Source organism: Plecotus auritus, assembly GCF_963455305.1.
Source record: "Plecotus auritus genome assembly, chromosome: 2".
Classification (NCBI taxonomy): Eukaryota; Metazoa; Chordata; class Mammalia; order Chiroptera; family Vespertilionidae; genus Plecotus; species Plecotus auritus.
Window position 1 is genome coordinate 124,234,046 of NC_137771.1, and position 144,179 is coordinate 124,378,224.

General features: G+C 38.4%; 2 protein-coding genes across 6 annotated transcripts; one reads left to right on the forward strand and one right to left on the reverse strand.

Moving 5' to 3' along the window:
• Positions 1 to 14,954: 14,954 nt before the first annotated feature.
• RBM11 (RNA binding motif protein 11) lies at positions 14,955 to 29,084 on the reverse strand. The gene is made up of 5 exons (XM_080656072.1): positions 28,919 to 29,084; positions 25,277 to 25,439; positions 22,054 to 22,126; positions 20,658 to 20,754; positions 14,955 to 17,323 (listed from the first exon to the last, which is right to left on the reverse strand). Exons 1-5 carry the CDS (start codon positions 29,012 to 29,014, stop codon positions 17,036 to 17,038), a joined length of 717 nt encoding a protein of 238 aa, XP_080512198.1. The 5' UTR covers positions 29,015 to 29,084; the 3' UTR covers positions 14,955 to 17,035.
• Positions 29,085 to 32,859: 3,775 nt separating this feature from the next.
• LIPI (lipase I) lies at positions 32,860 to 99,829 on the forward strand (the record flags this gene model as incomplete). 5 transcript variants are annotated; one of them, XM_080657009.1, is made up of 10 exons in its annotated part: positions 32,860 to 32,905; positions 57,590 to 57,975; positions 60,714 to 60,822; positions 64,020 to 64,121; positions 68,887 to 68,976; positions 70,101 to 70,268; positions 71,935 to 72,036; positions 87,769 to 87,880; positions 90,830 to 91,006; positions 99,718 to 99,829. In XM_080657009.1, 10 exons carry the CDS (start codon positions 32,860 to 32,862, stop codon positions 99,803 to 99,805), a joined length of 1,380 nt encoding a protein of 459 aa, XP_080513135.1. In that variant the 3' UTR covers positions 99,806 to 99,829. The 5 variants fall into 5 exon arrangements, with proteins under 5 accessions (XP_080513135.1, XP_080513136.1, XP_080513138.1 ...); XM_080657010.1 differs by having other exon boundaries at positions 71,935 to 72,018; XM_080657012.1 differs by having other exon boundaries at positions 70,206 to 70,268.
• Between the last annotated feature and the right edge of the window lie 44,350 nt (positions 99,830 to 144,179).

Below are 144,179 nucleotides of genomic sequence, written 5' to 3' on the forward strand. Positions count from 1 at the left end.
TCATCCCCTCAATACCACATAGTGGTATGTCAGTCTGTTTCAGGCCTTCCTGCTTCGGGTCTTATTTTGTTGGTCAATTGCCAGGGCTGACCAGCAGACACTGAGCGACAGATGAATGATTACTCTGACACACATTTCTGTGAAAGAGAGGGTTAAGGGATTGCTTGATTATAGGAACCAAACAGCCCATTTGCCTTCCTTCTTAGGCTTTTATTGTAACAATAGCTTGAACTAAAATTAACTATTAGATACTATCAGTAGGGTAAGCATCCTTGAGAAGACATACTAGTATGTGTCTGTATTGTCTTTCAAGCAAGAATGTCTAAAGACTAAACATAAAGATTCCAGTATAAAACAACTGGGGGCTTAGACTTGTTTGGAAAAGTCAAGGCAGGGGCAGTTGCCTTTGGCCAGATCCCTCTGGAGGCCCTTGACCTTTCGGAGATTCCTCCTTACAAACTTTCCAACTAAGTCCTGTGCTTCCCCACAGTAAATTCATTTTGTTTATTAGATTCCACAAACAAATGAGATCATGTGATATTTCTTTTTCTCAGTTTGGCTTATATCACTTAGCATAATATTTTTCAGGTCCATCCATGCTGTCCAAAGGGGTAAGAGATCCCTTTTTTTTTTACAGCTGCATAGTATTCCACTAGAGGCCCAATGAACAAAAATTCGTGGAAGAGTAGACCTTCCTTCCCCCGGCTGCCGGCACCAGCTTCTCTCCGGCCCTCAGGACCCAGGCTTCCCTCCTCCAGCCACTGGCAGGCACCTGGTACCCGGGTTGCTTCCCTCTTCTGGCCGCCAGCAGGCACCCGGGGCCTGGGCTGCTTCCCTCCTCTGGCCGCTGGCAGGGACCCAAGATCTGGGCTGACTTTACTCCGGCCCTGGCTTTGTCAGGAAGGACGTCCGGAATGATGTCCGGAAGACATTTGGTCTAATTAGTATATTACCCTTTTATTATAGATAGTGTAAATGATTCAGGTTGTTTTCCTGAGAAGGATGCAAGGGTGATTTCTTTCCCACGCCCTTGTCCAGATGGATTCAAAGAATAAAGCCATGGACAAAAGGTGGTAGATGAAAAGGGTGGACATTTATTGGAGGCAAATACAAACTCCCACGTAGGGAGGGGGTCCCAAAGGAGTAACCCACTAAGTTCTTTTTTGCTAGGGTTTTATAAAGTCTGTAGTTCTTTCTCTCTTCATGCTCTCTTCTAATTGGGCCCCGTCTTTACTTTAGGATCCTATGCTCTTCTAATTGGTCACTTTTTGTAGAAGATCAGCTTCAAAGTCCAAAGCCCACATGGAGCCCACCTCTTTCTCTCCCCCTTATCTTGTAACATTCTCTATCTCCTGTGAAAATCTGTTTTCCTCTTTCTGCCATTTGTTGACATTTCTCTATCCTCTGAAAATTTGTTTCCTTCTTCCCCATATTCTTGGGATTTTTCTTGTTCCTCTGTGTATGTATGCCTTCCTCTCCTCTTATCCTGTGGCACCTTTTTTATTCTCTGTGAATGTATACCTTTCTGGTGGCTCTAAGCCAGTGGTTTTCAACCTTTCTAATGCTGCGACCCTTTAACACAGTTCCTCATATTGTGGTGACCCCCAACCATAAAATTATTTTCGTTGCTACTTCATAACTGTAATTTTGCTACTGTTATGAATCGTAATGTAAATATCTGTGTTTTCCAATGGTCTTAAGCTCTACAGCAGCGGTTCTCAACCTGTGGGTCACCAGGGTCACCTAAGACCATTGGAAAACACAGATATTTACATTACGATTCATAACAGTAGCAAAATTACAGTTATGAAGTAGCAACAAAAATAATTTTATGGTTGGGGGTCACCACAACATGAGGAACTGTGTTAAAGGGTCGCAGCATTAGAAAGGTTGAAAACCACTGTTCTAAGTCCTCGCCAATGCATTCCTCCCCCATGGACCCTCTTTATTCCTAAAACTCCCTAAACCTGCCTATTTTATCCCTAAAATTTCTTTCATAAATATCCCCCAGCTTTTGTTATCCATTTATCCACTGATGGGCACTTGGGCTATTTCCAAATCTTAGCTATTGTAAATAATGATGCTATGAACATAGGGGTGCATTTATTCTTTCTGATTGTCGTTTTGGGGGTTTTAGGATATATTTCCAGAAGTGGAATCTCACAGTCAAATGGAAGTTCCATTTTTAATTTTTTGAGGAAATGCCATGCTGTTTTTCATAGTGCATGATCCTGTTTTCCACATCCTCCCCAGCACTTGCTGTTTGTTCATATTTTGATAATAGCCATTTAGACAGGTGTGAGGTAATATCTCATTGCGATTTTAATTTGCATTTCTCTGATTAGTGATTGCATTTTTTCATGTGTCTCTTGGCTATGTGTATGTCTTCTTTGGAGAAATGTCTATACAGGTCTTCTGCCCAGTTTTTAATTGGATTCTTTGTCTTTCTTTTGTTGAGTTATATGTGTATTTTATACTAGAGGCCTGGTGCATGAAAATTCATGCACTCGTGGTGGGTCCCTCAGCCCAGCTTGTGCCCTCTGGCAGCCTGGGAACCCTTGGGTGATGTTCACCTGCCAGCTTAGGCCTGCTCCCAGGGGGATTGAGCCTAATCTGGCAGTCAGACATCCCTCTGGCAGCCAGGAGCCCTTGGAGGATGTCCACCTGTCAGCTTAGGTTATAATGGCTTTTTATAATGGCTTTGTAGTATAGTTTGATATCCAGTATTGTGATCCCTCCTACTTCATTCTTCTTTCTCAAGATTGCTACAGCTATTTGGGGTCTTTTATGGCTCCATATAATTTTTTGGAGTATCTATTCTAGCTCTGTGAAGTATGCCATTGGTATTTTAATAAGGATTGTGTTGATTCTGTAGATTGTTTCAGGTAGTATAGACATTTTAATGATGTTAATTCTTTCAATCCTTGAACATGGCATATGCTTCCATTTATTTGTATCTTCCTCTATTTATTTTTTCAATGTCCTATGGTTTTCCAAGTACAGGTCTTTTACCTCCTCCATTAAGTTTATTCCTAGTTATCTTACTTTCTGTTGCAATGGTATAAATGGGATTGCTTTTCAGTTTCTCTTTCTGAGAGTTCATTACTGGTGTATAAAAATGACATCAATTGTGGCTGTTGATTTTGTATCCTTTTACCTTGCCAAATTCATTTATTAAGTCTAGTAGTTTCCTGGTGGAGTCTTTAGGGCTTTCTAGGTACAATATCATGGTGTGTGATTTTTTAAAATATATTGCTGGATCTGATTTGCTAATATATTGTTTAGAATTTTGTATCTGTGTTCATCAGGGATATTGGCTTGTAATTTTCTTTCTTTGTAGTGGGCTTATCTGGTTTTGGAATTAGGATAATGCTAGCTTTGCAAAAATAAGTTGGAAGTGTACCTTGTTCTTGAATTTTCTGAAATTGTTTGAGGAGGATAGGTGTTAGTTCTTTGAATGTGTGATAAAATTCACCTGTAAATCCATCCAGTCCAGGACTTTTGTTTGCTAGGAGTTTTTTTTTTTTTGTTTTTTTTTTTTATTACTGGTTCAATTTTATCAGTTGTTATTGACCTATTCAGGTTTTCTGATTCTTCCTGATTGATTTTGGAAGATTGTATGTTTCTAGGAATTTGTTTATTTTGCCCGGGTTTTCCAGTTTGTTGTCATATAGTTGTTCATGGGATTTGCCTATAATCCTCTGTATTTCTGAGGTATCCATTGTTATATCACCTTTCTCATTTCTGATTTTATTTATTTGGGTCCTCTCTCTTTGTTTCTTGATGAGTCTGGCTAAGGGTTCATCAATGTTGTTCAGCTTTTCAAAGAACCAGCTCTTGGATTTATTGATCTTTTGTACTTTTTTTTTTTTAAATTTTGTTTGTTTGTTTTTGTTTTGTTTTTTTGTCACTGTGTCATTTATTTCTGCTCTGATCTTTATTATTTCTTTCCTTCTATTTCCTCTGGGATTTTTCTTGCTGTTAGCTTTCTAATTCATTTAGTGTCAGGGTTAGATTGTTTATTAATACTTTTTCTTGTTTCTTGAGGTAGGCCTTAGTGCTATGTAGTTCCCTCTCAGGACTGCTTTTGTTGTTTCTCATAGATTTTGATTCATCGTGTGTTCATTTTAATTTGTTTCCAGGAAGTTTTTAATTTCTTGCTTACTCTCATTGTAATGCATTTGTTGCTCAATAGCATACTATTTAATCTCCATTTATTTGAGGTTTTTTTTTATTGTAGTTGATTTTTAACTCATGCCATTGTGATCTGAGATGTTTGGCATTATATCAATCTTCTTGAATTTGTATAGACTTGTTTTGTGCCCTATCAAGTAGGCTATCTTTGAGAATGTTCCTCTTGAGAAGAATATATATTCTGTTGCTTTGGTGTGAAATGTTCTGTAAATATTCTTTTTTTTTTTTTAAATATATTTTATTGATTTTCTACAGAGAGGAAGGAAGAGGGACAGAGAGTTAGAAACATCGATGAGAGAGAAACATCGATCAGCTGCCTCCTGCACACCCCCCACTGGGGATGTGCCCTCAACCAAGCTACGTGCCCTTGACCGGAATCGAACCTGGGACCCTTCAGTCCGCAGGCTGACGCTCTATCCATTGAGCCAAACCGGTTTTGGCTGTAAATATTCTTGATGTTAGATATATCATTCTTCATTTCTGTATGGTTCTTTTTCATGGCCTCTATCTTCATTTTCATGTTGTAATTTGCACTAAGTTCCTTAAGCATCTTTATAACCATTTTCTTTGAACTCTATGTCTGGTAGGTTGCTTTCCTCCATCTCATTTAGTTATTTTTCTGGAGATTCCTTCTTTTCTCTCCATCAGGGATTGTTTCCTTGTCTCCCCATTTGAACTGTGTCTTTGTATTTGCATCTATCTGTTAGGTAGAATTGTTATGCATTCCAGTCTTTGTGTGATTTCCTTATGTAGAAAGTGTCTTGAGGGAGTCTCTTTGTTCACTTGAATTGGATGCTCTAGGAATGCCCTTTGTGTGCATTGTTTTGGCTCTCCTGTTGTAATTGGGAGTTGATTGTTGATGTCCCCTATGTGGGAGGAATCTCCCCTCTGACTTGCTGCCAGTGAGGTTCAACCACGAGCCACCTGTCCCGAGGTCAGACTCCAGAGGCAGGGTCTGCCTTGAGTCTCACACCTTGAATCACCCTGTTCTAAGCTGTATTCCTTCCCCCTCAGAGCTGGTCCCACAGGTGGCAGTTTCAGGCTCCTGGGGTCCCACTGGCTTTTGCCTAGCTGACCTGTCCACAATGGTGTCTGGGGCAGAGACCCAAACTTCTGTTTCTGACTAATTAGGTCACACAAAGTCTCAAAACCTCCACAGAACCACCTCTGCTGGGAGACTGATTGGATTCAGTCTGGAGTATCCTTAAGCAATTGTCCACAGGTACGGAGAGAGGTTTTCCAATAGGGTAGGACAATTGCCCAGCCTTGGGCAAACTAGGGCCCTCGGGCCGGATCCGGCTGTTCTATCCGGTTCTCTTGCTCTCCCCTCTGCTCCTTTACTTTGAATTTATATTAGTTCACACAAACACTCCATCCATGCTTTTGTTCCGGCCCTCCGGTCCAGTTTAAGAACCCATTGTGGCCCTCGATTTGCCCACCCCTGCAATTGCCTCTGCCTGTAGACTAATTGTTATTCTCAGGCTATTAATGGGCCTCAGAAGCTCCACAGGGTGGGGCAAAGGATTTTCTAATAGGGTGGGTCAACTGTCTTCCCAGCAGACAAAAATGCAGGATAGCAAAGGTTTGTGAAATATGACCTCCCAGCATGAGGGAATTACTCAGCACAGGAATCCAGGGTGTCTGCCTTCCAAGCTCTAACCCAGGTGTTCTCAAACTATGGCCCTCGGGCCACATGTGGCCCGCCGAGGACATTTATCTGGCCCGCCGGGTGCTGCTGCCTGTCCTGCTTAGCAGCTGACTTGTCCCGGGCCCGCAGTGCGCATAGGAATTTGTTCATAGTTTTTTTTTTAAACTATAGTCCGGCCCTCCAACGGTCTGAGGGACAGTGAACTGGCCCCCTGTTTAAAAAGTTTGAGGACCCCTGCTCTAACCCCTGCTCCCCCATTGCTGGTTTATACTTAACGGCTTCAGTCCACTTTGCCCTCCCTCTGGCAAAGCCCAAGATGTATTGCTGTAGTCAAAATGTGTGTTGGCCCTTTAAGAGGGTGCTTCAATTTCCAGCCATCTCTCTCTGACAGATGTTATCTGGGCACCTTTCTCAGTTCCTTTTTTTTATTATTATTATTGTTTAAAGCATTACAAATAGTAGTACATATATCTCCTTTTTTCCCCATTGACCTTCCCCCAGGCTCCCCTAACCCGTCGCATGCCCTCATCCCACCCCCCACCCCCAGTGTCTTGTGTCCATTGGTTGTGCTTATATGCATGCATACAAGTCCTTTGGTTGATCTTTCCCCGCCCCTCCCCAACACTCCCCAGCCTTCCTGCTGTAGTTTGATAGTCTGTTTGGTGCTTTACTGCCTCTGTATCTATCTTTTTGTTCACCACATTATAATATTCTTTATTTTCCTTAAATAAGTGAGATCATGTGGTATTTTTCTTTCATTGCCTGGCTTAATTCACTTGGTATAATGCTCTCCAGGTCCATCCATGCTGCTGCAAATGGTAAGAATTCCATCTTTTTTTTATAGCAGCATAGTGTTCCATTGTGTAGATGTACCATAGTTTTCTAATCCACTCATCTGCTGATGGGCATTTAGGCTGTTTCCAAATCTTAGCTATGGTGAATTGTGCTGCTATGAACATAGGGGTGCATATATCCTTTCTGATTGGTGTTTCTAGTTTCTTGGGGTATATTCCTAGAAGTGGGATTACTGGGTCAAATGGGAGTTCCATTTTTAGTTTTGTGAGGGAACTCCATACTGTTCTCCACAGTGGCTGCACCAGTCTGCATTCCCACCAGCAGTGCACAAGGGTTCCTTTTTCTCTGCATCCGTGCCAGTACTTGTCATTTGTTGATATGTTGATGATTGCCATTCTGACAGGTGTGAGATGGTGTCGTTTTAATTTGCATCTCTCGAATAATTAGTGACTTTGAGCATGTTTTCATGTGTCTCTTGGTATTCCTTCTGTCTTCTTTCAAAAAGATTCTATTTAGGTCCGTTGCCCATTTTTTTATTGGATCATTTATCTTCCTTTTATTAAGTTGTATAAATACCCTGTAGATGCTGGAGATTAAACCTTTATCAGTGATAACATTTGCAAATATGTTCTCCCATACAGTGGGCTTTCTTGTTGTTTTGTTGATGGTTTCTTTTGCTGTGCAAAAGCTTTTTATTTTGATGTAGTCCGATTTGGTTATTTTCTCTTTAGTTTCCATTGCCCTAGGAGTGGTATCAGTGAAGAAATTGCTTCGGTATATGTCTGAGATTTCTCAGCCTGTGGATTCCTCTAGTATTTTTATCGTTTCCCGTCTTATGTTTAAGTCCTTTATCCATTTTGAATTTATTTTTGTGTATGGTGTAAGTTGGTGATCTAGTTTCATTTTTTTTGCATGTATCTGTCCAATTTTCCAAAAACCATTTATTGAAGAGACTATCTTGACTCCATTGTATGTTCATGCCTCCTTTGTCAAATATTAATTGAGCATCGTGATTTGGGTCGCTATCTGGGTTCTCTATTCTATTCCATTGATCTATATGTCTGTTCTTGTGCCAGTACCAGGCTGTTTTGAGAACAGTGGCCTTGTAATACAGCTTGAAATCTGGTATTGAGATCCCACCTACTTTATTCTTCTTTCTCAGGATTGCTGTAGCTATTCGGGGTCTTTTTTTATTCCAGATGAATTTTTGGAGAGTTTGTTCTAGGTCTGTGAAATATGCCATTGGTATTTTAATAGGGAGTGCATTGAATCTATAGATTGCTTTGGGTAGTATGGACATTTTAATGATGTTGATTCTACCAATCCATGAACAAGGTATGTTCTTCCATCTATCTCTTTATGTTTCCTCTATCTCTTTTATCAGTGTCTTGTAGTTTTCTGCATATAGGTTTTTTACCTCCTTAGTTAAGTTTATTCCTAGGTATCTTAATTTTTTTGGTATGATGGAAAATGGGATTGTTTTTTAGTCTCTCTTTCTGTAAGTTCACTATTGGTGTATAGATTGCCATAGATTTCTTGTTAATTTTGTATCCTGCTACATTGCCGAATTCATTTATTAAGTCTAATAGTTTTTTGATGGAGTCTTTCAGGTTTTTTATGTACAATATCATGTCATCTGCAAATAAAGACAACTTTACTTCTTCTTTTCCAATTTGGATGCCTTTTATTACTTCTTCTTGTCTGATAGCAATGGCTAATACTTCCAGTACTATGTCGAACAGGAGTGGTGAGAGTGGGCATCCCAGTTCTTCAGCTGCTGTCTGTGGGATCCCAGCCAGCCCTTTTGTGCCTCCACCCTTCCCACCAGTCTCTATGAGGTCTCCACTTTCTGTCCTTGGTTATCAGAGTTATCTTCTCTCTCTTTTAATACAACATCTGTATACTTTTTTATGTGCTCATCAATGAAGTCTAGGCTCCTTCCATAATCTTATATTTTATCCCCCACAAACTTCATTGTCTCCCCCACCACCATCCTTTCCCCCTGATAACCGTTTTGTTATCTGTATCTATGAGTTTGTTAATTTAATTTCATTTTGGAAATAGTTTTTTTAGTTTTTAATTACAGTTGATTTACAACATATTAGTTTTAGGTGTACAACCCTGTGATTAGACATCTATATAATTTATGAAGTGATTACCCCTATAAACCTAGTACCCATCTGATAACATACATAGTTATTACAATATTATTTACTATATTAGAGGCCTGGTGCATGAAATTCATGCACGGGGGGTGCGGGTGTTCCTCAGCCCAGCCTGCACTGTCTCCAATCTGGGACCCCTCGGGGGATGTCCAACTGTCGGACATCCCTCTCACAATCCAGGACTGCTGGCTCCCAACCCCTTGCCTGCCTGCCTGATTGCCTCTAACCACTTCTGCCTGCCAGCCTGTTCACCACCTTATTGACCCTAACTGCCCTCCCCTGCAGGCCTGGTCACCCTCATCTGCCCTCCCCTGCTGGCCCGCTCACCCCTAACTGCCCTCCCTTGCCAGCCTGGTCTCCCCAAACTGCCCTCCCCTGCTGGCCTGGTTGCCCCCAACTGCCCTCCCCTGCCAGCCATCTTGTGTCCACATGGGGGCAGCCATCTTGTATGTTGGAGTGATGGTCAATTTGCATATTACCTCTTTATTATATAGGATTACCTATTCTGTACTTTACATCTCTATGACTATTCTACAACTATCAATTTGTAGTTCATTATCCCTTCACCTTTTTGAAGCCAACCTATACCTGCTCCCATTGGGCAATCATCAAAATGTATTCTGTATCTATGGGTATGTTTCTGGACTACTTGTTTGTTTAATTTTTTTTATTTCACATATAAATGAAAACATGGCATTTGTCTTTCTCTGACTCATTTCACGCAGCACAATACCCTCTAGGTGAATAGATGTTGCAAGTGGCAAGATTTTGTTCTCTTTTGTTTTTAAGGGATGAGTCATATTTCGTTGTATATATGCACCACTTCTTTATCTATTCATCTATTGATGGACACTTAAGCTACTCCACATCTTAGCTAGTGTAAACAATGCTGCAATGAACATATACCTTTTCAATTCAGTGTTTTGAGTTTCTTCAGATAAATATCCAGAAGTGGAACTGCTGGGTTGTTGGATGTCTCTTGTTATAGCCTTTGTTTTAAAGTCTATTTTTGTCTGGAATAAGTATTGCTACCCCAGATTTTTTTTCCTGTTTCCATTTTCATAAAATAACTTTGTCCCTCCCTTTTCACTTCTAGTTTGTGTGTGTCCTTCAATTTGAAATAAGTCTCTTATAGACAGCTTATGTAAAGTCTCATATTGTTATCCATTCAGCCATTGCATGTCTTTTAATTGGAGAATTTAATCTATTTTCATTTGAAGTAGTTGTTGATAGATTTATATGTTTATTGCCATTTTATTATTCATATTTTTGATATAATTTTTACATCTTCTTAAAGGAGACCCTTTAACACAGCCGTGGGCAAACTACAGCCCACGGGCCGGATCCGGCTGTTCTATCCGGTTCTCTTGCTCTCCCCTCCGCTCCTTTATTTTGAATTTATATTAGTTCACACAAACACTCCATCCATGCTTTTGTTCTGGCCCTCCGGTCCAGTTTAAGAACCCATTGTGGCCCTCGAGTCAAAAAGTTTGCCCACCCCTGCTTTAATATTTCTTATACTTCCTTTCCTTTCTATGTACCTGTACTTTATAGTTCTTATGCAGTCTTAAAGCTTGAAATACCATTGCTATGGCAATATTTTAAATGTTTAAGACTTCAACCTAGACTTCTATGTTTACAGACTTCTTGATCTGTCCTATTAGATTTCTGGTATTTAAATCATAATTAACATCTCCAAAATTCTGCTTCAAAACTTGCTCCTTCATAGTTTTCCTCATATCAATAAACGTAACTTTATTCTTCCAGTTACTCTGACCAAATACCTCGGAGACATTGTTGACTCCATTTATTCATTTTCTCTTTCCAATAGAATTAGTGGTGCATTGTCAGCTCTACCTTCAAAATATATCCATACCACTTCTGTTGCTACAACTTGGATCTAAGCAACCTTTTCTTTGCCTGTATAACTTCAAAGGCTCAATCTCAATATTCCCGCCCTTTTCACACCCTCACTTTCACCCATTTACAAAGCATCACCACTATAAGTCAGTGCTTACAATAGCTGAGAAGGTCCCATTATCTTCTGATCTCATCTTTCCCTTGATCAACTTCATCTACCACACTGACTTCCTTCCCTTTCTTCTAAGTATATTTCTTCCAGCTCTTCCCTCAGATACCCAGTTTACTTCCACTCCTGGTTTGTTTGAATTCCTAAACATGTCTTTATTTTCTTTCTACTAAAATGTTCAATGAGATCAGGATATTTTTTTATTTTTTATTTTATTTTTTAAAATAAATCTTTATTGTTCAGATTATTACAGGTGTTCCTCTTTTTTTTCCCCCATAGCTCCCCTCCACCTGATTCCCCACCACACCCCATGCCCTTACCCCCCGCCACTGTCTTCATCCATAGGCGTAAGATTTTTGTCCAATCTCTTCCCGCACCCCTCACACCCTTTTCCCCCTGAGAATTGTCAGTCCACTCCCTTTCTAGGTCCCTGATTCTATTATATTCACCAGTCCATTCTGTTCTTCAGATTTTTTATTCACTTGATTTTTAGACTTACTTGTTGGTAGGTATGTATTTGATGTCATTTTGTTGTTCATAATTTTTATCTTTACCTTTTTCTTCTTCTTCCTCTTCTTAAAGAATACCCTTCAGCATTTCATGTAATCCTGGTTTGGTGGTGATGAACTCCTTTAGCTTTTTCTTGTCTGTGAAGCTCTTTATCTGACCTTCAACTCTGAATGATAGCTTTGCTGGGTAGAGTAATCTTGGTTGTAGGTTCTTGCTGTTCATCACTTTGAATATTTCTTGCCACTCCCTTCTGGCCTGCATAGTTTCTGTTGAGAAATCGGCTGACAGTCATATGGGTACTCCCTTGTAGGTAACTAACCGTTTTTCTCTTGCTGCTTTCAAGAATCTCTCTTTGTCTTTTGCTCTTGGCATTTTAATTATGATGTGTCTTGGTGTGGTCCTCTTTGGATTCCTCTTGTATAGGGTTCTGTGCACTTCCTGGACTTGTAAGTCTATTTCTTTCACCAGGTAGGGAAAGTTTTCTGTCATTATTTCTTCTAATAGGTTTTCAATATTTTGCTCTCTCTCTTCTTCTGGCACCCCAAAAATTCGGATGTTGGTATGCTTAAAGTTGTCCCAGAGGCTCCTTACACTATCTTCATATTTTTGGATTCTTTTTTCTTTTTGTTTTTCTGGTTGGGTGTTTTTTGTTTCCTCATATTTCAGATCTTTGGTTTGATTCTTGGGGTCCTTTGATCTACAGTTGAATTTCTGTATATTCTTTTTTTTTTTTTAATATATTTTTTATTGATTTTTTACAGAGAGGAAGGAAGAAGGATAGATAGTCAGAAACATCAATGAGAGAGAAACATCGATCAGCTGCCTCTTGCACACCTCCCACTGGGGATGTGCCCGCAACCAAGTTACATGCCCTGGACCGGAATCAAACCCGGGACCCTTCAGTCCGCAGGCCGACGCTCTATCCACTGAGCCAAACCGGTTTCGGCTGTATATTCTTTATTTTAGACAGTGTATGCTTAATTTCTGACTGGTCCTTTTCCATTTTTTTGGCATTTTCATTAAGATCCTTAAAGATCTCACCAAGTTCCTCAGCGGTTTTTAGAAGATTCTTGAGTAACCTTATAAATGTGGTTCTGAACTCTATGTCGTCCAGTAGTTTGCTTTCCTCCATTTCTTTCATTCGTGACATGTTTCTTTGTCTCCACATTTTGGCTGCTTCCCTGTGTTGATGGAGTGGCTTTGTGTGGTATGTGACCTATAGGGGCCAGTAGCTCAGTCTACCCAATTACCTGAGGTGGACGCTCTTGGTACACCCCTTTGTGGGCTGAGTGCAAAGTCTTGGTGTAGTTAAGCCTTGATTGCTGTTGGTACACTGGGAGGAATTGACCTCCAGGCCAATTGGCTGTGAGGACCCGCTGTGTCTATAATGGAAGAACTGCTGTGCTGGAGACACACTTATGGTGCAGGACTTGTTTCAGTGGGGCTTTGGTGCTCACTGAGTCTGCCTCTTGAATGTGTCACTTATGGATGTGAGGAGTTGAAATCTGGTGTTTCACACTGACCACTAGGTACACTGGCTTCTGGATCTCCAATGGGGTGCAGGTCAGCTACTGTCTGAGGCCACCCAGCAGGAGCTACAGCGAGAACTACAGTTTTCTCCTCTTTGCTTGGGGTTTGGAGGTTTTGGAGCTGTCTGACCTGGGCTGCAAGTTTGCTAGGTTAAGCTGCGATAGGGCAGGCCATTCATATGCTAAAGCCGCTGCTTGGAGCTTGGGTGGGTTTGTAGATTGTGCAGGGTGGGGTCTCAGGGCGTCCCTAGGCTAGGGCGTGGCAAACAGTGATGGCTGCCAGTAAGCCGGCTCTGTGTCTCCGACCGCGTCCCCGTGTCTTGTGCCCCAGTGCAGTAACCAATTATTCCTGCGTGCAGCCCTGCAAGCAAGCCACTCTCACTTTCTGACCCGATGGCAGACAGTCCAGCTTCTCCCCGTAGGAGTTTGGGTCCCCCGCATCTCCCCAGAAACTGGAATTTGGAGTAATCGGGAGCTTATCTCCCTTCGGGTTGAAAAAAGCAGCGCTCCCAGTCGCCTGCTGCCAGCCCAATACGTGCGCCTCTGTACCTCAGCTTTTCAGCACTTGTAAACGTCTCACCGCTCTTTTCTCCTTCCTTCTAGTTGTAGAACTTCCACTCAGCCAGCTTTCCCGTGGTTCTGGGTGACAGATGTTTTGTCTTTTAGTTGTAGTTTTGAAATTGTTGTGCGAGGCAGCAGTTTAGGTGTTTACCTATGCCGCCATCTTGGATCCTCCTCAAGATCAGGATATTTTATATTTTTAATTTATTTCCGTATTCCAAGACCCTGTATCCTTAAGAGAATGAGGTGATACTGACAAGAGGCAAGACATTTTACTTGTACTGGCTCAAAACTTGGAGCCACACCTCCAAGGGCTGAAAATGCGCAAAGGTGGAAGTCCTAGATCCCTTCTTTTTAGTCTGTGTATTCAAGTGATTGGCTCCCTCCTCCCAGTATTATTATTTGAAGAAAGGAGACTCTAATGCACTTCCATTGCACTGTGTTTACCTCTGATACAACATTTTCCTGCAATCACCTTTCTAACTGTCCATTTCTGCCACTAGACCATAAGCTCCTTGAGTGTTGGAACCATACTTTTTCAGTGATGTAGTCTTAGCACCAATATCTGTGTTTAGAATGGTATTCATTGTTGACTGATTTTCTTAATGAATACTCCAAGCAGGAAATGAAGAAAACCCAAACAAGGTCACAGTGAGGAGCTAAAACCACTTAGAAATAAAGGAAGAAAATTGTCTATAATAACTTCCAGGGTTTTGATTAGCAAATAGGAGATTCTGCATGTTTCCCTTGTGATTAACTTGGAGGCAGGTTAAAATCAATGAGGATTTGTCAGTCTGAGATAAGCAGGTGGGGTGAAGGCAATTTTCCTAAACAGAGTATTACCATTTTTATCATATAGATATAGAAGCAAAGACAGTAATTATTAGGATTCAAATAGTGTGTTAGACTGGTCAACACTATTCATTTAAAGAATGCTTTCATATTTAAGCTCCCCAAACAAGGTCAAGTAGTTGAGCCAATTTCTTTTTAGAGGCAGGCTCCTTGCAGTAGATGATATTATGTAGGCTTATTGGGCTTAATCTTTCTCAGGGTTTACAACTCAGAAAAAAATATTAGTTTACACCTTTATACTGGTTATGTTCTTTATTTACAATTTCAGTTGTATATGTATTTCTTAATCCTTATGTAACATGTTGATATAATAAGATGATATTGGAAGTGCAAAAGAAAATTTTACCAGGAACCAGATAAACTGAGAACCAAATATTAGATCACCACTCCTCATTTGCTAAGGCAGTTTTTGCAGGCACATGAAGTGATTCCTACAGGTTGGTCATGACTGGGAATAAGAAAACTTTACTTAGCCCACAGCTGGGGCATCATGTGAACTTGTAGGACACACTCTGCTCAGGCAGAATAAAATCATCACTAACAACATCAGCAATTACTGCATAGTGAAAACTAGAAAGGCTGTGCTCACTCACCTTCCCTGGACCTGAAGTGGAAAGGCAGATATCAGTTTTTGTTAAAAAGATTTTTTTTTTTAGCTTTAAATTGGAAATATACTTTCTATAGAGATTTATATAATAGTGCTCATATTTACCAAAATCAAGCTCAGGCTCTTAATTCACTTTGCTCAATGGGGAAAAAAAATTGAGAAACAGACCCTTAATTCTGATATAATTGGCTTTACTAGGATGTATAGAAATAGAAAACATGAGGCTGAATATGCACACTTACATATTTCAAGGATGTGCTTTGCATTCATCTTTTGGACCAACTTTAATTCTAACTACTTTATCTATTGTTTGTTTGTTTTTCCACTTACATTACAGAAACTAATTTTGAAAACATTAATTAGTATGAGAATAAAAGACTGATTCTGTTCTCAAATTCCATGTTTCATCTAACAATTGAAGTAGAATGTATACATACTTAAAATAAATAGATTTTGAGAGTGGAGACTTAAAATTGTAAAAACAAAACACTCTAAAGCAAATAATTTAAATAAATTTTAACTGAAAGATAGCATTGGGAAAATAGATAATTTAAAATTACATAGGATTATAGATACTATTAACATTTTGAGAAGTTTTATATTTTCTAACGAAAGACACTAGGTAAAGAGGTGAATTTGGAGAGCATTATGCTAAGTGAAATAAGCCAGTCAGAGAAAGATAAATATCACATGATCTCACTCATTTGTGGAATATAATGAACAACATAAACCAAAGAACAAAAACAGATCCAGAGACAGAGAAGCATCTATCAGACCCAGAGGGAAGGTAGGGGAGGGTGGGGTAAGGGGGAGAGATCAACCAAAGGACTTGTATGCATGCAAATAAGCCTAACCAATGGACACAGACACCAGGGGGGTGAGGGCATGAGTGGGGGTGTGGGGGGGCAATGGGGGGATAATGACACAATAAAAAAAATAAAAAAGAGGTAAATTTGCTTTCTGGTTGTTTCTTATTGGCTGATTGCTGAAGTTGCTATTGAGTTAATTCCTGCATGAAAGAAGATGCAAGAATTCCTTACAGTTCCACTCCTGTAACAGTATTTAAAGATAATTTTCTTACAAATATGCTACTTTATTAAGTTAAATTCAGTTACTCACTTTGCTAAAAACATCTTTATTATTTTAAATAATAAAGATTTATAAAGTGCTATTCAACATAAAAAAGAACTATCCAAGCATGGCTTTTCCTACTGAATTGGGTGGGGACCTCCCAATGATTCTTTCAATTAGCTTTAATAAATAAATATTTTCATTGTTTAAGTTTATGGTGAGCAAAAAAGTGAACAAAAATGTCCAAATAAACCATTAATTTTACATATTAAATAAACAAGCCAGAAATAGGAAACTTGATTTGAAAATAAATATTAAATTACATTAATGGGATAGTCTATTTATTGTTATCAAGATTTACCTGTTAAATATACCCTCTCAAATCCAGTTGGTAAAAGAAGTTGATGATAAATTCAGACATAGCCAACTAATTTTCATGAAATATAGTGAGATGAGGCAGATGTTCATATTTATATACAGCTGTATAAAAAGGGAATGATGCTAAAAATAGCTCCATAATAATCATTTTCCTTAGGTATCACTACCATATATCCTCATTTTATGAAATACAGTAAACCTATAGGTTCAAAAGGCTGAGAAATATCATATTGACAAATAAAAAAATGATTTAGCAAAGGAAACTAAAGCTTGCTTATTCCATTTTTGTTAGGAACAACAACATGTAACTCTTAAATATTTGTACTAGTTTCACTCAGAAAATCTACCATTCCATATAAGCAACACTCTAGGAAAGCATGGTGCCTTATCCATAAGTGGCTTTTGATTGACAGTTTATGAAATTTCATTATCACTATTAAAATATATCACTCAAAAGTATATTTCTTGTTGACAATGTGTCAACAATACCATTACCAAAGCAAGAAGTAGTATATTATTTTTAAGTCTTTATAATTGAAAACAAAATTTCAATAGCAAATCAGATGCCATATTATTATATATTTCAAAGAACATAAGAAAGCCATAACATTTGTCACTTGGTAGAATACAGGCTTTTTTTCTCTTTCCTTTTAAAAGCATCAAGACCAGTTTAGATAAATTCATTTGAAGGTAATATTAATATCTTTTCTTCTTCTTACACTTTTGGAACTTTTTGTTATATTCACTTTCTCTAATGTTTTCTGTGCTACTATCACTATCGCTAGTTTGTTTTTGTCTCTTTCGTTTATTAATTTGGTAAAGGTCAGGGTCATGTGGTTGTTGGTGAGTCCATTCATAAGAGCTGGGTCCAGCCTCTAGATTTGGAACATGGTTTAGTGAAGGAGGCACAGCTGTGTTCTTAGGAAGTGGTGCTGTCATCTCACAGTAAGGAAGCTGCAGTGCTGGATTAAATGCATGCCACTGCTGTGGAAAAAAACAAACATTCATTTATCAAAACATGACCAAAATGTTAAAAAAGTTTACAATTAACATGCATTATACAAATAACTACCAGAAAATCAAACTGTGTATTAGTATAAGAAAGGCCATGATTTTGCAAAGTAGGGATGGGGTAGTTTCCTTAGTTAACAAAGATTCAAGTAGTATACAGCTTACTACAACATAGCCTAGTGCTGACCTATAGAAATAAAATGCAAGCTACAAATGTAGTTTTAAATCTTCAAGGAGGCACAATAAAATACAAAAAAACAGGTAAAATATATAATGCATTTTATTTATCTCAAAATATCCAAAATATTGTCATTTCAACATGTAACCAATAAAAAATTATGAGATATTCTAACAGAAGTTCTCCCAGCGTAGACACAGCTGATCCTCACAGCCAATTGGCCTGTAGGTCAATTCTACCCAGTGAATCCAACAACAATCAAGGCTTAACTACAACAAGACTGTGCACACAGCCCACAAAGGGGTGCACCAAGAATATCCACCTCAGGTAACTGGGGAGGCTGAGCCACTGGGCCCTATAGGACACCTAGCATACAAAGCCACTCTATCAACTAAGGGAAGCAGCCAAAATGTGGAGACAAAGAAACAGATCACAAATGAAAAAAATGGAGGAAAGCAAACGACTGGATATAGAGTTCAAAACCACGGTTATAAGGTTTTTCAAGAATTTTCTAGAAAAGGCCGATAAATTTAGCGAGACCCTCGAGGATATGAAAAAGGACCAACTAGAAATTAAGCATACACTGACTGAAATAAAAAATATTATACAGAGATCTAACAGCAGACTAGAGGATCGCAAGAATCAAGTCAAAGATTTGAAATACAAAGAAGCAAAAAACACTCAACCAGAAAAGCAAAGAGAAAAAAGAATCCAAAAATATGAAGATAGTGTAAGGAGCCTCTGGGACAACTTCAAGCGTACCAACGTCAGAATTATGGGGGTGCCAGAAGAAGAGAGAGAGCAAGATATTGAAAACCTATTTGAAGAAATAATGACCAAAACTTCCCCCACCTGGTGAAAGAAATAGACTTACAAGTCCAGGAAGCACAGGGAACCCCAAATAAAAGGAATCCAAAGAGGACCAAACCAAGACACATCATAATTAAAATGCCAAGAGCAAAAGACAAAGAGAGAATATTAAAAGCAGCAAGAGAAAAACAGTTAGTTACCTACAAGGGAGCACCCATACTACTGTCAGCTGATTTCTCAACAGAAACTATGCAGGTCAGATGGGAGTGGCAAGAAATATTCAAAGTGATGAATAGCAAGAATCTACAACCAAGATTACTCTACCCAGCAAAACTATCATTCAGAATTGAAGGGCAGATAAAGAGCTTCACATACAAGAAAAAGCTAAAGGAGTTTATCACCACCAAACCAGTATTATGTGAAATGCTGAAAGGTATTCTTTAAGAAGAGGAAGAAGAAGAAAAAAGGTAAAGATAAAAATTATGGACAACAAATACATATCTATCAACAAGTGAATCTAAAAATCAAGTGAATAAAAAAATCTGATGAACAGAATAAACTGGTGAATATAATAGAATCAGGGGCATAGAAAGGGAGTGGACTGACAATTCTTGGGGGGAAAGAGGTGTGGGGGGTGCGGGAAGAGACTGGACAAAAATCACACACCTATGGATGAGGACAGTGGGGAGTGGTAAGGGCAGAGGGTGGGGTGGGAACCGAGTGGAGGGGAGCTATGGGGAGAAAAAGAGGAACAATTGTAATAATCTGAACAATAAAGATTTATTAAAAGAAATTATGATATTCTACTTTCTTTTTTCATACTAAGTCTTCAAAATCTGGTATACATTTTATACTAAGAGTATATCTCAATTCCAGTGATAAATTTTCATAGAAAATACTTGTACATTTAAGAAAGTAGATACAAATATCAAAGTTCTTTCAACTAAAAGTTATCCAGTAACTGAATTAATAATATTTTAAATTTTATACTGGTTACAGCATAAATAACATGGTGATACAGTTTTTTGGTCTCACATGTGGCTACTAGCCACCATATTGTATAGCACGGTTGTCAATAGTTATGATATACACTTCTTTCTTTTTTTTGAAGTAATTTTTAACTCAAATTTCTAACTATTCAAAGTACATTAAAGATTAATAGAGATAACATGGGAGCAAGTGTATGTGTATGTTTTTCTCAGATCTACCAAAGATTAAAAATGCTGGGAAAAAGATATTAAGTTTCAGAGGAGAACTGGTGTTTACTAGTAGCTCACTGTAGCTAAGAAAAGTTTTTTCCAAAAGTTAAATTATCAATTTTCCTTTTTACAAAAGTGAAAACAGCTGTTTTAAAATCTGAAGCTCACATGTATGCTGGATGTTTGTAAAAACCCCACCCTATCAATCAGAATACCTGTGTTATAGTCCCACATCTGTTACTAACAAGTACAATCTTGGGCTTGTTGATCATATTCTTTGACCTCAATTTTATTATGTATAAAATGATGAGCTGGAAAAACAACAATTTCCTAAGTTCCCCTTTAATAATAAAGATCATACTTAAGATTTCTAAGCCAAAACCATATTTTTGAGAGTCTTTGGAAATAATGTAGTTTATCATATTGAGAATCTTGTCTCCAGTTAAAACAAATTATTTTTAAATTAATCCAAGTACCAAAGCAATATATTTGTGATTACTGTTTACATTATGTAAAAACAATTCACTAAATAAAATAATTCAATTCTAAAAAATATCTTTTAAAACAGCCATTTAAGCCTTAGCCGGTTTGGCTCAGTGGACAGAGAGTTGGCATGCAGAGCAAAGGATACTGAGTTTGATTTTGATCAAGGGCACGTACCTTGGTTGCAGGGTCCTCCCCAGCCTGGTTGGGCTCATGCGGGAGGCAACCAACCTCTGTGTTTCTCTCACATGGATGTTTCTCTCTGTCTTTCCCTCTCTCTTTTACTTTCCCTAAAAATCAATGTAAAAATATCCTCAGGTGAGGATTAACAAATAAAACAAAACAAAACAAAAATGTCATTTAAATGACAACTCTACTCAAATTTTACTCGGACCACAGTGCATCATCACTCCCATCCACTCTTCGACGGACATGCTGGCTGTTTGCTGATGTAGGTACTATGTTCTGGACTTAAGATGACTGTATTAGAGCACTCTGCCATTGGGGGAAAGTGTTCTGGGAAGCTGCTGACTTTGCCCCATGGTTAGATTTGAGCACTGTTAAGTTCCAAATAGTTTTCATATTCTTCACAGTTTGCATCACATTATATATTGAACCAAAGGCATGTCAAACTTACCATCTTCTGAAAGAAAAAATATTCTTGAGGTAAAGCTGCATTATTAGTTGGAAAGAACTGCATGGGAAAGAAAGAACTGCCCATGGCTTCTTCATTTCTTTGGGAAGGCAAAAAAAAAATAATAAAAAGTTAAAATTCCTACCCTCAAATGTCCTTTTTTCTTAAAAATAAAAACCACAGCTCTTAGTAATTAAAAGAGAAAGAGAGAGAGAGAGAGTTCCTCTAAGACAGTGGTTGGCAAACTCATTAGTCAACAGAGCCAAATATCAACAGTATAACGATTGAAATTTCTTTTGAGAGCCAAATTTTTTAAACTTAAACTATATAGGTAGGTACATTGTTATTAACTTAGAGTACATGGTATTTTGTGGAAGAGCCACACTCAAGGGGCCAAAGAGCCGCATGTGGCTCACGAGCCGCAGTTTGGCGACCACTGTTCTAAGAGAATGTGGTTAAGAGTAATTAACTGTAAACATACATACACAAATAATCAGTTAATTAGGTACAGCAGTACCTTAAGTCATATTAATAGCTACATATTGAAATCTCAATATTTAGAGTTACATTTGGCTTTTTGATAGTAAATAGTAAGCAATGTTAATTTTATAAAGAAAAAGAACACTTAGATATGAAGACAGCAGAGCAAGTCATTAATAATTACCAAGGTTAAATTCAATATTTTACAGATATTGAAGTCGAAAAAGGTAGACATTTTTCTCAATTTATTTTTGAATGTATATTCACTGTTTCTATAAATATGCTCTTTCCTAAATGTACTGCAGATATTAACATGAACACGTATTTGCTGATTTCTTTTATACATTCATATAGTAATAAACATTGCTAATTTAAAAACTGTGGTGTGTAAAGCTTCATTTAAAAGTGTACTATTTTCTTCTATGGACATGTTACAAAAACTGGCTAGATCTATAGCTAGTCTTCATTAGTCTACTTGCTCCAGCATATTGTACAATTTTAATGTTAATACTACTAATCCTTGGGATAGAGAGTATACTTTGGGAAGAGTGCAATTAACACAGGCAAGTAGAGGCAGTCAGATGAATAGGTGTATATCCCAATTGTAAGTGTTGAGAATAGTTCCACCGAAGGCTAACTGATCCATCAGAATGAGGCCTTGGATGCTTAGATGATTTAACAGCTATGAAAAGAACATAATAAACTGTAAAGAATATACAGATATAACTCTCTACCACATACTGCTGAAAATAATATGACTGAAGTTAAATGAAAATATTTTGTCACTTTTCATGGTTTCAGAAAAAATGAATTCCTTAATTTTATTGTATGCCTAAATGGTAAGGTTTACAATAATCTAAAACTTTTCCTGTCACAAGAACATATTTTCTTTACCTTCATGAAAAAATATTTTAATTACCTGTAGCTGTGTGAATTGATCTTAACACAGCTCTCAAAACTTTGATTAGCTGGTTCAGAAGAGCGAGAACTCCCTTGAAAAGAAATAGAATAACATAGTGATTACTTCATTGTATAATTTTTTTGAGTTCTAACATAAAACCATAAAAACCCTCCAAAGCAAAAAGGACACAGTATTAAGTAAAATTCTATACTCATATAAGATACATGAATATGTTATTGGTCTCTCAAGTAATATTTTCAGATAGTTTATATTATCATAAATGACTAAATTATAATCAGTCTTTGTCCAAAGCAATGGCTCTACAATAAAATTATATTGACATGGGACCATATAAGATACATGCCGTTTTGTACTACACACCTGTAAACTGAAAATAGCAACTCATCAGTGTTATTTGCCTCCCATGTATAAGGCATGAGTTCTTTAAACTTCACTGACAAAGCCAATGCAACCTTACATAGGATGCTAAGCAGCTGTGTAGGGAAGTGTCAGAACATAATGTCCTGGACCATTCACACACCAGCTTTTATTAACTAAAGGCTGGTAGACTAGGACAGTGTTGAGAGCATGATGCAGCCAATTTTCTTTGCAAAGAAATTAACAGAATGAAATGCAAAGAGCACTTTTCCTTTTCCATTGTTTTTTTATTCTTATTTTTTTTGTATAGGAAGAGAAATAAAAACATACAAACAAGGGATCCTATGTAATAAAGAGGTAATATGCAAATTGACCCTCACACCCTCACAAGATGGCTGCCTACAACCAGGCTAGCAGGGGGGTTAGTGAGGGATGACCAAATGACTGAACTAGCAGGCTGCATGGGGTGACCAGGCCGGTAGGGGGGTTAGTGAGGGATGGCCAAATGACTGAACAGCAGGCTGAGTGGGGCGACCAGGCCAGCAGGGGGGTTAGTGAGGGATGACCAAATGACTGAACAAGCAGGCTGCGTGGGGCGACCAGGCCAGCAGGGGGGTTAGTGAGGGATGACCAAACGACTGAACAGCAGGCTGTGTGGAGTGACCAGGCCAGCAGGGGAGGGCAGTTGGGGGCGACCAGGCTGGCAAGGGAGGGAAATTAGGGGTGACTGTTCCAGCAGGGGAGGGCAGTTGGGGGCGGCCAGACTGGCAAGGGAGGGCAGTTAGGGGTGACCAGGCTGGCAGGGGAGGCAGTTAGGGGCAATCGGGCTGGCAGGGGAGCAGTTAGGCATCGATCAGGCTGGCAGGGGAGTGGTTAGGGGGTGATCAGGCTGGCAGGCAGAAGCAGTTAGGGGCAATTAGGCAGGCAGGAAGGCGAGTGGTTGGGAGACAGCAGTCCTGGATTGTGAGAGGGATGTCCCAGATTGGAGAGGGTGCAGGCTGGGCTGAGGGACACACTCCCCCGCAACCGTGAACGAATTTCATGCACCGGGCCTCTAGTATATCAATAAGGCTGAAACATTTAGGAGAGAGAAGCAACATAAGCATTGCAAGCATTACCTCAATCAGTCCCTTCAAACATAAAAGGCCTTGAGTATTAGTACAGTGTCCTCAGGATATCTAATAAAAGTGATCAGTTCTTGGCACGTGTATAGGAGAAGGCACTTGAGGCCATTCGTGTCAGGAAGCTTTCTTCTACCACTATGAAGGGTCATTCTGGAGATGGTTTTGGTCAGTTGCTCTTAAAGGGGCTTAGATCCAGGGCAATAGACATAGCATGATGGACTGTTGCCTACCATATCTTCCAAATAGTAGATATTTTATAGCACATACTAGAGGCGGGGTGCACGAAATTCGTGCACTGGGGGGTGGGTGTCCCTCAGTCCAGCCTGCACCCTCTCCAATCTGGGACCCCTCTGGGACATCCCTCTCACAATCTGGGACTGCTGGCTCCTAACTGCTCACCTGCATACCTGCCTGATTGCCCCTAACCACTTCTGCCTGCCAGCCTGATCACCCCCTAACCGCTCCCCTGCTGGCCTGATTAACACCTAACTGCTCCCCTGCTGGCCCGATTGACTCCAACTGCCCTCCCCTGCCAGCCTGGTTGCCACCAACTGCCCTCCCCTGCTGGCCTGATCTCCCCCCCCCCAATTGCCCTCCCCTGCCAGCCTGATCTTGCCCCCAACTGCCCTCCCCGGCTGGCCTGATGGCCCCCAACTTCTCTCCCCTGCCGGCCTTGTTGCCCCCAAGTGCCCTCCCCTGCAAGCCTGGTCGCCCCCAACTTCCCTCCCCTGCCGGCCTGGTTGCCCCCAACTGCCCTCCCTGACGGGCCTAATGGCCCCCAACTTCTCTCCCCTGCTGGCCTGGTCGCCCCCAACTGCCCTCCCCTGCAAGCCTGGTTCCCCCCAACTTCCCGCCCCTGCCGGCCTGGTCACCCCCAACTGCCTTCCCCTACAGGCTTGATCTCGCCCCCAACTGCCCTCCTCTGCTGGCCAATTTGGTTCTGATTGGTCGGTTTCTATGCCAGTCAGCGTCAAAAGCTCTGCCTCCTAGGCAGCCAATGGCTCCTCAAAGTTGACCCAGATTTGGTTCTGATTGATCAGTTTCTATGCCAGTCAGTGTCTCTGGGCCTATCAATAGGGCCTGATCAGAAAGGCAGGGCTCATCAGCAACCCCAGAGGATGCCTGGAGAGAAATGGAGGTGCGGCTGCTGACTAGGCCCGGAAAGAAAGAGATAGGCAAGTGCTAATCAACAGCTGTGACAGAGGCTATGGATCAGACCCTGCTTCTCTCTTCAGGCCTCTATCCAGGCCTGATTCACAGCCCCCCCAGCAGTCAGTGCTGGGTCTCCATGGCAACCCAGCATTGACTGCGGGACTGACTTCTGGTTGGTCAAGCCTCCTGGTCGTTGAGGATGTGATGGACCCAGGGTTTTTATATATTAGGATTAGCAACGACAAAAGGATGAGCAAATATTTTTGCTATATAAAAGCTAGAATTGTGTGTCTCCAGTTCATTTAAATTTGCTTAATTTATAATAGCCAATAGCAACTATCATAGATATTTGCTGGCTGATACTAAAATAGAACATTAAAATTTTTAATACAGAAGAGATACAATAGGGTTGACAATGTAATTGGCAATTCTAATTACTAGTAATTATATACTGTTATGAATTAAACATGTGTCTGAGAAAATTTAATAGAGACTATGGGAACACTTTTTTGGTCTTCGCTCTATAGAAAACAAAATGCTTACAACCTCTGAAATCACCAACAATAATAAAACTCAGATAGACCTACCAAATCGATACTGCACATTAATTGGTCTTCCATATAAACGAATTCCATTCAGCAAAGCTATGGCATAAGACACTGATTCTGGGTGTTTAAAGCAGACAAATCCAAAGGACTTCGGCTTTCCTTCTCTGTCTTTGCATATAGTCACTTTGGTTAATGGCCCAGCCTATAAAAAACTTAAAAATTATTTTCTCATAAATCTAAAGTGTTTTTTAACAAATAACTCAAGTACATTTAACTTCAGATTTTAAAAATATCTGTTAGCAGGAACAGCTTTATGTAGTTCTGCTAATAATAGATTTTCCTAACAATTAATATTATACTTCATCACACTTTCTTGGTACTTTCTGGCTCATCAAGAAACATTCACGGTGTTAAGAACAGGAAATTCTAGGTAATGGGAAATTCTAGGTAATAGGTCCAAATTTTGAAAGGAATACTATATTACCCTTCAGTTAGGTTTAATAAAACAATTTAGAGAGCATTTACTATGTATCTCTATTCATAGTAACAGTGTATAACTCAAAAATGAAATGACAAACCCAATGTTGGTTATGACAAAAATAAAACTGGTAAAAATTTATCACAGCCTAATTTTTTTCTGTAAAAAAGTTTTTTCATCAAGAAATGTTTTAATATATAGGTCCATTATTTATAATTAGTGAAAAATCAGAAAGGCTCTAAATCCAACTGGAGAATATTATTCCGTGGTGTATTATTAAAATAAAATATCTCATATGGACATATTCAATATGTGATATTGAACCTGTAATTAGAAATATGGAGTAAAAAAGTGAAGTCAAATATTATAAAACAAATAATTTTGTTAATTATACTAGTAACTAAGAACCACGGTAATGATCAGAGGAGGCAAAGACATAAACAGCTAAGATTTGATAGTGAAGGGCTCAAACTTCTAAATTGTACCATAATTAAAACTAATTGCTTTTCTCTGTAGAGATGGATAACTATATTAAGAAACTGCTTTTAATCTGAACAAAAATGTTAATTATCATCTTTCAAATGATGCTGTATTTTAGGATTCAGTCTTCTTTTCATTCTCTGCTTTCTCATGAACTAGCTCATCCCCCTTCTGGCTTCAAGGAGCACTTCATCAACAAATTCTATTTTTTCCTACTCATTTTCTTCTTTTGTACCTCTAAGAGACAGTCTCCTGGAGATTTCTGTGTAATTGTACTTCCAACTCAACATTTTTGAAACTTAATTCATTATCTTTCACCTGGAAATCTATACTCCAATCCTTAGTTAAAAGTACAAAGATATTAAACCTTACTTTCTCACTTCAAAGGATAATCAGAAATTTGAAAGACACTAGTAAAAGCATAAATGCATAGTAATAAAACCAATTTTAATCAATACTTTTCTTCCACTGGTATTAAATATATGAAATCACAAAGGGACAGAATATCTTAAATGCTTTGAATTTTATAAATTCAAAGATATGCCAAAGCACGTTTAAAGTTAAAATTCAACAAGAGACGTGCTTGTAGCAACAATCACATGAGCTTAGTCTTTTTATCAAAATAAAATACATAAATAGTGTTGTAGTTGTCAAGATTTGCTAGGTTGGCTGGGTTGAAGCCTTTCTAAAAGATACCTCACTTTTAGCAACTTCTCCTAGAACAGTGATTTTCAATCTTTTTCTTCTCATGACACACATAAACTAATTACTAAAATTGTGCACACACCAAAAAATGTTCTATTTTTTTTACCAATCTGATAAAAAAATTGTTATAATTTTGACTCATTCACACCAGATGGTTGTTGTTGTGTTGGCTGTTGTCATTTTTTTATTTGACAGTCGAAGGGGAAAGAAGTCAGTGCCCCTGACTAACTAGTCAGGCACTGCATGTTTTAAAATTCTTGTGGCAGAGGTGGAAAATGGCTGTTCTAGAATAGAAAAGGACGTAGGTAAAATAAAAACATATGCTTGGTTGCCTTATCGTTAGAAAAGATGAATATCTTGTTTGGGTAGACATCATAAAAAAATGAGACTATAGATCCAGTCCTTACTGAGTAGAAATAACATATGTGCATGGGGGCCTTCATGCCTTATTCCCCCCACCCTCACCTTGTTTTTGGAGGCTCAACATAAAAAAGCCTTCTGGAGAAAATGAATAAGTTTCCTCTCCCCTTTTCTCCCCTCCCTCTCCCCTCCTCTCTCCCTCCCTCTCCCTCCCTTTCCTCTCCCTTATGTTTTTGAGTGACAAGTTTTAATGATATTTGAGGGGGTGGGGTGGGGGATAACTAAAGGAAAAAGACAAGTATTAGAGCAGATTTTAAAAAGCAAGTTTTAAAAGATGGCAAGTTATTGGAAGGATAAGCTTAAAAGCCTTATACTTTTTTTCAAATATTAAAAAATTTTATGTCCAGGACAGGAAACTGTATTCCTGGAAGGGATTGTCTCTATCAAATTGTATCTACTAGTATAATTAACAGAGGGGAACTTTAGTTCAGAGACAAAGGATCTTTCAAAAACTAAATAAAGAACCCTTTTCATGGCTGCTACTCATACTTACTCATGGAAATTTAAGTTTTGCTATTGTCTCAATGGGAACTTGTCCTTATTCTGATAGGGGGAACTCACTCTTTCCTGATTTCTCTTGATGTTAGTATTAGCAGTACTATTAGCAGTCATGGTAGCAGCACACAGTAAGTGTCAGGCTCAGTTCTGTTTTACCTGGATTCAGTTATTTAATCTTCACACATCATATTGGAGATACTACTGCGCCCAAGCAACATTTCAGGAAATCGAGGCACTGATATTGTTACTTGCCCAAGGTCACAGTGCTGACATCAGAACTCACACTTAAAAACAAACAAACAAAAAACTTCGCTATACTATGTATCCCGCTCTTCTGTAGATTATTCTACATCATGGCAATTAATTGTTTTCCCTTTTTAAAAGACCAAAGTCTACCTCTTAAATTGTATGCTTAGTACCTTACTTAGTGTTTGCCATGTAAGTCTGGATCATTAAACGATGAAATGAATGGTTGAATGAGTATATCTCTTTAGCAAGTGAGACCTAGGTGTACAGAATAGGAATAGGTGTTTACAGGAGACAATAGGCTTAATCCTGGAGGCAACAGGTCTGGACTATTTCTAGGTCTTCTTGGTATGAGATAAAAGGAACTGAGCAGGGAATTACTTGGTCAGTCATGATTTAGCTGAGCAAATCATCTCAAATCTCATTTATCAGACACCCTCCACATTAAAGGGCCTGCGGATAAAGTAGCGGATGGGGAAACATTTACAAATCTCATTTCGCGGGAGTAAGGCATGAGAATGCTCATTTTATCACCTGAAGGCAGTGACGGGGCGGTGTTCTGTTTTCGTCTGAGCACAGCGCAGGCCCCGGCAGCCTCCGCGAAGCCCTAACTCAGGACTGAGCCCAGTCACTGCCTTGGGTGGGGTGGGGGTGGGGGGGCACCCAGTGTCACTTCACTACCCAGCCGCTCACCTGGAGACGCGTGCAGGGCATTACCAAATTACAGCCAAGGCAAAGATTAGGGCGGAAAGGGGGCCGGGCTCCGAAAGGTCCAGGTACGCCCCGCCCCTGCCGCTGCGCTTCCGGCTTCGCGCGCCCCGCCCCCTCCGCCACCCCTTCCCCACCGACGGTACCTGAAGGAACAGCTCGTAAAGGATTTCTTCCCGCACTCGGGCCTCTAAATTCCCCACAAACACCGTCCTGTCGGCCTCCTCCTGAGCAGGGAACATCCCTCCGGTCCTGGCGGAGGACTAAGGAGGAGATGCGACACGCCGCCCACTTTAGCCGCTTTACTGCGCCGCCCGGGCAAGGGGTGGGGGCACGACTAGAGCGCCGTGCGGGGGCGGGGCCAGGCTGCGAGGCCACGCCCCCTCTGCCCTGAGGGACAAGTCCACAGCGCCGTCGCCCGCCCGGGATTGGCTGGGACTGTGGGGGCGTGGGGGAGAATAAGTAAGGTTAGTGCGAAAGGGGCTTTGCCTTGTTGCTTGTGGTGTATCTGCAATATTTCTGGGCGCAACATTATTCACTGATTCTGGATTTATTCAACCAGCATTTTATATAAAGTTTCTATAGAGATTACCTTATACTGTCAGGCTAATGGGGGAAAATCAGTTTCCAAAGAGTAAATGAATCATTAAGATTTTAAAATTATGTTATTTATAAAATTCTTTTTTGAAAGAATGAATGCGTGCATGCATGCATGGATGTGGCTACAATAGAATACTAAAACTAAAGTTTATTCACCTAGATAGCATTAACTAGAAAAGTCTGAAAATGGATGCAGAGGTTTTAGGTGGACACTAGAATGCATTTGAACTTGAGAAAACAGCCTATACCAAGGAATACTAGAAAGTGTATATAACAAGTTTTGTGATTGAAGCCAGAATTCTTGAGGATGGCTGCTGGGCACTGTAACAGGATACAAAATTTGTTCCTTGTATTAAGACTGTACTTCGTATATTGTGTCCCAGTGTGAAGAATTGATTCCTTTGGGACAGCATGGATGGACCTGGAGAATATTATGCTAAGTGAAATAAGCCAATCTAAGAAAGAATTATCACACTATTTCACTTATTTGTGAAATCTAATGAACAAAATGAATTGATCAATAAAATAAGACCCGAAGCATGAAGGTATGAAACGGACTGACATACCTTGATGTGGGGTTGGGGAAACGAGAAGAGTTAAGTCAAAGAACTTATATGCATAGCCCATGGACACCGGCAATAGGGTGGTGATGACCTTGGGGGTGGGAGGGGTAAGGGCTGGGAGGACAGGGGTAAAGGAGGGTAAGTGGGAGACATCTGTAATACTATCAACAATAAAAAATATACATACAAAACACAAATAGGAATATCTTAAGATATCCAACTCATTTGTCAGGTAGATAATCAAGAAGAATAAGTTAAGCCTTGGAAAATTATTCCATTCTATTTATTAAGTACCTACTTCATGTAAGCAGTGAGGTATGGTACATGGACTATAGAACACATCTTCAGCATGCTTTCCTTAAATCTTTTGCCAGGATTATTTGATATCAGTATTGCATAAAGAAGTAGTCTCCAAACAGTTTTATATAGTAACTAGAGGCCCTGTGCATGGATTCGTGCACTGATGGGGTCCCTCAGCCTGGCCTGTGGGGATCGTGTGGAAACTGGCTTTCTGACATCCCCCAAGGGGTTCCAGATTGCAAGAGGGTGCAGGCCAGGCCAAGGGACCGGGCCTCTGACATCGCCCTATGGGTCTGGTGTGCGGGTGAAGCGATTCAAGGACAACAGTGCCCCAGTAGCAACCTAACCCACGGCCAATTCTGTGAGAAATTGGGCTCCCTCCTCTACTGGTTGGACTGTCTGCCCCCTGGTGGTCTTTGTGTGTCATAGCTACCGGGCAAATGATCGAACAGTCGGATGGCTGCTTACGCTTTTATATATATAGATTTTGCAAATGTATATTTTATAAGCTGATAAGATACTAGTACTATACTATGTATGTTTTAAAAGTAATATGAATGTATGTTTTTAATGAATGAAATAAAAGAAATATAAACGGGGAAATAAAGAATTGATTCCTACTTGAGGAGGATTTTTAAAAGTCTTAAAAATAATAAAGATAATTTAAAGAAAGGGGGAAGAAAACTTAGAGTCTCAGTACTTTGGTAAAGCAATTATTTGTTAACTTGACTTCCTTTCTGAAGATACCATATGTCCACGTAGAAACCTGAAATCATTGTGTTAGTATCATTTAAGTAATTGGGATACCATTTGGCCTTTAGGTAGGCATGGAGAGAATTCACTTTGATTTGAGGAGGCATGCTTTTGCTTGGTTGGTAGACCAAAAAAATAAAAACTAGTAATAATCTCTTCAAATGAAAAGGGACACATCTTTGGAACCCTGATTTCTAATTGAACTCTGACATTACTTAATTTTATGATTTTAGATAAGTAAATTTACTTTTTGGAATTCAAGTTCTATTTCTTAAATTGAATGGACTAATATAATTACTTCATTTAATAGGTATTTTCTGAGAGCTTGTTTTGTGCCAGGCACTGCCTTTAATGCTTGGGAAATACAAGTAAGTATAAAGATCTGCCTTCCTGAACTTACCGAATAATGGAGAGACAGATTTAAATACAAAATAGTGTGCCTGCAACTTTACTAATCTCCTTCAGTTGATATATCATAATATAAATTCTGTCTGCATTTGTTCTTTCTTACCTCTGTCATCAAAATTGTTATAGTAAGGTAGAAAAGGGTGAAGGAAATTAGCATGTTGTAAGTGCATAATAAATATATGTTGATCAAATGAATACATACTTGCAAGTTTCTATTATGACAATTATATATTTTTTCTTCCCAAATTTTGAAATGATGTCATCTATTTATATCTTGGTTAGGGAAGTGCAGTTGCTACAGCTCAATAATATGAAAGGACCTAGGTTATTTGGTGGTCTTTAGTCAAATTTTAATGGACACAGACAACAAAGTGGTTAGAGCCAAAGGGAGGGGTGGGCAAGGCCTGGCTGGAGAGGGACAAAGTGGGGTTGGGGGATAGGGAACGTCTGTAATAATTCCACAATACAAAAATGTTAATGATGACACCCTTTTAAAAATGGAGTCTCACAAAATAATGGCGAGGCTTCATCAGCAGTTATATTTTTCTTGATTTTTAAATGAATAACCCATTCTGTTTGTGAATCCAATGAAACACCTCCCCAGACTGCAGACTGGTTTCTATTGATCAATGATATAATTTAAACACTTCTTTTCTTAAAGTATCTTTGGAAATTTATAGACTTCAATTTCAAAAAAACAAGTTTAATTTTGAACTTGTAATGCATGTATTTAGAACAATTCTTTATTTTCCTTGCCTACTGAAGTCCATTGCTGGAAGGAAAATAAGAGAAAAATTAAGTAAATGTGTGAAAATAACACCTATAATAATTTTAAAATATGTTTGCTATACTAAAAACAAAAATATATTTTACATTTTCAAATTATAGATCTAGAGAGACAGGCTAGCATTTTAACTTTTAAAATAGCCACTGAGTTTGGTTTACATAATGACAAGCATGAAAAAGCCATATTTTATACTTGACAGTTTTATGGATATGAATTTCATTATTGATTTTATGGTGTATAAAGACAACTTAGTTTATAATCAAAATTAACATAAAACCACAACTTTTTCTGACTCTTTCCATTTCTAGCATTTGTTAACATCACATTTGCTCTAGGTTTTCAAGAGATATGTTCTTCCTAACCACTTCTGAAATCCTGAGGTTAAGAGGAATAAAGAAAGCTATAATTAGGTTTTTCTTTCCCTTAAATCCAACTTGTATAGTTGAATGTTTGTGACTTATTACAAAGTCTTTGACTTAAAAATCTTTCTCACAACCACAAGCTAATTGGGTAGGAACAATCTACCTCACCTTTTCAACAAACAGGGTGGAGCAAAGGTCAGGGATCTTTTACATTAAAACCTACTAGACTGTAACAGTCCTACCGAAGAGAAACCTCACTGACTATCACAATTTCTTTTTTGGTGAATCTAAGTGCTTCTTTTATCAGAATCCAAATGAGAGTGTACATATTTCTCTGTTTGATGTGCTGTGCAAGATCTGGTAAGAACTTGATAATTTGTATTATCTTTAAAAATTGTGTATAAAATAATCAGTATGGTCTGTATTGTGGGATATAGACTGCAGGCATGATATGAAAAATATACTATGATTATGGATACAAATGATATCAAACAAATTACTATGAAGAACATTTGTGTGTGTGTGTGTGTAATATATATTTTACCAAATACAAAATTTGTATTTTACCAAGACACACATTACACATATATATGTGTAATGTGTGTCTTGGTAAAATATATATTTTGTTTTTCCTTTCCAGGTAATACTAACTAGAAAACCTTTTACAAAAAGACATAAATAGAGAACAAAAAGAAATGTTCAAGAAAAATTAGAATAATTAAATTTTTACATAGGTATATTGTCAATTGCAAAGCAAACAAAGTAAATATACTACAATTTTCCTTTTTTTAAAAAAAATGTATCCTATTATGCTAAAGTAAAACCAAAACTGATCTGTGGTAATAAAACAAAACTTTCTTCTCCTGGTATACTAGTTTATGGTAATAAAATTTACTATTTTTAATAATATCTCTTATTACCTAAGGGCAATAAAGTAGAACTACTTGTTCCACTTTATGATAATAAGAAAAGTAATAAATTTAAAATTCGTGATGAATAGTTTTTTGTTGGGATTTTACAAAAGCAGATTTTTTTTCTTTGTTTTGATTTCTTTAAAATTCTTTACTGCATACTTGAATCTCCTTAAAAATATAACCTAAAAGTTCAAGTTATTTTTTGTTTCTCTTCCATTAGATATTTCAGCAAATTATAAATTTTGGAAATGGTTGCTTTTTATATTCTGTGGGGGAGGAGGAAACTTTCCTCTACCCTCAAAGTTCTTTCAGCTGATCTGCTAATGACATAGGCATGAGACAGATTAACAAGAGAACAAGCCAAATTTAATACATGCATATGCATGGAACCTTCTTTGCATACATAAGAGATTCAAAGACCAAAAGGGAAAGCAGTATATATGACATTCTAAGCTAAGGATGAGGTAAGGCACCTTGGGCTTCAGAGGGAGGAAAGCCATTTAGGATGATAAGAGCAGCTGTTTAGCAATTGGAAGATAGATTTAAAAAAAAAAAAGGATATCTCTAGATAATCTCTTATTATGGGCAAGGCCCCTAATTAGAATTTCTCTAGATAGTTAAGGGGAGGGGGCAGAAGTGTCCATTGAGCCTATAGCATCTTGGTTGTGTTTAGCTCAAGCAATCTGAATATCACAGAATCACATCTGAATCACTCATCTACACTTCCAAAATTCAAATACAGAACTTAAGTGGTACTAATATAGAGTTTATCATTTATGTTTTACTCATTTGCAAGTTTCTTGATAGTATTTCATGTTTCTGTAATGTATAATAGTAGCACCTTTACTTGAAAGTCAGAGAAATATGAAGTCTTAGGCTCCTAAGTTTTGTGTCGTATCAAGATTTATATCATTTTAATATAGTTTGTACACCAAATTTATATGGTTGACTTTCTGAGATTATTATTGTTTTTGTTTCTGGCTAAGCAGTTGCCTATATTTTCAAATGGAAAAACTCAGATATAATTACTAAATGTGTTTCTGACTATTGACTAAAATAGAATAGTAGACCTTTTAGTTAATAGTAAATAGGAAATAAGGAAATTAAAGATTTCAGTGATTCTCAAAATCATTCTTAACCTATGGAAACTCTTATGCTTCCTCGCATTTTCTTTTTCTTTTTATTGTTGACACTGTTACAGATGTCCACCATTTTCCCCCCTTCACCCTGCTTTCACCACACTGTTGTCTGTGTCGTGGGCATTGCACTACACATATATGTTCTTTGGCAAATTCCGTCATCTTCTTTTATCCAGTCTGCCTTTAAAAAAAGGGAAAAATATTTTAATAAACAGATTAGTCAAATGTTTTTTTTTAATTTTATTTATTTAATAGAGTAAAAGGGGAGTGAAGTGGTAGCTAAACAAACTATATATAAATATGTATGAATATACATCCAAATTGTATGCATATGTATATATATATTCTTAGTATAGTTTCTGATTCATACATATTTTAGGCCTTGAGAGCCATTCAGTCTCTTGCATCTATTCAACTCTGCCATTATAGTATGAAAACAGCCATAGATAATTTGTAAAAAAATGAGTGTGGCTGGTTTCTAAAAAAAATTTTTATGGATGCTGAAATTTGAATTTATTATAATTTTTACATGCTATAAAATATTATTTTATTTTTTTTAATTATCTGAAAATGTAAACACCATTCTTAGCTTGCCATCCAGATTTGGCCCACAGGCCTAGTTAGCCAACTCTTGGGTTTCAGTAAGCTGGAAGAGATGTTAAAAATAGATTAATTCATTCTTATTTCACTGTTGAAGAAAGTGAAATTCAGAAAAATAGAGTCATTTTTCTAAGATGGTAGAACTTACAATATGTGATATTGGACATCTAGAATCTTTTTTTTTTTTAATATATTTTATTGATTTTTTACAGAGAGGAAGGAAGAGGGATAGATAGTCAGAAACATCCATGAGAGAGAAACATCGATCAGCTGCCTCCTGCACACCTCCCACTGGGGAGGTGCCCGCAACCAAGTTACATGCCCTTGACCGGAATCCAACCTGGGACCTTTCAGTCCGCAGGCTGACGCTCTATCCACTGAGCCAAACCGGTTTTGGCGGACATCTAGAATCTTATTTAAAATGCAGATTCTCATCTATTGGTGGGAGGTGGAACCCAAGATTTTGGAATTCTAACTCAAGGTATTGGAACCACACTTTTAGTGTGGTAATAGTTTAGAAATTTGTAGAACCTTACTTCCTAGGCTGTTTGTAGGGCAATGATCTTTTTAAAACTTGTGGAATTCTGAGCCCATTGTCTCAACAAATTCTTTATTGTTTTTCTCTAAAATGTATACAAATATTTTTGATGTGACTAGTAATTTATTTCAGTTGATTTACTTGAATCAGATGCCACAAACAACATTAATTCATTAATTTTAAAAATTCATTGATTTACTGTACCAAACTTCTTGAAAATTTGGAAAATGTGAAAGAACATGGGATTGAAGTACTGGTGGCTTGTTATCCCAAGCCAAATTATTTAACCCCCCTGAACCTTAGTTTTCTTACTTGTAAATGGAAGTAAAATTATTGTACTCTTTTTCTGTCTTGTGAAGCTCCAAGGAGATAACATAAATGTGTGATTTGGTCAATTATAAAGCAGTATAAATTAGGTTAGAATAACCCACTATATTTTCTTCCATGTCCACATTCTCTGTTATTCTCTCAATATTCAGGTGTAAGGCTTCGCCATTGTGGCCTGTGGACCACCTGTATCAGGATCTCCTGGATTATGCAATTAAAAATGCAGATGTAGCTATCAAACTAGAAACTCTGGGGATGGCCCCAGGAAGCTACATTTTCAATGGCTTTCCCAGTCATTTTACACTCATTTTTAAACCCATATTTAGGAATTCCTGCTCTAAAGACTTACTTTATTTTGCTTGCATAGTCAGCTTCATTTTCAACAGCTTTCCGAACATTTTGCCCAGCTGAATTAGTTACTGATTGAATATCTTGATTTCTTAGGACATATTAAATAATTATATATATTCTAAATGCACTTTGATTGCTTCAGAACTAGAAAAAGATATTTTTACATCATCTAATTTTGTGTGCTGCCACTAGCTTTCAGAGATTTTAAAGTTCTACCTACAGTTTTGCACCTTAACAGGCTTTATGGCCATACAAACCTCTGCCTTTGTAGCATCAGTCAGTCAATTGCTTGTACCTGGAATTCTGCTGGCCCCAAAAGGTTTTCATTTTTACTACACATGAATAAACAACTAAACTAGTGAACTTCTGATAGTCTCATTTATGTTGTTCAACTGTTTACATAATGACATGTGCCATAAATATGTCCTTGCTTTTCAGATCACACCCAGAAATGTCCCCTTGCTTCTAATTGTGTGACCTTGGACAGGTTGTTTAATCTCATAAAACTTCACTTGCTTCATATATTAAATGAGGGAAAGGATAACAAACATAAAGCAGTGCAGTGCCTAACATGGAATGGTTGCTAATGATCATATACCATTATTATTGTTGATTGATTGTTACTGCTGTTAGCAAATACATTTTGTTTTCAGAAATGAGGCCAGAGAAGGAAAGAGGTTTTCATGTGGCTTTTGAGATGAGTGTGGGGTTTGAGAGGACTACTGAGGAAGAAGGATTAAATCTTTCCAGAATGTGTTAGGATTGGTAGCTTTTTATAGCTGAATTTTGAGGCCTCTCTGTTATTGATTTGGTCAACGCTGAAAGTTGCAAAACAGGCTAACATGTCTCTGAAGGTTAACAACTCTAAGATTTGGTTTGAAATCGAAGAAAGAATAACACGAGTTATTTGAAGAAAACAAGGCTCAGAGATGAGAAGAAAAAGAGAAATTGTTAAGTCATAAGAGATGTTTGAGAGAAGCTAGAGACTCTTGAGTCATAGCTACCTATGTCCAGCACACTGTCCACACCTTGGAACTCTGTCCATTTGATCTCCTCTTCACAGTCATTCTTACTATAATGGAAAAATATTTCAGGGACACAGCTGAACGACCTAGAATGATTGTTCCTAACATCACCATATGTCTTTTATATTTTTAACAGTTTACTGCCAAAACCTCAGAAGATTTTTAGAATTCTCTCAGTGTATCTCTGTGTTGAAATATTGCTAGAGTTGTTGTGGCAGAATGCACGGGAGAACGATCAGCCAGCACTCTGAGGGAGGAAAGTTTAATCTTTATTTCACAGATCTGCTAGTCCAGGGGAATTCCAGATCCAAAGCCTGAACTGAACTAGTGGGGAGGCTCTGACCTACTAGTACATATCACCTCCTGTGGCGAGCCCCTGAGGGTCCCTGCAGCTCCGCCCATGTCACTCAGAGTGGGGAAGTAAGGCTACAGTTTTAACTAGATACTGAACTAGGTTGCAAGCCCCCCTCTCCCAACCCCCAACATCCCCATTTTCCTTTTCAGAGTCATTATCTTCCTACATACTTGGCAATGAAATACAATATTTGGTCCCTCTTACTGAGTTTCTAATCATAATATAGTTACTCAGTCTAATTCCCGGACTCTTAATTTCTTAGTTTTCAAACAGTATTTTAAAAAATCAATACTTTTCTTTTTGTTTTAGATGTTTTTAATTTTTTGCTAATAATATTATTTTTGTTATTATATTTTTAATTACCTGAAGTCTATTTATTTATTTATTTTTTAATTTCTTTATTGATTAAGGTATTACATATGTGTCCTTATTCCCCCATTACCCCCCGCCTGCCATTCATGACCCCACCCCCCTGTTGTCTGTGTCCATTGATTAGGCTTATATGCATGCATATAAGTCCTTTGGTTGATCTCTCCCCTTACCCCCACCCTCCCCTACCTTCCCTGAGGTTTGACATTCTGACTGATGTTTCTCTGTCTCTGGATCTATTTTTGTTCATCAATTTATGTTGGCCATTATATTCCACAAATGAGTGAGATTTATCTTTCTCTGCCTGGCCTATTTCACTTAGCATAATGCTCTCCATCTCCAACCATGTTGTTGCAAATGGTAAGAACTCCTTCTTTTTTACTGCAGCATAGTATTCCATTGTGTAGATGTACCACTGTTTTTTAATCCACTCATCTGCTGATGGGCACTTAGGCTGTTTCCAAATATTAGATACAGTGAATTGTGCTGCTATGAACATAGGGGTGCGTATATCCTTTCAGATTGATGTTTTGGGTTTCTAAGTATATATTCCTAGAAGTGGGATCACTGGGTCAAATGGGAGTTCCATTTTTAGTTTTTTGAGGAAATTCCATACTGTTCTCCACAGTGGCTGCACCAGTCTGCATTCCCACCAGCAATGCACTAGGGTTCCTTTTTCTCCACATCCTCGCCAGCACTTGTCATTTGTTGATTTGTTGATAATAGCCATTCTGACAGGTGTGAGATGGTACCTCATTGTTGTTTTGATTTGCATCTCTCTGATGATTAGTGACTTTGAGCAAGTTTTCATATGTCTCTTGGCCTTCCTTTTGTCTTCTTTCGAAAACTGTCTATTTAGATCAGTTGCCCATATTTTTTTTAAAATAAATCTTTATTCATATTATTACAATTGTTTCTCCTTTTTCCCCCCATAGCTCCCCTCCACCCTGTTCCCACCCCACCTTCTGCCCTTACCTCCCCCCCCAATGTCCTCATCCATGGGTGTATGATTTTTGTCCAGTCTCTTCCTGAACCCCCCCATACCACTTTCCCCCTGAGAATTATCAGTCCACTCCCTTTCTATGCCCCTGATTCTATTATATTCACCAGATTATTCTGTTCCTCAGGTTTTTAATTCACTTGAATTTTAGGTTCACTTGTTGATAGATATGTATTTGTTGTTCATAATTTTTCTCTTTACGTTTTTCTTCTTCCTCTTCTTTAAGAATACCTTTCAGCATTTCATATAATACTGGTTTGGTGGTGATGAACTCCTTTAGCTTTTTCTTATCTGTGAAGCTCTTTATCTGCCCTTCAATTCTGAATGATAGCTTTGCTGGGTAGAGTAATCTTGGTTGTAGGTTCTTGCTATTCATCACTTTGAAAATTTCTTGCCATTCCCATCTGGCCTGCATAGTTTCTGTTGAGAAATCAGCTGACAGTCATATGGGTGCTCCCTTGTAGGTAATTAACTGTTTTTCTCTTGCTGCTTTTAATATTCTCTCTTTGTCTTTTGCTCTTGGCATTTTAATTATGATGTGTCTTGGTGTGGTCCTCTTTAGATTGCTTTTTTTTTGGGTTCTGTGCACTCCCTGGACTTGTAAGTCTATTTCTTTCACCAGGTGGGGGAAGTTTTCTGTCATTATTTCTTCAAATAGGTTTTCAGTATCTTGCTCTCTCTCTTCTTCTGGCACCCCCATAATTCTGATGTTGGTACGCTTGAAGTTGTCCCAGAGTCTTCTTACACTATCTTGAACTTTTTGGATTTTTTTTTCTCTTTGCTTTTTTGGTTGAGTGTGTTTTGCTTCTTTGTATTTCAATTCTTTGACTTGATTCTTGTGTTCCTCTAGTCTGTTGTTGGGTCTCTGTATAATATTTTTTATTTCAGTCAGTGTATGTTTAATTTCTAGTTGGTCCTTTTTCATATCTTCGAGGGTCTCGTTATATTTATCGGCCTTTTCTAGGATATTCTTGAAAAGCCTTATAACCGTGGTTTTGAATTCTATATCCAGTTGTTTGTTTTCCTCCATTTCTTTCATTTGTAATCTGTTTCTTTGACGCCGCATTTTCACTGCCTCCCTGAGTTGGTAAGGTAGATTTGTGTGTTAAGTTTCCTATATGGCCCAGTGGGTCGGCCTCCCCAGTTAACCTGAGGTGGACACTCTTGGTGCACCCCTTTGTGGACTGTGTGTACAGCCTTGTTGTAGTTAAGTCTTGATTGTTGTTGGTATCACTGGGAGGAATTGACCTCCAGGCCAGTTGGCTGTAAGGATCAGCTATGTCTACGCTGGGAGAAGTTCGGTGCTGGAGACAGCCTTATAGGATTAGACTTGCCAAATTGCAATAGCCTCTGTGCTCAGCTTGGATGGGGTGGAGTCTCAGGGCAGAGCAGACAGTCTTGGCTTCCAGTCAGCCTTGCCCTTGCGCACGTGCGCGCCTGCAGACCTCTGCCTTCCCTGGCTCCTGAGTCTCCGCCCGAGAGTCCAGATTCCCCCCACAAGAGTGTGGGTCCCCAGGGGCTCACCTGGAACTGGGGTTCAGTGCAGTCAGAACTGGGGCTCAGTGCTGTCAGGAGCTTCTGACTACCTTCCACTAGGAAAAGCCTGTGGCAACCTCCACAGACTTTGTGCGCACTGGCATGCGCGTGCCTGCAGACCTCTGCCTTCCCCGGCTCCCGAGTCTCTGCCCGAGAGTACAGATTCCCCCCCGTAAGAGCGCGGGTCCCCAGGGGCTCGCCTGGAACTGGGGTTCAGTGCAGTCAGAATTGGGGTTCAGTGCAGTCAGGAGCTTCGGACTCCCTTCTGCTAGGGAAAGCCTGTGGCAACCTCCGCAGCCTTTGTGCACACTGGCGCGCACGCCTCCAGAACCCTGCCTGCCGGGGCTCCCCCGGGTCTCCCCTGGGTCTTCGAGTCTCCGGGTGTCTTTCTCTCTACCTGACAGTCCAGACTCTCCCTGTATGAGCCTGGGTCCACGGGGTTTCGCCCGGGACTGGGGTTCAGTGCAGTCAGACTGGGTTTCAGTGCGGTCGGGGGCTTCCTTCCCCCTTCCGCCAGAGAAAGTCAGCCAGGCTCTCAGCCACCCTTCCTCTCTGCGTGCACAAAGACCCTTTGCCGTACCTCCAATTCTCTGTGAGCTTTTCTCTTTCCTTCTAGTTGTAGAATTTTCACTCAGCCAGCTTTCCTGTGGTTCTGGATGGTGTCCGCTCTGTCCTTTAGTTGCAGTTTTGAAATTGTTGTGCGAGGCAGCAGTTTAGGTGCTTACCTATGCCTCCATCTTGATTTCTCTCCAATTGCCCATTTTTTGATTGGGTTGTTTATCTTTATTTTGTTAAGCTGCAAGAGTTCCCTGTAAATGTTGGAGATTAAACACTTATCGTTGATATCATTGGCAAATATGTTCTCCCACGCAGTGGTCTCTCTTGTTGTTTTATTGATGGTCTCCTTTGCTGTGCAAAAGCTTTTTATTTTGATGTAGTCCCCTTTGTTTATTTTCTCTTTAGTTTCCATTGCCCTAGGAGAAGTATCAGTGAAGAAATTGCTTCGGCATATGTCAGAGATTTTTCTGGCTGTGGATTCCTCTAGTATTTTTATGGGTTCTCCTCGTATGTTTAAGTCTTTCATCCATTTTGAGTTTATTTTTGTGTATGGTGTAAGTTGGTGGTCTAGTTTCATTTTTTTGCATGTATCTGTCCAATTTTCCCAATACCATTTATTGAAGAGACTGTCTCGACTCCATTGTATATTCATGCCTCCTTTGTCAAATATTAATTGAGCATAGTGATTTGGGTCGATTTCTGGGTTCTCTATTCTATTCCATTGATCTATATGTCTGTTCTTGTGCCAGTACCAGGCTGTTTTGAGAACAGTGGCTTTGTAATACAGCTTGAAATCTGGTATTGAGATTCCACCTACTTTGTTCTTATTTCTCAGGATTGCTGCGGCTATTCGGAGTCTTTTTTTATTCCAGATGAATTTTTGGAGAGTTCTTTCTAGGTCTATGAAATATGCCGTTGGTATTTCAATGGGAAGTGGATTGAATTTATAGATTACTTTGGGTAGTATGGACATTTTGATTATGTTGATTCTACCAATCCATGAACATGGTATGTTCTTCCATCTGTTTATGTCTTCCTCTGTCTCTTTTTTCAATGTTGTGTAGTTTTCCGCTTATAGGTCTTTTACCTCCTTAGTTAAGTTTATTCCTAGGTATCTTAATTTTTTTGGTGCGATGGTAAATGGGATTGCTTTTTTAGTCTCTCTTTCTGTAAGTTCATTATTGGTGTATAGAAATGCCATAGATTTCTTGGCATTAATTTTGTATCCTGCTACATTGCCGAATTCATTTATTAAGTCTATTAGTTTTTTGATGGAGTCTTTCGGGTTTTTTATGTACAATATCATGTCATCTGTAAATGACAGCTTTACTTCTACTTTTCCAATTTTGATGCCTTTTATTTCTTCTTCTTGTCTAATTGCAATGGCTAATACTTCCAGTATTATGTCGAACAGGAGTGGTGAGAGTGGGCATCCCTGTCTTGTTCCTGTTCTTAGGGGAAATGGTTTTAGTTTTTGCCTATTGAGTATGATGTTAGCTGTGGGTTTATCATATATAGCTTTTATTATGTTGAGGTATGATCCTTCTATTCCCACCTTGTTGAGAGTTTTCATCAAGAAAGGGTGTTGGATTTTGTCAAATGCTTTTTCTGCATCAATTGATATGACTATGTGATTTTTATCTCTCAATTTGTTTATGTGATGTATCACATTTATTGATTTGCGGATATTGTACCATTCTTGCATTCCTGGGATAAATACTACTTGATCATGGTGTATGATCTTTCTGATGTAGTGCTGGATCCGATTTGCTAGAATTTTGTTGAGGATTTTAGCATCTATGTTCATGAGGGATATTGGCCTGTAATTCTCTTTCATTGTGTTGTCTTTATCTGGTTTTGGTATTAGGGTGATGCTGGCTTCATAGAAGGAGCATGGAAGTGTTCCTTCCTCTTGAATTTTTTGGAATAGTTTGAGGAGGAAAGGTTTACGTTCTTCCTTAAGTGTTTGGTAAAACTCCCCTGTGAAGCCATCTGGCCCTGGGCTTTTGTTTGCTGGAAGATTTTTGATGACTGCTTCAATTTCTTCCATCGTTATTGGCCTTTTGAGATGTTTAGATTCTTCCTGATTGCGTTTTGGAAGGTTATATTTTTCTAGGAATATGTCCATTTCCTCCAGGTTGTCCAGTTTGTTCATAGTATTTTTTAACAATCCTTTGTATTTCGGTGGGGTCTGTTCTGATTTTGTTTATTTGGGTCCTCTCTCTTTGCTTCTTGGTGAGCCTGGCTAGAGGTTCATCAATCTTGTTTATCCTTTCAAAGAACCAGCTCTTGGTTTTGTTGATCTTTTGTATTGTTTCTTTGGTCTCTATGTCGTTTATCTCCACTCTGATCTTTATTATTTCCTTCCTTCTGCTTACACTGGGCTTTTCTTGTTGCTCTCTTTCTAACTCTTTGAGTTGTAGGGTTAGGTAATTTATTACCATTGTTTCTTGTTTTTTGCAGTAGGCTTGTAGAGCTATGAACTTCCCTCTCGAGACTGCTTTCGCTGTGTCCCATAGATTTTGGATTGTTGTGTTTGCATTGTCATTTGTTGCCATGATGTTTTTCATATCTTCCTTGATCTTTCTGGTAACCCAGTCATTGTTTAATAGCATGCTTTTTAGTCTCCAGGTGTTTGATTTTTTTTGGATAGTTTTTACTGTAGTTGATTTCCAGTTTTATGCCACTGTGATCTAAGAAGATGCTTGATATGATTTCTATCTTCTTGAATTTGAAGAGACTTTGCCTATGACCCAGCATATGGCCTATCTTTGAAAATGACCCATGTGCACTTGAGAAGAATGTATATTCTGTGTCTTTGGGGTGAAATGTTCTGAAGATGTCAATTAATTCCATCTGGTCTAGTGAGTCATTTAGGATTGATGTTTCTTTGCTGATTTTTTGTTTAGAGGATTTGTCCAATGGTGATAGTGGGGTATTAAAGTCTCCTACTATGATTGTATTGCTGTCAATCTCTCCTTTGATATCCTCCAAGAGTTTTTTTATGTATTTTGGTGCTCCTGTATTGGGTGTGTATATGTTTACCAGAGTTATTTATTCTTGTTGGATTGCTCCCTTTAGTCTTATGAAGTGTCTTTCCTTATCTCTTGTTATGTCCTTCACTTTGAGATCTACTTTGTCAGATATAAGTATTGCTACCCAGCTTATTTTTCACTTCCATTCGCCTGAAAAATCTTTTTCCATCCCTTCACCCTCAGTCTGTGTGCATCTTTTTTTCTGAAGTGGGTTTCTTGTAGACAGCAGATATATGGGTCGTGTTTTCTTATCCAATCCGTTACCCTATGTCTTTTGATTGGGGTACTTAATCCATTTACATTTAAAGTTATTATTGATAGGTATTTATTTGTCACCATTTTTATTCTTTACCCCTGTGTTCCTTCTTCGCTTCCTATTTCTTTCTTTCTTTTTTCTTTTTTTTTTTTTAAATTTTTATTAAGGTATTATATGTGTACATATCCTACCATTGCCCCCCACCCCCACCCCACTCCCATACCTGCCCTCACCCCCCAATGTTTTGCATCCGTTGGTTACTCTTATATGCATGCATACAAGTCCTTCAGTTGATCTCTTATTTCCCCCACCTCTCCCTAACCTTACCGCTGTAATTAGACACTCTGTTTGATGCTTTACTGCCTCTGTAACTATCTTTTGGTTCATCAGTTTATAATGTTTTTCATTATCCCTAAATGAGTGAGATCATGTGGTATTTTTCTTTCATTGACTGGCTTATTTCACTTAGCATAATGTTCTCTAATTCTATCCAGGTGTCTACAAATGGTAGTAATTCCTTCTTTTTTTATGGCAGCATAGTATTCCATTGTGTAGATGTACCATAGTTTTCTGATCCAGTCATCTGCTGACGGGCACCTAGGCTGTTTCCAAATCTTAGCTATTGTAAATTGTGCTGCTATGAACATAGGGGTGCATATATCCTTTCTGATTGGTGTTTCTGGTTTCTTAGGATATATTCCTAGGAGTGGGATTACTGGGTCAAATGGGAGTTCCATTTTCAGTTTTTTGAGGAAACTCCATACTGTTCTCCACAGTGGCTGCACCAGTCTGCATTCCCACCAGCAGTGCACGAGGGTTCCTTTTTCTCCGCATCCTCGCCAACACTTGTCATTTGTTGATTTGTTGATGATAGCCATTCTGACAGGTGTGAGATGGTATCGCATTGTCGTTTTGATTTGCATCTCTCGGATAATAAGTGACTTTGAGCATGTTTTCATGTGTCTCTTGGCCTTCCTTCTGTCTTCTTTCGAAAAGATTCTATTTAGGTCCGTTGCCCATTTTTTTATTGGATCATTTATCTTCCTTTTATTAAGTTGTATAAGCTGCCTGTAGATGTTGGAAATTAAACCTTTATCAGTGATACCATTTGCAAATATGTTCTCCCATACAGTGGGGTTTCTTGTTGTTTTGTTGATGGTTTCTTTTGCTGTGCAAAAGCTTTTTATTTTGATGTAGTCCCATTTGTTTATTTTCTCTTTGGCTTCCATTGCCCTAGGGGCAGTATCAATGAAAAAGTTCTTTTGGCATATGTCTGAGATTTTGCTGCCTGTGGATTCCTCTAGTATTTTTATGGTTTCCCGTCTTATATTTAAGTCCTGTATCCATTTTGAGTTTATTTTTGTGTATGGTGTAAGTTGGTGATCTAGTTTCATTTTTTTGCATGTATCTGTCCAATTTTCCCAACACCATTTATTGAAGAGACTGTCTTGACTCCATTGTATGCTCATGCCTCCTTTGTCAAATATTAATTGCGCATATTGGTTTGGGTCGATATCTGGATTCTCTATTCTATTCCATTGATCTATATGTCTGTTCTTGTGCCAGTACCAGGCTGTTTTGAGGACAGTGGCTTTGTAATACAGCTTGAAATCTGGTATTGAGATCCCTCCTACTTTATTCTTCTTTCGCAGGATTGCTGTGGCTATTCGGGGTCTTTTTTTATTCCAGATGAATTTTTGGAGAGTTCTTTCTAGGTCTGTGAAATATGCTGTTGTTATTTTAATGGTGAGTGCATTGAATCTATAGATTGCTTTGGGTAGTATGGACATTTTGATGATATTGATTCTACCAATCCATGAACATGGTATGTTCTTCCATCTGTTTACATCTTCCTCTATATCTTTTTTCAGTGTCCTGTAGTTTTCCGCATATAGGTCTTTTACCTCCTTGGTTAGGTTTATTCCTAAGTATCTTAATTTTTTTGGTGCGATGGAAAATGGGATTGCTTTTTTAGTCTCTCTTTCTGTAAGTTCACTGTTGGTGTATAGAAATGCCATAGATTTCTTGGCGTTAATTTTGTATCCTGCTACCTTGCCGAATTCATTTATTAAGTCTGTTAGTTTTTTGATAGAGTCTTTCGGGTTTTTTATGTACAATATCATGTCATCTGCAAATAAGGACAGCTTTACTTCTTCTTTTCCAATTTGGATGCCTTTTATTTCTTCTTCTTGTCTAATTGCAATGGCTAATACTTCCAGTACTATGTCAAACAGGAGTGGTGAGAGTGGGCATCCTTGTCTTGTTCCTGTTCTTAGGGGAAATGGTTTTAGTTTTTGCCCATTGAGTATGATGTTAGCTGTGGGTTTATCATATATAGCTTTTATTATGTTGAGGTATGATCCTTCTATTCCCACCTTGTTGAGAGTTTTTATCAAGAAAGGGTGTTGGATTTTGTCAAATGCTTTTTCTGCATCAATTGATATGACTACGTGATTTTTATCTCTCAATTTGTTTATGTCATGTATCACATTTATTGATTTTCGGATATTGAACCATCCTTGCATTCCTGGGATAAACCCTACTTGGTCATGGTGTATGATCTTTCTGATGTACTGCTGGATCCGATTTGCTAGAATTTTGTTGAGGATTTTGGCGTCTACATTCATGAGGGATATTGGCCTGTAATTCTCTTTCATTGTGTTGTCTTTATCTGGTTTTGGTATTAGGGTGATGCTGGCTTCATAGAAGGAGCTTGGAAGTGTTCCTTCCTCTTGAATTTTTTGGAATAGTCTGAGGAGGATAGGTTTTAGTTCTTCCTTGAATGTTTGGTAAAACTCTCCTGTGAAGCCGTCTGGCCCCGGGCTTTTGTTTGCCGGAAGCTCTTTGATGACTGCTTCAATTTCTTCCATAGTTACTGGCATGTTGAGCTGTTTAGATTCTTCCTGATTAAGTTTTGGAAGGTTATATTTTTCTAGGAATATGTCCATTTCCTCCAGGTTGTCCAGTTTGTTGGAATAGAGTTGTTCGTAGTATTTTTTAACAATCCTTTGTATTTCGGCGGGATCTGTTGTTATTTCACCACTTTCATTTCTGATTTTGTTTATTTGGGTCCTCTCTCTTTGCTTCTTGGTGAGCCTGGCTAGAGGTTCATCAATCTTGTTTATCCTTTCAAAGAACCAGCTCTTGGTTTTGTTGATCTTTTGTATTGTTTCTTTGGTCTCTATGTCGTTTATCTGTGCTCTGATCTTTATTATTTCCTTCCTTCTGCTTACACTGGGCTTTTCTTGTTGCTCTTTTTCTAACTCTTTGAGTTGTTGGGTTAGGTAATTTATTACCCCTGTTTCTTGTTTTTTGCAGTAGGCTTGCAGAGCTATGAACTTCCCTCTCAAGACTGCTTTCGCTGTGTCCCATAGATTTTGGATTGTAGTGTTTTCATTGTCATTTGTTGTCATGATGTTTTTTATTTCTTCTTTGATCTCTCTGGTAACCCAGTCATGGTTTAATAGCATGCTGTTTAGTCTCCATGTGTTTGATTTCTTTGGGTTGTTTTTATTGTAGTTGATTTCCAGTTTTATGCCACTGTGATCTGAGAAGATGCTTGATATGATTTCTATCTTCTTGAATTTGAAGAGACTTTGCCTATGTCCCAACATATGGTCTATCTTTGAAAATGACCCTTGTGCACTTGAGAAGAATGTATATTCTGTGTCTTTGGGGTGAAATGTTCTGAAGATGTCAATTAATTCCATCTGGTCTAGTGAGTCATTTAGGATTGATGTTTCTTTGCTGATTTTTTGTTTAGAGGATTTGTCCAATGGTGATAGTGGGGTATTAAAGTCTCCTACTATGATTGTATTGCTGTCAATCTCTCCCTTGATATCCTCCAGGAGTTTTATTATGTATTTGGGTTCTCCTGTATTGGGTGCATATATGTTTACCAGAGTTATTATTCTTGTTGGATTGCTCCCTTTAGTCTTATGAAGTGTCTTTCCTTATCTCTTGTTATGTCCTTCAGTTTGAGATCTAATTTGTCAGATATAAGTATTGCTACCCCAGCTTTTTTTTCAGTTCCATTTGCCTGGAAAACCTTTTTCCATCCCTTCACCCTCAGTCTGTGTGCGTCTTTTTTTCTGAGGTGGGTTTCTTGTAGACAGCAGATATATGGGTCATGTTTTCTTATCCAATCCATTACCCTATGTCTTTTGATTGGGGCATTTAATACGTTTACATTTAAAGTTATTATTGATAGGTACTTATTTGTCGCCATTCCTATTCTTTACACCTGTGTTCCTTCTTCGCTTCCTATTTCTTTTTTTTTTTTTTTTACAGCAGACCCTTTAGCATTTCTTGCATTGCTGGTTTGGTGGTAATAAATTCCCTTAGTCCTTTTTTGTCTGTGAAGCTCCTGATTTCACCTTCAATTTTGATTGACAGCCTTGTTGGGTACAGTATTCTTGGATTCAGACCCTTCCTTTGCATGACTTTGTATATTTCATTCCATTCCCTTCTGGCCTGATGAGTTTCTGTTGAGAAATCAGTTGCTAGTCTGATGGGGGTTCCTTTGTATGTAACTTTCTGTCTCTCTCTGGCCGCTTTTAAGATTCTTACTTTGTCGTTGGTGTTTGCCAATTTAATTATAATGTGCCTTGGCGTCGGTCTTTTGGGGTTCATTTTGCTTGGGACTCTGTGAGCTTCTTGGATTTGTGTGGGTTTTTTCTTCCCTATATCAGGGAAATTTTCTGTCATTATTTCTTCAAATAGGTTTTCTATTCCTTGCTCAGCTTCCTTTCCTTCTGGAACCCCTATTATGCGGATGTTGTTTTGTTTCGTGTTGTCCCAAAGTTCCCTTAGGCTCTCCTCCTGCCTTTTAATTTTTTTTTCTAGAAGTTGCTCTACTTGGGTATTTTTTCCCATCTTGTCTTCTAGCTCACTGATGCGGTCCTCTGCTTCTTCTAGTCTACTCTTGATGCTTTCTATTGAGATCTTTACAGCAGCGATGTCATTTTTCATTTCTTCTTGGTTCTTCTTCATTTCCTCTTGGTTCTTGCTCATATTGTCGAATTTGTCTTCCATTCTTTTCAGCCACCTTATGACCATTTCTCTGAATTCTTTTTCTGGAAGGTTGCTTGCTTCCATTTCGTTTACTTCCTTTTCTGGTGATGCCTGCTTTTCTTTCATATGCGGGCTGTGTCTTTGTCTCCCCATGGTCTCTCTTCTCTGGGTGTCTGGTTATGTAGTTCTCTCTCTCCTGCGTCGATTTAAAGGCACAAAATACAGCACTACCAGGTACAACACACAAGGCACTGAACAGAAATGTATTCACGATATTAATAACCTCCAATAAAGGTGACCACCAGAGAAAGGCAAATTAGGGGATAGTAGAGAAAGAAGAAGAGGAAAAAGAAAGAAAGAAGAAGAAGAAAAAAGGGGGTGTCAAAATGAAATTGGGAAAAGGGAAAAAAAGAAGGAAAAAAAAGTAAGAGAGACAAGAAAGAGACTAAGAGAGAAAGGGAAACAGACTATATATATTGGGGATAAAACTCCAATAGAACAATCACTTATCCCAGCAAATGCCAGCTACAAGTACCTGGGGATTAATACAAACTACATCACCAACTAATATTGAGTGAGGTAAGGGAAAACAGAAGCACTAAACAAACAAAAAAATAAACAAAAGAAGAATAAGCAAAACAATCTCACAAAAAAGCATAAAAATTCGATATAATCTACATTCAAGCTAACAACAACAAAAGGACAGAGAGAAAAACAAGTTTTTGGATAGTTAAGACAGCGAAGAGAGAGGTGTGTATGGACTTGGAGCAGGGGATTGGAGATTAGATATATAAGTGAAATTTTAAAAGGGGGTAAACAGAAAGAATAGGGAAAATCTAAAGCAGGAAAGGGGTAAGATAAACAGGACACTGAAAAGGGAAAAGTGAGGAAGAGAGTGATGGCATAAAGGTAGATTTGAGATAGAGTAAAATGATGCTAAAGGAAAGATAAAAATAGAATGTAGAACATTAATCCCAAAACAAAATGAAGAGAAAATAAAATGACACTTAAAAAAAAAAAAGATAAAATAGCAGTAGTAATAATACGGATTGAAAATAAAAATGTAATAATTAAAAAGGTAAAATCAAATGAGGAAAAAAATTAGTTTCTTGAGTAAAAGATGCAAAAAATGAAAATAAAAAAATAAAAAATAAAAATAAAATGTGGAGTAGTGAAGGTCATTCACTTCCTCTGTTGTTCTGTTTGGCACGCCTGTTTCTCAGTCCGGACAGTATTGCAGTTCCCTGCGTTCCACTGCTCTTCAGTGATGTAAGCCAGTCCTGATTTTAAGCAGGCGGTGTGTCTTAATTTGTATTCCTTTATTTTTGATTACACAAGAGTCAATTTGTGATTCAGCCCCTGGGTGGCAGTGTTTCTGGATTGACTTCCGGGTTTATCTATGGCCTCTCTAGGGAGTGTTAGAGCCTTCTTTCTCTGTGGCACTCACTACCGGTTTGTGGGAGTGGGCTGCCTCAGAGCTGGCTCTCCGATGGTCACTCCCCGCTCCGATCCCCAGGTTCCAGAAAAACAACTTTCCCCTGCAGTCTCCCAGGGTGTCCCCAACTGGGTGAACCTATGAATTGGGCTTAGTAATCAGAAGCAAGAATTTCAAGAGGAAAAAGCCCAAGTGTGCGCACTCCGTGGCTGCGCGTAAGTCTAGCACACCCCTGAAATTCTTAGGGTGTCCCTGCACTTCAGATCAAAATGGGTTGCTTTTTAGAGAGCCCTTCTGTTAGCAGCTCTGAGGACCCCCTTCCACATTCACAGATCACGCCAGCCCCAGCAGCCACCGATTTTTCTAGGCACAGACTTCCCTGGTCCTCCAGCTCCCGCAAAACGCGCGTTCCTCTCTCGTGCTGGGACCAGAGACCTCACCTTATCCTAGGCGAAATCTGACCTTTCCGTGGTGGAGTGTAGAGCTCCTCTGAACCCGTGTGTTTGCGCCAATTGGGGAGCGTTGTTCTGGGGCTCGCAGCTGTTCTGTGGGTGCCGCAGTTGTGGATTCTCAGGCTTCCAATAAACTCCACTTTCCGGTTCCAGATGGCGGCGACTCCGCGTCCAAGCCCGCAGCTCCGGGAGGGGACCCAGCCGCAGTGGGAGCTGCCAGGTCAGGGGAACCCCGTCTAGCAGTCTCCCACCTTCTTCTGGAGTTCAGCTGTCCCCCAACTTGCCAACAAACACTCCTAGTGCGACCCTCAGCTGTTCTTTCTTTCTGCTCCGGGACAAGGCTCGGAACACGTCTGTCTATTCCGCCGCCATTTTTCTCTCTCCTCTTTCTTTCTTTTTTTTTTTTTACAGCAGACACTTTAGCATTTCTTGCATCGCTGGTGTGGTGGCAATAAACTCCCTTAGTCTTTTTTTGTCTGTGAAGCTCCTGATTTCACCTTCAATTTTGATTGATAGCCTTGCTGGGTACAGTATTCTTGGATTCAGACCCTTCCTTTGCATGACTTTGTATATTTCATTCCATTCCCTTCTGGCCTGATAAGTTTCTGTTGAGAAATCAGTTACTAGTCTGATGGGGGTTCCTTTGTATGTAACTTTCTGTCTCTCTCTGGCCGCTTTTAAGATTCTTACTTTGTCGTTGGTGTTTGCCAATTTAATTATAATGTGCCTTGGCGTCAGTCTTTTGGGGTTCATTTTGCTTGGGACTCTGTGAGCTTCTTGGATTTGTGTGGGTTTTTTCTTCCCTATATCAGGGAAGTTTTCTGTCATTATTTCTTCAAACAGGTTTTCTATTCCTTGCTCAGTTTTCTCTCCTTCTGGAACCCCTATTATGTGGATGTTGTTTTGTTTCCTGTTGTCCCAAAGTTCCCTTAGGCTCTCCTCCTGCTTTTTATTTTTTTTTTTCTAGAAGCTGCTCTACTTGGGTATTTTTTCCTACCTTGTCTTCTAGCTCACTGATGCGGTCCTCTGCTTCTTCTAGTCTACTCTTGATGCTTTCTATTGAGTTCTTTACAGCAGCGATGTCATTTTTCATTTATTCTTTGTTCTTCTTCATTTCCTCTTGGTTCTTACTCATATTGTCGAATTTGTCTTCCATTCTTTTCATCCACCTTATGACCCATGTCTGTCTCCTTATTACTCCTCCCACCATCTTCCCCATTCGCCTTTCCCTTGTGAGTCTGAATCCTGCTTCTCTCTCTCCTTTTTATTATTACCCCGCCTCTGCCCCCTGCCATGTTCATTGTTTTCCCTTTTAAACCTTCCCCTTTCCTCTCTGGGACCTGCTTCCAGCCCTGCCTGAGCACACTTTGATATTAAAGCTTCCATTGGGGCGGGGGGGCATTAACACCCAGCCTAGGTCCAGCCCCAGGCAGGCCTTCACTGGCCCCCCTTCCCTGGCCTCCCCACAGTCATCCTCCTCCTATTCCCTGCTCGGGATGCCCCATCTTCTAGTCAACAAAGTACACTTAACGTGCTACCAATCTAACCCTGGCCAGTGTCTTTGAGGTCCAGCCCTTGGGAATGAAAGCGGTAACCTCCTTAGTGTCCGACTCCACCCCAGCTAAGCTGAGACTCCCCTCCCTGCACAGGGTGCCTGACCCAGCGAGGGTGGCCAAGGCCCGCATGGCCTGGGCACTGCTGCTGCGGAGCAGGAGCACCTCTGCCCTGAAGGCCTCGGACTGTCCACGCCTCCGTCCCAATGGCACGTGCCGGGGGCCACCGCCCTCCTCCCGCATCTGGGCAGGGCTCCCTGCCCCGTGCCACCTGCACCCTTCCCCTTGCCGGGTGTAGCTGCTCCTCCCACCGTGGTTGCTACCCCCTCCTGCATGCAGCCCTGCATTTCCTTCCCTTTTCCATTCCTGCATCTTTTTCTTGTTCCCTTTCTGTATTTCTGTTTCTCCTCTTGGCCTGTCTGCATGCTGGCCTGCCTTCCTCTCCCTCTCCTTTCTTATCCTTTCCTATCGTATCCTATCCTACCTACCCTGGGCCTTGTAGCTGCCTGAGCAGGGGGCAGGGACGAAGCCTGCTGAACAGTCGTTACGTGATGGCATCTCGGACAATTTGCATATTCTTCTATTGTTAGTATAGATGCTAAAATTTCCTATTGGATTATTTCTTTCATTGTTATTTCCACATTTTTGGTATATTACATGCAAAAAAGAAAAAAAGAATAATGTCTGCATTCAATGATTACATCATATTTCTTTTTCTTTTTGCCAAATTAGAGTGCTAAAAAAATTCCTTAGTTTGATAGCAGATGTTTTTATGCTTTTTAAATTTTAATGGAAATATGTCACTAGTGTTTAGTCATTAATATAATAATCACTATTGGCATTAAATAAATAGCATTTTATCATTTTACTAAAAATACTTATATTTTATTTTATTCAAAACGAGAGGCCTGGTACATGAATTTCATGCATGTGTAGGGTCCCTAGGCCTGGCTGGCAATCAGGGCCAATCAGGGCCTTCTAGCTGCCGGCCAGGGCCTTTCTTCATTCTGTGCCACCCCATAGTGGTCAGCACACATCATAGCAAGCCATCAAACTCTCAGTCTCCCAGTCAAACTTCTGAGGGGACACTTTGCATATTAGCCTTTTATATCTGTAGATAGTACTAATTAAAGTTATTCTTGTCATAGTCTTATGCTATGGATTGTACTATGAACTGCTCTGTATGTTTGTCAGCATATTACTTGGGAATTTTTGTTTTAGATTGCTGCATGAGTTAGAATGGTGTATAGCTCATGTAGTTGTGTGTATGTGTGTATTTGTCCTATGTGTGTGTCTGTGTATTTGTCCTGTTAACCTAAAAATAATAGGCCAATGTGAGAGGCAACAACATTTATTTGAGATTGAAAAGAATGGCTCAGTGGGAAGCACTGATTCAGGCAGAAAGCCAAGTAATATTCTGATTAGAAGGTGAAGGCAAGGGATATTTATGAGAAAGGAAAGGGAACAATTACTTCAATAGAAGAAAGTCATTTATATAGATGCTAATAAGCTAAATTAATTCTAAAGTATGCTTTTAATTTTTAATACAGTAGTAATAATATCTGTTTTCTTGTTATCTTTGCAAACAGTTGTTTGAGATACAATGTTTAAGGAGTAAGATCTGCAATGCAATACAATTCCTCTGGAGATTGCAGCTCCACCTCGATTGTAAAGTGGCTTTGTTTATATTATTTTTTTGAGTCCTATATTTGTTATGTTTGATATTAGAGTTAATCTAGCTTGTAAAAATGATTTGTTAAGCTTTGTATTTTTCTATTTTGCAAAAATATACCTTTTCTATGCTTCAAGTTTTTAAACTTAACTTTATTAAACTTAATTTTATACACCATAAAATGTATTATTTAAATATACACTTTTATGAGTTTGTAAAAATATGTTCACCATATTTTATATGGTATATAACAATCATATCAATCAAGATATAAAATATTACTGCAAGTGGAGCAAGCCACCATACCTATGACGGGAGAAAAACACACAAATGGAATGGATTCAGGAAAAGATGTTAATTTGGAGTCATTGTTTGAAATCTAGTATATTAACACACTTTCCTTTCACTTTATTTTGAGTAGAATATACTCACATCTCTATTGAAAATATCCTGTGTGTGCTTCTTTCAAATATTTTTTTTCTATGAAAGTTGAGATCCCTTGCTTTTAATATTCAGGCTTTATAAAACTACATAACTGTTTATATATCATTTTTTTCTACTGTAATTTTATCTTTATTATGCTTTCTACTTTTTATATTTCCTTTATCATTTTGTTCTTGTCTGCTATACTTACATATTTTTTAGTGTGTAGAAAGTTGTGTGGACAGTTTTATATAGTACTGTAGTTAACATTTAATATGGCATTAATATTGCACACTGGCATGCAATTATTTTCTTAAATATTGTAACTACTATTCTCTCCCTCATCCATATTTCTCCCCCCACTCCACCCAGGAGAACACTGATGATTTTTAATTTGAATTATCATTGTCTGTCCCATATCTATGTTTTCTTTTATAATTTTAATTTTTATTTCTTTTTTCTTACTTTAAAGTGAGCTTTCCATGTGTGTTTTAATATTACTAATGTGAATTCCTATTCTGCAATTGTAGTTTTACTTTTTCTTAATAGGAGTTTCTCATTATTCCATGTTTCATCTTAATCTATGGTATTTTTACCCCAATAAATTTTATATTAATGGCCTCCTGTTCCTTTTCTTGAAACATTATTGTCCTTGCAGTCCAATAAGTGTATTATAGTTTTCTGCAATTACTTCTACAGCTGGTATTGGATAATAGATATCTCTGTTGATTATTTTGGGTGATCTCTTTTCCTTATATCCTAGCAGGGATTTTATTGGTTTATTCCTCATTACTCATTCCAAGGTCAAGTAAAATATAACCTGGCTTGGAATGGACCAGCAGTTTGGATAAATCAATTGTATTTGGCTTTCTTACAGTTACAGATGGTGGGAATATGGATGGACACAATTCCTTATATAATTTGTATAGTCTAGTAAGAACTGATACTGTACTGTGGTTTGATTTATCCCTTTTCTTAATTTTCTCATTCCCTATACTTAGAATAAATGAAGTATCAGAAATTTTCCAAGTATCTTGTCCAAGTATCTCTTCACTGTTAACTTGTGAGTTAAATGTAGGTCTTGTTTTCCTTCATTGCCTTTCTCCTATATCTTCTTCTAAATAATTGTGATAATAGCACATATATACTTTCCAAACTGGAATGATTTTAATGAATAAATAATAACATTATTATGGTTTATCATATATATTATATTTGTATATTAAAATATATTTATATTTATCAAATATATATATATATATATATATATATATATATATATCACTTAATCAAATTATTATTTGGGCATTTATATAACTTTTATTTCTCCAGTATTGAAATTATATTGGTTAATTTTTTAATGTGTGTGGGAACTCTTTTCTTGGGACAATCTTATAAGTGATATTACTGTGATAAAGTATATTAACACTTCTGTGAATTTCTTATATATTAAGAAACAGTTTTCTCACATTTTCTTACCAAGTTAAACATTCAGAAGTAGTACAAGCATATAATCTTATTTAAAATTGGTATTATATACTTATTTTGAAAAATAATTACAATTCTGAAAAACTATGAGAAAGAAAATATAATGCAGTCACTGTCTCACAGCCCAGCAATGGCTACTACTTTTGATTTGGCTTAGTCATGTATTTTCTGCCCTGTTTCCTTCTAGGTTGGATAGATAGATGGATAGGTGGGTAGGTAGGTAGGAAGGTAGATAGATAAGATGAACATATGCATGAGAAGACTTATAAGAGGATATTTAAAGTGTGTTAAATTTTGGTGTGCTTATGCATAACCCTGTGACTAATGTCTTTACATTTAATATAATTGTTTATTTTATTAATATACATCCTAGAAAGAAAATCAGGAAGAATAAATATTTTAAGATTATCTGTGTGATATACACACACATATAAAATGTCAAAAGGATGCTGTATTATACATCAATATCCATGTAAATGAATATTTGTTACATTTACCCTCACAAATATTGAGTATTAAAATGATTTTTCTACTATTGCTTAATTTGATAGGAAGAAAATGATAACTTATTTTTTATTTATATTTATTTGATCACTAGTCAGGTAAAATATATTTTTTCTAATGCTTATCCATATGTAACTATTTTCTGCAGAATATCAATTAAAGTTCATAATCAACTTACCTAATTTTATTGCTTTATTAATAATATCAATAATTTTACTCAAACTATTGCTATATGGTACAGATAAAAATAATTCTTAATTTTTAACCAATCTTATTTATTTCTATATTTTATAGTAAATTTTAAATACTTCTATAGTTCAAAAATTCTTTTTACATAATCATCACATCAACATTGTAGTTACTCAGTAAATTGTGAAGTGCTAATGAAATTACTGGTACATTCTCTCTACCCTTCAAGTTCAATTTTGCTTTTTGCAAGAGCAATGGGAATGGAATCAAATACTATCTCAGTACTCAGCTTGACTGAATTTTTTTTTCCAGAGAATAAAAGAACATGCCTTAAATTTTCTGAGCTAACTATAAAGGATTCCTTCAGAGATTTGTTTAATCCCAAAATGGAGATGTTTTTGATAATGTATACAAGGAACAACCTAAATTGTGCTGAGCCACTGTTGGAGCAGGATAATTCACTTAATGTTAACTTCAACACAAGTAAGAAAACAGTCTGGCTTATTCATGGATACAGACCACTGGGCTCCATTCCATCTTGGCTTCAGAACTTTCTAAGGATCTTGTTGAATCAACATGATGTAAATATAGTTGTGGTGGACTGGAACCGGGGTGCCACAACTTTTATTTACAATAGAGCAGTTAAAAACACCAGAAAAGTTGCTGTGAGTTTGAGTGAGTGCATTCAGAAGCTGTTGGTAAGTCTGAAATGTTACGTATCATATATGTTATACAATATACAGTGGGTTATGCAAGACTACCAAGTGTTAATAAAATAATGCTTTTTTCATACTTTTAATGCTTAATGCTTTTTTCTCAAAATTCAGAATTACAGCTTGATATGCTAATGTATGCAGCCATCCTTTTTTGTTTATGTAAATGGATAATTTTATACCTAGATGTGACCTGTCTTTATTTAAAAAATATGTTAAAGACTAAGTTATTGTGTTTTATCTTTTAAGATTTTAATTTTTTATCTCTATACAGATTTCAAGATATGATAATGATTCTATATAGACATAGTTAATAAACTATATAATCATTAGATACTTTAGTCTTTCTAATGTATGGCTAGTATGTTTATAATTTATAGTTAATCAAGTGTAAATTGGTAAAAATTAGAGAAAGACAATTTGAAAAAGTAGCTTATTTCTGCCAACCTTGGAGGAGGTCTTAGTTTCATTCATATTTGTCCAGCATTTAGGTCCAGGGTTGGGGTGAGTGAAATAAGTTCAGGACAGTTTTAGATCATCTGTCCTTACTAAGTCAATCCATATGGAGATCTATGTCTGTTCCAGATATAGGTGGTGGTGATGTGCACTCGAGAGAAAGAAGGGTGACATTTGATTTGGGGGACATTCACGGACTTTGAATTGTGTTGTGCTTAACTTCCAAGTCTCTGCTCAAATTGAGCAAACATGTCACATCCAAGTAGTTACATGCAGTGGTTAGGAACTAGACTGGAAGGTTTCCAAGACCCAATCCATGCCATCATCTGTGTGACTTTGAGCAATTGCTTAAACTCTCTGCCTCATTTCCTTAGCTATACATTTGGAATAACAAAACTTTATATCAATATTTAACTTTTAAATAAAATTAATTTTTAACCAGTGCCTGTTATATAATAATCATTGGCAAAAATAATTTATCCTAATTATTTTTATATACTTAACTGTGGACAAAGCCAAACCATCCATCTAGAGAGAGGTAATTGATTCACCTGTTGTTATGGATAATCTATGAATTTCATAATTGATTTTTTCCTTATAGCAGTGCTCTTTAACTAACATGTACTTTAAAGTATGGGAAATATGAATGTGAAATAGAAAAATTTAGAAAAATTTGTAGTGTTAGATATGCTTCTAAGAGTGGCTTTGCTCGCAAAAGCTTCATATTAGGGGAAGAGATGATAGGATCAGTAGTGCTAAACTTGAAAGTGATACTCCCTCAGGTTTCAGGGCACTGCTCTGAAATTTTGAAGAAAATGATCTCCCTGAGCTTGTAAAGCCTCAGTCTAATTTCTCATTAGAAGTAAATGCTCTATATCTTCAACAAGCCATCGGATGTGTCACTGTGTAAAATGGACCCTCACTTGCTTCTTGAGAGCTTGGGGGAAGAAATTCTCCCTCATTTAAGCTCCTAATTGCCTCCACCCCCGCTAAGGAGGGGTGTCTGAAGCTCAGAGAGGTGTCTAAAATTTGGGCTTGAAAGATCAGATTTCATCATTCTCCAGCTTGTTGTGATCTGGGGAAATCACTCAAACACCATGAGTCTAATTTTATCATCTCTGAAATGAAGATGATCCACACTGTTCAGTCTTTCAAGAATATTTGACACAATCTGATGAGAATATATTTTGGAGTTAAACAGACCTGGGCTAGAAGTACATCTTTTTCTCTTTTAGAAATAAGTACATGTGGCTTTGGGCAACTTAAGATCATATGATATTTACTCTGCATTTCATACGTTCTAGGAACAATAGGATAAAAATAAATGACTTACAGAACTATTGTGAATATTAAATATGAGATTTATAAAGCACTTGTCAAGGTAGCTAGTACAAAGTAAGTACCCAATAATGTCTAATTATTATTGTTATACAATGATTTATTAATTAAATGTTTTATTTTGCATATATTATCCTAGATAATAGATGACAGAGGTTTTAACATCTATATATAGTATATAAAAGCCTAAGTCTTCAGAATGACCAGTCGCTATAACATGCACTGTCCACCAGGGGGCAGACGCTCAATCAGTGTGCTCCCACAGCCAACCTCCCCGGGCCAGCCAACCTCCCGTGGTCCCTCCCCCTTGAACCCCAGGCTGGGACGGGGAACCAGGGATGGGTGGTGGTGGATGCAGCCCCTTTCCCAGGGGGGCCGAGGGCCAGCTCCCTCTTCGGGTCCATTGGCCAACCTCTTGTGCCCTGTCCCTCCCCCTGACCAGTAGGCCCTGATTGGCCTGCCACCTGTCCACCATGGTGGTGGCACGACGGCAAGGGAAGGAGAGGCGGGGAGGCGGGGAATCGCACAGTGGTGGGGTGCCAGTGATTGGCATCCAGACACTGTTCCTTCTGTGCCTGGCCCGGCAACTATTGCCTTCTCTGCGGCCTGACACTGATCAGCCTGGTCCCAATCGGCCCTGATCGCCAACCAGGCCTAGGGACCCCACCCGTGCATGAATTTTGTGCACCAGGCCTCTGGTTTTTAAATAAAAATTTAATGTAATTATTAAAAATATGTAGAGAAAAATCAGATATTTCATGGAAGAAGTTGCACAAAGATATAGTTATTTTAAAATTATAAAATCTTATTTTCTATCTTCCAGAAATGGATTAAACTAGAAAAAATAACAAATTTTAGAATATTGATGCAAAAGGTATAATTTGTGATTTTATGAAATGATAATTGTAACACTGCACTTTCTATTGCAGAAGCATGGAGCATCTCTTGATAATTTTCATTTCATAGGTATGAGCTTAGGGGCTCATATTAGTGGATTTGTTGGAAAGATATTTCAAGGTCAACTTGGAAGAATAACAGGTAAATTTTTTTATACAATTAATGTGTTTACATACATTTAAAAATCAGAAGTTACCTTATTTAAACCTTAATAGCTATAAATTTAAGCTATAAAAATAATGCACATTTATTTTTTCTATATTACTATATATTCAAATGCTAGTCTTTATTTCAGTTAGATTTAAAAGTTTTGTTTTGTTCTTAGCTGAGCATGTTACCCTTATAGAATTGAAAAGAATCAGATCAACTTCTGCAGCCCCATTTGAATTTTACAAACATTATTTTAACAATACAGAGAAAACGTTGGTCCATTAAATATAAAGCTTTTTCACATATTAACTGAAAATATAAACATGTACTATATTTAATTTCACAAAATTTGATGTATTTCAATTCTTTTAAAAATTTTACTGTAACAATAGGAGAGTTGGGAGTTGGTATTTAAATTTAAGGGATTCCAGACCCCAGTTACCCTCATATTTCCGTAACAAAGTTACCTCATCCGGTAAGCTTGATAACCAGATAATGCTGACATGGATTTTCATGCTTCTCTTTAGGAATGCTGGTGAATTTTGTTGGAATTACAGATTTTCTTTATACTGGGAGACTCCCATTTATGGTAGGGATGAATTGGCCTAAGGCCACAGAGCATGGCTGCATAGGTTGAGCTCTGTACTTACCTAGGATACGATGGGAAAGGTGCCCCCTTGAGTTCTTGAGTCCACAATCACACAGCACAGCCACCCATCATGGGAGAATCAGGGCCATCTGGTCTTCCTAGCTCTGGTGTAGCCTAATTAGTGAGAGAGCCTGAATTTGAATGCAGGGCTTCTTTTTCTCTGCTTGCCATCTTCTAAGAAGCATGTACCAGTTTTCTGGGGACAGTGGCAGAAGTGGTCTCGCTAGGCAGGGCAATATGCTTCCACTCCGTTAGTGTGGAGTTGTTACTGGAAGGTGGTATCCAGATTCTCTCCCTGCCTGTGATGCCATCCAGCCAGTAAGGCCCCATTTCTCAGCAACAAGTGGTCTAGGGGTCCAAGTGGTTTCCCAGACCTCACAGTCAACCTAAGTGCCAATCAGTATTTCATTTTATTTTTTTATTATTTTTAATGTTTATTTTTCAATTATAATAATATAATTTTCAGGTATACAGTATAGTGGTTAGATGGCTATATAATTTTGAAGTGACCTCCTCCAATAATTCTAGTACTCCCCTGCCACTAGAATAATGGTGATTTGAGAACTGGTAGGATAGTATCCCTCCCCAACCAATTTAGCTTTTTAAGAGTTATGGAGATTGATGTCCATAGGAGATTTTTAATAATTTCAAGTGTAAGTAAAAGGTAAAAGAGTTTTTAGGAAAGTGAAGCAAAACGGGAGAGGAGTGGATAACTTGTACAGATTGTTAGGGTATTTATAAGCCTTCGGTATACCTTCCTTACCTTGATCAGTTTTAGTGTCATTCTCATTATATGGATGTGAAAACTGAGGTTAATTGAATTAATGTGAAAGTGTTAAAAAGTTAGCAACAGCTAAGCCAGAATTTACACGAAGGTCTCTAGCACCCAAAGCCCATTCTTTTTCAATCACCACATTAACTCAGTTTCAACTGGTGGTAAACCTACTTTATTTTAAGGTGTGTTTACTCACATATTAGTCCAATTTGAAAGGTTATACATGTCAAGCAAGTATGAAAGTTTACAAGTCCAGGAAATGTGGTGCTTCTACATCAGAATCACTTATAGGAAGAGAGAATTTTCTGCCTTATTCAGTAAGTGGGCTAAATAAACAAGAATAATAGAAGAGCCTGAGATAATCAACATTATATTTTACTTTTTAAAATCTCTTTTTAAGATGATGTATCTTCCATTGTGTATATGTTATCAAGGCATTGACTTTTATCTCCTCCCTCCTTTGTTTGACACTATCCAGAAGATCATGAGCCTAGATTTTTTTTTTTTAATATATTTTATTGATTTTTTACAGAGAGGAAGAAAGAGGGATAGATAGTCAGAAACATCGATGAGAGAGAAACATCGATCAGCTGCCTCCCGCACACCTCCCACTGGGGATGTGCCCGCAACCAAGTTACATGCCCTTGACCAGAATCGAACCTGGGACCCCTCAGTCCACAGGCTGACGCTCTATCCACTGAGCCAAACCGGTTTTGGCGAGCCTAGATTTTTTATTTAGAATTTCAAATATATCAGAAATATATTCATATTTCATGAAACTTTTAATATATTTTTCTTATGTGTGTGGTAAACTTTTGTGAGAAATGAATGATAAATAAATGTTTATTTAAATATAAAACAGTAATAAATGTATTTTATCTCAACCCAAATTACATCTGACACCTAACAATTATTTTAGACCTATAGATAGATCCAGGATGAATTAGTAATGCACAGGACTGGGATGGTACTGATTTCCCCCCCCTCAGAAGTAGTAGTAGTTATTTATTATTAAAGTTCTACCATTTTTTCTAATTACTTCTTAAATAAAATTGCTAAAAAACTACAATATTTTGTTAAGGCATCTTTTGTGTGACTTATTAATACTGTATTGTTGATAAACTCTGAAAATTGGTAAAAAGTATCCTATATAATAAAACCCTAATATGCAAATTGACCAAATGGTGGAATGACCAGTCTCTATGACAAGCACTGACTACCAGGGGGCAAACGCTCAAGGCAGGAGCTGCCCCATGAGGTCAGTGAGTTTTCCTGTGGGAGAGCCGCTCAGCCGGAGCCTGGGCTTATGGGTGGTGAGTGCAGCTGGGCTTATGGATGGTGAGTGCAGTGATGGTGGCGGGAGCCTCTCCCACCTCCGCTGCAGGGGGGTGGTAAGGAGTGAGGGCTCCCAGACTGTGAGAGCCCCAGACTGAGAAAGGGATGTCTGACTGCCAGCTTAGGCCCGATCCCCCTCGGCAGGCAGACATCCTCTGAGGGGTCGTGGACTGTGAGAGGGCACAGGCTGGGCTAAAGGACCCCCCCCCCAGTGCACGAATTTCATGCACCAGGCCTCTAGTTATTAACATAGTAAAGATACTTGCTATTCATCCAATTTAATTTATCTTTTAATTAGTTTTTAGACAGATTTAAGCTAAAACTATACAGGTTTATATTTATGATGTAATAATAATGCAAGCATATGATCTAGTGAACATTATAGTAGAATTTGAATAATAGATTGATAGTTTCTTTGTTGAATTTCAGGACTTGACCCTGCTGGGCCAAAATTCTCCGGAAAACCATCAAATGGCAGATTACATTACACTGATGCAAAGTTTGTGGATGTCATCCATTCTGATACTGATGGTAACAATGCAGGATTTATTGATTAATTATTTGAAAATGAAAAAAGGGATGTAAACACTTGGATAGGAGAACCTAAGAATAGAAAGAGTAGGAGATAAAGTAATGATACATCTGTAACTATGTAGTGACTGTATTTCCCACAAGCAGTATTTTTTGGAGTTAGTGAAATTCTGTGGTGTCAAATGGCACTCTTTGCCTTCAGTGTCCCTCCTTCAGGTTTCAAGAACTGTCATGTCATCAAAAAAAAAATTAAAAATTATAAAAAATATTTCATCTTGACTATTCTATTGACAGTTTTATTGATTTGGTCACAATTTCCCCCATGCTTAATGTATTTAAGTTACCATTCTCTCCACCCATTTTCTAGTTCTATCAACTAGAACTGACCACAGCAATTCAGGCACATGTAAGGAATACCTTTCCCTATGGGTAGGGAAATAATTTCTATAATCTTTCTGAAAATTTCTAATAACTATTGATAGTTGGGGCCAGAATACATTGGACAGACACTTACAAGGAATAATTTAGATGACCCTGATACATTTGACACTGATTATAATAATACTAGTGGCCTGGTGCATGGATTCATGCACATTGAAAGGTAATTAATCAGAAGATATATTTTAATATTGCTATTGCCATATCTCTGTAATAGAAGTGTCAGAGATGAAAGAAAATTAGTAAAATGTATATGAAAATAATATATAAATTGATTAATAAATAAATAATAACAACATGATATAACAATGTTTAAAATAGGGTTGAAGGTGTCCCGGATGGAGAGATGAAATCCATAATACTGCATTTGTGTGACTCAGTTCCTTACAATTTGTCTAGTATTATTGTCAATTACACTGTTGTCTCTGAGTCTTAATGCAATATCCATTCCTTAGCCTTTTTCACCATGTGGAAAAAGAATAGGACACGTCATTGCATCTAATGTGGAAACAGGATACTGATTTGTTTCATTTTAGTGGCATTTGGATTATTGGGATCTGATTTACAATGAACGACGCCAGCTTCTTTTGGCTTCAGAGATACATTGTGGCAATAATTGGTCTTCAGACATTCTGTCAGTGATGCCACTTTCTTTAGGCTTCATAATGTCAACAAAAATAACCAAATTTACGATCGACAATGACAGATCAAAACACATGCGTGCGATTGGTGCCAGCGAGAGCTTTATATGTATCATGCATGCATGAGTCAACTTAGCCTTTTATATATATAGAACAAACTTGCTTAATTAGATCTGCTTTCTGATTTAGTTTAACTTTTTCCAGCCCAGTGAAGCACCCCAACTTCTCTTTCAGGTAATTGTCAGCAACACAGCAGTAAATATCAACACAATATTGTAGATCATGCAGGGAGAACAAAGGGTAAAATATTTAACTGCAGCAGTGTTTGACTATATTCTGTGCAGTGAGAAAACCTGAAGTCATTTTCAAGGTCTGCCATTTATTACTTCTTTTCAATTGAGACAAGTTTCTAAACTTTCCAAATCTCCATTTTTTGGCTAATGAAAAGAAAATAGGATTCTACCGAGTCTCCTATCTACCTACTGCAGGACTTCTGTGAGGATCAAATGAGATCAGGCATGTGAAAATGCTTCACAAACATTTGGTTAAACTGTAAAATGTTTGCACCTGGCTATAAAGCAAGTCGTATTCCTGGGCTGAAGGAATTCCAAGGAGGCTAGTCGCTAGGGAGAGGAAGCCAGGCGTTGCTACATGATGTCATTACCTGGTGCCCACAGGGACCATTTCTGGGCTGGGCTGGGCTGGGCTGGGCTGTGGGCCACATTTTGCACCATGGGGTCTTGGAAGTGTTGGATGCAATTTGGTGGGGTGTTGCTCCGGGGTGGTGGCAGGGCCTGTGTCCCACTTGGGGGAAGCCAAGTGTTGGTTTGTTGGTGCCAGGTCCATGGTGCCGTTTATTTTTAAATAGCCAGTGCACATCATGGCAGCTCCTGCATTGAGTGTCTGCCCCCTGGAGGTCAGTGCGCATCATAGCTACCAGTTGGAGGGAAGGATGGACACTGAGCCTTTTATATATACAGATTTATTGTACATTTTCTATACATCAGGCAATGCTTTAGGTGTATGTGAATAAATTATGGAATTCTTCTAGGTCCCTATGAGATATGTAAACATTATCATTCACATTTTACCAATGGGGAAGCTAGGGTCAAGTTCACAAGGCCAGCAAGTGGCGGAGGCAGAATTTAAAATGAAACCTTTTGATTACAGAGTCTACACTTCGCTAGTATGTTGCTCTGATTAAGGTGTGTTGTGGTTGTGGGCATGGGGACGACATGGTGTTAAGATAGAGACAGGAGGAAGTGACACTGGACTGCTCATACTTCCCTGTTTCCTTGAGTTTCTTTTTCTTTGGTCCAGGTAATTTATTTGCTCTCATATTCCTCTGAATTTACCTTGTGGCAATGCCTTTGTGAGGAATATAAATGCCATATATGCCATAGATAACAATTTTTCAACTTCTATGTCTATATGCCATTTGACTGAAACTATAGTGGGAGCAATTCTGCTCCTTATTTGGAATCTAAATTCACCTGCAGTGCCCAAAGTTTCATAGTTTGAGTACTATAGCCGCAACATCTCAAGTCACCTTTATCTCTAACTCTGTATATCAGCTTAACATTCCTACACACAGCACACTTGTTGCCCAATTACTCTTAAGTTCTTTGTCTGAACTCTTCTTCCTGAAATCCCAATATCTATTTGCCCCAACATCTCAAGTCACCTTTATCTCTAACTATGTATATCAGCTTAACATTCCTACACACAGCACACTTGTTGCCCAATTACTCTTAAGTTCTTTGTCTGAACTCTTCTTCCTGAAATCCCAATATCTATTTGCCTAGGCCTTTTGAATTAGTTCTGTATACTTTTTATTATTTTTGTTTGCATATTTTACTTTTCCTAATAAACTCTTTTGGATTGGCATATACAGTCATCACTTGGTATCCATGGGGTATTGGTTCCAGGACCCCCCTTAGATACCCAAATTTGCAGCTCTGTTGAAGTCCCATATATAAAATGGCACAGTATACGGTATGCATATAAGCTACACACATCATCCCACATACTTTAAATCATCTCTCCCTTACTAATACTTGTAAATGTTATGTAAATAACTGTGATACTGTATTGTTTAGGGAATAATAACAAGAAAGAAAATCTGGACTGTTCAATAGAGATGCAACCATAATAGGCCTAACTACATAGCACATGTCAGAAACAATGTAACTTTTTTTTTGGAATATTTTTGATCTGTGGTTGATTGAATCTAGGATGTGGAACCCATGGATATGGTGGGCCAACTATACTCAACATCTTTTGATGAAAAGCTCATCATATCTAAGTTGCCACTAGATGCCACAGAGTTGATATCTTTGGTAATCTTTTTATGACAATCACATATGGGGAACAGAGATTTTTGACACTGCATATTCACCTGACAATGTGGTTTGATATCAGAAATACAGGGTGGGGCAAAATTAGGTTTACAGTTGTGAGTACATGAAACAGAGTTTATTCTTGTATCATTATTTGTTAATTTTTTTTTATTATTTTCCATATGAAAAACTGTAAACCTACTTTTGCCCCACCCTGTACACTAATAATCTAAAGAAGCCAGGCACAAAATCATACATGAAGTATGAGTCAACTTATATATTTTTTTCAAAAGGGACAAATCTAAATTGTAGTGTTTTGTGAGGCATGTTGAGATGATAAAGAATAGCAAAATGAAGGATTTTATTAATAGAAAAGATATTTTTTTTTAGAGGAAAGAGAGAAACTGTGATTGGATAAGATACACTAGGGGCTTCTAAGTTGCTATTTTTTTTTACCAGTATTTTATATATATAATTTTTTTCTTTATTGATTAAGGTATTACATATGTGTTCTTATCCCACAATTGCCCTCCTCACCCCCCCCCCACTCATGCCCTTACCCCCTGGTGTCTGTGTCCATTGGTTAGGCTTATATGCATGCATACAAGTCCTTTGGTTGATCTCTTCCCCTGACCCCCACCTTCTCCTACCTTCCCTCTGAGGTATTGACGGTCTGATCAATGCTTCTCTGTCTCTGGATCTGTTTTTGTTCATCACTTTATGGTGTTCATTATAGTCCATAAATGAGTGAGATCATGTGATATTTATCTTTCTCTGACTGGCTTATTTCACTTAGCATAATGCTTTTCAGTTCCATACATGCTGTTGCAAATGGTAAGAATTCCTTCTTTTTACCGCAGCATAGTATTCCATTGTGTAGATGTTCCACAGTTTTCTAATCCACTCATCTGCTGATGGGCACTTAGGCTGTTTCCAAATCTTAGCTATGGTAAATTGTGTTGCTATGAACATGGGGGTGCATATATCCTTTCTGATTGGTGTTTCTAGTTTCTTAGGGTATATTCCTATAAGTGGGATTACTGGGTCAAATGGGAGTTCCATTTTTAGTTTTTTGAGGAAATGCCATACTGTTCTCCACAGTGGCTGCACCAGTCTGCATTCCCACCAGCAGTGCACGAGGGTTCCTTGTTCTCCGCATCCTCACCAGCACTTGTAGTTTGAGGAATTAGTAACAAAAACTCATCTTCTTAAAAATTGAATTTATTTTATTTTCAATTCAAATTTTTAAAAGTCTCTTTCAATAAATTTATAGGAGAATTTATTTTATACAAGTGTTGTTGATCTGATTATATGCACTTTGTGATTCTTGGATGCTTTTCTTCTCAGGTTTAGGCATTAAAGAACCCTTGGGACATATAGATTTTTATCCAAATGGAGGAAAAAAGCAGCCTGGCTGTCCTAAATCAATATTTGCAGGTATACCAATAGTATTTTCACTTGAGTTACATGTGATTCAAAATGATGAAAGAAAATCAGTATGTTTTTTCTCCTCTTAAACTGTGGGACAAAATTTTGATCACTATTGCCCATGAATCAGGAGTTATTGGTGAAAAATGGTTAAGTTTTATCCTTCTTAGTTTGTAACGGTCATGGATGAGAACTAGTACATTATGTTTTTAGCAGTTTTAGTTCTTAATTTTAACACTAGGAAAAGTTTTAAGTCATTGAAGGAGCACAGGTATCCAAGTATCATATAACACAAGTCTGGCCTCACAATTTAATCTTTACTCTCACCATAATATTGTATAGACACAGATTTATAAACTCTTGCACTTTGTTGTTTTGTACATAAATAGCTGAGCAACTGCTCCAGGAGTGGGATTGGGCTAACTTCAGAGCCTTAGAGAGTAATGCTCTGAGTTGTACAGTGATCAAGTAACAAACACATTGCCAAATGCCACTGCAGCAACAGAAGTTTGGTCAAGGGGATAAGGATGTGAGAAGTTGGCAAAAGAAAATAGACATGATAAAGTTTTTTTAAAAAATCCTCACCTGAGAATATATTTTTCCAGAGAGAGGAAGTGAGAAAGAGAAAGAGACAGAGAGAGGTGAGAGAGAAACATTGATCGGTTGCCTCCAATATGTGAGCAGGGATTGAACCAGCAACCTTTTGGTGTACAGGATGATGCTCCAACCAATTCAGCCACCTGGCCAAGGGGGGACATGATAAAGCTTTAATATTTCATAGTCATATTTGACATTGAGTAGAAATGTTAAGGGTGTGGGGTTAGAAAAGAGAGATGTATATACTAGTTATTAAGTATGATAGCACCATGTTTGAGCTTGTTAAATTATTGAAATAAAAAAATTGCTCTTAATGATTAGAAAAATTTCTTATAAATATGATATAAAGGGAATACTAAACTTAAGTTTTAATTTGTATGACTTATTTAGTTGCTCACAATAACACTGCATTGTAGTCAACACTTTAATATTCATAAAACAGTATTGAGTAGAACTTAATTTTTAATTTTTCTCCAATTTTCTTGAACTTAGTTTAATGCATCTACAATTCTTTTGCTTGATTTTTAACACATAAGGAATGAAATTTATTAAATGTGACCACCAGAGAGCAGTCCACTTGTTCATGGCAGCTTTGGAAACAAACTGCAATTTTATTTCATTTCCTTGTCATTCATACAAAGATTACAAGACTGGTTCATGTGTGGATTGTGACAACTTTAAGAAGAAATCATGTCCTAGGCTAGGTAAGAGAGATTATTATAATTAGTATAATTCTTTGTGGGAAATGTATAGCATAATTGTATTAGTATTTTGCTGCTGTAAGTTTTCATATTTATTTGTATGCCAACATTTTATGGAAAAAATTATCTGTGTTGTAACCAGAAAAAATAGTTTACTTTTTACTAAATATTTTTAATATGTGTAGTGAGGGGAACTTGATCAACTGCCTTTCTATTCTTGATATAGTGGAAAAATTTGGTGGTTTCATGATGACCCATGTTCTTTATATTCAAAAGGACTCATTATCTATTTGTCATCCATCTATATTTCCGCTAAAGAAAGAGACTGTTGAATTCTTAGTGGCACTGAGGTGTGTTTGTTTTTGTTTTTTAGTGTTAGGAGCAAGTGAAGAGGTATGAATCATAATCATTGTTAACTTTTGATTTGCTATTAGCAAGTAGACATGACTCATACATGGTTCACACCTTCTGAAGTGATAAAGCTTGGTAAGAGCATTTAAGTGTTTCCACTTCTGAGAACTAAAGCATGCCAGTGGGAAATTTAGTGAAAAAAAGATTCCACATAAAAATAGAATGTTAGAGCTGGAAAGAATCTCAAAGGCTGTTTGTTCAGAAATTCTAAAGAGAATAGCAGATCCCAAGCATGTCATGAGCATGTAAACATCCGATTAGTGTCATGACAAGATTTGCCTGATATGTTTCCAAAACCAGGGGGCTCAATTGAATGGGCAGCAATTACAAAGGCTGAATTGAACAGCTTCCTGCAATTTTCTTCAGCAGGAGGTTTACACTGAGGTACAGAGAATTGCTATGGGGGGTAGGAAATAAGCAAGCTTTGCCAGTTTTATTTTCTCATAGTCAGTTCACAAGACATTTTGTAGAATTCGTTTTCTTCATACCTTATGTTGGGGGTTGCTTTTCTGGTCCCATTGCTTTTCCATATAAATAAGAAACCTTCTGTGAACATATGGATTGCTTCAGGGCACAAGTGAGACCTAGCATTAAACCTCTGAATTCCCAGTTAAGTATCCTTTCTACTATATTCAGATCTCAAACTTAGAGGCAGCAATGTGGAAACAGACAAATACATGAAGTGGGAAGCATTTTAATATGTACCTATTTGTATAATACACATTCCTTATAATGCATGTATCTAAAATATATATCACTTACATAATAGTGCATATCAATACTACCTATACTATATCATATTGTACATAATGTATACATAGGTATACCATATTTATATGAATGTATATATAGAATTATTGGGGGCAGTACTCATAGAGCTAAATTTAATGTTAAAGTTTGAACTAATTGATTTATTCTGATGACTTTACTAAAAAGAGTTACAGATACAATTCTGAACTTGTAATACAATAATGAAAATGTGTACAAATGGACTATAGACATACATAGTACATTAAGTTCTGATAAGATTTTCAGGGAATCTTGGAAATTTATTTGTAAATCTTCAATTTAATACTTATTATTGTAATTTAAAAAATGTGAAGTTATTTGAAAAGTTTTAAGTTATAAAAATCCATGAATAATAATAACAATAATAATAATAATATACATTGATGCTTTAGTTTCTTTAGGAAACTGAAGTTTTTACATGCTATTTGATGGAAGTCCAATTGCTAATGTTCTATTTCTCAAATATCAGGTTATCAAGCTGAGCTATGGAAAGATGTTTTAGAAGAAAGAATGAAAAGATCTCTTAGGACGACTGTGTTTTTGGATACTACTGGCATAAATCCATTCTGCAGTAAGTAAAAAAGAAATTTAAATATATTTTTATTGATTTGAGAGAGGAAGGGAGAGGGAAGAGAGAGATAGAAACATCAATGATGTGAGAGAATCATCAATCAGCTGCCTCCTGCATGCCCCCCTCTGGGGGTCAAGTCCACAACCTGCGCATGTGCCCTTGACCAGAATCAAGCCTGGGACCCTTCAGTCCATAGGCTGATGCTCTATCCACTGAGCCAAACCAGCTAGGCCAGTAAGTCAACATTTTTAACAAATAAAATATGATTTGTCTTATATACTATTTTATATATTATCCAAAATATTCTTTCTACCCACTCAAATTTCATCATGCACTTTCAAAAAACTTTGAAAGTTGTTAGAGTCAGTTAGAGTCATATTTAAGTAAACACTTGATTTTTTAGCTAAAATGAACATATGCTTTGGGTAATATTTTCCCAAAGAAACAATCAAGGTTCTTGTTTTTTCCTGCAAAATTTGCGTGATTATCCTCCCCATTTTTAGATTTATGTCAGCATATAACAGTTTACAAGTATAAGACATTTATCTACACTATTCCACACTTTTGGAAACCAAAATTAAACAATATAAATGAAAAAAATGCAAGTAAATAATAATTTTCCCATCATTTTTAGAATTAGACAAGAGGAAAATTTGAAGAACAAGAGAGAATCTTTTAGAAATGTATTACATAATGAATTTATGGGGTGATAGATAAGAAAGCAAAATTATTCTGTTTAGAGATGAAAAGCTTGAAGTAGTTTATAAATAAAAGTTTCTAGTCACAGTCATGACTTAGGTTATTGAAGGATAAATATTTAAAATATATTCTCATATTTAAGAATATGTTTAGGTCAGTTGTTGTAAATGTTTTGTAGTCACAGTTGCTATTCATTATAAGATATTATAATTCTTTAAATGTTAGTGATGTCTTCTATAACCCAGAATTGGACCTCTGCATTTTTTAACTTAAATTTTTATCAAGTTAAATTTAGATTTACATACAGATATAAGAAGTAATACAGAGAGACCCTGTGTACACTTTATCCAGTTTTCCTCAATGGTAAAATTTCATAACATTGTAAAATATAATATCACTGCCAAGGTACTGACATTTATACAATCCATATATCTTATCTATATTTCCCCAAAGAATATGCATGTATGTGTGTATCTGTGTGTGTGTGTGTGTGTTTAGCTCTGCACAATTCAATCACACATATAGGGTTATGTATTTACAACCACACTGAAGATATGAAACAGTTTTATGGGTGGCACTTTTATAACCACATATACCAACTTCCTTCTAACCTGCTGTTTCTAACTCCTATTATCCATTAATAAATTCCTAAAATTATATTTTGAAAATGTTACAAAAAGGGAATAATTCAGTATGTGACCTTCTAATTGGCCATTTCCCCCCACTTAGCATAATTCTCTGGAGGTTCATCCATGTCTTAGTATGTATGAATAATTCATTTGTTTTTATTGCTAACTAGTATTCCATGGCATGTATGTACTATAGTTTGTTTAATCATTCATCTGTTGAAGAACATTAGGTATCAGATATTATTAATATAGCTGTTGTAAATATTTTTGTAAAAGTTTTTGTGTGAATTTAAATTTTTATTTATCCTATACTAGAGGCCTGATGCACGAAATTCAACAAGGGGCTCAGCTCTCACAGGCCCAGCTGGCCCTCGCAGCCCCTCGCAGCCTCGGCCAGCCCTCACAGCCCCAGCTTCATCCAGAAGGTCATCCAGATGGTCGGCCAGACAGTCATCCTGCTGTTCAGTCTAATTAGCATATTAGCTCTTTATTATATAGGATAATAAAGAGGTAATATGCAAATTGACCCTCACACCCTCACAAATGGCTGCTTACAACCAGGCCAGCAGGGGGGTTAGTGAGAGACGACCAAATGACTGAACAAGCAGGCTGTGTGGGGCAACCAGGCTGGCAGGGGGGTTAATGAGGGATGACCAAATGACTGAACAAACAGACTGCGTGGGGCGACCAGGCCCGCAGGGGGGTTAGTGAGGAACAACCAAACGACTGAACAGCAGGCTGAATGAGGCAACCAGGCTGGTGGGGGGCCGTTAGGGGCAATCAGGCCGGCATGCAGAGGCAGTGAGGGGTGATCAGGCCAGCAAGGGTGGCAGTTAGGGGTGACCAGGCAGGCAGGCAGGTGAGTGATTAGGAGCCAGTGGTCCAGGATTGTGAGAGGGATGTTCAACTGCTAGTTTAGGCCTGATCTCCGGAATCAGGCCTAAACCAGTAGTAGGACATCCCCTGAGGGGTCTCGGATTGGAGAGGCTGCAGGCTTGGCTGAGGGAACCCCCCATGCACGAATTTCATGCACTGGGCCTCTAGTCTATTATAAAAGTCCAGAAATACAATTTCTGGCTGGGGTCAGAAGCTAATTGCAGATTTAACTTTGTAAGAAATTGACAGCATTTTTCAGAGTGGCAGTACCATTTTATATCCTCTCAGCAAGAGGTTCAATTCCTCTGAGTTCTTACTAGTGTTTGGTGTTACCAGTATTTTAAAAATTGTATTCATTCTGATAAGCAAATGGTGGTAACTTATTGCAGTTTTTAATTTTTGTTGCCCTGACAATTGAATATCTTTTCTATATATTCTTTTTAAGTGTTTGTGTCTTTTGCCCATTTTTCAATTGGATTTTTTAAACTGTTGAGTTTTCAGGGCTCTTAATATATTTTTGATAGTATCATTTGTTGAATCATTGGTTTGCAAATATTTTCTCCCTGTCTGTAACTTGACTGTCTTTTTATCTTTTCCACAAAGGCTTTTGCAAAGTCAAAAGTATTTACTGTTGATGAGGTCTAATTTATCATTTTTTTCATTAATGGAACATGCTTTTGATGTCAAACTCAGCCCTAGGTCCTGAAGATTTTCTTCTAAAGTTTTATGTGTTATATCTAAGTCTGTAACCCATTTTAGTTTAAATTTTGTATAATATTTGAGATTCAGGTTGAAGTTCACTTTTTTTTTTCCCATCTATGAATGCTCCTTTTTATCAGGCACCATTTGTCGAAAAGGCTATCCTTACTTTATTGAAATGCTTTTGCACATTTACTAGTATAAAGAATAAATTAATCATATTTGCTTAGGTCTATGTCTACTGGGTCAATATTATGTCCTCTATTCTGTTGCATTGCTTTACATGTCTAGACCTCACTGTATTAATTACTAGAGCTATGTAGTAAGCCTTATTATCAGGTAGAATTATTATTTCTTCTTTATTTGTTTTGTCCTGATTATTTTAAAAATTCTAAGGTATGTACCTTTCAATATATATTTTGTGTACAAAAATGTGACTGGAATTTTGGTAGGGATTACATTAAACCTATAGATCAATTTGGAGAAAATTGACATCTTTATTATGAATCTTTGATTCATGAACATGTAATATCTCTCCATTTGCTATTAATCTTTGATTTATTTCATTAGCATTTTGTAATTTTTAGTGTACAGATTCTGTGTATCTTTTGTTACATATATTCCTAAATATTTCATTTTTTGAGTGATGGTAAATGATATTTAAAATTTTGATAACTTCATGTTCATCATTAAAATAAAGAAACGGGAATGAATCTTTTTTAAAAACTTTTATTATTGATAGTATTACATATATCACCTTTATACCACCTTTGACCTCCTCTAGTCTGCCCTTGTCCCCTCCCCCCTGTCCCAGGCCTTCACCACCCAATTGTCTGTGTACATGGGTTATGCACATATGCATACAACTTCTTTAGTTTATCTCTTCCTACCCACCCAGGCTTAACTCTGAGGTCCTACAGTCTGTCCCATTCTTCTATGTCTCTGGATCTATTTTGTTCATCAGTTTGTTTTATTTATTAGATTCCACATATGAGTGAGATCATGTGATACTTGTCTTTCTCTGACTGGCTTATTTAGCTTAGTATAATACTCCCCAGGTCTATCCATGCTGTTGAAAATGGTAAGAGTTCTTTTTTTTCACAGCTGCATAGTATTCCATTGGGCAAATGTACAACGCTTTTTTATCCACTCATCTGCTGATGGGCACTTGGGATGTTTCCAAATCTTAGCTATTGTAAATTGTGCTGCTATTAACATAGGGATGCATATATTCTTTCTGATTGATGTTTTGGGTTTCTAAGTATATATTCATAGAAGTGGGGTCACTGGGTCAAATGGCAGTTCCATATTTAATGTTTTGAGGAAACTCCATACTGTTTTCCATAGTGGCTGCACCAGTCTGCATTCCCACCAGCAGTGTACTAGGGTTCCCTTTTCTCCACTCCTCTCCAGCACTTGTCATTTGTTGATTTGTTGATGATAGCCATTCTGACAAGTGTGAGATGGTACCGCATTGTTTTATTGTTTATTATATCCTTCCTCCTACATTTTTTGGAATAGTTTTAATTTTTTTTTCTCTTCAGGCAGGATCTTAGATTGTTGGTTTGAGATATTTCTTCATTTCTATTCCAATGAATTTTTCTCTGATCACTGCTATAGCTGTATTGCACATGTTCTGATAGATTGTATTTTCATTTTCACTTAGTTCTATATATTTCTTTTTGACACTTCTTTGGACATGGTTTTTAAAAATAAGCATGTTGTTTAATTTCACATGTTTAGAGATTTTCCTGTTATCTGTTTTTAATTTCTTATATGGTGTCATTATGGTTAGAGAATGAACTGTACAATTTCAATTTTTAAAACTCAGTGTGTTATTTTTTTAGCTTAGAATATGCTCTATTTGGGTGAATGCTTCATAGGCACCTAAAATAAATGTGTTCTGCATTTGTTGGGTGGAAGGTTCTATATATGTCAATAAGATTTTGTTGGTTGATCTCAAACATTATCAACTCAAAAGTAAAAAATCTCATCTAATCTCATCAGATAAAATATTCCAAATCTTATAATTTAATTCTAAATGTAAATCAGATTTGGGTGAGACTCTAGATAGACTCTTATTTTGGGGCACAATTTGTCTCCACTTGTGAGCCTATGAAACTGAAGAATTAAGTTATTTGCTCCCAAAATAGAGTGGTGAGGCAGGCAAAGGAGACTAGTTATAGACATTCCTGTTCAAAGAGAAAAAAATAAAATGAAAATGGAGTCAATGGTCTTAAGCAATTTTACAGTTCAGTGAGACAAATTTCATTTGGTTTCAAGGCCAAGGAATAGTCCCCTCTGGTTAATTCACCCTGGGTTCTGCCCTTCAGTTTCACAAGTCCATATTCTAGGCTCTCAGAATTAGCCTTCTTTATTTTTTAGTTTTATATGAGTGGTGGTATATACTTCCATATGAATAGTTCTATTAGCCTACTAGAGGCCCGGTGCACGGATTCGTGCACCGGTGGGGTCCCTCGGCCTGGCCTGTGCCCTCTTGCAATCCAGGACCGCTTGAGGGATGTCAGATTGATGGTTTTGGCCTGATCCCACAGGCCAGGCCGAGGGACCCCACTAATGCACGTATACCAGGCCTCTAGTATGCAGATAAGATCTTTGGTTAATCTCTTCCCTCCCTCCCCTCACCCCCCTTTCCCTCTAAGATTCATCACTCTGTTTCATTTTTCCATGCCTGTGTGTTGAGCGTCTGCCCCCTGGTGATCAGTGTGCATCATAGCTACTGGTTGAATGGTTGAACGGCCGCTTAGGCTTTTATGTATATAGATTTGTTGCCTATAGAATTATGGGGGTCCTATATCTTCTTTCATTTTGTACTGTCTGTGCACTTTTCAGTTCAAGCTGGCAGTATTTATACTGCTACAACATTCTCAAAAACCCTTGTAGATCTCCATATTTATCACAGAAATGCATTCAATTAGACAAGAGATTCCTGAAAATATGTTTTCTACATTTTTTTGCTTCTGTTTAGAAATGGCTGAGGGAATCTATGAATCACACACTAATCTTTTCAAAGAGACGTTTGTATTACTGAATACTTTGACTTATTTATCTTTCTAAAGGCAAAAGATTGTCCAGCTACATGTCTAGCATTTTTTCTCTAGAGCATGGTTTTCTGATGGTGAATCTTTTAGTTAAGGTATCTTTCCAAACTTGGTAAGATAAGTATTTTTTAAATCCTCAGGATAGGGTTTGCTTCTGTTTAAAACTTTTATTTCAGTTTATGTTTTCCCTTATATTTAGCCATAAACACTAATAGCAAATATGGCTACACTTTCAAGCCTTTGACAATCCCCTCAGCTAAATGTTCAATTTCTTTATTTAGTTTGCAATTTCTACTTTCCACATAATATTGGGACATAATTTTGGTAAGCTATTCTGTGACTGTATAACAAGGATTCATTTTCCTTCAGTTTCCAATAACATGTTCTCTTCTTTCTGAGTCCTCTCTAGTAGAATTATTAACATGTACATTTTTACTAATAATATAATCAAGGTTATTAAATTTTATGTCATGCTCCTCAAAATTCTTTAAGATTCTGCTCATTGAGAATTTCTCATTTCAGGTGTTGTAACACCATCTCAGTTTTTATACCAAATTTGGTATTTATTTTCCATCACTACCATAATAAATTACCATACACTTTAATGGCTTAAAGCACATAAATTTATTATTGTAATAGAGGCCTGGTGCACAGGATTCTGCACTGGTGGGGGGTGTGGCCTGCAGGGATTGGCCCACTGTGGGAGTACTGCTCATCCCGGTCAGCTGAGTAGCTGTTGACCCGCCCTCTGAGCGGCTGCTCCTGCTGTGGGGGTGGTGCTCATCCTGGTCAGCTGAGCAGCACTCCTACTGTGGGAGTGCACTGACTACCTGGGGGCAGCTCCTGTGTCGAGTGTCTGCCCCCTGGTGGTCAGTGCACATCATAGTGACTGATTGACGGTCATTCTGGTCTTTCTGCTGTTCAGTTGCTGGGCTTTTATTATATAGGACTAGAGGCTGGATGCACAAAAATTCATGCACTTAGGGGGGTCCCTCAGCCTGGCCTGCGCCCTCTTATAGTCCAGGAGCCCTCAGGGGATGTCCAACTGATGGCTTAGGCTCGCTCCCCGCAGGATCGGGCCTAAAGCGGCAGTTGGACATCCCTCTCACAATCCAGGACTGCTGGCTGCTAACCGCTCACCTGCCTGCCTGCCTGATTGCCCCTAACTGCTTTGCCTGCTTGCCTGGTCACCCCTAACTGCTCTCCCCTGCTGGCCTGATCCCCCTAACCACCTCTGCCTTGGCCCACCACTGTGGCTTTGTCTGTAGGGACATCTGGTCTAATTAGCATATTACCCTTTTATTAGTATAGATGGTTACTGAGCAGTGCATTCTGGGGAACATGGGGAAGTGGCATTATGACTTAGAGACCAGGGACTTGACAGAAAGCTGGGAGGTCTGGTCTTACTCAGCAGAGGATGAGCCTGGGGTCATGGGTGAGGCCTGGACTATGTTTTAGGTCTGGGGAGGCACCACTTGCTCAGTGGCCTCCCGCACACACCCCGACCCAGGTTCAAACCGGCAACCTTTCAATGTACAGGACAAAGCTCTAACCAACGGAGCCACCCAGCCAGAGCAGTTATTCTTGGCTTTTCTTTTTTTTTTCTTTTACTTTTTAATTTAATTTTTTTTTTTTACTCTTTTTATTAAATCTGTATTGTTGAAAGGTTTACATAGGTCCCCTTTCCCCGCATTAACCTTTTCCAGCCTACACCCCACCCCAGGCCCTCAACACCACATTGTCTGTGTCCAGGGGTGAGGCATATATGCACACAAGGCCATTGGTTGATCTCTTCCCACCCACCCACCCTCCCCCACCTTCCCTCTGAGGTGTGTCTATGTCTCTGGGTCTATTTTTGTTCATCAGTGTATTTGGCTCATTAGGTGTTAAAAGTGCTCCGGTTGTGATCACTTGGGTTTTCTAAAGATGCAGTCATATCATGTACAAATCTTTTTTCTTTTTCCAAATGTTCTTGTGGACACATTGGGAATATAGATACCAGAAATAGAAGTCTGTGAATAAGTTGGGAATAGGATGCTTTTTCTTTCCTGACATTGTGTACATGATCCTGTGCTCCTGCCATGTTGAGAACACTGAGTACTGTGGCTGCAGGGAGGCTCTCGTCAACTCATCCACATAGAGCCATAACCTCCCTCTCCATGAGCCACAGCTCCCAGGATGCATGCACCCCTCAGCAGAGGTGGGGGCACTTGGCCACCTTCCGCAGGCTTGCCCCCGGTCATCACCCGGTGGGGCCCACCTTCCGCATATCACCCTCTTGTTCCTACTCCCAGGCCTTTCATGCACTTCCTCTCACCCAGCCCTCTCCCTCCTCCTGTCATGTCCAGAGCCCGAGGTGCTGTCCATGAGAGGTGTGTGACACTCCCCACCGGGCCTTTTCATCTTATTCTTCCATGGCGTCCAGTGTTTCTTCTGCCTCGTTAACTTGGTTTGAATCTGAACGGAAATGGCTCCATCTTCTATTCCATTTGTGTCCTTTCCACCCCTAAGTTAATGTTGTGTCCTTAGCATGTGGCTATGAAATGTCTCTGTGACTGAGCTGGAAAACCTTTCCTGTTTCTCTTTCCTTTTCTTTCATTTCAGGATAACTCTGTGGTTTGTGTGGGACCAAAGGCCCTGGGAATATAATGCTGAGCCCTCTGAACTAATTTTATTCTTTCTTGTATTTTTTATTCCTGGGGTTGAATTAAACACATGAAAACAGAAGAAAATATACCCTTAGATATACAATCTGAGTTATTACCCGGAGATTTCCGCAGGAATTGACACTGAGGCATGAGACACGTGCTCATTGGTCAGTTTCCTCAACTATGGAACGAAGGTTGAACCTGCCCCTTGGATCCTTTGGAGGTTGGATATGATGCATCCAGAGGGATTAACTGGCGGCTGGGAGAGTAAGATCGAAGTCAACAGACACTTGTTTCCTTTACCTGGACAGAGTTAGAAAAACACAACTCTTTTTATTATAACACCAGGAAGGGCTATGCCTGTGGGAGGCAGTGCAAGGAACCAGAGATTCCCCCTTGCTCCTGCCCCACCCTCCCTCCCTCCTTCCCTGCACTGGCCCAGCTGCCTGGCTCGGCCCCTCCCCCATGGTGGAACTACTCAACTCCGCTCTGGCCCTGCCCATCCCACAGGGAGGAGCATGAGCAGTTTCTTGCCGAACCAGAAGCAGCTGTGGAGTAGAGAGGTGGCGGTTTTTCCTGAGGAGGGTGTTTGTGCTTTAAAGCTGATGCTCTCTGTCCACCTCCCAGCAGTGAAGGCTGAGGGTTGCTGCAGGTGCTGAAGTCCTTGTTGAAGTCTCCCCTCCAGAGCCTCTCACAGCGGTGAGTCTGGATCCCGGGAGGCTGTGCAGTGGAGGCACCATGTTCCTTTCAGAAGAAACTGAGGATGGATTAGAGCCTGCCACCTGGTTGGGAGGGACCAGGAGGTCTGCCATACGCTCACTCACCATTCCCCAGTCCTGCTCCACTACCACCCAACCTGGTTCCCTGTGATTTCCCATTGACCATCCACTGTGGGAAGGGACAGAGAAGTGGTCAGTGCCACCTCATGGCAACTGGTTGTTTGGTTGTTTCGGTTGTTAGGGACACTGGATATATATATATATATATATGTGTATATATATATATATATATATATATATATATATATATACACATACATATATGTGTATATATATATATATATATACTAGAGGCCCGGTGCACAAAATTCGTGCATGGGGGTGTGTGTTCCTCAGCCCAGCCTGCACCCTCTCCAATCTAGGACCTGTCGCGGAATGTCCGACTGGGATCAGGCCTAAACGGGCAGTTGGACATCCCTCTCACAATCCAAGACTGCTGGCTCCCAACTGCTCGCCTGCCTGCCTTCCTGATTACCCCTAACCACTTCTGCTTGCCAGCCTGATCACCCCCTAACCACTCCCCTGCCAGCCTGATTGATGCCTAACTGTTCCCCTGCCAGCCTGTTTGACCCTAACTGCCCTTCCCTGCAGGCCTGCTTACCCCTAAACTGCCCTCCCCTACAGGCCTGGTCCCTCCCAACTGCTCTCTCCTGCAGGCCTGAGTCCCCCACAACTGCCCTTCCCTGCAGGCCCAGTCGCCCCCAACTTTCCTCCTCTGCCGGCCTGGTCACCCCTAACTGCCCTCCCCTGCAGGCTTGATCGCCCCCAACTGCCCTCCCTTGCATGCCTGGTCCCTCCCAACTGCCCTCCCCTGCTGGCCTGATCACCCACAACTGCCCTCTCTTGCAGGCCTGGTCCCTCCCAACTGCCCTCCCCTGCTGGCCATCTTGTGGCGGCCATCTTGTGTCCACATGGGGGAAGGATCTTTGACCACATGGGGGCAGCCATCTTGTGTGTTGGAGTGATGGTCAATCTGCATATTACTCTTTTATTAGATAAGATAGAGGCCTGGTGCATGGGTGGGGGCCAGTTGGTTTGCCCTGAAGGGTGTCCTGGATCAGGGTAGGGGTTCCCTTGGGGCATGGGGTGGCCTGGGTGAGGGGCCTGTGGTGGTTTGCAGGTCGGCCACGCCCCCCAGCGACCCAAGCAGAGGCCCTGGTATCTGGGATTTATTTATTTTCTATAATTGAAACTTTGTAGCCTTGAGCAGAGCCAAGCCTCCTGCTGGCTCCGTGGCCGCAGCCATTTTTGTTGGGATTTATTTATCTTCTATAATTGAAACTTTCTAGCCTTAAATGGCAGAAGGCCAAGGCAGGCCAGAGCTGCCGAAAGCTTGGCTTCCTCCATCGCCAGAGGAAACTCAAGCCTCCTGCTCTCTCCAGCTCCGTGGCTGCCGCCATTTTTGTTGGGATTTATTTATCTTCTATAATTGAAACTTTGTAGCCTTAAGTGGAGGCCTGGGCCCACCAGGGTGTGCAGAAAGCTTGGCTTCCTCCATTACCAGGGAAACCCAAGCCTCCTGCTCTCTCTGTGGCCACAGCCATCTTGGTTGGGTTAATTTGCATACTCTCTCCTATTTGGCTGGTGGGTGTGGCTTGTGGGTGTAGTGGAGGTATGGTCAATTTGCATATTACTCTTTTATTAGGTAGGATATGGTTATGTATCAGAAGTCTGAAACAAGTGTTGTTGTGTAAAATCAAGATGTCAGCAGGACTTAGTTCCTTTCTGGAGGCTCAAGTGGGAGAATCTATTTCCTTGACTTTTTGAGCTTTTAGAGGCTGTCTGCATTCCTTGGTTTGTGGCCTCATCTTCTAAAATATTGGATTGATTCCTCACATTGTTTCACTTTGCCTCTTCTGTATCACATCTATTTTTTAGATTCTCTTGTTTTGTCTTCCTCTTCTGCTTTTATGGTCTTGTGATTGCAATTCTTGTGATTACATTGGACCCACTTGGATAGTTTAGGGTAATCTTTCTATTTTAATGCCAGCTGTTTAACAACATAAATTACATTTGCTATCTTCGTTATCCTTTGGCATTTAAGGTAACATATTGAAAAGTTCCAGAGATTAGGACATGACATATTTGGGGAGGTTTACCACAATTAGAATATGCATATGTGATTTTTTAATCTACTGTTCTCAACATTTTACCACTTTAGTGAAATGTGGGAACCTCACTTCCATTTAGGTACCTTTACATTCTCCACTTTTAAATGTCATTGTCTTAGCATTAGGTTGTATGATAATTTTTGTTGTAATCATCAGTTTATAAAATGAGATTTATAAAATTCATGATAAAAGAGATAATCTATTGTATGTACCCATATAACTTATCTTTCCATTGTTCCCTCTTTGTTTCTTATGTTCCAAGAATATTTATTTTATCAATTAATTTATGTTTGAAGAAATTCACACTTTTAATAATTAAGAATGGGTCTGGTAATGAGAAATTCTTTTAGTTTTTCTTTGAGATTGTCTTTAGTTCTTTGTTCTCAAAGGATAGTTTGGCTGAATATAAGATATTCTTTCTTTTAGTACTTGAAAAATGTTTTGCCACTTCCTTTTGGCCTCTGTGGTTTCAGGAATCTTTTGTGACTCAAATTGGTATTCTCCTGTAGGTAATTCATCTTTTCTCTTTGGCTGCTTTCAAGATTATATTCTTTATTTGTAATTTTCTAAACTTTAATTATGATATATCTTGGTGAGAATTTCTTTAGGCTTATCCAGTTTTACTCAACTTCTTGAATCTGTGTGGGGTTTTTTTCTTTACCAAATTTAGAAAGTTTTCAGATATTATTTCTTTGAATATTCTTTCAGTTCCACTCTCTTTTCCGTCCTCTTACTCTCTGCTAACACACATATTACATCTTTGTTATGGTTCCACAGGTCCCTGACACTCTGTTCATTTTTTTTTCTTAGTCTGTTTTTTTTTTTTCTGTTGTACAGAATGAGTGGCAGATTTACCTGTCTTCAAGTTCACTGATTTCTATCCTGTGTCATCTCCAATCTACTATTGAGCATATCCAATGACTTTTTTATGTTGTTATATTTTTTATTTATGTAATTTCTACTTTGCTTTCTTTTATAGCTTCTATTTATTTGCTGAGAATTTTTTATTCCTTTAATTTTTAAGACTGTGACTTTGAAGTATGTTTATGATGGCTTCCTTAAAATTCTTGTCAGATAATCCTGGCATCTGAGTCATCTCAGTGCTAGCAATAGTTGATTGTCTTTTCTCACCAAAGATGTGATTTTCTTTGTTCTAAGTATAATGGATAATTTTCAATCACATCCTGGCCATTTTGTCTATTATGTTAGGATTTTGAGTTATATTTAAATCTCTCTTTTAGCAGGCAGTCACATTGTTTAAGTTTTTGCTTATGTATTCTGATGATGTAATTCTTTAGATTATAAAGTTTCAGGATTATTATATTTCCCTGGCAACTTGCTTCTTTTTTGCTTTACATATAAAAATGCATCTTGCCTCAAAAACTATTTATTGGATTCTGTCACAAGAATTTGCCTCATAGAGCTTTTGAATTGTGTGTCTTCTTTTCTATCTTCTACATTATATTTTGTATTATTTTATTTCACTTCTTACCTAACAATCAATATTTATTATGAATATTATTACTATATCAAATGCTTACTTATATTTAATAATTTCAATTTTTTACAGTTTATCTTACCCTGTTTCCCCCACTTTTTTCTTCTGGGTCTAATTCTATCTTGCTGAAATAGATACTTAATGACTTTTCACTAGTAGTCCCTCTCAGTTTTTGTTTTGTGTTTTCTTGAAATGACCTTATCTTTCTCTTACTCTGCAATATAAAGTTAGTTTAGGATAGAATTCTACATCAAGAGTTATTTTTGCTCAGCACTTTGAAGATACTAATTTTATTTTTTTAATAGAAATTTATTTTTTTAATTTATTGTCAATGAAATTGTTCTATACAGAAATCTGTGGTTTTCTTTTGGTTATATTTATCTATCTATTAATGTAGACATGATTTATTATCATTTTCTAGTCTTAATGATCAGTCCCAGTCTCTAGCAAAAGGAAAGAAAAATATTTGTGCTATCAAAACAAAAGTCTATGTCTTCTTCTATTACAGAAAATTCTTATCAGCCATCTCCTCTTCAAAATCTCTCCCATCAGAGAAAGTTGGATTTTTCCACCCAGAATTTATGTTCCATAATCCTGGAGCATTTTTAATACAAATTGGGGAGAGGGGCCTCATCAAGTGGTGAATGTAAATTTAAATTCCATATTATGTGGTGTTTTATTTCGTTTCAGATAATTGTGTCTTTTTTACTTAACCTAAGACCCTAATAAGTAAAATACTGTGCAGATATTTTTATTTTAGCCTTATTACTTGTAGAAAATAAGACTCTGTGGTCCATCTTCAGTGTAGTTAGCTTTCAGTGGGAATATACTGCAGCATGCTTACCAGCCAGTTACTGAACCACAAGGCTTACACAAATAAAGTCCCAGGGCAAACTGTAGTGAGAACAAGGAATTGTGTATGTGACCAACAGCACATGTTCCAGGAAGACCTTCCCAGCACATGGAGGTGGGGACAGCTAGAAAGATCCTCAGCCTACTTTTTGAATAACCCAATAGGAAACAATAAGACCTAGGTGACATTCAGGGAAGAATGTTAACCCCATAGTACTCAACAGATGAAGAACCTGGGGAGAGACTCTTGCACACTAGGGATAAATTACTTGTGGTAACTGCTCAAAAGGGTGTTCCTGCTCAATCAGACACCCGATCTTGCAAGACCGCCATTAAAAGTTTTGCTTTCGCTGCCTTTGTGTCTCCAAGTCTGAGTCCTTATTTGAATTCAGACAGGTGAGCATGTTTTTCATGTTACTTAACATCACATCTCCTGTTCCAGCATGGAAGTTGACACTTAAGCCTCTGTTTTCATGCTACACCCAGTTCTTAAGTGCCTCCTAATATTCCTCTTCTTTATCTGAGCTTTGTTGTAATTTAATTTATGGATTGTACATCCAAAATGTCTATGTGCTTTAGCAGAAAGAAGGCTTATTCTGTAATATCTCAATATATTATACTGCCACAATTCATGTGAGCACGTCTGAACACCTATCTTTTTTGGGTGAGGTGAACCAACATATTTTGTCTAAAGCTGGGCAGTCACTTCAAAGTAAGAAGCATTCCTATATATCTCTGTGTTAGAAATGGATGAGGTCCAATTATAAATCCATTACCTTATTTGAGGTAGTACTAAGTATCAGACAAGAAGTTACATGTATTTCTCACAAGAAAATTTCATGCATTCCATGTCCTGTGTATATATTGTCTTTTGGGCATGGTGTTCAGTACTTGGGAAAACTCACAGAGGGTCAGAACTTTCTGTTTAGCCCAGTCAATATAGACTATTAGAGGCTCGGTGCATGAAAATTCATGCACTGGGGGAGGGGAGGGTCCCTCAGCCCGGCCACCCCCTCTCACAGTCCGGAGCCCTCAGGGGCAGGAGGCAACCCGGTGATCAGAGGAAGGTGATGCCCCCATCACACCTCTTCTGCTGCCACTGCCAGCAGTGCAAGCCTCGGGCGGCCCTGGGCAGCTGGGGAGCTGAGGGACTGGGGGCGGGCCCAGCTGTGCCGCGTGCCTTCCACCCCAGCAGGGCTGAGGGGACTGGGCACTGCCATCTTGTGGCTGTGGGTGCTGCCATCTTTGAGGGTGTGTCAGTCAATTAGCATATTCCCTCCTTATTTGCTGTAGGCGCCGCCATCTTTGTGAAGGCATGACAGTCAATTAGCATATTCCCTCTTTATTAGATAGGATAGTGGTAAGTTCAGAATCCTTGCCTCTGAAAGATATACTGTATCAATTTTTAATAGGAGCATTTTGAATAAGAACTACTATGAGCTTAATCTACCTATGATTATTTAATTTCATAGTCAATCCTAAACAACCAGTGAAATTGGGAATTATATTTGTCAAGCAAGCTTAGCTAGGACTATTAATTTGATAACTAGGGAATGTTATATTTACTTTATAGGTAATATATTTTTAAAAATAGTTTAATTGACCAAAATTCTGAAAACTTTTGGTTTGCAGAAGAGTTAGTATTCACTAATTATTTGTTCACCTCTTCACCATGTCTGGCAGGCTTTGTCATTTCTCATTTTCAAGACTAGTTAAAAATTGATAAGAAGTAAAATATATTATCCATATACCAAATAAGTGCCTCTTGAGATTATTTACATATGCAATATGTGCTTATATATACACATGTGTATCTGTGTACGTGCCAAAACATTTTATTTTAAAAATGTGAACTGTATTTTGTTTTTTTGTTTTGTAGCTTATTATTTTGTTCTCAGTGTAATTGTTTTGGATAACACCATGAAGGATGGCTATATTACATTTAAATTATTAAACCAGCTTGGAAGGATTGAAGAACCAAGGCTCTATAAGTAAGTATAATTTAATATTATTTTTATTCATAAATTAAATGTTTGTTTTTTTTGAGGATCCAATTTGGAAGATAATCCAAATAGTGTGGATTTTCTATGCAGGGTGCTTTCAAAGTCATGGAGATAGGAATGTCCTAATTTCAATAATAGCACACAGACTACAGTCGTAGAGCAGTTGTTTCACACTTGTTCAGAAGGCAAATACATTGTTAAGTCTTGATTACTTTTACAAAATCATCTTCTGTGCAGAACACCATGAAATATTAATGTGTTTTATTCAAATACTTGAATTTATGAATTTTAAAATAAAGGGATATAAAATATGGAACACTTACCCATGGTAAATCTGTCCGTTTAAACCTGGCCGATTAATTTATGTTTTTATTAATAATTCTTTGCTAATAAATTCAGTCATGCTTTGGGATTTAAACTGTTTTAGATGACAATGAAGTAAGAAACTTCTACAAGACCTTTTATTTCTCTTTTAAAAATTAAAATAGGAATATTTCCTTGCTGTAAAAAGCATGTCCTATGATACAGTAGCAAATTAGAATCATCTATAATTATATCATCTAGGGACATTTAAATTTACCATTTGAAATTAGCCAATTTCTACACCTTTCCTTCTTTACCTCCTCCTTTTCCTCCTATATCTTTTTCTTGTACATACCCTTGTGCACACACATATTACTTTTTATTTAGCAAAATTATGATCTTATTGCAAATGTGTTCTGCATCCTGATTTTTATATAAGCATTATTGTGTGATCACCTCTCTATGTCATTATAATCACATACATTATATATGCCCGCCCAGTGTGGCTCATGGTTGAGCATCGACCCATGAACCAGGAAGTCATGGTTGGATTCCTGGTCAGGGCATATGCCTCGGTTGTGGGCTACATCTCCAGTAGGGGGCGTGCAGGAGGCAGTTGATCGATGATTCTCTCTCATCATTGATGTCTCTATCTCTCTCTTCCTCTCCCTTCCTCCCTTTGAAATCAATAAAAACGTATTTTTAAAAAATCACATACATTAAATATAATACCAAATATATTATTATGCCAATATAGGATTTTAAACAGAGGTTATTAATAATGGATATTCAGACTGGAACAAAACCGCAGCTGGATGAGTAATGGGGCAATTAGAATGGAACAAATCAGAGAAGTGACCATTGTAATAATTGATATGATACTCCCAGTAAGTGGAAATGGGTTTTTAGGATTTAAATAGATCTATTTTTATGATTAAACATGTGAAAATGAAGGAAATAAACCAATCTAGGGTGACTTCACGTTTTAATCTTTATGACTATTTAAATTATGGTGCCATTCACTGAGCTAGGAGATGTATGGAAAGGAACCAATTTAATCAGTCAATAAAAATTCTTGAGATCTTCTATAGGACAGGAACTGCACTAAAATTGGGGATAAAGTTTTGGGCAAATTATATATTTTTTACATAGCTTGTCTAGTACAACAGATAGACTCTACAAATATATAATACAAATGAAATGATGTTTATCATTTTTCTATTCAAACAATTTTAATGAATATCCACATGGATGTAGGCACTGTGCTAAATGCTGAGGATGCTGTGATAAGAAAAATAGATATGGTCTTACCCTCATTAAGCTTACAGCCTAATAAAGGATATAAATATAATGAAATAATTATGAAAATATGTAAATATAATCTATCCATTCAAAATGTACTCTAGAGGAACATTATAATGTGTAAGGAAACATAAAATTGGGGATGAGGATTATTCAGTGGGGCCACTAAAAGTTTTTTAAAGGATGTTTTACATTTATTGGTTGACAATGAAATGATGAACTAGAGTTAGTGTGCTTTACTGTATTCCAGGCAGAGACTGATACAAAGATCCTGAGCAGGGGGGATTATAGAACATTTTAGGGGCTGAAGGAAGTGCATTATATCTGCAAATGGAAGAGGAGAGAGGTAGAGAGAACCTAGGTTTTGTAGGTACTAGATTTGTAGGACATGTTTCAGGATTTATATTTTAGTCACTGGGAAAATGAAAATCATTGATGTGTTTTAACTGAGGCAATCTGGTTGGGTCAGGACTGAATTTTTATTTTGGAAAAACAGTTTGACTACAGTGGATTGAAAGCAGGAAAGACAGGGTACTGTTGCAAGAATATGGGCGAGAAACAGTCCTGAGATAGAGGATTTGCAGTGGAGGTGGAGAAATGAGGATTAATTCAAAACAGATTCAAGAAGTTTTCACAGGTAAAGTCTGTAGGAATTTATGATAGATTCGATGGAGTGATTGAAAGAAAGGATAATATCAAAAGTGAACCCTAGTTGTCTGGTTTGGGCAATAGGCAGTGGTGCAATTTAAAATGGTGAGGAAATTTGTAAATTTAATGATTTTTTTTTATTTTTATGATAGGTAGATGGTGTTGGGGAAGGTGTCCTTTAGATTAATGTTCTGGGTACATAATACATGCTCAGGAAATTGTACTTATTAAATACTAAATTTGTTTTTCTTTTGAATATCAGGCTTTTAGAATTATTCCTTTAATTCACAAATATTTTATAAAGTAGCAGAGAACAACAAAGGATTATTATTTGAATACCCACTCCATGATAGCTGTTCAGGGGTCTACAAAAAGAAGCATAAGATGACTTTTCTAATTTTAGACAAATGAACAATCTCAACATTTAGTCAGAAAGATAAAATTTCCCAATTTACCCCCAAAAAGTATTTCCAAATATTGTGTATGGGGATGTAAATGTTATTATTATTTTGTTTTAAATTACTGTATAAATTATTTTAAAAATACTTTAACAAACACTTATTGTTTGGCCTTTTCCTAAAAAATTGGCCTCTTTCTATCCTGCATTGTTAATATTATATTGATTTTAGAGTGAAGTTATATTTCAAATTACAATATGCTGAGTATCTAAAATTTTCTGTTTAGGAAGAATAAATCATTTTATAAACTTCAAGAAGTCAAGATTCTTGCTCAGTTTTTAAATGATGTTGTAAATATTTCAAGCATTGGTTTGGTATATTATCAGAGCTTTAACCAGCAATGTTCCACATGCCAATATAGTATCCAGCGTCTCATGTTAAAATCACTTACATATCCAGAAAGGTAAGAAAATTAAAATGTTATTTAAATATGTCATCTTTTAAACTTGGAAATATTGGCTTGCTAAAAAACATAGTTTAAGAATTCATGGACTCAAATATCAGCTTATTGTGTATTTCAAGATGTATCTAAAAGGTGTAAAATGCATTTTGTTTTTTAATTTGGATGAGATTCATTGAATAGCATTACCCAAGTGAGGGAAAACACACCCAATTACTTCATAAGACATGACAAAAATGAAAAAAGTAAGACAAATGTCTGCCTTAGAAGTTTATCAATAATTTCTTATATATGCATATATATTTAGAGTGGTTTAGAGTTCTTAAATACAATCCTTTAGATGAGGTCCAATGGCTAAAAACTCTATAATGAGACATATGGTTACAGAAGATATACTAGTAAATGATCATGATTTTCAATGATCTTTTCTTTTGTCTAACTTTATAACTCTTTATTTGAAAAGAGAAAAATGTCAATTTTCATCTTCTGTATCTAAGATTCTACAGTTCACTGGAGATTCAACCCCAAGAATATGCTGACAGGAGTGAGACTAGCAAGTGCACAATAACAGCACGAGGAGAATCTGACTTTACACTCTAATTTTATAGTCACCTGTCTTGGCTTATCAGTAATATCACACATATCTTCATTCCAAAAATTATGACACCATCATTACTGTGTGGGTACCATTTTTTAAAGACAAGATACTCTATCAGTATTTTTCTAAGGCCATTTAATATGTTCTTCTTGGTTTCATGTCCTCACAACCAAAGAGGACTTCCCACTATCCTTGTCCACATGGTATGGATGCACATGTTCGCCATAGCAGAATCCGTATTTCCACAAAAACACTGATGTGAACTATTCAGAACTACTGAGAGATCTTTAATGATTTGATCAACTGCCATTATGAATATATGAATTGTTCTAATGCTGTGCATCAACCAAGATAGGTTTTTGGAGTGCTAGAAATCTCTCTTCCTTAGCTGTTTGCAGCATGTCAACTTTATTTCTCTGTATGTTTCTGTGTTGATATATTTGATTTCCTAAATGCCTTTCTATGAATCTTGAACTTAGTAAGAATTTTTGAATAATCAATAATAAAAATATTCATTTAGTTGACATTCATATCAGTAGGGAGAGTTGGGAAAATTATTTGAAATATAAGTTATTTTGTAACTTTTAGTATAATAATATTTGTCTTTCAAAAGTCAATAAGTAAGATGTAATTATAATGGGAAAAATCTTGGGGTAATTTTACTGTGCTTTTCCTTTGATTTAAATACTTACAAAAATGTAAAAATATATGGATATTCTTAAGAATATTAACAACATCATTTGTGACAAAGTATTTCAGGGAGTTATAGGGTCATGTTTGAAGGGCTAAAGGCTTGAATGGCATGGTTCCACTTATATATATGGATACTATTTTAAAAATAAATATATTGGAAAAGTTTGAAGATTTGTGACAATTTGAAAAACTGCAGATGAACCACATAGCCTAGAAATAAAAAAATTAAAAGTTAAATATGTCATGAATGCATAAAGTATATGTAAATCGTTTCTCTTCCTTATGATTTTTCTAATATTTTATTTCCTGTAGCTTACTTTATTGTAAGAATACAGTATATAAGACATATAACATACAAAATATGTGTTAATTGCCTGTTCATATTATCTATTAGTAAGTATTCTGGTCAATAGTATGCTATTAGTAGTTAAGTTTTAGGAGGGTCAAAAGTTAAACACAGCCCAGCTGGTGTGGCTCAGGGGTTGAGCACTGAGCCATGTGCCCAGAGATTGCCGGTTCCATTCCTGGTTGCAGGCTTGATCCCTGGTGAGGGTGTGCAGTAGGAAGCTGATCAATGTTTCCCTCTCTCTCCCTCTTCTTTCCTCTCTCTCTAAAAATCAACAACATTTTTTTAAAAGTTAAACAGATTTTTGACTGCTCAGGGGATCTGCACACCTAACCCCTGCATTGTTCAAGAACAACTGTATTTTTATAATCCCCAAAAGCTAGGTTTAAAGAATCCAGAGTTGTTGCACCATCCTATTTTTCTATTCTCCCCCATTAATACTTCTGTGAGCATAAGAAATGTGAGTATGCCTAATATATGATGATGGAAGATGGTTTGACTTTGGGTGGTGTGCACACAGTGCAATATACTTATCTTTTATCATAAAAATGTACACTTTAAACCTATATGCCCCTATTAAACAATGTCATCTCAACAAACTTAATAATTAAAAAATCCATAAATAAAAAGAAAGGTGAGTATGAACAGTGAAGTTAGAGACTATAGTTACATTTTCTGTTTCTGTCATTTAGATGTAAATGATGCAATTGTCCAGGAATAAAATCTTCTTCCTATCTATACTAATAAAAGGGTAATATGCAAATTGGTCACGACACTCTCACAGTAACAACCGAACAGCAGACTGCGTGGGGCGACCAGGCCTGCAGGGGGGCAGTTGGGGGTGACCAGGCTGGCAGGAGGGGTGGCAGTGAGGGGCGACCAAACAACTGAGCAGCAAGCTGCATGGGGTGACCAGGCCAGCAGGGGGGCAGTGAGGGGTGACCAAATGACTGACAGCAGTCTGTGTGGGATGACCAGGCTGGGAGGGGAGGCAGTTGGGGGTGACCAGGCCAGTGGGGGGGGGCAGTTAGGGGCGATCAGGCAGGCAGGCAGGTGAGCAGTTAGGAGCCAGTGGTTCTGGATTGTGAAGGGGATGTCCGACTGCCGGTTTAGGCCCGATCCTGGGGATCGGGCCTAAACCAGCAGTCGGGCATCCCCCAAGGGGTCCCAGATTGTAGAGGGTGCAGGCTGGGCTGAGGGGACCCCACCCCCCGTACATGAATTTCATGTACCGGGCCTCTAGTATATCATAAATGGAAAGAGAAACAAAAAGGATAACTCCATAGTGTAGAAGAAGCATATAATGTAAATCTTGGCCAGACACCAGACATTTAGCTAGAATTTCTGCACATAAAATAGCACAGAAGCTTTAATAATAAAGATACATTTAGTTCTATACATGTGAAAGGAACAGACTATGATAGAGACAATAAAAGGGACCAAAGGCAATCCACCCATGTGTACCTAGAATTGGATACTCTTGTTTAAATCTTTGTAGAATCATGCAGCTTATTCGTTGCAGTAGCTTCAAGGGTCACTGCTCATAGAGATAACAATTGACCATAATGTCCCTGAAGCTTTGCAACATTGTAGATCTGGTTATAAGCAATTTTCTCTTTCTAACTATAAGTCAACTGCTGCCATCTTTTGTGGAATATTCAACTTAGTTTTTCCTTTATTGTTGGATACTTTATTTTTTCTCAATGTTTGCTTGTCAGAAACACTGGCTATGCATAGACATGCATTTGAACACTTCCCTTGTTTTATATTCATAGAAGAAATATCAAGGTGGGAGAACCTTTTCAAAGCTTCCCCCTCACTTCATGATGCTCTCTCTTTGATACAGAAAGTTGGTGAGCTTACAGACAGCCATTGCTTCCTCTGAGCACTTCTCTTTTTTAAGCGACTTATTATAAGAAGAAAGGAAAAGCAGACAGATGTGACCACTGTTATATCTGACTCATTATCTTCTTAATTATGGGTTATATAGAGACATGATATACAACTCATTCATTAGGGTGAAGTCATAGGTATATGCCACAGAGAAAAAGGTAGCATGCATTGTAATTTTAATGTAAATAGACTATGAATATTTACTAAATTTACAAAATGTAAGTACAATTATTTTCTACTCAGGGAAAAAAAAACAACGAAAATATATTGTATTATTTAGCAAAACTCTTACTATTCCCTACTGGCTGGAGATACTAACTGATCCTTAGACAAAATGTATGCTTTAAGTTTAATTACCTAGATAATTGTCATAACCATTTAGTTGCTTTTCCTATTTAGATCTGTCCAAACAGATAATGTGCAATTAATGAGGATTAGCACTGCCAAATTATTGGGAACATGAGTAATAAAAATTCGATGCCTTATGGTACAGATTAAACTGCTAAGCACTCAACCAGTAATTATCTCTCTGCAACAGACTGTGATAGAGACTGCAACATAATTCTCTTCTAGGTTTTTCCAGTAGAGCAGCGCCTTCGAATGTAGGGACTGAGAAGGATATTCGCAGTGGAGGGGCCTGGTATGACTTCCTGAGAAAAGTTGGACTAAAGCTACCTTTAGAAACTTAACAGTAAAATGTACTCTTTTAGGCATAGAGTTCCATGAGTTTGATAAATTCATAGTCATATAACCAGCACCAACATCAAGATCCAGAGCATTTCCATCATTCACAGAAACTGCCTTGTTCTGTTTTTTTATTTTCAACCTCATTCCCCACTCCTACTCCCTGGCAATCACTGTACCTGGTTTTGCCTTTTCTAAGACATTATATAAATGGAATCAGATAGTTGTAGCCTTTTAAGTATGGCTTCTTTCACTTAGCTCCATACATTTAAAATGCACCCTATTGTTTCTGATATCAATGGAAATTTTGGATGAATAGTACTTTATGTATGGATATGCCAGAGTTCATTTATCCATTCACCATTCACCATGGTTTGTTCACAGTTTTTGATATTTGTCTCTGAATAAAGCCAACATAAATATTTGCATGCAGATTTTTATGTGAACATGTTTTTATTTCTGCTGAATAAATATATATCAATGAGATTTCTGGGTCATATTGTAAGTATATGTTTGACTTTATAAGAAACTGCCAGACTCTTTTTTTTAAGTGATTGTACATTTTGCATTTCCACTGACACATATCAGAATTCCACTGTTCTCCTGCACCCAAAACTATACCTTTGCCAGGTTTATTGTTTGTTTTGTTTCTGTTTTCACGATTCTAATAGGTATTGAGATATCTCTTTGTGTTTTTAATTTACATTTCTCTAATGTCAAATTATGTTGATGACCTCTGCCACTTTATTAAGGGTATTCACATCTTTTAACTTAATATGATTGTTAAAGTGGTTGGTTTTAATTTATCATCTTGCTATTTTGTTTTAGTTTTTTCCTATCTGTTCTTTGTTTCCATTTTTCTCATTGTCTGCCTTCTTTTGTGTACATTGAGTAGCCTTATGCTTCCATTTTCTCTTTTGTAGGTTTATTATCTATAACTCTTTAAAAATTATTTTAGAGGTTTATCGCAATCTACCTTCAAGTGAATTTTACCACTTAACATGTAACATAAAAACTGTATAGTAATATAATTCCATTTCTTCCATTCTAGCTTTTGTTTTGTTGTTGGCATACGTTTTACTTGTACATATGCTAAAAATTCCAAAATGCAATGTATCATATTTTTAAAGAGTAAAACTATTAAATATAATATAAATAATTAGGGAAACTCATATATTTATCCACTTAGTTATCTTTTCTGGTATACTTCAAACCTTATGTGGATGTATACTTTCATGTGGTAAAAATTATATTTTGACTAAAGGATTTCCTTTAAGTTTTTTGTAGTATGGGTCTGCTGGTTGTTAATTTTTTTTCAGACTTTTGTCCGAAAAAGTTTTTTGATGCCTTTTTTTAAAAGATAATTTACCTGGTTATAGAATTCTAGTTTGACAATTTTTCTTTATTTTGACTTTAAAGATGTTGCTGTGCTGTCTGCTACCATGCATTTATTCTAATGAGAAATTTGTTACTATCCTTCCTTTGTTCCTATGACGAAAATATGCTTTTTTTTTTTTTTTCTTCTGGTTAGTTTTAAGGTTTTCTCATCACTAATATTAAAGAGTTTGATTATGTGACATGTAATTTTATTCATACCTCTTGCGTTTTGAGTTTTTGACCTCTTGGCTGTATGATCTTATAGATTTCATCAAGTTTTATTAAAATTTGTGACTTATTTTTTGAAATATATTTTTCTGTGTCCTTTCTTTCTCTCTCCCTTTGGTGACTATTTCAAGTTTATTAGGCTGCTTGAAATTATCCCACAGCTCACTGATGGTCTGTTAATTTTTAAATTTGATTCCTCTTTCACTTCATTTTGAATATATTTTGTTTTTATGTCTTTCAGACCACTATTCTTCTAGAATGTCTAATCAGATATGAATCTCATCTGGGGTACTTTTCATATCAGAGATTGTAGTTTTCATCTCTAGAAGTTGGATTTGGGTTGATTTTTTAAATCTTTTATGTCTCTACTTAACTATTTGAATGCATGGAATACAGTTATAATAATTTTTTTAATGTCCTTGCCTGCTGTTTCTTATATTTGTGCTAGTTCTGGGTTAGTTTCAATTGATTGACCATCATGTGGGTCTATTTTCTTGCTTCTTTGCATTCTTGGTAATTCTAATATTATAAATATATGAATAGCAGAATAACAGAGGTAATTTATCAAATTTAATGACATACTTGTCCTACTATGGCAAGTTAAAAAATGAGGTGTAGCCCTGGCTTGGTGGCTCAGTTGGTTGGAGTATCATCTTGTACAAGAAAAGGTTGCAGGTTTGATTCCCGGTCAAGGCACCTACCTAGGTTGCGGGTTCAAAGCCCAATCAGGGCACGTACTGGAGGTAACTGATCACTGTTTCTATATCACATTGATGTTTCTCTCTCTCTGTCTCTCTGTATCTATCTCTCTCTTAAAACCATTAAAAAAACATTTCGTCACATGTGAATTTAAAAAAAAGAAATGAGGTGGAGGGAGATCCAAAATACTGAAGGCACATTCAGTGAATAAGGGATGTAGCAGGATAAATAATTGACATAAGTATAGATAAATTTGGCTGGGGGAGTGGTAAAGTCATTCCTCTACTTAATTCTTAATAATGGAGAAAGGATGAATCTGATTTTTTAATTATATTCTGATCTATAATCTATAATAATAAAAGCGTAATTTCTAATTAGACCAGACATCTTTCTGGACAACCTTCCAGATGAAGCCAGGGCTGCAAGAGAAGCCCAGGTCCCAGGTGCCTGCTGGCAACTGGAGTGAAGCCTGGGTCCTGGGTGCAAGAGGAAAGCCAGTGCCAGCAGCTGGAGGGAAGAAAGGCCTACTCTTGCACGAATTTTTGTGCATCGGGCCTCTAGTAATGTAATAAAAATATATTTTTTGCTAAATCTAAAAAACCTTATGAGATTAAAGTACAGTCATTTTACACTTACTGCTATATTATTCTATATAATAAAAGGCTAATATCCAAATTGACCGAATGGTGAAATGACCGGTTGATATGACGCACACTGACTACCAGGGGGAAGATGCTCAATGCAGGAGCTGCCCCCTGGTGGTCAGTGCGCTCCCACAGTGGGAGCACCACTCAGCCAGAAGCGGGCTCATGGCTGGCAAGTGCAGAGGTGGTGGCGGGAGCCTCTCCTGCCTCCTCAGCAGCACTAAAGATGTCCAACTAACAGCTTAGGCCCGCTCCCTGTGGGCCTAAGCCATCAGTCGGACATCCCCTGAAGGCTCCTGAACTGTGAGATGGTGCAGGCCAGACTGAGGAACCTCCCCACCCCCGGTAAATTGCATGCACTGGGCCTCTAGTCTAAAATAATAAAAGCGAAATATGCAAATCGACCAAATGGCAGAACAGTGGAACGACCGTCTGGACAGCCTTATGGACAACCTTATGGATGACCTTTTGGATGAAGCCAGGGCTGCAGCTGTGGGATCGAGGCAGCCACCCTGGCTGCAAAGGCCTACTCTTGCATGAATTTTGTGCATCAAGCCTCTAGTTAACAATAAAGTTTAAACATACCTTTATTATTTTAAATGTAAAATACTGTGGTATTGTATATCAGCTTTTATAATTAGATATGAATGTCTATATTTTATCATTTTCAAATATATTAGCAGAAATAGAAAATAGGTTTATTTAAAAATTGAATAATTTAACCTCTCTGTTGAATATTTTAAAACTTTATTCAATGATGTTTTAACTAAGCTAGAAGAAGACAGGAAACAATGTTTCTCTTGAGCTAGATAAGTGCAAATGGAAAAAAAAAAGGTGAACTACCAGCACCTTTGAAGTTGAATTACCTTTCCTTCCTTGACTACGTTCTATTGCTGATACAGAAAATTTCTATTTATTGCTACCATGTTTTTCTTTAGCTACTTTTCTGAACCTTTGCCAATCTTGTCTTATTCTAGTTAATTACTTTTTTGAAGGTTTTCAAGATATTAGCAAGAAGATAACTAGACAAGATGCATGATTTACTTGACTTCTCAGAAATCTTGAAATACCAACTACACAATCTCTCCAAGATATAGAATAGTTTACACATTATTATTTCCACTTGAGTAGGTGGCAAAGAGAATTGATTAAATCATTTTTTCAACATTTGTCTATGCTATTCAACCTAACTCTTCCATAGTGACTATCAATGATACAAGAGGTGACCTGACTACTGAGATGAGTTCAGGTTTCAGTTATTCAGTTATTTGAGTATCCAATAATATATACCATACATTGTAAATATTCCAATGAAGCAGCAAAGAGAGAAGTAGAAACACACAGAATCCCCCCCGCCACTCCCCATTTTGTCTACTTCATCCCAGTATAGCCCAATAAGAGAGTGGAAATCATGATGTAGATGTGTTCCCACTCCTAGCATTTGGAGAACTAGTTAGTTATAAGCATAACATATTCCAATATTTATGAGAAAAAAAGAAACTTTGTTGTTTTACCAAGAGTTTTTTTTTCTTTCTCTTTTTCTCTCTCACAGACCCCCACTCTGCAAGTATGATATTGTACTTAAAGAAAATGAGGAGGTATTTCTCAATCCATGTACCTGTATACCAGAGGAAATATAGCATGCCTTCTTACATCAATTGTAACAACTGTTTGTGAAGTAAAGAAGTTGTAAATGGGAACAGTGTAATCAGTATTTCTTTTAGAATGTACTGTTCAATCTGGGATTCAGATATTTCTACTTCTTAAAAGTTTTTTTGAGAATCAAAACTATACAAAAATTTTAAAAAAAGCACATGGCAAAGCATTCTGAATATATTCTAAAAGCTGTTTATTTCTGTTTACCTCAATCAACTGTTTACCATCTAATCTTTCCTTTAATTACTTATCCTATATAATAAAAGCCTAATATGCTAAGTGTCTGGTCATCCAGTCATCCATTCAACCAATCAAAGTGTAATATACTAATGATATGCTAAGGCCGCTCAACTGCTCACTATGATGTGCACTGACCACCAGGGGGCAGACAGTCAACTGGTCAACAAGTTGCTATGATGTGCACTGGTCACCAGGGGGCAGATGCTCCAACTGGTAGGTTAGCTTGCTGCTGGGGTCTGGCTGGCCCCATCCCCGATTGGTCCCCCCCACCAGACTCCACCAATGCATGAATTTGTGCACTGGGCCTCTAGTTAATAGATAATATGTCTTTAGAAAGAAGAGGAGCATTGCTTCAATACACAGTCTAAACATTCTCCACTTCTCAGACTGCAGTGATAAAATAAATGAATATTTTTAAATTGTAAATTTGTCACTTGGAAAAGTCACTTGGATTAATGCAAATCTTATAAACACAAATACACCTTCTGTTTAGTGGTCTATTTAACATTTTTATGATGCTTTGTACATAAAAGTTTTGTTCATATGGAGCATAATAATCTACGGGACCATAATATTTAAGGCCAAATCTTAGGTCCACTACTACTGATGGTGTTATTATCGGTAATTAAATTTACCTCACCATGTTTTGGTTACCAAAGAATTTTTGTGAAGATTGATTCAATAATTTGACTAGTATCTGCTTATAATGATAATAAAAATAATGATAGCTAACAAATAAATTACTATATTCCTATTCATTTAATTGTCACAAAAACTATGTGATTGGCCTTGTTATCTTCACTGATGAAGAAACTGAGGCACAGAAATGTTAACTAACTTACCCAGGATCATAAACAAAACCTGAATTGCAAGCTAAAAAGTGTGGCTCATGTGTCCATATTTTTAACCGCTATAGCATGTGTTTCTCCACAGTTTAATACATGTTAGTAGCTATATTTACAAGTATTACTTCCAGAGTAAATAATGTAAATGTCCTTGGCATTGTCCTTTTTACCTGTCCAGTCCAGGGATTCCTGGCCTCAGATCTCTCACTTATGTGTGAATGCTCCCAAGATTTCTTTTATGTATGTTTTAAACCAATCTATCAACTTAGTCTCTAAGCTTCTAAATTCCTCCTTTATTAGGGGGAATTTCTGGGGCTGCCTTAACAAAATACCATAGACAGAGTGGCCCAAACAACATGTATTTTCTCAAGTTCTGTAGTCTAGAGGTCTAAGACAGGTGTCAGCAGGTTTGGTTTTCTCTAAGGCCTCTTTCTTTGAGTTATAGATAGCCACCTTCTTTTTTTCTTTTTATAACTTGTTTTTATTGATTTTTAGAGAAAGGAAGGGAGAGAGAGATAGAAGTATTGATGAGAGAGAAACATCAACATCAATTGGTTGCCTCCTGCACACTCCCTGCTGGGGATCGAGCCTGCAACTGGGCATGTGCCCTGACCAGGAATCAAACAGTGACCTTTTGGTGCCTGAGTGGAAGTTCAACCACTGAGCCACACAGGCTGGGCAATAGCCACTTTCTTGCTGTGTTCTCATGGTCTTTCCTTTGTGCATGTTGTCTCTAAATTTCCTCTTATAAGCACACCAGTCAGATTGGAGTAGGACCCACCCCAATGAATTTATTTTAATTTAGTCACCTCTAAAGGCACTATCTCCAAATACAGTCACATTCTGAGATACTGAGGGTTAGGAGTTTAGCATATGAATTTGGGGAGGGGGCATAGTTCAGCCCATAATACCTTCTATGACTCATTGGCTTCACAATGCTGCCGACACCTCTACTGTCTGACAGTCGTTGAAAAGAGCTCCTTCAGTTTTTGCTACAGCCCTTCACTCCAAGGCCTCTGTCTCCAGAGACACCTTCTCTCTCACCCCTGTCACTTAGGCATTTGCTCACAAATTTCCCACATTCTCAAAACCATGAACTATTTAGGTAGTTTCACTTTTCCAATCCCCCCGCAATTAACTTGGCAAATATCCCCAGAAATGTTTGAATCTCAGTCAGTTACATTAATGACGTATAAAAAGGGGGAAAAAAGCATTATACATATGTTATCAGGAGCAAAAATCCCGTTTTAGTCTTTTGGCGGCATCAGGCCTCTTGATTACAGAGAAACAGTAGCCAACTTGTCTCGCAGCATATTAAATGACTCCATAACCCTCATAATAAAATTCCTTGTGATGGGTGATAGAAACTTTCAAGGATAACTCGAAGACATAAACTTATAAAATGTTGTTAGGTTTTCATATTAAATTATCATCTTCAATATCCTAATTCCTTACACTTTTATTTTGTTTGTTTGTTTTTTCAAGGTAAAGGTTAACAAGGGAAGGAAGCCTTGAAGCTTGTCTTGGTGGTGAGGGAAATAAACTCCTCTGACACTGAAGTTTATAACTGTCTAGGAATATTTTAATCATACTTATTTTTTTGAAATTTGTGGAGATCATAGATCAAAAATAGAAGAAGAAAAATATGCATTTTCCAGAGGCCCATAAAGAAGTACAGATGTTCTACAGCAATTATCTGGTCAACAAAGAGAACAAATAGCTATTATTCACAAAATATGTTACGCCAGGTTGCTTTGAAGACATGAAGTTCTGGATCAAATACAAAGAGAGTGGAGAGATGAGGTGTTTAAAATCTTTATCCTTAAGAATGTCTACTTGGCACAGGTCACAGAATCAACTCAGCAGGGTCTTTAAAAGTTCCCTCACAAATGTAGCTTGAAGATTTAGGTCAAGATGACGGAGTGGGCAAATGCTATGCTCACCTCCTCACATGACCACATTGAAATTACAATTAAATTATAGAACAGCCACCCATGAGAACTATGTCAAGAGTAGCTGAACAGAACTCCTATAACTAAGGATATAAAGAATAAGCAATGTTGAAACTGGTAAGGAGGGATGGAGATGTGAAACAGGCAGGTCCCACATCCATGTGCAGTGTTTGAGAATCAGGAGGGATATCTTGGCTGCATAGGTCCCCACTGAGGAGAAAGGGGTAGTAGTCCCAAACTGGGTTCCCTAGCCTGGAGTACCAGTGTGAGAAAGAGAATTCCCCAAACAGTTGTCTGTGAAAGCCAGCAGCATCTCCATCCATGTGAGACAGGGCTGCTGTGGACCCAGGCAGGTGAGACAGGGCTGCTGTGAGTCCAGGCAGGTGAGACAGGGCTGCTGTGAATCCAGGCATCTACAAACACTAGTCCTAAACTCTAGAGACGGGGCAGCAGCTCAAAACAGCCTGGACACAAGGAGAAGAACTGAATTGTCTGGCTTCAGGGTGAGGGCTGGAGGGGCAGCTCTCTCTGAACTAAAGTGCTGGCAAGTGCCATTGTTTTTGTTGACCCCTCCCCACACAGCCGGCAGGTGCAAATGAACACTAAGTCTGATTCTCCATTAATCTGGCTAAAGCCACTCTTGTCCCACACTGGTGATACTGACCCAATATAACCACCTGGCCCAAACCTTTTTCAGAGGCTAATTCACCTAAAGCACAGATGTTCTATAGCAATTATCTGTTTCTAAAATGCAGACTTTTGTAAAACCTCTTAAAGATTCAAAACCCCCAAACAAGCAGTCCTGTAACTCTTGGCAAGTGGCCCCAAGTCTGGCACCAGTAGTAGCAGGCCTAAGTCACTTCCAAGCCCAGCACAGGCAGCCACTAACCACAGATAAGTTTATAACTCTTACCAGACGACCCCAGGCCAGACATAGACAGCAGCTAATCTTAGCCTTTCCAAAGGTGTCCCTGTACCAACATACTTAGTGGCCAGCTTTAGATCACACCAGAACACTACCTAATAAGATCCACAAACAGCACATGCAAAAGGTGGTCTTGTCAGGCACCAGAGACCTGCTAAAGCAAATCCCATGCTGTGGGGTCATCTCACACACAATAGCTTTTCTGCTATTGTCACAACCAGTCCTCATACCAGTTGACCTGAAGGTCAATTCCACCTATTGAAGTGCCAACAGCAATCAAGGTCAACTCCAACAAGAGAACACATATAATCCACACAAAAGATACCCCTAGAGAACTCAGCACAGGTGACCAGGAGCAATGAGCCACTGGGCCAAACAGGATACTACTATATAAGGCCACTCTGCCAAGACTGGGAGAGGTAGCAGATCTACCAATTATATAGAAACAAATTCAGAGAGATAGCCAAAATGAGAGAGACCCAATCAAGATGAACTCCAAAAGACCTACATCAAGACACATTATAATTGGCAAATGTAAAAGACAAAGAAAATCTTAAAGGCAGCAAGAGAGAGTCAGAAAGTTACCTACAAAAGATCTCCCATTAGACTACTATCAACTGATTTCTCAATAGAAACACATCAGGCCAGAAGGTCATGACATGAAGCATTCAAAGTGATGAAAAGCAAGAGACTGAATCCAAGAATAGACTATCTAGGAAGGCTATCATTGAAGGTGAAATCAGGAGCTTCACAGACAAAAAAAAAAAAAAAAAAAAAAAAAAAAAAAAAGAGTTTATTACCACCAAACCAGCAATGTAAGAAAGGCTAAGAGGATTGTTATAAAAAGGAGAAATAGAAAGAGTGGGAGGAACACAAGCATAAAGAATAAAAATGGCAATACCAGTGCCTATCAATAATTACCTTAAACATAAATGGATTAAATGCTCCAGTCAAAAGGCATAGGATAGCTCAATGGATAAGAAAACATGACCCATACAGTATATATGCTGTCTAAAAGAGACCCACCTCAGAACAAAGGACTCAAACAGACTGAAAGTGAAGGGATGATAAAATTCTCAGGCAAATGCAAATAAAATTTAAAAAAAAAGCTGGGGTAGCAGTACTTATATCTGACAAAATAGACCTCAAAGTGAAGTCCATAATAAGAGATAAGGAAGACCACTTCATAATACTAATGAGATCCATACAACAATAGGCTATAACTCTGGTAAACATATATGTACCCAATATAGGAGCATCCAAATACATAAACAACCTTATGGAAGATACCAATGGAGAGACTGACAGCAACAATCATAACAAGGTACTTTAGTACCTCACTGATATCATTGGATAAATCTTCTAGACAAAAAAATCAACAAATAAACAGTAATCCTAAATGACACATGAGATAGAACTAATTGACATCTTCAGAACATTTCACCCTAAAGTTATGGAATATACATTCTTCTCAACTGTACATGGGATATTTTCATAGATAGGCCACATATTAGGACACAAGCTAAGTCTCTACACATTCACAAAGGTTGAAATCATATCAAGCATCTTCTCAGATCACAATGGCATGAAGTTAGAAATCAGCTACAATAAAAACACTAAAAAAACAAAACAAACAAACAAAAAAAACACCCCAAACATATGGAGGCTAAATAGCATGCTCTTAAACAATGAATGCGTTACCAAAGGGATCAAAGAAGAAATAAAAAACATCCTGGAAACAAACGAAAATGAACACACAACAATCCAAAATCTATAGGACACAGTGAAAGCATTCCTAAGTGGGATGTTCATAGCACTACAGAACTATCTCAAAAAACAAGAAAAACTTGCAATAAGTTGTCTAACACTACAACTTAAATAATTAGAAACAGAACTACAAGAAAAGCCCAGAGTAAGTAGAAGGAAGGAAATAATAAAGATCAGAGCAGAAATAGATGACAGAGACACCCTCACCCCTAAAATACAAAAGATCAATAAAACCAAGAGCTAGTTCTTTGAAAAGATCAATAAGATTGATGAACCTTCAGCCAGACTCACCAGGAAACAAAGACCAGGGACCCAAATAAACAAAATCACAAAGGAAAGAAGTGAAGTAACAACTGACCCCACAGAAATACAAAAGATGGCAAAAAAATACTATGAACTACTTTATTCTGAAAACTTGGATTAAATGGACTTATTCCTAGAAAAACGCAATCTTCTAAAACTCAATCAGGAAGAACCATAAAACTTGAATAGCCCAATAACAATTGATGACATTGAAGCAGTAATAAAATAACTTCCAGCAAACAAAAGCCCTGGTCCTGACTACTTTACTGTGGAGTTTTACTAAATATTCAAAGAAGAATTAACACCTATCCTCCTAAAACTATTCCAAAAATTCAAGAGGAAGGAACACTTCTAACCTTTTTCTATGAGGTCAGCATTACCCTAATTCCAAAACCAGAGAAAGACACCACAAAGAAAGAGAACTATAGTCCAATATCCCTGATGAAAATAGATCCAAAAATTCTGAACAAAATATTAGTAAATGGGATCCAACAATACATTAAAAAGATCATACACCATGACAAATCCAGATTTATTCCAGGGATGCAAGGCTGATACAATACTCACAAATCAATGAATGTGATACATCACATTAACATATTGCAAGACAAAAATCACAGGATCATATCAATTGATGCAGAAAAAGCATTTGACAAAATCCAAAATCCTTGGCAAAGTGGGAATAGGGGGATCATACTTCAACATTATAAAAGCCATATATGACAAACCTAGAGCCAAAATCATACTCAATGGGCAAAAACTAAAACCATTTCCCCTAAGAACAGGAACCAGACAGGGATGCTCTCTTTCACCATGCTTCTTCAAGATAGTACTGGAATCGGAGGGATCGGCATCTGAGTTGGGTGTACGTGCGCAGCGAGCAGCTGTCACCCAGTGCGGAACAAGTCTCCCAAGTTTCCTAAATCACTCTGGGCCAGAGGCCACCATCTTCCTTCTTCTATTCCTCCTCCGGGCCATGTCCTCATCCCACCCGCGCACCAGGAACTATTGCTACAACACTGGCAACCAGTGAACAGTGGCGAACCCTGGAAAACCAGTCCCAAGTGGCGCGAGCACACGGATTCGGAGGTGCTCTGTGCCTCCTCACGGAAAAGAGAGAACTACATAAGCAAACACCTGGAGAATAAAGATCATGGGGAGACACAGAAACAGCCTGCATATTACAGAAAAGCAGGCATCACCAGAAAAGGAAGTATATGAAATGGAGGCAAGCAACCTGTCAGAGAAAGAATTCAGAGAAATGGTCATAAGGTGGATGAAAAGAATAGAAGACAAATTCAACAATATGTGTAAGAACCAAGAGGAAATAAAGAAGAACCAAGAAGAAATGAAAAATGACATCGCTGCTATAAAGAACTCAATAGAAAGCATCAACAGTAGACTAGAAGAAGCAGAGGACCGCATCAGTGAGCTAGAAGACAAGGTAGGAAAAAATACCCAAGTAGAGCATCTTCTAGAAAAAATATAAAAAGCATGAGGAGAGTGAAAGGGAACTTTGGGACAACACAAAATGAAACAACATCTGCATAATAGGGGTGCCAGAAGGAGAGGAAACCGAGCAAAGAATAGAAAACCTGTTTGAAGAAATAATGACAGAAAACTTCCCTGATATAGGGAAGAAAAAAACTCACACAAATCCAAGAAGCTCACAGAGTCCCAAACAAAATGAACCCCAAAAGACCGAGGCCAAGAAACATCATAATTAAATTGGCAAACACCAACAACAAAGTAAGAATCTTAAAAGTGGCCAGAGAGACACAGAAAGTTACCTACAAAGGATCCCCCATCAGACTAGTGACTGATTTCTGAACAGAAACACATCAGGGAATGGAATGAAATATATAAAGTCATGCAAAGGAAGGGTCTGAATCCAAGAATACTGTACCCAGCAAGGCTATCAATCAAAACTGAGGGTGAAATCAGGAGCTTCACAGACAAAAAAGGACTAAGGGAGTTTATTACCACCAAACCAGCAATGCAAGAAAAGCTAAAAAGTCTGCTGTGAAAAGAAGAAATAGGAAGCAAAAAAGGAACACAGGGGTAAAGAATAAAAATGGTTACAAACAAGTACCTATCAATAATAACTTTAAATGTAAATGGATGAAATGCCCCAATAAAAAGACATAGGGTAACTGAGTGGATAAGAAAACATGACCCATATATCTGCTGTCTATAGGAAACCCACCTCAGAAAAAAAGTCACACGCAGACTGAAGGGATGGAAAAAAGTTTTTCAGGCAAATGAAAATGAAAAAAGAGCTGGGGTTGCAATACTTATATCTGACAAATCTGATATCAAAGTGAAGGACATAAAAATAGATCAGGAAGGCCACTTCATAATACTAAAGGGAGCAATCCAACAAGAATAAATAACTCTGGTAAACATATACGCACCCAATACAGGAGCATCCAAATATATAAAAAAAACTTCTGGAGGATATCAAGAGAGAGATTGACAGCAATACAATCATAGTGGGGGACTTTAATACCCCACTATCACCATTGGACAAATCCTATAAACAAAAAATCAGCAAAGAAACATCAATCCTAAATGACTCACTAGACCAGATGGAATTAATTGACATCTTCAGACCATTTCACTCCAAAGCCACAGAATATACATTCTTCTCAAGTGCACATGGGTCATTTTCAAAGATAGACCATATACTGGGTCAGAGGCAAAGTCTCTTCAAATTCAAGAAGATAGAAATCATATCAAGCATCTTCTCAGACCATAATGGCATAAAACTGGAAATCAACTACAATAAAAACAATCCCAAAAAAACAAACACCTGGAGACTAAATAACATGCTTATTAAATAATGACTGGGTTATGAGAGGGATCAAAGAAAAAATAAAAAACATCATGGCAACAAACGACAATGAAAACACAACAATCCAAATTCTATGGGACACAGCGAAAGCAGTCTTGAGAGGGAAATTCATAGCTGTACAAGCCTACTGCAAAAAACAAGAATCTATGGTAATAAATTACCTAAACCTACACCTCAAAGAGTTAGAAAGAGAGCAACAAGAAAAGCCCAGTGTAAGCAGAAGGAAGGAAATAATAAAGATCAAAGCGGAGATAAAGGACATAGAGACCAAAAACAATACAAAAGATCAACAAAACCAAGAGCTGGTTCTTTGAAAAGATAAACAAGATTGATGAACCTCTTGCCAGGCTCACCAAGAAGCAAAGGGAGAGGACCCAAATAAACAAAATCAGAAATGAAGGAGGAGAAACAACAACAGACCCCACTGAAATACAAAGGATTCTTAAAAAATACTGTGAACAACTCTATTCCAACAAACTGGAGAACCTGGAGGAAATGGACATATTCCTAGAAAAATACAACCTTCCAAAACTCAATCAGGAAGAATCTAAACATCTCAATAGGCCAATAACTATGGATGAAATTGAAGCAGTCATCAAAAATCTTCCAGCAAACAAAAGCCCGGGGTCAGATGGCTACACAGGGCAGTTTTCCCAAACATTCAAGGAAGAACTAAAACCATCCTCCTCAGACTATTCCAAAAATTTAAGAGGAAGGAAAACTTCCAAACTCATTCTGTGAAGCCAGCATCACCCTAATACCAAAACCAGATAAAGATAACACAATGAAAGAGAATTACAGGCCAATATCCCTCATGAACATAGATGCCAAAATACTCAACAAAATTCTAGCAAATTGGATCCAACAGTACATCAGAAAGATCATACACCATGACCAAGTAGGATTTATCCCAGGGATGCAAAGATGGTACAATATTCGTAAATCAATAAATGTGATACATCACATAAACAAATTGAGAGATAAAAATCACATAGTCATATCAATTGATGCAGAAAAAGCATTTGACAAAATTCAACACCCATTTTTGATAAAAACTCTCAGCAAGGTGGGAATAGAAGGATCATACCTCAACATAATGAAAGCCATATATGACAAACCCACAGCCAACTTCATACTCAATGGGCAAAAACTAAAACCATTTTCCCTAAGAATAGGAACAAGACAGGGATGCCCACTCTCACCACTCCTGTTCGACACAGTACTGGAAGTATTAGCCATTGCGATTAGACAAGAAGAAATAAAAGGCATCCAAATTGGAAAAGAAGAAGTAAAACTGTCCTTATACGCAGATGACATGATATTGTACATAAAAAACCCTAAAGACTCCACCAAAAAACTAAGACTTAATAAATGAATTCAGCAATGTAGCAGGATACAAAATTAATGCCAAGAAATCTATGGCATTTCTATACACCAATAGTGAACTTACAGAAAGAGAGACTAAAAAAGCAATCCCATATACCATCGCACCAAAAAAATTAAGATACCTAGGAATAAACTTAACCAAGGAGGTAAAAGACTTATATGCAGAAAACTACAGGACACTGAAAAAAGAGATAGAGGAAGACATAAACAGATGGAAGAACATACCATGTTCATGGGTTGGTGGAAGCAACATCATTAAAATGTTCATACTACCCAAAGCAATCTACAAATTCAATGCAATCCCCATTAAAATACCAATGGCATATTTCACAGTACTAGAAAGAACTCTCCAAAAATTCATCTGGAATAAAAAAAGACCACGAATTGCCACAGCAATCCTGAGAAAGAAGAACAAAGTAGGTGGGATCTCAATACCAGATTTTAAGCTGTATTACAAGACCACTGTTCTCAAAACAGCCTGGTACTAGCACAAGAACAGGCATATAGACCGATGGAATAGAATAGAGAACCCAGATATTGACCCAAACCACTATGCTCAATTAATATCTGACAAAGGAGGTATGAGCATACAATGGAGTCAAGAGAGTCTCTTCAATAAATGGTGTTGGGAAAATTGGACAGATACATGCAAAAAAATGAAACTAGACCACCAACTTACACCATACAGAAAAATAAACTCAAAATGGAAAAAGGACTTAAACATACTATGAGAAACCATAAAAATACTAGAGGAATCCACAGGCTGAGAAATCTCAGACATATACCGAAGCAATTTCTTCACCGTTACTGCTCCTAGGGTAATGGAAGCTAAAGAGAAAATAAACAAATGGGACTACATCAAAATAAAAAGCTTTTGCACAACAAAAGAAACCATCAACAAAACAACAAAAAGCCCACTTTATGGGAGAACATATTTGCAAATGTTATCACTAATAAAGGTTTAATCTCCAACATTTACAGGGAACTCATACAACTCAATAAAAGGAAGATAATGATCCAATAAAAAAGTGGGCTACAGCCCTAAATAGATACTTTTTGAAAGAAGACAGAAGGAAGGCCAAGAGACATATGGAAACATGCTCAAAGTCACTAATCATTCGAGAGATGCAAATCAAAATGACAATGTGGTACCATCTCACACCTGTCAGAATGACAATCATCAACAAAGGACAAGTGCTGTCGAAGATGCGGAGAAAAAGGAACCCTTGTGCACTGCTGGTGGGAATGCAGACTGGTGCAGCCATTGTGGAAAACAGTATGGAGTTTCCTCAAAAAACTAAAAATGGAACTCCCATTTGACCCAGTAATCCCACTTGTAGGAATATATCCCAAGAAACTAGAAACACCAATCAGAAAGTATATATGCACCCCTATGTTCATAGCAGCATAAATCACCATAGCTAAGATTTGGAAACAGCCTAAATACCCTTCAGCAGATTAGTGGATTAGAATACTATGTACATCTACACAATGGAATACTACGCTGCTATAAAAAAGAAGGAATTCTTACCATTTGCAGCAGCATGGATGGATCTGGAGAGCATTATGCTAAGTGAAATAAGACAGGAAATGAAAGAAAAATACCACATGATCTCACTCATTTATGGAAAATAAAGAACACTATAACCTGATGAACAAAAAGATAGATACAGAAGCAGTAAAGCATCGAACAGACAGTTGAATTACAGCGGGAAGGCTGGGGAGTGTTGTGGAAGGGGGGAAAGAGATCAGCCAAAGGATTTGTATGCATGCATATAAACACAACCAATGGACACAAGACACTGGGGGTGGGGTGGGTTGAGGGCATGCGATGGGGGCTAGGGGAGGCTGGGGGAAAGTCAGTGGGGGGAAAAAAGGAGATATTTGTACTACTATGTGTAATACTTTAAATAATAAAAAAAAAGAAATTAAAGAAAAGATTAAAAAAAAGGAACTATTGACCCCCCCACACACACACAAAAAAAGAATAAAGATAGTACTGGAAGTCCTATCTATAGTGATCAGACAAGAAAAAGAAATAATAGGCATCCAAATAGGAAAAGAGGAAGGAAAACTCTCATTCCCAGAACACATGATACTATACATAGAAAACCCTAAGGATTCCATTAAAAAACTACTAAATTTAATAAATGAATTCAGAAACTTATCAGGATGCAAAATTAACACCTGGAGATCAATATAATTTTTATACACCAATAATGAAGTCTCATAAAGAGAAACTAAACAATCATATTTACCATTGCAACAACAAAAAATAAGATACTTAGGAATAAACTTAACTAATGAGGTAAAAAACTTGTACCTAGAAAACTACATGAAAAAAGAGATAGAAGAAGATATAAACAAGTTGAAGAATATGCCATGTTCATGGAGTGGTAGAATCAACATCATTAAAATCCATATTACACAAGGTAATCTATAGATTCAATTCAATCATGATTAAAATACCAAGGGCATATTTCACAGATCTAGAACAAACACTTCAAAAATTCACATGGAACTAAATAAGACCAAGAATAGCCACAGCAATCTTGAAAAAGAAGAACAATGTTGGAGGAATCATAATACCAGATATCAAGTTATACTACAAAGCTACTGTATTCAAAACAGACTGGTACTGGAACAAGAACAGGCCTATAGATCAATGGAACAGAACAGAGAACCCAGAAATTGACCCAAGTACACTGCTGGTGGGAATGCAGACTGCTGCAGACATTATGGAAAATAGTATGGAGTTTCCTCAAAAAATTAAAAGTGGAACTTACATTTGACCCAATGATCCCACTTCTAGGAATATATCCTAAGAAACCCAAAACAATCATCAGAAAGAATACACGCACCCCTATGCTCAAAGCAGTGCACTTTATAATAGCTAAGATTTGGAAACAGCCTAAGTTACCATCAGCAGATGAGTAGATAAAAAAAAAAAAAAACTGTGGGTACATTTACACAATGGAATACTAAGCAGCAGTAAAAAAGAAAGAACTCTGACCATTTGCAACAGCATGGATATACCTAGAGAGCGTTATGCTAAGTGAAGTAAGTCAGTCAGAGAAAAATAAGTATCACATGATCTCACTCATATGTGCAATCTAATGAACAAAATAAACTGATGAACAAAAATTGATCCAGAGATATAGAAGCATGGAACAGACTGTTGAACCTCAGAGGTAAGGCAGGGGAGGATGGGTGCAAAGAGATCAACCAATGAATTTGTATGCATATATGCATAATCCATAACATTGGGATGGTGAGGGCCTGATGTGGGGGTTGGGAGCAGGTAAATAGGGAAGGAGGTCAATAGGGAAAACGGGGGCTTATATAATACTTTCTACAATAAAGATTAAAACAAACAAACAAACAAAGAACCAAATAAACAAATGTAAGAATAGAACAAAATTCCAGAAAAAAGAACTAAACCAAATAGAGGCAAGCAATCTACCAGATGCAAAGTTCAAAACACTGGTTACAAGAATGCTCAATGAACTTACACAAATAATAGATAATTTCTGTGAGAATTTCAACAAACAGGAAATGTAAAATTATATGTAGAAATTATTAAAAAGAACCAGTCATAAATTAAGAATGCAATAACTGAAATGAAGACTACATTTTATAGAATCAACATCAGATTAGATGAAGCAGAGGATCAAGTCAGTGATTTGCAAGATAAGGTAGCAGAAAACACCCAAGCAGAACTGCAAAATAATAATAATAATCTCTCTCTATATAAGCCTAAGTGATCATTATGACTGGTGGACCAGAATGACTAGATCGACCAGTTGCTATGACATGCACTGACCACCAGGGGGCAGATGCTCAATGCAGGAGCTGCTTCCCAGTGGTTAGTGTGCTCCCACAGTGAGAGTGCCGCTCAGCCAGAGGCCAGGTTCACAGCTGGCACAGCTGCAGGAGCCTCTCTGGCCTCTGCAGCAGTGCTACCAAAGGCAGCGGCAGGTGGCAGCGGCAGGTGGCAGTGGCAGGTGGTGGTGGCAGGTGCAGTGGGGCTGGGATGAGTGGGAGCGATGGGGTGCCTGGCCCAGCTTGGGCTCCTCCCCAGCAGCCTGCTGCTGCAGTACTGCTACATCCCCTGAGGGGTCCTGGATTGCAAGAGGGCACAGGCCGGGTTGAGAGAACCCACCCATGCATGAATCCATGCACTGTGTCTCTAGTAATCTATACTAATAAAAGCCTAGGTGGCCCTTGCACCCTCATGTCATCACAAGATGGCCACCCCCACTTTATCACAAGATGGCAACCACAAGATGGCCAGCAGGGGAGGGCAGTTGTGGGCGATCAGGCCGGCAGGGGAAGCCAGGTGGGGGTGATCAGGCTGGCGGGGAGGGCAGTTGGGGGTGATCGTGCCAGCAGGGGAGCAGTTAGCGAGTGATCAGGCTGGCAAGCAGAAGTGGTTAGGGGCAATCAGGCATGCAGTCAGGTGAGTGGTTAGGAGCCAGCAGCCCCTGATTGAGAGGGGTTTCCGACTGCCAGTTTAGGCTTGATCCCACAGGAGTCCCAGATTGGAGAGGGTGCAGGCCAGCTGAGGGACACCCCCACGCCTCATGCACGAATTTCATGCACTGGGCCTTTAGGAATAATAATAATAATTTAACAAAATGAAAATATTTTAAGGGATATCTGGGACAACATAAAGCAAAACAACATTTCCATTTAGAGGGGTAACAGGAGGAGAAGAGAGAGAACAAGAGACTGAAAATCTATTTGAAAAAATAAAACATCCCTTTCTTGGTGAAATAAATAGACATTCAAGTTCAGGAAGTGCAGAAAGTCACAAATAAGATGAACCCAAAGAGGCCTACACCAAGTCACATCACAATTAAAATGCCAAAGTTTAAAGAGAAAGAGAGAATCTTAAAAACAGCAAGAAAAATGCAGTTAGTTAAGACTGTCATCTAATTTCTCAGCAGAAATTTTGCAGGCCAGAGGAAATTGGTGTGAAATATTTAAAATGATGAAAAGCAAGAACCTACAATCAAGATCACTCTACACAGCAATGATATTATTTAGAATCAAAGGAGTGTTAAAGACAATAAATGCTGCAGGAGTTCATTACTACCAAACCAATTACAAGAAATGTTAAAGAAAATTCTTTAAGAAGAAAAAAATAAATAAATAATATGAATAAGAAAATATCACAAAGGAAAATAATTCTTACTGACAAAGGCAAACACATAATAATACCAGTGGATCAACCAACATAAAAGCTAATAAAAAGGTTAAAGACAAATGTAGGAAAATAATGTGTAAATACAACAGTAAATTAAGGGATGCACACAAACATACACACACAAAGAAGAAGCAAAAAATAATTACAGAAACATAGATGTCGAGAGGGTGAGTAAAAATGGTAGCAATTTTAGAATGTGTTTGAACTTAAGCTACCTTCAGCTTAAAATAGACTGCTTTAACTTAGCTTGTTATATATGAAGTATATGGTAACCACAAACCAAAAATCTATGAGATTTGAAAGAATTAAGAAAGAAATTCAAACATAACACTGCAGAAAATCATTAACATGTAAGAGAAGAGAACAAGGAAATAAAGAAATAGAGAATAAAAAAAAAAGAACACAATTAATAAAAAGGCAGTAACTACATACCTGCAACAATTACTTTAAATGTAAATGGATTAAATGCTCAAAAAAATTAATAAAGAAGTAATATCCTATCTAATAAAAGAGCAAGATGCAAATTAACCATCACTCCACTACACCCAGAAGCCACGCCCACCAGCCAATCAGGAGGAGGATGCAAATTAACCCAACCAAGATGGCTGTGGCCACGGAGTGAGCAGGAGGCTTGGATTTCCCTGGCAATGGAGGAAGCCAAGTTTTCCGCACACCCTGGCGGGCCCAGGCCTCCACTTAAGGCTACAAAGTTTCAATTATAGAAGATAAATAAATCCCAACAAAAATGGCCGCAGCCACAGAGCTGGAGAGAGCAGGAGGCTTGAGTTGCCCCCAGAAATGGAGGAAGCCAAGCTTTCTGAAGCCCTGGTTTGCCTTGGCCTCCGCCTAAGGCTACAAAGTTTCAATTATAGAAGATAAATAAATCCTAGATCCCAGGGCCTCTGTTTGGGTCGCTGGGGGGCATGGCTGGCCTGCAAACCACCACAGGCCCCTTGCCCAGACCACCCCACACCCTAAGGGGACCCCCACCCTTATCTGGGATACCCTTCAGGGCAAACCAGCTGGCCCCCACCCGTGCACCAGGCCTCTATCCTATCTAATAAAAGAGTAATATGCAAATTGACAGTCACTCCAACACACAAGGTGGCTGCCCCTATGTGGTCAAAGATCCTGCCCCCATGTGGACACAAGATGGCCACCACAAGATGGCCAGCAGGGGAGGGCAATTGGGAGGGACAAGGCCTGCAAGGGAGGGTAGTTGGAGGTGATCAAGCCTGCAGGAGAGGGCAGTTGGGGGGGACTAGGCCAGCAGAGGAGGGAAGTTGGGGGCGACCGGGCCTGCAGGGAAGGGCAGTTGGGAGGGACCAGGCCTGCAGGGGAGGGAAGTTAGGGGTGACCAGGCCTGCAGGGGAGGGCAGTTAGGGGTGACCAGGCCTGCAGGGGAGGGAAGTTAGGGGTGACCAGGCCTGCAGGGGAGGGCAGTTAGGGGCAATCAGGCTGGCAGGGGAGCAGTTAGGAATCAATCAGGCTGTCAGGGGAGTGGTTAGGGGATGATCAGACTGACAGGCAGAAGTGATTACGGACAATCAGGAAGGCAGGCAGGCAGGCAGTTGGGAGCCAGCAGTCCTGGATTGTGAGAGTCCTGGTAGGATCAGGTCTAAATGGGCAGTCGGACATCCCTCAAGGGGTCCCATATTGGAGAGGGTGCAGGCTGGGCTGCGGGACACACACCCCCATGCATGAATTTCGTGCACAGGGCCTTTAATAATTAAATATTATTCTATTACTCATCCATATAAATAGAATGAAATTTTACCATTTGTGACATGGATAAAACTAGAGGATATTATGTTAAGTGCAATAAGTCAGAGGAAGACAAATGCCATATAATTTTACTTATATGTGGAACCTAAAAACAAAATAAATGAACAAACAAAAAAGAAAAGAACTCATAGATACAGAGAACTAACTTATGGTTGCCAGATGGCAGGAGGTTGGAGGGCTGGGTGAAAAAGGTGAAGGGATTAAGATGTACAAATTAGCAGTTACAAAATAGTCACAGAGATGTAAAGTATAGTTTAGGGAGTCAATAATATGTAATAACATTATGGTGTCAGGTGGGTGCAAGACTTACTAAGGGATCTCTTTTTAAGTTATATAAATGTCTAACCACTATGAATACTCCTAAAACTAATATAATATTAAATGTCCATGGTAATTGAAAAAAAGTTAACAATAAACCTATAAAATCAATTTAGTTTGATGATGATAATGATTATTTTAAATACTCACCTGAAGATATTTTTTCCATTTATTTTTAGAGAGAGTGGGAGGGAAGAAGGGAGAGAGAGAGAGAAAGAGGGAGAAACATTGATGTGAGAGAGACACATGGATTGGTTGCCTCCCACAAATGACCATACTGGGGCCAAGAATCTAAACTGCAACCAGGTGTATGCCCTTGATTTGAAATCAACACTGGCCAGGGCTAGTTTGATTATTTTAAAGTTAATTTTAGGATTTACCTAATTAAACTAGAGGCCTGTTGCATGATATTCGTGCAAGAATAGGCCTTGCTTCCCTTGGCTTCGCTCCCAGCCACTCAGGAGCCGGCAAGTCCTCGTTCCCAGCCGGAGCACCACTCCTATAGCTCCCTCCACCCCCCATGCCCCTCATAGCAGGCATTCTGCCCCACCAGGCCACTCCACGTCTGCATATGCAAATTAACCTGCCATTTTTTGTCAGGTTAATTTGCATACTCACTCATGATTGGCTGTGGGCATAGTGGAGGTACGGTCAATTTACATGTTTGTTTATTATTAGGTAAGGTAATATATTACCTATTTTATTTATATGACTGCTTTGTATTTCCACTGAATAATATAATTTTATGTTAAAATTAATCAATAACAAAGCCATAAATCATAACTTTGTTACCCACAGTAGTCAACTGATATGATAAGTGGAAATAATCAAAGGCCAAATGGATTATATTTATTTTATTTTATTTATTTATTTTTATTTTATTTTATTTTTATTTTTATTTTATTTTTTTTAATAAATCTTTATTCAGATTATTACAATTGTTTCTCCTTTTTCCCCCCCTTAGCTCCCCTCCACCTGGTCCCACTCCACCTTCTGCCCTTACCTCCCCGCCACTGTCCTCATCCATAGGTGTATGATTTTTGTCCAATCTCTTCATGAACCCCCCATACCCCTTTCCCCCTGAGAATTATCAGTCCACTCCCTTTCTATGCCCCTGATTCTATTATATTCACCGGATTATTCTGTTCCTCAGGTTTTTAATTCACTTGATTTTTAGGTTCACTTGTTGATAGATATGTATTTGTTGTTCATAATTTTTATCTTTACTTTTTTTCTTCTTCCTCTTCTTTAAGACTACCTTTCAGCATTTCATATAATACTGGTTTGGTGGTGATGAACTCCTTTAGCTTTTTCTTATCTGTGAAGCTCTTTATCTGCCCTTCAATTCTGAATGATAGCTTTGCTGGGTAGAGTAATCTTGGTTGTAGGTTCTTGCTATTCATCACATTGAAAATTTCTTGCCACTCCCGTCTGGCCTGCATAGTTTCTGTTGAGAAATCAGCTGACAGTCATATGGGTGCTCCCTTGTAGGTAATTAACTGTTTTTCTCTTGCTGCTTTTAATGTTCTCTCTTTGTCTTTTGCTCTTGGCATTTTAATTATGATGTGTCTTGGTGTGGTCCTCTTTGGATTCCTTTTGTTTGGGGTTCTGTGTGCTTCCTGGACTTGTAAGTATATTTCTTTCACCAGGTGAGGGAAGTTTTCTGTCATTATTTCTTCCAATAGGTTTTCAGTATCTTGCTCTCTCTCTTCTTCTGGCACCTCCATAATTCTGATGTTGGTACGCTTGAAGTTGTCCCAGAGTCTTCTTACACTATCTCCAACTTTTTGGATTTTTTTTTTTTCTTTTTGCTTTTTCGGTTGAGTGTGTTTTGCTTCTTTGTATTTCAATTCTTTGACTTGATTCTTGTGTTCCTCTAGTCTGTTGTTGGGTCTCTGTATAATATTTTTTATTTCAGTCAGTGTATGTTTAATTTCTAGTTGGTCCTTTTTCATATCTTTGAGGGTCTTGTTATATTTACCGGCCTTTTCTAGGATATTCTTGAAAAGCCTTATAACCGTGGTTTTGAATTCTATATCCAGTCGTTTGTTTTCCTCCATTTCTTTCGTTTGTGATCTGTTTCTTTGACGCCGCATTATCACTGCTTCCCTGAGTTGGTAGGGTAAATTTGTGTGCTAGGTTTCCTATATGGCCCAGTGGGTCAGCCTCCCCAGTTAACCTGAGGTGGACACTCTTGGTGCACCCCTTTGTGGACTGTGTGGACAGCCTTGTTGTAATTAAGTCTTGATTGTTGTTGGTATCACTGAGAGGAATTGACCTCCAGGCCAGTTGGCTGTAAGGATCAGCTGTGTCTATGCTGGGAGAAGTTCGGTGCTGGAGACAGCCTTATAGGATTAGACTTGCCAAATTGCAATAGCCTCTGTGCTCAGCTTGGATGGGGTGGAGTCTCAGGGCGGAGCAGACAGTCTTGGCTTCCCGTCAGCCTTGCCCTTGCGTGCACTCGCGAGCCTTCAGACCTCTGCCTTCCCCGGCTCCTGAGTCTCCACCCGAGAGTCCAGAGTCCCCCCACAAGAGCGTGGGTCCCCAGGGGCTTGCCTGGAACTGGTGTTCAGTGCAGTCAGAACTGGGGCTCAGTGAAGTCAGGAGCCTCTGACTCCCTTCCACTATGGAAAGCCTGTGGCAACCTCCACATCCTTTGTGTGCACTGGCACGCGAGCGCCTTCAGACCTCTGCCTTCCCCGGCTCCTGAGTCTTCGCCCGAGAGTCCAGACTCCCCCCGTAAGAGCGTGGGTCCCCAGGGGCTCGCCTGGAACTGGGGTTCAGTGCAGTCAGAACTGGGGTTCAGTGCGGTCGGGGGCTTCCTTCCCCCTTCCGCCAGAGAAAGTCAGCCAGGCTCTCATCTGCCCTTCCTCTCTGCACGCACAAAGACCCTTTGCCGTACCTCCAATTCTCTGTGAGCTTTTCTCTTTCCTTCTAGTTGTAGAATTTTCACTCAGTTAGCTTTCCTGTGGTTCTGGATGGTGTCCGTTCTGTCTTTTAGTTGTAGTTTTAAAATTGTTGTGCGAGGCAACAGTTTAGGTGCTTACCTATGCCGCCATCTTGGTTTCTCCCGGATTATATTTATTTTAATAAGCTATACTTAAAAAATAAATTACACCACCCAGAAAGGTTGTAATATCATTCTAATCTACTGTATAATTGTTTAATTGTGTGTGTCCAATACAGATGAGGCACAACTATGTAAAACTACTTACCACTAGATAATTATATTCATAAAAGTTTTGTAAGTTATAACACTTATGGCTTATACATGAACCCTGTTGTTTTATTTTTTACATCATTATAGTAATAGCGAATACAAAATGACTACTTATTATCTACCAGTCAATTTTAACTCCAACTTGAATTGTTGTGTTTTGATTATCTGTCTATCTATATAAAACCTTATGTGACCAGTCGACCGGATGACTGGATGACCGCCCGGTCGCTATTATGCACACTGACCACCAGAAGGCAGATGCTCAATGCAGGAGTCACCCCCTGGTGGTCAGTGCTCTCCCACAGGGGGAGGGCCACTCAGCTGACCAACGGTGCCAGATGGGCTCACGGCTGGTAAGTGCAGCTACAGTGGCACGAGCCTCTCTCACGGATACTCCGCCTGTGCACCCCTCCCCCCCCATGAGCTGGCCAGGCCGAGAGATCCCATCAGTGCACGAATCCATGCACCGGGCCTCTAGTTGATTATATAATAGCATTAGGTAAATTTTGGTGAATAAATAAATGGGTGGCTGGGTCAATAAAAAGTCAAATCCTGTGGGAAAGAAGCATAGGCAAAAGGGGAATCCTGGCTCAGAAACTGATGTGGCTGTGAGTCCCTGCCAACTGCCATGAGGCTTGCTGAATGTGACCAACCCGGCAAATCTCCAGACAAAAATGCTGGTTTCTGACATGTGCTTTTAGGATCTCAGGATAAAGACACTGCTAAAAGTTACCAAATACCCAAGTTCTGCCTCTGACAATACAACCTGCTTCTCCAGGCAGCATAAACAACATTGTTAGAGAACAGTAGGGGAATGACTATGGGGCTAGAAAATGTAGGACTTCAAAGCACAAATAACTTTTTCATTCATTATTTCTTTGTTCCTATGAACACGTGGTACATGAAAAAAGAAGAAGATATGGGAGTGGAGGTGAATAGCTGGTGATTCAGATGGTATTGATGAATTGGATTTGGATTTCTGTATCATGGCTGACATTTTTGGAATCCTAGGCTCTTGTCTAGGATTTGAATTATATCTCACAGGGACATGGATGAATGCATTTGCATGTAGTCTAGCATTAATGATAAAGTGCTTAAAATGTAACATAATATTACAGACAGTGTTTGAAGATTCAAACAACAGATCACTCATTTAGATTCACTAGGACCCTATGGAATATTCTTCCAGCTTTATACTTTATCCCCATTAGCTCCTTCCAGTTCTTAACTCATAATTTGCCCTCACACTTTTCTTCTCTCTTGGGCCCTTTCTTGGATTTTTTCATGGTTAACTTGTTATCTCTCTCAATGTCACTCCTTCCTTTGCCTTTGCCTCCTCTTCTGTTTCCCAGAGATGGCATTTTATATCTGTTCAGCACAAGGCATTAAAACTCTGGGCTTACTTGTCTGTATCCATCACTAGAATGGAATTTTCCTGAGATAGGAAGTTTTGTATTATACATATTTGTATCTTCAGGGTCCATGTGAATTACTGGCATGTTTTAGGGGCTCCATAAATACATGTTGAATGATAAGTGAAAAATTAAATAAGTGGAACAGTAAGTTTTTAGCTTACTTGGGGAAGAGTGGGCAGAGACCAGTGTGTGCAGGCTATTTAGAAGAACAAAATGTTAAAAGTGGTTCTGGTTGGAGATCAGAGAGCTCTCCTAGTAGAACAAATTTAAAATTATCTATGTCTTAAGCCCTTTTCTAAGAATGAAGTAGAACCAGATTTTAATATAGTATTTAAGAATACTTTTCATTTAGAACTGAATTTAAATTTTTTTCCACTATATCATTAAAATATTAAAACATTCATTAACACTCTAAACACATGGAGGAATTTAAGTTCCAGGTCTTGCCTTAATAACTCTTTGGGTAGAGAGACCATTTAAAGGTTTTTCTAAAAAGTCTACTGCAGGCCCAGATTCTGAAATCACTAGATTTTGTCAGTTGAAGTTGTCATGGTTTTCAATTTTTTTTTTTTTTTTACTCTTCAATATTTGTTAGTGTTGTTTTACCTGTAACCCTTGATAGACATATTTAATTGGGAAAATGTCTTTTAAGATAAGGGTTGTCAAAATGAATGGCTAATGGAGAACTAGAAAGTAGGTTTACTCTTAGCAAGACACTATTTTAGAATGGAGATATAGGATGAGAAAAAGACAAAGAGAGAAAATTAGAATTTATTAAGAATATATTTTATTTTAATGATCAAACTAAATGTATTCTCAGAACCACATGACCTAGGACACTGTCCCCAAGAAACTTTCATTCTAAATGACAACATACTGTTTCTGTTAACAGTGAGTTATTGAACATAGGGACAATCTTATTTCAACCTTTTCCCCCAACAAGCTGTACCAAAAAATAACACTTGATCAATTTATAGACTTGTATATAAACACAGTTTTATACTGTGTAAAGCAAAATGAGTTGGAAGACTCCCCAGAGATATGATGATGGCAACCAACAGTGCCGGATGACTAAGTCAAGAAAATAAACATTTATTATTAGTACTGGATAATATTTCATTGTCCAGATATATCACAGTTGATTTATATGTTTACCTACTGAAGGACATCTAACCTGCTTCCAAGTTTTGGAAACTATGAATAAAACTATTATAAACATCCACGTGTAGGTTTTTGTATAGACATATGTTTTCAATGTCTTTGGATAAATACCAAGTAACACAATTGTTGGGTCATATGGTAAGATATGTTTAGGCTTGTAAAAAACTGCCAAACTGTCTTACGAAATGGTTTTGCCATTTACATTGTCACCAGCAATAGATGAGAGTTCCTGTTGTTCCACATCCTCACCCACATTTGGTATTGTCAGTGTTCTGAATTTTGGCCATTCTAATAGATGTGTAGTGGAATATCACTGTTGTTTTAATTTGCATTTCCATGGTGACATATAATGTTCAGCATATTTTCACATGCTTATTTGCCACCCTTAGATCTTTGGTAAGGTGTCTGTTAAGGTGTTTGGACATTTTTCAATTGTTTTTTTTTCTTATTGTTGAGTTTTAAGAATTCTTTTTTGGATAAGTCCTTCATCAGATGTGTTTTTTACAAGTATTTTCTCCAAGTCTGTAGCTTGTCTCATTCCCTTTCAAAGAGCAAAAGTTTTTAATTTTAATGAAGTTCAATTTGTCAGTTATTACTTTTATGGATTATGCCTTTAGTGTTGTATCTAAAAGTCATGGCCATGCCAAAGGTCATCTAAGCGTTTTTCTAAGTTATCCTGGAGGAGTTTAATGGTGTTGCATTTTATGTTTAGGTCTATGATCTATTTTGAGTTAATTTTTGTGACAGGTGAGGCATTTGTCTAGATTTCTTTATTTGCATATGGATGTCCAGTTGTTCCAGCACCATTTTCTCCATTGTATTGTTTTTGCTCCTTTGTCAAAAATCATTTGACTATATTTATGTGGTCCATTTCTGGATTCTCTATTCTGTTCCATTGATTTATTAGTCTGTTCTTTTGCTACACCATCTTGATTCCTATAATTTTAGAGTAATACTTGAATTTAGGTAGTGTCAGTCCTCTAACTTTGTTCATCTTCTATCTTGTACTGGTTATTCATTGAAACATTTTTTTAGAATAGATCTCTGAAGACTTGCTTTTTCAGCTTTAAAATATTTTGCAAACACTCAAATATTCATCATGCATCTCCTTAAAAGGAATGGGGTTACTGTATACTTAAACATTGCAATCAATCTCTTGGAATGTAAAATGGGAAAAGTTCAAATACCTAATTCAAGGAACTTGTGTTGTATATGCTGCAATACCATGTGATGCTTGCAGAAATAATTATTATTCTAAGGTGTGGTGTGGAAAAAGCTGAGTATTGGCTATAGTGGAGGAGGTTAGGGAAGGTGTGACTGATAATAGAGATGATTACATTGGTTCTTGAATGCTTAGGGATTAGTATATGCAAGGAGATATACATAGAAAAATATATCTTGGTGCTTTGCAGACTTGAGGCAGGAAGGGAAGACATAATGCAAGCAGGTAAGATTCTATGATTTCTGTATTGTCATAGAAAATGAATGATTCCAGTCAGGAGGTATTAAACATCTTGTGTAAGGACAGGGCGTATTTGTGATTTTTCTAAAGATATATCTCTCATGTACTTTACCTCTATTTAACTCATTTACCTTACCTCTATTTAACTCATTTAATGAATTTATTAACCTCTCTGCTGGGGTCCTGGACATGCCAAGTTTAACCTCTCTGCTGGGGTCCTAGACATGCCAAGGAAGGAAGATAAAAATGTTAGGTGAGCAAGGACGTAGATGATGTACTGAAGTTTTGCTACAACAGTCTGATGAGAGCAAAGCAAAGTTCATATTTTATGAAAATGTAGCCCTCTAATGTGGCATAATTTTCTCTATCCCTTCTCTAAAACATGTTGAGACCCTCCCTCAGCTCCATCAAAGGGAAAACCTAGTGGAAGTTCTGTAAGTGGTCTCCAGTGGAGTAAGGGACAACACAAGAGAAACAATTAAGAATTGCTCACCATCCACTTGAAAATTGCATGGGGTTTATTTTACAGAACACAGTACAAGCTATTTGAAGGATTACTAGTAGAAGTGGTTTGTGAATTCATGCCTTCCAAACATATATATCCTAAATGAGTTATATCTATACTCTCTAGGCCCAAACTACAGCATATCTCTGCCATTCTTTCTCCAGAATAAGGGTATCTTTTGTTCATTTTTTTCAAAAGAGAGATCATGATAAGAGACCTTATGTGTGAAAGGGTTAAACAGAATAAAATGGGGCAGAGAAAAACTTATTGTGCTTAGCAGATATCTTGCAGAAATCTTGCAGCCTTGAGCACAGCATAGCTCAGATAACCAGAAGACACCTGGCATGGGAGGAACCAAAGACGGACCAGACCCTTACATCAGCAGAGTGGCTGCAGCCAGCAAAAATAAATGAAAAGCTATTTCTCCCTGCTCTCTTTGCTGATGCCTTTCTCTGTCTCAGCCCACCTGCACCCAGGTGCCTGGAATAAAATCTCTTTTGGTACATTATGGCCTCATGTCATAGGTGCGTGACCCCAGTCCACTCTGGACATTTCAATATGTCATTTTTATTTTTATTTATTCCTGGGAAAAATTATATATATATATATATATATATATATATATATATATATATATTTACACTTTTTCTTTGTAAGTGTTTGGTTACATAAACTATCTTCTGCATTAGACCAAGAGCTTTTCAAAGCTGGAAGACATACTATTTATCTTTCCATTAGTAATGTTTATTGTTTAACTAATTATTCATTCTGAGGGTGACATTCATAGTTACAATAACATAGATGACAATTTAATTTATTACATTTTATGATATATGCCACTGACACCTCAATCTATAGATAAATTTGACTAATTTGTTTATTAAGAGCAGAGAAGTGGGTTGTATAAGTTAGAAATAAATTCATTAAGTGAGTTAAATACTGAGATGCATTTAAATTTTCAGTTCCCTGGAACATCTGTTTAATCAGTACTATTCATTATCCAAAGTTGCCATATAAGCAAGATATACACATTTTAAATTAAAAATTTATCAAGGTTTTATTTCTTTCTAATAGTATTATCAGTTTGATTCAAGAAGGTATGAGGCTGGAGCAGACCTGTCAATTCCTCCCTGTTGCAGGAATCCACATGGTCTTGGAGTTGTTTTCTGAAAATATACAAACATATTCTCGACCAAAAGTTAATAAAGGAATCTTTTCTATATAAATGGTTTGGGATCCCTTTTATTTTTGCCCAAACGATTTTCCTTTGTCTTATTTAGACACCATGTGTGTTTTTCATGGGTGTCTTGCTGTTAGCATTACAAATGAAAATTAATTTTGTAAAGTAAAAATTTTCTAGATGTAATTTACTTATAGGATATTTTTCCTTACATGATATTACCCTACAATCCCCCCTTTTTTTGATTAATGGAGGCTTTTGTAAATTTTATAATGCAGTCTTGTTAACTTTAAATTTTAATTTTTTGCACAAAAATATGACTGCTTTAGTTCATTGCCACCATGTGCCCACCATCCAGATATCATTGCTGACATGTACACTTAAGGAACTGTTTGACATTGAAATGGGGACTCAGAACTGTTGGACATTGAAATTGGGACTCAAACATTTTTTGTTATTATACGTTTATTTCTAGTCTGCAGAGGCAAGATTTTTTAAAGGAAAGAAAAGGGGAAAAATAGATACAGAGGCAAAGAAGCATTGAACAGACTGTCAAACTACAGCGGGAAGGCAGAGGAGGTTTTTTTTGTGGGGGGGGGAGCTGTAAGATCAACTGAAGGACTTGTACGCATGCATATAAGCATAACCAATGGATAAAAGACACTGGGGGCGGGGCAGGTAAAGGCATGTACTGGGGGGAAGGGGAGGCCAGGGGAGGTCAATGGGGAAAAAAAAAGAGACATATGTACTACTATTTGTAATATTTCAAACAATTAAAAAAATAAATAAATTAAAAAATAAATAAATAAAAAGAAGGTATGAGGCTGATTTTCCAGTAGTACATACAATACATTGTCACAAGAGGGCAGCCTTTTAGCAAGAATTGTTCTTCAATTTGTAGGCATTCCTTAAATTTTAGACAGTTACTTTAATCTACACAACTCAATAATAATAAAAGCAACACAAAACATTCAAACAGATATTTAGTATTATGTATGCTGGTTTTTTGCATTACTTATTCCAAATACTATTTATAGTCCATAAGGGAAACAAGGGCAGAATTGTCTCAGGTAGAAAAGTGTGTTTAAATATATTGTGCTTTAAACATCAAGACAGCAGGTCAATGGCTGAGTTGAGTGCATTAAAAAATTACATGACCAAATTTGAATTCTCCTCTGATCTACGCAAAATTCTAACCAATCAAGGGCAAGCCGGAAGCATCCAGATTGATATATTAGCCAAGGGCAAACGAATGTCATTGGATTGCATGTTTCTAATTTTTAACTTTTGAAGTGTGTAAAAGACACATTGCTATTGGACATATTAATGAAGAGTAAATTGCAAGATGTATTGGTGCATGGCTGGTCTTGGGTCTGTTTTACAGTTGAATAGAGCTACCTCTCCCAGAGTCATGATGCCTTTCCAGGAGAGGCCGGTGGCATGATAAATGCCAGGCTCCACCTTGCCCACCTTGCTGCAATTTGTGTTTCTCTAATTACTGAACAGGACAACTGTGGTTTCACCATCCTTCCAGGAGATTCTGATTGAGAACTATGGGCAGCTACTGGCAGATAGCAACAAAGGCCAATTCCCCCTGTGTGGTTTAAAGACCGCCTCTAGTTTTCAGCTTTGATGCCTCTCTCCTATTCACAGCCTTGTCCTTTAAGCCCCACACTGTCCTCTAACACATACTTAACTGTAATCTATACTTGCCTCCCTGTCTCTAGGACCAATCTGACTATGGCAGAGTTGTTGAAAGAGCTCACATTTGAAATTTTTTCTGCATCACCTCTGACAGTTATGGGGTATTCCGGTTGTGATCATGATGTTAAAACCATTTGTTTACTGTCCCATGACCTTCTTTTCTACAACTGTCTTCCTCATAATTACCTCAATGATTTGGTAAGTAAGCTCTTGCCCACCCTCCCCAAATCCTATTCTTAAGTTTCTATTTCAGTAATTGGTTCAGTAATCCGGTTCTCACTGCCTGGAAACCCCAGAATATAGCCTTCTGCTTTGTATTCTTCTGAGTATTTGAATTATAAACTTTCCTTCTTGCTAGTTTCTGTCTAGCGAGAGGCCTAATTTCTGTCTGAATTTCAAAGTACTGACTATTCTAAACTTCCTTTAGTGGGTGATATGCTTTTTCATCTTTGACATCACTGCCAATCAATTCATCTTAAATGCAATTGAAATAGTTTAATCTGTATTACTTCCCAGTAGCAAGGACCTTCTTTACCAAATCTGGAAGGGGGGTCAGTGTCGCAGCTGGTGTCTCACTCCTTGTGAGAACTTATGTCAAAGCCTGGCCTTTCTTTGCCCCCAGCTGGGTTCTCAGTAACTAGATCTTCCCCACAAAGTTCCAAGACACAGCTCATGAGGCAGGGCCATGTTTGGGATTGATAAAAGCTGTGAAATAAACCTGCCTTAAATATGGACTTACAGTGTAAAGAAGCAGGACGGAATTCTTTTTTTTATTGTTTAAAGTATTACATATGTCTCCTTTTTCCCCAATTGACCACCCCCCCCCATTCCCCACTCCCATCTCCCAGGACAACCCCCCACCACCCCAGTGTCTATGTCCATTGGTTATGCTAATATGCATGCATACAAGTCCTTTGGTTGATCTCTAACCCCTTCCTTTTCCTTCTGTCTGAGGTTGAATGGTCTGTTCAGTGTTACCTTGTCTCTGGATCTATTTTTATTCATCAGTTTATGTTGTTCATTATATTCCACATATGAATGAGATCATGTGATATTTATCTTTCTCTGACTGGCTTATTTCGCTTAGCATAATGCTTTCTAGTTCCATCCATGCTGTTGTAAATGGTAAAAGTTCCTTCTTTTTTATAGCAGGTAGTATTCTATTATGTACTAGTAGATGTACCACAGTTTTTTAATCCACTCATCTGCCGATGGGCACTTAGGCTGTTTCCAAATCTTAGCTATTGTAAATTGTGCTGCTATGAACATAGGGGTGCATACATTCTTTCTTATTGATGCTTCTGGTTTCTTGGGATATATTCCTAGAAGTGGGATTACTGGGTCAAATGGGAGTTCCATTTTTAAATTTTTGAGGAAACTCCATATTTTTTTCCCCACAGTGGCTGTACCAGTCTGCATTCCCACCAGCAGTGCATGAGGGTTCCTTTTTCTCTACATCTTCACCGGCACTTGTTGTTTCTTGATTTGTTGATGATAGCCATTCTGACAGGTGTGAGATGGTACCTCATTGTTTTTTTGTTTTGCATCATACTCAATGGGCAAAAACTAAAATCATTTCCCCTAAGAACAGGAGCAAGACAGGGATACCCACTCTCACCACTCCTGTTCGACTAGTACTGGAAGTGCTAGCCATAGTGATCAGACAAGAAGAAGAAATAAAAGGCATCCAAATTGGAAAAGAAGAAGTAAAGTTGTCATTATTAGCAGATGACATGACATTGTACATAGAAAACCCCAAAGACTGCATCAAAAAACTAATAGACTTAATAAAAGAATTCGGCAATGTAGCAGGATACAAAATTAAAAACCAGAAAACTATGGCTTTTTATACACCAATAATGAACTCACAGAAAGAGAAACTAAATAAACAATCCCATTTTTCAATGCACCAAAAAAATTAAGATACCTAGGAATAAACTTAACCAAGGAGGTAAAAGTCCCATACTTGGAAAACAATAGGACATTGAAAAAAGAGATAGAGGAAGACATAAACAGATGGAAGAACATGCCGTGTTTATGAAATGGTAAAATCAACATCATTAAAATGTCCATACTACCCAAAACAATTTATAGATTCAATGCAATTCCCACTAAAATACCAATGGCATATTTCACAGACCTAGAACAAACTCTCCAAAAATTCATCTGGAATAAATAAAGACCCCAAATAGCTACAGCAATCCTGAGAAAGAAGAATAAAGTTGGAGGGATCACAATACCAGATATCAAGCTATATTACAAAGCCACAGTTCTCAAAACTTGTACTGTCACAAGAACAAACATATTGACCAATGGAACAGAACAGAGAACCCAGAAATAGATCCAAGCCATTATGCTCAATTAATATTTAACAAAGGAGACAAGAGCATACAATGAAGTTAAAACAGTCTCTTCAATAAATGGTGCTGGGAAAATTGGTCAGATACATGCAAAAACATGAAACTAGAAACCAATTTACACCATACACAAAAACAAACTCTAAATGGTTAAAGGACTTAAATGTAAGACGGGAAACCATAAAAATCTTAGAAGACTCCTTAGGCAGGAAAATGTCAGCCATATGTCATAGCAATATCTTTACCTATACAGCTCCTTGGGCAATGGAAACTAAAGAGAAAATAAACATGAAAATAAAAAGCTTCTGCAGAGCAAAAGAAACCATCAACAAAACAACAAGAAAGCTCACTACATGGGAGAACATATTTGCCAATGTTACATCTGATTAAGGTTTAATCTCCAAAATTTACAGGGAACTTATACAACTTAACAAATGGAAGGTAAAGATTCCAATAAAAAAAATGGGCAAAGGACCTAAATAGACTCTTTTCAAAAGAGGACATACAGAAGGCCAAGAGACATATGAAAACATGCTAATTGATTCTTAATAGCAAAGGGCCAGTAGCAATTTATAAAATTACTAGAGGCCCGGTGCATGAAAATTCATGCACTGGAGGGGGCAGGGCAGTCAATTAGCATATTCCCTTCTTATTCACTGTGGGTGCCGCCATCTTTGAGGGTGGGGTAGTCAATTAGCATATTCCCTCCTTATTGGCTGTGGGTGCCGCCATCTTTGCAACAGCATGAGGGTTACTTAGCATATTCCCTTTTTATTAGATAAGACTAGGGGCCCAGTGCACAAAGATTCATGCATGGGGGGTGGGTCCCTCAGCCCAACCTGCACTGACTCCAATATGGGAGCCCTCAGGGGAGCCCTCTCCAATCCAGGAGTTTCTGTCTGTCTTTGCAATCATATGAGCGAATTGTCTGAGACCCCAACCCAGTTTGGTTTGGTGCTCATAGAATAATAGAGGTCTTTTTTTCTTTGCTCCATTGATGGAGATTTCCTAGAACTTGCAGGATATCTTCCCTTTAATTTTTCCTTGACACTGTGACTTTACTTATGTCTCTCACCTTTGCTTTCCCTCCATTCCCCACCCACAACAGTAACTTGCTCCAGGCTCACTTTGCTCTAGTGTCTAGGAGTTCCCACAATGCATCTGCCACCAGAACTACAATTCCCAGAATTCCTGGTGCTCCCCGCACTCTTGGTTTCTCCTTCAGGTTCAGGGGCTGCACAAACCAAAAGGACTGTAACTCCAGCCACCCCCAGGTCGGGCTGACAGGACCGGAAACTCCAGTGGCATCCCTGGGACCCTGGCAGCTTGGCACCGGTGTGTACATGTGCTGGCCACAGGCTCGAAGTGGGCAGGGTCCCAGGGATGCCCACTGTGTTGCCCCAGCTACACAGAGGGCAGGTGGGCATCCCATCCCAACCCCGGCCACTGGGCGCCTGCGCACATGCGTGCTGCCCACAAAACCGCCATCTTTGTTGGGTTAATTTGCATACGCACTCCTGATTGGCTGTGGGTGTTGTGGAGGAATGGTCAATTTACATATTTGTCTATTATTAGTATAGATGTTCTCATTTGCTTTTTACTAATATGTGAAGTGATTTTGTCTTTAATTTCACCTCTAGAACTAATTATGCATTCTAGGGTAACAAAAATTCCTAATCAAGCTATCATTGGTTTAAACTTTAAAATAAACTCATTATTTCCATTTATTACTAGCCTGCATTATGGCGATCTGTGGCTGAGTTCTCAAAATGTTTCTAAGAGGTTAAAGAGTGCCTCATATAAATGCCAACATTAATTTATCTGGATTATTAAAAAGTAGTTTTTAATCTTAAGGACACTAAGGAAGTTAAGATATAAGCACTCTCTGGTTAAAAAATTGCAAAAGTTAAAATGGATTATTTTACTTTTTTCTCATACTCTGAAGATATTATTTTTAAATCAGTGGATATGTTTGATTCTTAAAGGCTTATGGGTGTTAAAATGGGTGAGCTTCTGCATTTAGCTGGTTGTTGAAGTTTGAGCAACCTTTCCTTTGTTTAACATAGTTACCCCTCCAGGCTTCCAGAGTTACTGGTATATATGAAATCATATAAACAGCCACCAGACACATGCATAAAGTTTTCTGTAGCAAACTTTGAGCTTATATTATAAATCCTATCTAACTAGACATTGATTGCTTCAATTTATAAATTGTGAAACACAAATGGAAGCACTATATAGTAACAATAACAGAATTTAAATTTTGCACAATTTTGCTTCTGAAGAAAAGTCTTTTAAAAGTGCATGTGGATTAACAGCACATGGGCCTTATAAATAGTTATGTATAGGTAAGTGGGCAAAGACATCTGTTAATAAAACAAAAGTTGATAGAGATATTTTATTTTCCACATGTAATATCTCTGTGTTGAATGATTTAAAGAAATATGCAATGCTTCAGGGAACTGATCCTGAGGTAGATGCAGGAGACAAAGGATGGGGTGAGTGTGAAAATGAGGGATGAATAGATACAAGCCTTTAAGTAAAAATGTTTTTATGAGAAAATTATCAGATGGGAGGTAATTTCAAAACTTGCCTTTACCAGGCAGCATCTTCAAAAGGTGTGACAGAAGATGATGGTTCACCTATTTGTGTGGATCATGCCAGCACAACAGGCACTAAAAGCTGTTACTGATGTCTTCAAAGTGGCTGATAGTGGATGAGTCATTTATATTTATGTTAAAAACAGTAACCCTGATTTTAGGGGGTATAATGATTTAAAAAAATATTCTCCATCAGATTTTTTTGGGTGTCTAATTGGCAAAAGCTTAGCTCCAAAGAGCTATATCCATCAAAGTCTAGAGAACATTTAAATTAGTGTGATTTCAGCAAGTTTCAAATTCTACTATCCTTACAATTTTATAAGATGAATGTCCACCAAGATAAAATATTAGTTAGTAAAATTAGTTGGATCCTACAAGTGAAAAGGTAGGCCAACATAGTTCTTCATTCTAAATAATTGATTTTTTATAAGTATGTTCATTTATGCCTTTGTAGGTGGGGCAACACTCTTGAGACCTTCTTGTGAGACCCATGGCCACCAATATAACCATCCTATATAATAAAAGCCTAATATGCAAATTGTCCCCACAACCAGGAGTTCGACTGCTCGCTATGATGTGCGCTGACCACCAGGGGGTGGCGTGGAACATGGCAGGCATTGGTGTTGCAGTGCTGGCAGTGGTGGCAGTGGAGGCACTGCCAGCCCTGATGGGCCCTGACAAGAGCAGGACTGCAGCGGGATGGTGGAGCAGGCAACACCAGGCCAAGGCAGGTACAAGCGGGGGCCGATTGCCCCGCCAATCACCCAACAGACAGCAACCAGCAGCAGTGGCGGGGATGGGGCTGCCGCCCAGCTCCCAGGTGCTGAGGGAGCCAGGTGGGCCCTGATCACTAGCCCAGCAGATGGTGACCAGTGGCAGTGGCCTGGCCCTGATTGCTCGTCCAGCAGACGGCAACCAAGGGCAGTGGTAGGGGATAAGGCAAGTGGGCGGCACCAGGCCAAGGCAGGGTGCCAGGCAGGGCTGCGGGCTGCGAGGCTGGGGCTGCGAGCTTGGGGCGCAAGCTAGGGCCCAACTGCCACAGGACGTTCTGAGCTACCCCACCCATGCACAAATTTTGTTCACTGGGCCTCTAGTCATGTATAACTAATTAGCCCACCTGTAAGAGGCTAGTTAAATAAAATTGGAACAAATTTTCTAATTGGTACATCCTGAAGTTAAAAAATCTAAAACAGTGTTTGTAAGAAGCTTAAATACATTTTTATTAACTTTTATAAAACACAACATATAAAATTTAGTCTCCTGTGTTTTTTTTTCCCTTTTTTATTGAATTTGTTGGGGTGATAGTGGTTAACAAAATTATACAAGTTTCAGGGGCATAATTCCACAATACATAATCTGTACACTGATTGTATGTTCACCACTCCAAGTCAAGTCTCCTTCCTTCACTATTTCCCCTCCCCAATACATTCCTCTACCTTCTCCCACCTCTCCTCCCCACCCTGCAATCCTCACACTGTTGTCCATGTCCATGAGTTTTTTCTCTCTTTTTTTTCCTTGTGTGTATTATACAGCAAAGGTGTCAATGATACCAACATTTGCGATTAAGCAAGTTTATGCAAAAGTTTTGGAACAGGTCCAGCTCTAAGTAAAGTTGTACAGTATTTGAGCTTATGTTCAGAGTTTCTTTCTCTCTCTCAGAGGTAACCCATGTATCAAAAGATATATGAACTTTCTAAAATTGCTGGTGGGGAATGTGCCATGCATAAACAAGACTCAGTAGCCTGAATTCCCATCAGTCTCTGGGTGACAATTACAATGTTATAGGTCATTCTACCTCTACACTTTTGTACATAGCAAGACAAAGGAATATATCTGGTTAAAATGTGTCTCAGTTATAAGACATACTTATTCATTAGCAAGAAATTTATTAGTCTCACTGTGGAATTCAGTAACTCAATTATCAGTATAACAATACTCAAGAAACTAATAGTCTTAACAACTCTACCTTACCAAGGTAAGTACAATTTAAGGTCAACTCCAAGTTAGATAACTGGAACACACAAGTTACATTATTGGTACTCAAAGGCACAGAACCAGGTTATAAATAGTCAGTGGTATTTTTCATACACTTAGCAGCCATAGCAGTGGAAGGTGCAGCCCAGAAAATCAATAGATTTGGAACTGTTGAAGAGACATAAATGGCATAAGCACTTTGAATCTATTTGGATTCAGATTAAATAGGAGGCTGGGTAGCCCATTTATTCTGCACCAGCCACTCATTATTGCTGTCTTATCTATGTTTTCTCCCTTTTCAGTATCTCTAGATGGCAGTAGGTATGTCTGCCTTGGTATTGGTAGAAAACGGTGCCATTCATAGCAAGACTTCACTGTCCAGCATCTATATCATCTCACTCTATGAGTCCTATTTTTTGTTGCTCAAGATGGCAATGGTTATATAATACAAAACAGTCATTGGAAAGCTAATGTAATACACTTCTCTAACAACTGATAAAATGATGACATCAATGTGAACAAGTGAAAATCTGAGAAAGCTGTTCAGACAGTTTGCAATCTAAGTAAAATATCTGGAAGACGTTGTAATCTTGAAAATGTGCTTTCATGTAGTTCTTGTCATATACAAGACTTTGTTGCTCCAATTGGAAGCTATAATGTCCATTTATTATGAAGTTCCTAAGTTGTTATTGAATAAAAGTATTAATTCATGATAGTATTGAAGTGTCCATTGTAATTTCAATAAAAGAAAGATGTTTGCTAAATTCTCATCACTTGAAATGAAAATTGACTTCCTGCCTGGTCTCATGGCTGTCCTGTTGAAATACTGCAGCTTCCTGAGAATCTGGAATCTCTTATAAATCCTGGAATTCTCTGTTGTTGAATAATGAAGATCATCTGGTATCAAATAAAGCAAAACTTCTCCTTATAAGGACATATGCTTTCTTGTTAATCATTAAACAGAATGTGTGTTTGTTTGTTTTGAAAGTTTCTGTAGCTATGGACTAACCTTGAGTCATAATAATTTTCTGCCTACTTATCATAAAAGACAATATTTAGTTTTGAAAATATTCTTTTAGTATTTTATGTAAACGGTAAGTGCCAGTTATGAGAGTCTATCTTCCAGCATTTTCATTGTCAAATCCAGTGAAATCAAGAGTCACTATGGAAAGCAGTCTGGCAATTCCTCAAAAAATTAAGAATAGAGATACCATACAACCCAGCAACCCCATTCCTGAGTATATACCCCCAAAATCTCGAAATCATTTATACACAAACACATATGTACCACTATGTTCATTGCAGCAGCATTATTCATGGTGGCCAAAACATGGAAACAACCAAAGTACTCTGCAATAGAGGACTGGATAAAGAAGATGTGATACATATACACAACACAATACTACTCAGCCATAAGAAAGGATGAAATAGCATCATCTATATATATAAAAGGCTAATATGCAAAGTGTCTCCTCAGGAGTTCAACCAGGAGTTCAATCACTCGCTATGATGTGTGCTGACCACCAGGGCGTGGCATGGAATGAAGGAAGGCCCTGGCTGGCAGCTGGCAGCCTGGGAAGGGAGACCCCAGCTGGCAGCCAGAAGGCCCTGAATGGCCCTGATCGCCGGCCAGGTCTAGGGACCCTAATCGTGCATGAATTTTGTGCACCAGGCCTCTAGTTTACAATAACATGGATGGACCTTGAGAACATTATGCTAAGTGAAATAAGTCAGACAGAAAAAGCTAAGAACCATATGATTTCACTCGTATACGGGATATAAAGCTGAAACTTATGAACACAAACAGTAGTGTGGTAGTTGCCAGAGGAAGAGGGATGGGGGAAAAATGGGCATCCTAATATGAGGTGACAGGAGAAGATTTGACTTTAGGTGGTGGACACATGGTGCAACATACAGATTGTGTAACTTAGAAATTCACACATGAAACCTATATGTGCATGTTGACCATTGTCACTCCAATAAAATTTAATTTAAAAGAAAAAGAGTCACGCCCTAGCCGGTTTGGCTCGATGGATAGAGCTTCAGCCTGCGGACTGAAGGGTCCCGGGTTTGATTCCAGTCAAGGGAACATGCCCAGGTTGCAGGCTCAATCCCCAGTGGGGGGCGAGAAGGAGGAAGCCGGTCAGTGATTCTCTCTCATCATTGATGTTTCTATCTCTCTCTCCCTCTTCCTTCCTCTCTGAAATCAATAAAAATATATTAAAAAAAAAGTCACTGTTAGAGATCTTCATTGACAACACTGTATAGTAATAGATATATCGATAAAGATACCTATTTACCTATCTACCTACCTATCTATCTCTGATTGGGCAAGGTTTTGACCTTCCTCTTAGAGCTCTGGGTTAGGGATCTGGTCATATGTATATCTTTTGCATGTCCTTCCAAATTATCCTATGTAGACTTTCCATGGGCTTGCATTTGGGAAGCATTGATAAAGGAAATCATTAGAATTGCTTTGCTCAAGTAGATTCCTCCATTAATTTATATATGAAATGGTAATTTTCTGAAACCAATGTTCTTCTTTTGAAATTGTAAATCTTAAATATTGACTGGTAAGTGCAATACTGTAAAATAACAATGTTTGACTCAAGTAAATTGTGTTTTTTGCTGAAGTGGTGCAGATTCTGAATCACCATTCACTCCTCTTATGTTTTATACGTTTCAGGGGAAGATTGAAGCCTCTCTCCTATATTAAAATCATGTGTCAGAATGACTAAAGCAAACCATCATTTATTAGAAACACATCCTCCAAAGCCAGCATTGAATACGTGGTGATCTTTGAAAAGGCATCAATTTAATCATCACAGCATTTACTACCAATTACATTCATATTATTGGTGTTCATAATATTTAATTAAGTGTTGTGTGTATAATGATAAGAGAAAATAGTGTCTATATGGTGGGGAACAACTTAGCACCTTGGTAAACCTATTACTCAGCTGGTGGTAGCAGACATGTCTGGTTATAACAGCAAGAAACAAGCCAGCCATAAGTGGGTAGCAGTTTTTCAGGCAGAAAAGTATGTTAATTCAGAGCCAATAATAAATAGTGGTCAGTTAAAAGACCAAGTATTTGGAAAGGGTTGCTTAAATTTCTACAAAAAGAAATATAAGACTGTAATGATTTTTCCCATACTTTTCTGGCTGTTACTTCTCAATCCTTTGTGAAAGCTGCCACCAGCCACTGAGTCATCCAAGACCTATGGATCATACTCAACATTTCATTTTCTCAAAACTTTTTTAAATTCTCAGGGTCTCCATCAGAACATTCCAGGCACTCAACAGTTTCCACTCACTGATTGATTCACCATTGTGATCTCATCCTTAGAGACTTTCCCTTCCTCCTCTCAATTTAACATACTTTCAAATATATTTTCCAATAAAATGGGGCTGTTTATATGGTTTTGTATTTCTTCCTGTTGTCTTTGTATATATACTTATGCATGTTGACATTGATTTTAATCAGGTCATGAACTACTCAGGTGAAGAAAATGGTATAAAATGGCTAATATTTATCAAGAGTCAGGTATTTTTCTAAGTGTCCTACAAGCATAAACTACTATAATATTCACCACGTCATTAGAAAGGTACAGATTGATTCATATGGAAAATTAAGGCCCAAAGGGGTAAAAATCACAGAATCACACAGCTACTAATGGGATGACCCAGAATTTGACAAGAGCCCATGATTTCAACCATCACTTGTACTGCCTCCCTAAATTACACTCTACTAGTCAGTGACTTTAAATCTCAATTATGCTACTGATAATCTGGGTGTCATTACAATTTATTCTCTTTATGACTCAATTTCGTACTCTGTAAAATGATAGTCAGTACATACCTCATAGATTTCTTGGAAAAATTGCATGAGATATCACATGTAAAGATGGTAAAGAACTGGAAGATAGTAAGCTCTTACACTGAGTGGCCAGATTATTATGATCTCTGAACGCATAATAATATGGCCACTCAGTATGTGTGTGTGTGTGTGTGTGTGTGTGTGTGTGTGTGTGTGTGTATTAGAGGTCTGGTGCATGAATTCATGCATGGGTGGGGTCCAGCCAGCCTGGCCAGGGGCAGGGGACATGGGCAGTTAGCCGACCTGCCTGCTGGTCAAACTCCTGATCGAGGGGACAATTTGCAAATTCGTGCCGGGGGCGGGGTGGAGTGTGTCCCTTAGCCCGGCCTACACCCTCTCCAATCTGGGGCCCCTCAAAGGATGTCCTACTGCCGGTTTACAGGGATCAGACCTAAACCAGCAGTCGGACATTTCTCTCACAATCCAAGACTGCTGGCTCCTAACTGCTCACCTGCCTGCCTGCCTGATTGCCCCTAACCACTCTGCCTGCTGGCCTGCTCACCCCCAACTGCCCCCCCCACCAGCCTGATCACCCCTAACTGACCCCCACTGACGGCCTGCTCACCCCCAACTAGCCTCCCTGCTAGTCTGCTCACCCCCAACTGCCCCCCCCTGCCAGCCTGATCACCCCCAACTCCCCCCCCCCACTGTCCTGATCACCCACAACTGCCCTCCCCTCTTGGCCTCTAACCTCCTCTCCTTCGGCTCTGCCACCATGGCTTGATCCAGAAGAACGTCTGGAAGGTCTCCCAGTCTAATTAGCATATTACCCTTTTATTAGTATAGATAGAGGCCTGGTGCATGGGTGGGGGCCTGCTGGTTTGCCCTGAAGGGTGTCCCAGATCAGGGTGGGGGTTCCCTTGGGGTGTGGGGCAGCCTGGGCAAGGGGCCAGTGGTGGTTTGCAGGTTGACCACACTCCCATAGGGTGAGTGTCCCTGCTGAGGGGGCATGGCCAGCTTGGGTGAGGGGCTGAGGGCTGTTTTCAAGCTGGCCACAGCCCCTTCAGTATGGGGGGTCCCTCTGGGGTGCCTCGCGAGCCTGGGTGAGGGGCTGATGGCTGTTTGCAGGCTTGCCACACCCCACAGTGGGGACCCTCTCCCCATGGGGATGTGGCCAGCCTGGGTGAGGGGCTGAGGGCTGTTTTCAGGCTGGCCACACCCCCTTCAGGGTGGGGTCCCTAGTGGGGTGCCTGCCCAGCCTGGTTTAGGGGCTGATGGCTGTTTGCAGTCTGGCCAAGCCCCCCAGCAGGGACCCTCACCCCATGGGGGTGTGGCCAGCCTGGGTAAGGGGCTTTTTTCTTTTCTTTTCTTTTCTTTTCTTTTCTTTTCTTTTCTTTTCTTTTCTTTTCTTTTCTTTTCTTTTCTTTTCTTTTCTTTTCTCTTTTCTCTTCTCTTCTCTTCTCTTCTCTTCTCTTCTCTTCTCTTCTCTTCTCTCTCTTCTCTTCTCTTCTCTTCTCTTCTCTTCTCTTCTCTTCTCTTCTCTTCTCTTCTCTTCTCTTTTCTTTTATTTTCTTACAGTGCCTCCTTGAGTGGAGGCCAGGGCTGGCTGGAAGCAGGTATCTGGGATTTATTTATCTTCTATAATTGCAACTTTGTAGCCTTGAGTGGAGGCCAGGGATGGCCAGGGCAAGCAGGAAGCTTGGCTTCCTCCATTGCTGGGGGCAACCCAAGCTTCCTGCTCGCTCCAGCTCCATGGCCGCCATCATCTTTGTTTGGTTAATTTGCATACTTGCTCCTGATTGGCTGGTGGGTGTAGGGAGTGATGGTTAATTTGCATGTTTTTCTTTTATTAGTGTAGAAATACACTGAGTGGCCAGATTATTATGCATTCAAAGATCATAATAATCTGGCCACTCAGTATATTTTCTCAGTAGTATATCAATGTTATGTACAGTTAATCTTAAACGAGTTTGGCTCAATGAATAAATGAAATGTTAATGATAACATTGAATATTATTAATAACATGAAACTTATTAATACAACATTGATAAATGTAGATATTTAATTGATTATATATATATATATATATATAGTGCTTTTTGGGGAGCAGGAACTTAAGTCTTCTCAATAGTGTATACATTTCTTAATTTTGGTGGAAGGATTCACATGAGCATTTAAAAAAATTATCTTTATTGTTGAAAGTGTTACAGATATTCCCCTTTTCCCCACTGATCCCCTCCACCCTGCTCCTGCACCCCCTCCAAATGCTAAATTCTGTCATGCATGAGAGTATTTTTATTATTGTTGGCGCAATGGTTTAATAGTTCTTTTATTTCCTGTGTGGTGGTTCTGATTTAATTGGTGTTTAGAATAAAACTTTCTCCTTTTTACAAACCCTCATAATTGCAAATTTGTATCTTAATACCTTCTGCATATATACTGTGTTTTTTTTTATTTCCTTAAGTTTTTTACTGTTTTATAATCATGACATTTGAAATCTCATAAAATGTTATTTTGGGGGCCTGCTAGAAATATCATCTACATAGTAGTGGCTTACATTTGTAGTATCTTTAAAGCATAATAAGAGATAGAATTCATAGCAGAATAATAAATATCTCTTTTTAGTGTATGTATTTGTGATGGGTATGATTTTACTCTCAGAGGGCAGTTAGTAACACAGCATATGACTGTGTAAAAAAACCCAACAGAACAAAAACTCTCTTTTTAAATTAAATATATAATAATAATTATTATTTAATATATTTTTATTGTTTTCAGGGAGGAAGGAAGAGTAAGAAGATGATAGAAACATAAATGATGAGAGAGGATCATTGATTTGCTGCCTCCTGCATGCCCCACACTAGCAATAGAGCCCACAGCCTGGGCTTGTGCTCTGGGAATGGAACAGTGACCTCCTGGTTCATACATCAATGCTCAACCACTGAGCCGTGCCAGCCCAGCAATACAGAATTATTATTATTCGTTTTGGTCAGAATTCGAAGTCTGTGAATGCTAGACTTGTGACTTCTTAATTTAGCTTTGCAAGTGCCATGAAGTGATCAGATTTTTCAGGGCACATTTGAGTGAATAATCTGAATCCAGAAGAACATTGTTTGGACACATGTTTATAAAGTGATCTAGCTGAGCAGAATTAAGCACAATAATCCCTAGCGGGTGCAGGGCTCTTCATCTCTTCCTATGAAAGAAGCTCTTAATGTACAGTTAGAAGGTAGGATGGATGTTTATCACATATTATATGCAAACGAGAGAGTTCAAGAGAAAGTACTAAATTTAATCCAGAAGAATGCCAAATCAAAAAATAATGAACTTTACAGTGCTCTTTTACCCATGTGTGCTCCTCACAAGATAGCTTAAATACATTAGAGTTGTACTAATAATTACAAAAGTTTACACTGGTGACAGCCAAACAAGCTGCATGTTCTTGTTCTGTGAGTCCAAGCATAAGGCCACATGGTTTCCTTTGGATGTCATAAAGGCAATGTTTAGCAAGTCAGCAGTTGAAGTATTCCCCTGGTATGTTCATACTAGAGGCCTGATGCACTAATTCATGTGAGGAGCTCAGCCCTCGCAGCCCAGGCTTTATCCAGAAGGTCATTCGGCTGTCAAATTAGCATATTACTTTTATTATTATAGATGTCTTCATTATAATTTAGAAACTACTTAAAGTCCACTTGTTGTATCAAGTCTCTCAGAATCTCAGAGCCTGAATGCTTAACTCAGCCTGTATTTTTTCATGAGAAATCAGGATCTTTGCCTAATTAGGAAAAAACGGGGGAAAAAACATATTCCTATTTCCAAATGAATCTTATCTAATAAAAGAGTAATATGCAAATTGACCATCATTCCAACACACAAGATGGCCACCACAAGATGGCTGGCAGGGGAGGGCAGTTTGGGGGGGACCAGGCCTGCAGGGGAGGACAGTTAGGGGCAACCAGGCTGGCAGGGGAAGGCAGTTAGGGGTGACCAGGCCTGCAGGGGAGGGAAGTTAGGGGCAATCGGGCTGGCAGGGGAGCAGTTAGGAATTGATCAGGCTGGCAGGGGAGTGGTTAGGGGGTGATCAGGCTGTCAGGCAGGTGAGTGGTTGGGAGACAGCAGTCCTAGATTATGAGAGTGATGTCTGACTGCCTGTTTAGGCCTGATCCCACCAGCAGTCCTGGATTGTGAGGGGGATGTCTGACTGCCCATTCAGGCCCAATCCAGTGGGATTGGGCCTAAACGAGCAGTTGGACATCCCTCAAGGGGACCCAGATTGGAGAGGGTGTAGGCCAGGGGTGGGCAAACTTTTTGACTCGAGGGCCACAATGGGTTCTTAAACTGGACCGGAGGGCCGAAACAAAAGCATGGATGGAGTGTTTGTGTGAACTAATATAAATTCAAAGTAAAGGAGCGGAGGGGAGAGCAAGAGAACCCTCTGCTCTTTCGGCTCCGCGGGCCGATAGAACAGCCAAACGGGCCGGATCCGGCCCGCAGGCCGTAGTTTGCCCACGGCTGGTGTAGGCTGTGCTGAGGGACACACACACCCGCCTCCTCCCCCCCCCCCTTGCACGAATTTTGTGCCCCAGGCCTCTAGTCTAATCATAAAATTGGACAGTTTTTACCCTCCATTTTATTATGTCATTCTGGCAATAGCAGGATTTCAGTTAAATTCATACAGATGCTAACAGAAATAATTTCTAAAGCTAAACTTTATAAAAGATGAGATCTCTGGTATGGAGTATAAGACCCTCAAAAATGATCCAGAATTTGTAATTGTGTGTTTAGGTTGGAGGAGGAGACAGTATTAGATTTTCATTGTTCTAAAAGAGTTCATAAATATACTCAATTAAAAAATCTTCTAGGAATTGTGTTGGAAATAATATTGATGGTTTTGAGAGTCATGAAAAGAGGTTAAAATGTTAAAATTCTGAAGATAGGTAACTATCCCAGGTATGATAAAGGAACACATGGTAAATTCAAAAAATGCTATATCAATGAGCTTCATATTGATCCTATGTAGAATTTCAGGAAGCCCCGTTAAATGGTGTTTTGAGAGCACTTAGGATGAAAAGTTGGCAGCAGAGATTCTCTATAGTGACTTGTGCCAAGCTTACCTCCAATACCTTGTTACCTGGATGATAGGGAAAAAAAAATGGACATTAGAGATAGATAATCTGAATATTTCCAGGGTAAAGTTACTGTGGGGCTATAATTGCCCTTTGAAACTACCCTCAGCTTCTCCTTGGGCCAATCCCAGAAAGGATAGTGGACTTTTCATCTAGAAATTTATATTACTTAGTAAATAAACAAATTCATAAATGAAATAGTAAACTATTCTTTAGGCTGCTCCATGCTCAGTTGATATTAGATCATGTG

Bases quoted from the DNA above. Each gene is read 5' to 3' on its own strand.
- RBM11 (XM_080656072.1), bottom strand. From the start codon at position 29,014: ATGTTCCCTGCTCAGGAGGAGGCCGACAGGACGGTGTTTGTGGGGAAT. The intron at 25,440-28,918 runs GTACCGTCGGTG...AGTTTTTTATAG, and splicing joins TTTACGAGCTGTTCCTTCAG to GCTGGGCCATTAACCAAAGT. The intron at 17,324-20,657 runs GTAAGTTTGACA...TTTTTTCCACAG, and splicing joins ATTTTTTCTTTCAGAAGATG to CAGTGGCATGCATTTAATCC.